The 144179-nt window shown below is 43.5% G+C and overlaps 3 protein-coding genes and 1 pseudogene across 4 annotated transcripts in view; 2 read left to right on the forward strand and 2 right to left on the reverse strand.

The window, feature by feature from the left end:
- LHPP (phospholysine phosphohistidine inorganic pyrophosphate phosphatase) overlaps window positions 1–8755 on the reverse strand; it is a 150363-nt gene extending 141608 nt beyond the window's left edge. For both annotated transcript variants that reach the window (XM_066620667.1, XM_066620668.1), the window contains exon 1: window positions 8566–8755. In XM_066620667.1, the coding sequence (XP_066476764.1) occupies window positions 8566–8747 (182 nt within the window). In that variant the 5' untranslated portion in view covers window positions 8748–8755. The remainder of the gene's footprint in view (window positions 1–8565) is intronic.
- Window positions 8756–18731: 9976 nt separating this feature from the next.
- On the forward strand, window positions 18732–23541 carry NKX1-2 (NK1 homeobox 2). Its single transcript, XM_066621442.1, has 3 exons — window positions 18732–19242; window positions 22716–22774; window positions 23035–23541. Exons 1-3 carry the CDS (start codon window positions 18732–18734, stop codon window positions 23539–23541), a joined length of 1077 nt encoding a protein of 358 aa, XP_066477539.1.
- An 8474-nt stretch (window positions 23542–32015) lies between these two features.
- OAT (ornithine aminotransferase) lies at window positions 32016–56091 on the forward strand. The gene is made up of 10 exons (XM_066619769.1): window positions 32016–32098; window positions 40736–40954; window positions 44520–44744; window positions 46126–46221; window positions 47215–47342; window positions 48825–48947; window positions 51085–51213; window positions 52462–52575; window positions 54150–54294; window positions 55585–56091. Exons 2-10 carry the CDS (start codon window positions 40756–40758, stop codon window positions 55743–55745), a joined length of 1320 nt encoding a protein of 439 aa, XP_066475866.1. The 5' UTR covers window positions 32016–32098; window positions 40736–40755; the 3' UTR covers window positions 55746–56091.
- A 21645-nt stretch (window positions 56092–77736) lies between these two features.
- On the reverse strand, window positions 77737–77853 carry LOC136646196 (5S ribosomal RNA; annotated as a pseudogene).
- Window positions 77854–144179: the final 66326 nt, after the last annotated feature.

Consider the following 144179-nt stretch of genomic DNA (forward strand, 5'->3'; position numbering starts at 1 on the left):
AAACAACAGGATGTTGTAAATGTCCAACTGTTGCAGCCTTTTCATATGTATATGCTAATAGGTATGCTATCAGCATACAGCTGTAAATGCAAATAACGGTCTCAGGCAAGGCATGTTTTATTGCTCTTTAACCACCTTCTGTATTGTCACTGGCCAGCTCCTTACTGGTTGCAACATGAAAAGCAAATAGCTTACCTCATGTTGATGCGATGTAAACCAATCAGGGCAATAATGGCACAGAACAGAGGGGATGCTATGGTTGATTTGATGAAGGCTTTTAAGATTCTTACTTGGGACAATAACCTGGTCTATACGCACAACTGCTAGAGAGGGTATACTATGGTCACACTTCATACTAACATAGAAAAAGCAGATAAAAGACTTGCATCCTCAACAGGTGTTTTTATAAAGTAATGGAACAGACCGGCTATTTTGGAATGCAATAGGCCCATATAATGACCCATAATACCATTAACCAAATAAGCTGGTAGCCAGCTATAAAAATTATAACATATTAGCAACAGTGTGTTAACCTTTGCATGCCACACATAAATCAAACCTTAATATGAAATGTGACCCACCAATTGTATTTGGTTATTCAGCCCTACAGGAAAGTTCATTCAGACAACAAAAGCATATATACCCTGGCACCAATTACACCTTAAGAACCAATTGCAAGTTTATGGGTAAAAAGTTTTTCTACAGCCAAGATAAATGAACCAAATTATCCTGTAGTCAAATGCAAAGAGAAATGTCTTCTTGACTTTTGCTTTTCAGGTTCCAATTTGATTTTAAGGTACTTTCTAGTTTAACTTTCAGCTACAGAAAAAGATTTCCTAGAGCATCCTTCATCATTTGATGATGCAAAACACAAAAGCTAAGAAGGGACTGCCTCTAGAGTTGTGTACTGGAGGTTCAGAAGCACATTGTACTTACATTCAAACCTCTTCAAAAGCTGCATAGCAGATATGCCTTGAACTGCATATCTGATCACTTGCTCATTATAGAGACAGGCAACTTCACCCATTTTATGTCTACTATGCTAACTTGTAAGAACAAGCTCATAATGATCTTTAGGTGTGGTGACAAGAGTACGACTGGACTAAGTATGAGGGAGCAAAGGGAACATATATCATCTATGCCCCACAGCTATCTTTCAGATGCAGGAGATGCAACAGTTATTTTAAGCTCAGGGGTCTTTGAGCAAATTTCACTCCCCTCCTCTACCACTGCAGACCTAGCCCAAATGTATTTGACTGTTCTGACTACACATCCCGGGGACCATCATTAGTTAGCATGTCAAGGCACACTTTGAAGATTCAACATGTTCTCCCTTGGGTCAAATAAGCATCGAAGCCAAATTAACTGTTGAAACATACCAATCCCTAATGAACAACTAGGGCTCAGAGGTTTCCAGCATTTCAAACAAAACTCAACATCTTGCATTTTGCCCAGAGGCTCGAGCTTTGCTGCCATTTCAACCAACATATTTCTGACATTACTCTAAGTTAAATTACAACTTAAGTTGTCAACATAGATTATGATGCAGAAACTGTAATAAACACAGTGACAAATAGCATAGTAGAATATTTTATAGCAAGCCTGGAAGAAGAAGAAGAAGCTCCAGAAGCCTAACACAGGAAAAATAAGACTCCAAAGAGCCTTTTAAATGACAGTACAAAGAATGTTTGTAGCTCCACAACTGCTTTGATGCACAAGGTTCCCAGTTCAACTCCTGACATGGATCTGCAGGGAGGACTGGCAAAGACTCTTCCCCAAAACTCTGCAGTATCACTTCCAGAGAACACAAAAAGTACTGAACCAGATGAACCAAAGATCTGATTTTGGTTTAGAGCAGCCATTTTCAACCAGTGTGCTGAAATGGTCTGCAGGCATGCCATGGGAGTTTGGGGCAGCATCATCCCAATGGTAGAGCCACTGGGAATGGTGTGAGCTCTCCACTAACAGCATGGTGTGCCTTGCCAATTGTCAAAAAACCAATGGTGTGCCTTGACAATCTTAGTACCTCGTCAGTGTGCCATGAGACAAAAAAAACTGAAAATCACTGGTTTAGAAAATCAGTAATATTTTTCCAGTTTTATCAAAGAGTGCAAAGAATTAATCTATAGTTTCCTATTTTAATTATACAAAACAAAAAACAATGTTTGATTGTCTTTGATTAGCAAAAAAAAAAAAAAATTAAAAGGTATCACAGTCGTACACAGTAAGGAGCAAATAACCCCAAATATTCTCCCTAAATATCGCTGTGTGTTTGATATCACTGTATAATTTATATCTCTGTAAGTGCGTAAGTTTTATAGTAGATAAAACTGTCGGCACGATCTTATGCATGTCTACTTAGAAGCAAGTTCTGGGCTACTCAATGGGGATTACTCCCAGGAAAATGTGTTTAGGACTGCAGTCTGTATGGTTTATCTACTATAGCAAACTGCAGTCTTCTGAGTGTTTACAATTTTTTTCTTAATTTACCTCCTCATCATTTATTCTGTCACATGTCTCATGCAGTGCAGAGGGTACTAAAGCTGTTTACCTGCCCAGTGAATAAATCCAGCAAATCCAGGTCCTGCTCCTATCTTCATGTGGTTGCTTAAATTTATATATATAGGTATTCTAAGCTATTAATCCATCATGTGGCATGCTTGGTTCGCATGTTCCTTCTGCAGCCCACACTCAAGGATGATCTGTTACTGAGATTAAAGACAATTCTGCATACTAGAACCAATGGCTACAAGGTAGGCATTGTAGCCTACCTAACCAAGAAGTCAGATAGAGGTTAAAAGAGATGTTTCAGACCTCATTGATAAATTAAAGATCAATAAGTCACCGGGCCCTGATGGCATCCACCCAAGAGTTATTAAGGAATTGAACAATGAAGTTGCAGATCTCTTGACTAAGGTATGCAACTTGTCCCTCAAAACGGCCACGGTGCCAGAAGATTGGAAGATAGCAAATGTCACGCCTATCTTTCAAAATGGAAAGAGGGGGGACCCGGGAAACTATAGGCCAGTCAGCCTAACATCCATACCGGGTAAGATGGTGGAATGCCTCATCAAAGATAGGATCTCAAAACACATAGACGAACAGGCCTTGCTGAGGGAGAATCAGCACGGCTTCTGTAAGGGTGTCTTGCCTCACGAACCTTATAGAATTCTTTGAAAAGGTCAACAGGCATGTGGATGTGGGAGAACCCGTGGACATTATATACCTGGACTTTCAGAAGGCGTTTGACACGGTCCCTCACCAAAGGCTACTGAAAAAACTCTACAGTCAGGGAATTAGAGGACAGGTCCTCTCATGGATTGAGAACTGGTTGGAGGCCAGGAAGCAGAGAGTGGGTGTCAATGGGCAATTTTCACAATGGAGAGAGGTGAGAGCCCCAAGGATCTGTCCTGGGACTGGTGCTTTTCAACCTCTTCATAAATGACCTGGAGACAGGGTTGAGCAGTGAGGTTGCAAAGTTTGCGGACGACACTAAACTTTTCCGAGTGGTAAAGACTAGAAGTGATGGTGAGGAGCTCCAGAAGGATCTCTCCAGACTGGCAGAATGGGCAGCAAAATGGCAGATGTGCCATTTTTTGCCCACTGGGGCAAAAAATCAAAACTTCACATATAGGCTGATGGGTTCTGAGCTGTCTGTGATAGACCAGGAGAGAGATCTTGGGGTGGTGGTGGACAGGTCGATGAAAGTGTCGACCCAATGTGCGGCGGCAGTGAAGAAGGCCAATTCTATGCTTGGGATCATTAGGAAGGGTATTGAGAACAAAACAGCAAATATTATAATGCCGTTGTACAAATCTATGGTAAGGCCACACCTGGAGTATTGTGTCCAGTTCTGGTCGCCGCATCTCAAAAAAGACACAGTGGAAATGGAAAAGGTGCAAAAGAGAGCAACTAAGATGATTACGGGGCTGGGGCACCTTCCTTATGAGGAAAGGCTACGGCGTTTGGGCCTCTTCAGCCTAGAAAAGAGACGCCTGAGGGGGGACATGATTGAGACATACAAAATTATGCAGGGGATGGACAGAGTGGATAGGGAGATGCTCTTTACACTCTCACATAATAACAGAACCAGGGGACATCCACTAAAATTGAGTGTTGGGCGGGTTAGGACAGACAAAAGAAAATATTTCTTTACTCAGCGTGTGGTCGGTCTGTGGAACTCCTTGCCACAGGATGTGGTGCTGGCGTCTAGCCTAGATGCCTTTAAAAGGGGATTGGACAAGTTTCTGGAGGAAAAATCCATTATGGGGTACAAGCCATGATGTGAATGCGCAACCTCCTGATTTTAGAAATAGGTTATGTCAGAATGCCAGATGCAAGGGAAGGCACCAGGATAAGGTACCTTGTTATGAGCCCCTCTGATCCAGTGGGGCTGTTCTTATGTTCTTATGTAGGTTGGAAATCAGAAAAGCACTCTTAGGGCCAAATCCTATCCAACCTTCCAGCCCTGGTGGAGCTGTGCCAAAGAGGTGCAATGTGCGTTGCATTCTGTGATGGCAGGGTAGTTATGGAGGCCTCCACAAGGTAAGGAAACATTTGTTCCCTTGCCTTGGGGCTGCATTGGAGCTGCACCGGCACTGGAAAGTTGGATAGGATTGGGCCCTTAGCTATTAGATGAGTGAAATTCTAGAACAGCTGTGGAGACACAAAAAAAGTCCCACCAGGTTCAAGGCAGTGTGAATTTGAATAGATAAAATAAAATAAATTAAGTAGATAAAATTTGCAAACTTTTGGCATAGTCCTAAGAAGTGTGCATGCTGGCAGACTACAGGCTGCACCAGTGCTAGCCATCATACTGTAAAGCGCTCTGCAGCAGCATAGCAGTCCAGGATGCTGGCAGGAAGGCCTGCACTGGTCTGCATGCACCAGTACAAGGAGCAGCATGCACTGGATGTGGTAAGCTTCCACCAGGCAGTGCAGGGATGGGGGTGGGTTGATCGGGCCCAGGAGAGGGGAGGGCTGGCAAAGCACACCACATCCTATCCCCCTTCCTGGGCCCAGTCCACTGATGTGGGGCAATGTGGACTTGCACCAGCAATTGAGCTCATGCAGGTCCGAGTTGCCCCACTGAGTAGCCTGGTGCTTACCCTGGGGGAAGTCGATAAATGTCCCCTTACCTCAGGTAAATGTCCCACCTGCATAATTCTCCCATGAGATTCAGCACACGCTGTACTGGTGCTGGAATTTGCACTGGATTAGTCTGTTAATATACAATTTCTTTCTCCTCAGTTGTGACCTATTTGGTCACCAAGGATTTTTTATACACTAGATGCCATCTTGGTTCCACTCCTTCTTCCCTAGGGATGATAGGAAATTCTAAAAAAAGATAGAGAACACAATCTTTCAGTATTAACTGGGCAAAGGGGCACTTTTCCAAGTAGTGCTCTTATATTTAGCAGGGGAAGAGTAAGAGCCCAATCCTGAGCTTTCTAGTGCCAGCAGTTTAAGCAAACCGCCAGTGCTGGGTGTTGCAAACATGCCATAAAGCACCTTTACAGCACCTGGAGAGTAGGGAGCACAAGTGCTAGGCCAGTACTAGTCAGGGGTGTGCCTCAGCACTATGTGGACAACACACAGCCACCGGGGGTAACATTGCTGGGCAGCGGTGCGACTTTTCGGGGCAAGGGGAAGCAATCCGAACCAGGGGGAGAGGGGTGGGACTGGCCAGGGGCAGGAATAGTGGAGGCATCCTCCACCAGATCCTATCCCTGGCGTCGGGCTGCTAAGCCCAACATGGGGCTTCTCTTGTCTGCACCGCAGAAATAACTGGCGCAGATGTAAGTAGTGCCATTGCAGGCCTGGGGCTTTTCTCACTGGAAGAGAATGAAAGTCCCTTTCCCCCAAGGAGACTTCTGGCAGCCTCCCTGGCCCTTCCAGATGCAAAGGAGGGCCAGGAGGGGCCTCCCCCAGATGCAGCAGTAGCCATTTTGGTGCAGCTGCACCTGGCAGAGCCAGGGCGGATAGGTTTGAGCTACCTACCCCTGTCCCTCTTCACTCCAGTGCAGTGTCTTTTCTAGTGGCTGCTGCTGGTGTTTCTTCTGCAACTTCTTATACTGTCCCTTTTAGGACAGGGAACTATTTAGTTGTTTGATTTTCTCTGTAAACCACTTGATGAACTTTTTTTATTGAAAAGCAGTATATAAACATTTTTAATAGAGAGAGAATTACCTCCAGGAGAGCCAGGATGGTACAGTGGTTTGGGAGTTGGATTTAGACTTGTAAGATCCAGGTTCAAATCAGCCACAAAGCTTCCTGGGTGACTTTGGGCCAGTCACTATCTCTCAGTCTCACCTACCTCAAAGAGTTGTTGTGAGGACCAGAGCTCCTTAGAGGAAGGGTGGCATAAAAATGTGGAAAAATAATATCCAGAAATTATCCTGCACAAGCCCTGTGGAAATGAATGGTTGCTGTTCAAGAGAATGTTGTGATGGATTGCACCCAAAATACTTGTAAGTGTGGATATGTGCCAGTTATTTATCTTGGAATGATTTGGTTTGCTTGCAGTTACCTATATGGAACCAAAAAATTTTCTGAAACCCTGGTCAGACAAGCAGTGACTCTGTTTTTGTTATTACTTTCCACTGTGTTTGGGGAAGAGTAAATCGTTGGTGAGGTTACACCTAGCAGTGCAACTAGATTTGCCAGGGACCTTCCTCCTGTTCTTTATTGTAGGCAAATGAAACAATGTAAACTCTGGTAGAGTGAGCTGCATATGCTACCTGATACATGTATTTAGCATTCGGTGAGTATCTTAAAGGTTGATATACCTTTTACAGAAAGCAGATTGCACATCACTTTTTTCTAATTGAAAAAATATAACTTTTAAATTAGGAACAGTATTGCACTTCAGCTGGTTCATCTGATCTTTGTCAATCTTTAAAGTTGCCAATCTTAATGCTCATTCTGTTAAATGGCGGTTTTGAAAAATACACAGTTTAATTCACATCATCTTTTTAAAAAAAATGCAACCCCACTTTTGAAGGACAAGCAGGATCACTTTCACATTTTCAAAAACAAATTTACTACAAAGATATTAAAGGATAGGAAATGTACTTTGAGGGGTTCTAATCACCCTGCTACTCAGCTCAAAACAAAGCACCTGTTGGTGCATCTTAAAAATTGCAACTAGGTTGGGGCATATGCTTTTGTAAGCTGTTTGCAATTGTGCCAATATATGTTTTGTATCACTAGCAATCCCAGGGGAACTTGTGAAAGATACAGGTTGGACATAACTTATCCGAAGTGCCTGGAATGAGAATTTTTTGGATTTTTCTGTAGAATACTGGGAATATTGTATGTAGAATTTCTGTAGAATATTCTGGGAATACTTGCATATACATTATGAGAGATCTTGGAGATGGGGCCCAAGTCAAGTCTAAACACAAATTCATTTATGTTTCATGTCCCCCTTATGCACATAGCTTGAAGGTAATTTTATACAATATTTTTAAAATAATTTTGTGCATGAAACATGGTCTGTGATTTTATTTCTTTAGGCAAAAACATATTTTTATAGTCATGTTAGTATTCAAAAAAGTTCTGTATTTTGGAATACTTTGTATTCAATCAATCAATCAAACCTTTATTAGGCATAAAGAATACTTTGTATTTCAGAATTCTGGATAAGGGATGCCCAACTTGTATAACAAAAAAATGCCTCTTGAATATGCCCACAGTATCACTAATGACAATAATCATAGGTAGCCAGATCAAGCACTGATTGAAGGTACACGTGGCCAGGCCCACCAAGAAGCACAGCTTCCAGGCAGTGTTTGTGGACTCCGGCACTTTCTCTCACTTTAGCAACTGTGGCAGCTGACCCTACACTCACACTAGAACAGTGTTTCTCAATGTTTGTCCTCTGCTGTACCACTTCACATGGTCCACCTATTCAAAGTACCACTGGAAGTAACTGGTGATGACATCATCGCCAATTTCTTCTGGGCTGGGAGGACAGATGAGACATGTTCAACACTAGTAAGAGACTCAGGTTGGATGGAAGGGCTTTTTGAAGTGCAGAGAAGTATGCTTTGGAGTTCTGGCTTCCGAGCTCATACTGCTGTTTGTGGTGTCGCATCCCTGCTCTCGCTGTTGGGTGGCAGGGGTCCTGCGTGTATCACCAGAGTACCACTGGTGGTACCCGTACCACTGGTTGAGAAACACTGCACTAGAAGGTGCCAGATTGTCATTTGTACCTGACCTTTTTCCGAAGTGGGGAAATGCAGGAGAAGGAGTCTAGACATGAATTGCAACAGGAAATCCAACCAAGCCAGCTCCCTGGCAGAACCCATGCTTGCTGAGAAGCGACTGTGCAACAGAGTTGCATTTCATGCCCAAGGAAAGCCTGGCACTCCAAACTGTGTGAGATCAGGACATACCCTCTGTCTGGGGGAGACAGTAAACTTCTAGCCCACTCACTCAGTGAGTGGCAGGGCACTCAGTCCCAGGGCAAAATCCTAAGCATGTCTACTCAGAAGTCAGTTCTATTGTGTTCAATGGGACTTACTCCCAGGAAAGTGTGGATAGGTTTGGGCTCCCACTTACTTTTTCACAGCCTCTATGGATCCAGGAATGGGGACTCCTCCTTCTTCTCCACTATCATAAAGCACCCCGCTAATATCTAACAACACTCCTTTGATGCCTGCAAGGTGTTTGCCCCAATCAGCCATCACGGTCATTGCCCTGCAAACACACTCTGCTAGTGCACATTTCTGCATGCACATCATATACTCCACTCCCGGATCCGAAAAGCCTTCCTTCCTGCCAGGGCATCTGGGAACTGTAGTTGCCTTTCTTTCGACACAGAGAGCAAGAGCGACGCCTCAGGCGCTGGCTGAACAAAACCAAGTAGTCTGTCTAGTGGCCACCCATTTAGTCCGATTGAGATGCATAGGAGTACCCCGGGATGCTGCTGGGGCTTCTCTCCCCAACAAAGGGGCTGTTGCAGAGAGGACCAGCCTTTGGTTCTTTATTCTCATTTTATTCTCAGGGAACTTTCATTAAAAATATGGGTGATTGGAAGTATAACCCAAAAAATGTGACAAGTTTGCTTTCCAAGAAAGATAGACACTTTAGTGCAACTATGTGAACACTAATTTGTCACTAAAAAAATAAAAAATAAAAAAATAAAAAACATTTGTCCAAGTTTTAAAACTTCAGGAAGTTGCTCAGAGCTTTGCCTATATATATGCAAAATAAATAAATAAATAAATAATAATATTTTTTTTGAAAGTTAAAGTTTCAGGAGGGGTAACCAATGTTAGTCCATCGCAGCAAATTTGTAAAACAATCTGGTTTCAGATTGGGGTTGTTGTCTCCCCAGGATTGACCTGGCTTTTTCTAGGATGCAGCAGCTAACTTCAGGTGACTACAGAAACAGGGTAACCAGACACCCTCTTTTTCCAGCACATGTCTTCTTTTTTAGCCTTTAGTTCTTAGGAAAATAACTTAAATGTCCTCTTTTTCCCTGTGAGCGGCCCCTGCAGGCAGCGCATAGACTTCTTGTAATTAATAAATTAAATGCAATAAATTATATGTAATGCAGTTAAAAATTTAATAATAAGTAATAATAGTGTCAGATGAGCCCCAGATGCTGGTGCAAAAACATGCCTGTGTACCTTGCACATTGATACAACTCCTGATGAGGCACAGGCCAAAACAGGGTGGGGACATGGGCAGAACAAGGAGAAGCTGATGCACACCATATCCCTTGTGACCCCAGATGGTGGACATGCCCCTGACCCTGGAATAAAGCTATATCGACAATTTAGCTGATATTGGAACAGGAAAACTCTTGTGTCTCTGATGGGCTGGATAATCTTGGGCTATCAGACATTAGACACTGCATTCTTCCAAATATGAATTTCAGGATTCAAAGCAATCTTTGTTAAATTAAGGTTGCCATCCTAACCACACTTTCTTGAGAGTAAGCCCCATTGAATAAAATAGGACTTACTTCTGAGTAGACCTGGTAAGGCTTGTGCCCTAAACCCCTTAATTTAGGAAAGAAGCTGTAGCTAAGTGGTAGAGCTTACTGGTATGTTCTTCATATTGTAGGTCCCAGGTTCAATCCCTTGTATCTTACATGTAGGGCAGAGAAAAATTCCTATCTGAATTCCTGCCACTGGCAGCCAGCATCAACAATAATGAACTGGATGGACCAAAAGTTTGATTCAGTATAAGGCAGATTTTCTGTGTAGTCTTTGTTCATAAGGACTGGGATTTCAAATGACACTTGATGCTAAGTAGTATTGGAGACTTTTAATGGAAGCAGCCAAACATGCTGCTTATGTATGTCATAAAGGTATGTTCATAATAATAACACTTAACGTTAATAAATTTGTTTCATCTCATCCCACCTGTTATCAAGGCCACATGCTATGAACTGCTTGATCCACAACTTACTGAAAGTATCTGAGTTTGTTCTACTTTACTTCCACTGGAGTACATCATAGAATTATAGAGTTGGAATCTGGAACAGATCAGAAGATCATTTGATCCCACCACTTACTGCAAGGCAAGGCAATCAATGCAGCAACCCCCATACTTACCCATTCAATAACATACATTTCACCCACAGTCACCACAGCTCAGAAGCAGCTTCTACTGTATATGATGAGAGCTACTACTCTGCATAGCACTGCAGCTATGGGTTGCAGGCTGGATGTCCTCAATTTCTACAGCACCTGACCATTGACTTATACAAATCCCTTAAAACCTCATTAGCTTGTGATATAAAGAAGTGGACTGATCCATACTGTTTTACAACTGTGTGAGAGATTTTATCCGGCACGTTGAAACTTAGGAGATAATGTGTTTTTCCTCCTCTTGATAAACTGCACATTTTTTTTTATTGTTAACACAATCACTGGCATGCCACAATTCAGGAATATACAAGAAACAGTATTGGAATTATGGACCACTTTATTTCAAGAAGAGCCAAGGAGTCTTGGAACCATTGATTTGCCTCAGTTCTACTAGTAATTTCTTCTTAAAGATAATATCTAAACTGTAAAATTCATTATATAGACCCAGAAATGGATCAGGTTATTTAAAACAACACCACTAATGGTACAATATCTCAGCTGTCCACACTGATAGGGAACATTGTCTTGGATAGTGTTATCTGTCCAGGACACCTGCTATGAATATTGATCCAAAGCTTGTAACAGCCATCACTTGCCATCGGGACAGGTCAGGGTTGAAACCCACCTAGCATCAAAGCAATTTAAAGACAGCACTCAGGCTGAATTTTAATGGCTGCCTGAACTGAAAAACAAACCAAATACAGGCAGACTGTTCATGGGAGAGGGTACTGGTGATCTGACAATATTTAAAGAAACTCCTTAGGACTAGAATTGATACTTTAAGGAACTCCATCTGTTTTGTCTCTTAAAACCCAGTCAGCTAGAATAAAGATTACAGTAAATTCACAACATAGTCTTCAATGGCACATGTATCAATTGGGACACCTTTTCCTTTCAAAATAAGCATCTTCATATCATGCTTGGGGCTGTTTTGAGACAAAGGAGAATCCAGACAAACTTGAATATGTTTGGTTTTTAAAAAGCAAAGCCCCGACTCATATGGGAACTTTATGAAATCAAAAGTTAAATGACTTTTGCATCCAGAGTTACCCATTGAATCACAGTGCCTGGAAATATATTAAACTCTAAAGCAATGCCATGTGTTATAGAACTTTTAAAAATATCTGTAATTTAGGGCACAATCCTAACCAGGTCTACTCAGAAGTAAGTCATATTTTGCTCAGTGGGACTTGCTCTCAGGAAAGTGTGGTTAGGATTGCAGCCTTAGTTTATCTGACCCTTTTAACACACTCCTGCAGAAACATATTTTCGAAATGTGCACCATGCAGGGTCAGATTTGGTTACTGACTTCTGGTGATTTTTCCAATTTTTATTTATTTTCTTCATATTTGGCCACAACAAAAGCACACCTATGCACAGTACTAAGCCATAATTCATTTCAATGGGACCAATTGCCGTGTAAGGTGCTTTTCAACATGAGTAATGGTGGCAGAATCTACCCCAGGGAGAAGACTAATATCTACTGCCTGATAAATAATGGTTTGTGAGATTATTCCCACAGACAATATTTATGTCACTGTCCAAAATCTTTTATCAGTGAATCACATTCTCTGCTTATGGTCTGTCCTGGCTGAGGAACAGAGATGTGTCTTCATATAATTGTGTCTTTGTTTTCACTGTACAGTACTGTTTTCCTTTGTTTCTGATTGACAGTGCTGGACATGGTAACACATCTTCTCCTATGTTTCTTTTTTATCTGTTTTTAGAAGACAATATAATTATCCATAATATAATTCTTACCATTCATGATGTTATAGCCTGGTGGTTCAGATACCCTGAACGCGCATAACGCTAACTACTGAAACATTAATTGTACCAGCACTTGTAAAACAGTGAACAGGCAAGTAGCACATTAGTGCTTTCTTGCAAGAGTGGTCCTTCCCCTTGAATATGCTGATAATGCTTTCCTCACTTCTCAAAACATGAGTTCTACCTGGGTGGAGATCTGGCTGCTCACTATATGACACAGAATTATGCATACCTGAGTCCAGTGGTTCCCACGTTTTTTAGCATTTGGACCTATCTAAAAAAAGTTTCACTTTGCCAGCCATTCAAGCCTCTGTGGCTCTAATCATGATTGAGCTGCAGTGCTTCCTTCCCTCCTTAAAATGGTAGTTTAAACAATTTCTGCCCAACGTTGCATATATGCACAGGGATCAAATGTGTACACCTGTGGGCTGGGCAGAAATTGGTTAACGCTTGGGTTGAGACCCACTGGTGGGTCCTGGACCCACAGTTTGAGAACTGCTGCCTTGGGGCCCAATCCTATCCAACTTTCTAGCTCCGGTGCAACCACAATGCAGCCCAGAGGTAAGGAAACAAATGTTTCCATACCTTTACGAGGCCTATGTGACTGTCCCTCCATCGCAGGATGCAGCGCATGCCCCATTGGTATAGCTGCACCAGCCCTGAAAAATTGGATAGGATTGGACCAATAATTTCAGTGAGCTTATATACTCAGAATTCTGCATAGAATTGAACTGAAAGGAAAAAAAAGGGTAGAGATAGCAATGACCAAGGAGAGAGGAGGCAGAGAAATAGAATATTAAAGTTGCAATCCTACACAGTTGCCTGAGAGAAAGTTCCATTTGTGAACTAACTTCTGAGTAATGCATAGAATTGCACTGGTAACACAGGCCTACAAAATTGAGGGTCAGAAAAGTTTTTCCCAAACTTTATGATGATGTGATATGAATTTGGGGTGCCGATTCCAAAAATGGCATCCGTTTTGCCCTATCCCATCTAGTTTTGGAGATATAGTGTAGCCTCATTAGTGAATGGTTCAAGCAGCTTCCTCATGAGGAAGCCATGGTGTAGGTTTCCTCATGCGGATGCTGCTTGAACCATTCACTAAAGAGGTTATGCCATGTCTCCAAAACTAGATGTGATAGGGCAAAACGGATGCCATTTTTGGAATCGGTACCCCAAATATACCCAGGAATTGGTGTAAAGTTTAAGGAAACAAAATGTGTGTTTCCCTATGTAATCAAGGAGAGTAAGTCATCACTTAGGGCCCAGTCCTACCCAACTTTCTAGTGCTGATGCCACAGTGCCATCGGGTTGTCTGTTGCATCCTGCTGTGGGAGATGCACCTTACCTCAGAGTGCATTGATGCTGGAGAGTTGGATGGGACTGGGCCCTTAAAGTTGTTTTAAATTTATTTATAAAATTTATGAGGGGAAAAAAATTGATTCCTGGCTGGGGCCACTGTCTGTGTGGAGCTTGCAAGTTCTCTCCATGTCTGAATCGCTTTTCTCCAGCCTGCAGAGCTCACATTTATTTAAATGTTTAAGTGTTTTGGGTCTTTATTTAGAAGTTTTTTGAAGTTTTCATAATCAGTAATATGCTGTAGGAATAACTCTTGTTTATGGATATCAATCAGCAAATGGTAAAATTGGTTCATTATAAGTCGCTTTACTTAAAGTTGCAGTTTCCAAGAATCTATCAACAACTTGATATGAGGACTTGCTGTAGTCTGATTCACACACTCATTAATCCTTCCTATTAGATTAACATTTGCTTAGCCCTTAATGATGTTAATGGGCCAACCCAAATACTCTGGTTTAAGTGCTTTATGTATTGCATATGTAGACATCAAGGGATAAATCATTTGAAGGTCTGAAATTAGAGTCTCAGGACCCAATCCTATTCCTCAATGATGCAGCTGTGCCAAAATGGCTATCACTGTATTCTGTGAAAGGGCAGTAGCAGAGGTTTCCTCTGGATAAGCATGGGAAGGGTCTATTTGGACATGCACCAGCAAAATCACGGATGCAAGTCCACATGGACCTGCACAGTGGGAAGGGGTAGGATTTGGTGGCCACCACTGCCATTGAACATATCCCAATACCACCCTCCCCCCACCCTGTCCCAACAACATACCCCCATCAATGGGTCCTGGGTGATCCACTGATGCATACAGGAAGGCTCTGGCCTTCCTGCCAGTGCCCCTGCAGAGCACACCTCTCCAATTTCTCTTCTCCACCCTAAAGCTTCCCTTCCTCTCCCTGCCCACAACATGTCCCCATTGCCAACTTATCAAGAGCAGGAGAGCCTTTGGAAACTGCTGACACATAAGCTGCTTCTCTGCTCATTTGTGGCAGTGGCCCAGAAGCATTCGATAGCAGCCTAGCTTTCACGCTGTTGCAAATAACCTTGTGTTGCTGGAACATGAGTTCCAGCAGTGCAAGGCCCAGATAGGATTGGGCCATAAGAACATTAATAATTCTAATCAAAGTAATGTGACTGTAATTAATCTCCTGAATTGGAAGTAGTGCTTCTCCTAGATCACTATCATGTTGGCCTATTTTGTTATATGATGCTTTATACCAGCGGTTTTCAACCGCTGTGCCATGACACACTGGTGTGCCATGAGGCTGCCTCAGGTGTGACATGGGGTCAAGGAGTCAGGCGGTGGCGGCAGCAGCTGACCACGCAGAAGTGGCTGGGAGCACTGCGGCACAGGCTTGGACGCTCCTGCTGTTGCCTGCCCTGAGTGCTGATTGGGCAGCCAGCCAGAGAAGCCTGCAAGAGCGGGCAACATGGAGGGAGTGAGGGCGAGCCTGAAGGTGGAAGCAGGAATGGAGCCAGAAGCAGCTGGCTGGAAAGGATCCTGGAGAGACCTTTTTCTTTGCCAGCAATGCTCCAAAGTGACCCTGCCTGCGTTGCCTCCCCTGGCAAGGCTTTGGCTTTAAGGGTATGGGCCACAATCCTATCCACACTTACCTAGGAGTAAGCCCCATTGACTATAATGGGGCTTACTTCTGAGTAGATGTACAAAGGCTTGGTCACACTCTTTCTTGAATAAATGAGCAGGCAAGTGATGCTTTCCTTCCCCCTCCTGCACACACATCCCCCCATCATAATTGCAGTTAACCCCTTTTACTGCCCCTCCCCACCTTCCAAAGTCCAGAGTCAATGGCTACAATCCTAACCACGCTTTCCTGAGAGTAAGCCCCACTGAACAAAATAGGACTTACTTCTGAGTAGACCTGGTTAGGCTTGTGCCTTTAGTTATATTAATTAAATTAATTGTAACATAATAATCTAATTAAAAACTAGTAGTGTGCCTTGACAACTTTAGTGCCTTGTCAGTGTGCCGTGACCTGAAAAAGGTTGAAAATGGCTGCTTTATTCACACTAAAGCAGTGGTTCCCAAACTTTTTAGCACTGGGACCCACTTTCTAAAATGATGCTCTGTTGGGACCCACTTAGCTTCACATAACTTTAAAAAAAGTTCCACCTTACCAGCTGCTCAAACCTGTTTTTATCCTTTTTGCTATGATTGGGGGGGTGGGGGGAAATCTGGAGCATTTTTTGAACTCCATGTTCATTGGATTGGGACCATTCTGGTGGCCTTGCATTCCCTTTCACCTTGTCTTCAATAGGAGCCAAGGCATATTTGCTTTCTTGTGAGCTTACTCAGTTCCACTTTCTTAGAGCTCAATATAGTTTCCCTGTCGGCTTTGGGGGGGGGGGGGAGACTTCCTTCTCAAGTGTTTTTGGAGGCCTGTGTTAATCAGATTGGGACCATTCTGGTAGCTCTGTGTTCCTCTCAGCCTGCCCTTTGAAGTGAACTGAGGCAAATTTGCCTACATATTTGCCTACTGAGTACACACACACATGTGGCTCAGTTTCACTTTCCATAGAGCTCAATACATTTTCCTTGTTTAGCTATCAGCTACCAGCTTCCTTTCCTGACCCACCAACAATCACAACCTACTGATGGGTCTCAACCCATAGTCTGGGATACACTGCACTAAAGATAATAAAGGTAAAGGTCCCAAATAACAGATGGCTTGCAGTACTGAGAGTTTCAGAGGGCAGCTTGGAAATGTGTTTTTGAATGTGAAATGCTAAAGGAATATGGTTTTAAAAGGCTAATTTACACTAGTTGGGCACAGGAGGTCTAAAATGCAATTAGATTCTTTCCCCCCTCCTTGTCCCATTCTATACCTGCTAACAATATTAATTATTAACCCATTGTTTCTTACCAAAGAAGTGGAATGAGGAATAATCATTCATTTCCTAATCCTGTTTCCATTATCGTATGCTTTGAAAACCTTCTCATTTGCTTTTTCAAAAAATGGCAAGCTGCTGTTACAACATGCATTGTAACTTGTTGGGGGGGGGGGTAAAGAGTTATGTTTCTAAACTGCAGATCACTGGAGCTCTCTGAAATTCCTTGCTCTTTCAAAGTCTGGAGGTCTCAGCCCACCTAACTTTGCAAACTACAATGCGAATTCACAATTGGTGTATTTTACTGCTGGGGTTACTGTATGGTAATTTCAAAATAGGGCCTCCCTTCTATTGCAAATTTGGTTTGTAGACAGGGGGAAGGTCTATAGCTGAGGAAACCATGGGAGACACTGCCCTCCCTGTAAACTGCTACCAGCACTGTTGGGGAAACATGATCTGGAGGAGAACAAGTTTCCAAAATTCATGGGAGATCAAAACTGCTCTCTGGGTGGCTTCAAACATGGCCCTTTCTCAGCCTTGGGTTTTTCATATGTAAAACAAGAGTGACAGTACCCTTTTTTTCAAAGTGTTGTAGTATGACTGAAAGGGAATGCAGATGGTGAAGGAAATGCAGATTTTGAAATAAAGTTAGAATAATTCAAGATTATATAATCCAGCACAAAACAGTAAGGTTTGCGAATTCATCCATCATCTATATTTTCCTTAAAAAATCCCTTTTGGATTTCTGGTATTTGTCCTTGAATTTTTAAAATGTTTAAATATTTGGGCAGATTAATCCATCTATCACATTTTTATATCACCTTTCCTCCAAGGAGCTCAGGGTGGTATACACAGTTCCCACCTTTTTTCCTCACAGCAACCCTGTGCAGTAGGTGAGACTGAGAGATAGTGACTTGGCTTCATCTTCCAGGTCCCCAGGAGCTCCTTGACTGTGCAGGGATTTGAACCCAGATCTTCCAGGTCTAAGCCCAACTCCCAAACCACTACATCAGTGGTTCTCAAACTTTTAGCACCACGACCCACTTTTTAGAATGAGAATCTGTCAGGACCCACCGGAAGTGATGTTGTGACCAGAAGTGGCATCATCAAGCAGGAAAATTTTTAACAATTCTAGGCTGCCATCTTACTCACACTTACCCAGGAGTAAGTCCCGGTTACTGTCATTGTTAAAAGCACATACATAGTTGCCTGTTAAAAGTACAGATGTGTCACCTTTTCGGAGATGCGGTCATATACCGTGGGAGCATCAAGTCTGATATATTAAAAATAAAATATTGAAATGAATGGGAACCCACCTGAAATTGGTTGACAACCCACCTAGTGGGTCCCGACCCAGTTTGAGAAACACTGCACTACATCATATTGGCTCTAATATTATTGTAATACTATTAGAAATATTTATATACCACTTTTCAATTTTAAAAAGTTCACAGAGCAGTTTGCTTAGAAATCATAAATAAGTAAATGTTACCCTGTCCCTTAAGGGCTCCTGGTAAGAATCCCTTATCCTGTGATGGCTATATGCTACCTCCAGGTTCAGCAGAAGTATACTATGCATCTGAATACCAGTTTCAGGGAAGCAATGGTGGTAGAGAGGTATACTATAATCTCTGGCTTCCCAAAGGTATCTGGTTGGGAAACAGGATGGTGGGCTGGCTTGTTCCAGCAAAACTTTTCTTATATTCTTGTTTAAGTTCATTTCCCCCTTCACCTGATCCAGACCATGTAACTAATCGGATAGATGTGCAAAACCAAGGAAAATTGCTTTCAAACATGATTCATACCACCTTGGTGCTAATGTCTTAGACCAGGGGCGCTCAGACTTTCAACTTTAGGGATGCTGGACCTTTAACATGTGTATAGAAGAGAGAATTGCAGCAGGTGCAGCTTGTCATCCCACAGATGACAAGCTACACCTGCTGAAATTCTCTTCTATACCCCCCCCTTTGCCCCTTGTGGTTCATTTGTTATAGGAAACATGTTTCACGATGACCTCTTCCTACCCTAAAGCTGGACAGGGGCGGGAGTGGAGAGGCTGCGATCCCCATCGATTCCAAGACCGTCTCCTGTGCTTGTGCTCCTCTCCACGTGCTTGGGCAGGCGGAGAGAAAAAGGACCGTGCCAATGGTAGGTCACTCGCCGGTCCCTTCCTTCCAATCGCAGCCCCTGTCGCTTGTCAAGCCTGGACCCTCCCCCTCGCCACGCAGAGAATCCCCTTCCCTGTCGAAGCGCATCCTCCAAGTCCACGATCTCGCTGCCTCGAAGGGAGACCCTCCCGCTTCCTCTTATGGACAGCTTCCCCCCCGGGATCCAGCCCCGCGTCTTCCCACGAGCAGAGCTGGCGGTCCACCTGGCCGTGCACCGGCTGCGCACCCCCTGGGCCCTCGCAGCAGATCTGCCCGGAGCTTGGAGGGGGGGATGCTGGACTGTCAGGGCAGTGGGGCCAAAGGGGCCCCCGTCCACACCAAGATCTCCTTCTCCATCCTAGACATCCTGGATCCTCAGAAATTCACCCGGAAAAGCCATCCTGCGCCTGCCACAGGGAGAAGGGACAGCCTCGCCCACGCGGGACAGCAGGAGAAAAGTTTGGGAAGAGTTGAACTAGACAGGAGGAGGAAGCCCGAGGAGTATCATGGTAGGCGATGCGTTCTGGTCCTCTCGGGCCACTGATGTCCTTTTTGTTTCCCAAGTTCGCCCCCCTTTCATTCCTTCCAGGCACGGCGCTTCCAGATGTGGCCACCAGACATCCTGCTAGCTGTTTGAATGGGCTTCGCCAGCGCAGCCGCATGGATCGCTCCCTAAGGCTGCGATCCACGAACCACTTAATCTCAGGATGGCTTATGGGACTCTGTGGCGTGGCTACTGCTGTCGCGAGGCATTATTTTAGAGCCCAGGGCATGCTCTCACGCTGCCCTGCCAACTGGGCTTTGTGAACAGTATGCTCAGCTGGAATGAGCTTCCCTTCAGTGTGTGGAATTAGAGCCCAAGCCCAGGCATGTCTACTCAGAAGTAAGTGCTATTACAATAAATGAGGCTTACTCTCAGGTAAGTGTGGATAGGTTTGCAGCCTGAGAGCCCAAGCCTATGCAGGTCCACTCAGAAGGCAGTCCCATGATAATAAATAGGGTTTACTCCCAGGTAAGTGTGGATAGGATTGCAGCCTGAGAGCCCAAGCCTATGCATGTCTACTCAGAAGTAAGTCCCCTTGTAGTCAATGGGTATTACATCCATGGATAGCATTGCAACCTACAATCCTATGCACTCATTGAACAGAATGGAACTTACTTTTGAGTAGAACTGCATAGGATTGGGCTGTTAGCCCGCAAAAGACTGTCAAACAAACCTACCTGCATTTGCTTTCCTGTACTGAATTTAAACTTTGCTGGTGAGCAAGTCTTCAAACACTCCCAATCATTTTTTTTTTTAAACAAAGGCGATGTGGGAAATCATCTGCCCGCTCTCACTGTCAGGACTGTAAACTTTTATGCTGCTCTTGTCCCCGCAGAGCTCTGACAACCCTAAGCGCTTGGCGATGGGCAGGCGGAAATTCAGCAGGCGAAGCTGAAAAAAGTCTAGCTTTTCTCACCGCCTGCTCTCTTAAAGGCACGGAAGGCTTGCGTAGGCTGCTGCTGGTGGTAGTGGTGATTAGTGGGCATCTCACTGACAGACGAATGGCGCTTTAGTTCCCCCCCCCCATATTTATGCCACCCTTCCTCCAAGGAGCTCAGGTACATGGTTCTTTCCTTCCTTTTGTCCTCACAACAACCCTGTGAGGTAGGTGAGGCTGAGAGAGAGTGACTGGCCCAAGGTCATCCAGGAAGCTTCATGGCTGAGCTGGGATTTAAACCTGGATCTTCCAGGTCTAACTCCTGAACCACTACACCATCCTGGCTCTTTGGGCGATTGGGATTGCAATCCTATGCACACTTAACTGGGAGTAAACCTCATTGACTATGATGGAACTTACTTCTGAGTAGACATGCATAGATTGGGCTGTTATGCACACATGCCTCCCTCCCGCTGTGGCTGATTCGGGAGAAAGAGCCTAAAGCCTATGCATGCCTACTGAGAAGGAAGTCCCATTATAGTCAATGGGGCTTGCTCCCAGGTAAGTGTGGCTAGGATTGCAGCCTCCCACCCAACCCTATGCATGTCTACTCAGAAGTAAGTTCCATTGGGGCTTGCAATGGGGCTTGCTCCCAGTAAGTGTGGATAGGCTTGCAGCCAAAGTCCGCTGATGGGTCCCACCATGAGTGATCAAGCCCTGTCCTGGAGTGATGGGGAGCAGAGTCCTGGAGCCCTGCGATGTTTCCCTTGAAGAAGTTGCGGGGGAGGGGGAAAGGGAAGCGCTGTTCGCAGAGCTGTGTCCCCCTGGCAGAGCCGCAGGGGGGAGAAGCGCAAGTGCACCGCAATTGTTCTCGTCTCTGTCTGGTCGGACGGGCCTGATTGGCAGGGGGAACGCGCTCGGCTAAGGACAAGCGAGATAATTGTTCCTGTGGCCTCCCCACAAGAGGATGCCTTCGCTCCCCCCTTGATCGATATCCTATTACTGACTCCTGCGTATCTCCTTCCCACAGCTTGCAGGTACCAACTTCAAACCTCTTTTCCCCTCCTGTCTGATCCTAATATTCTTCGATTAAAACTTACCTTTAATAGATGACATCTATCGATCCGCCCCTTCACAAATCTGAAACTCTATTAGGACGGCGGCAGAAAGGAGATGGGAAAAAGAACGGGGTGGCGGCGGGGGAGGCGGGCTGACTTCTTAAAAAAAAGTTTAGGAACTTTTTAAAAAACATCCTTCTCCCCCGCTCCCCAAAATTAGGTTCTCAGAGCCCAATCCTATGCACGCCTACTTAGAAGTAAGTTCCATTATTGTCAGTGGGGCTTCCTTCCAGGTAAGTGTGGTTAGGATTGCAGCCTGACAGCCCAATTCTATGCATGCCTACTCAGAAGTAACTTCCATTACAGTCAATGGGGCTTACTCCCAGGTAAGTATGGATAGGACTGCAGCCTCATAACTCAATCCTCTGCATGTCTACTCAGCAGTAAGTCTCATTATAGTCAATGAGGCTTAGTTCCAGGAAAGTGTGGGAGTGGAGTATAAAGATTGTAACCTTATACACTTTTAACTGGAGGTAAGTCCCATTGCAATGAATGGGACTTACTTCTGAGTAGATATGCCTACATAGGGTAGTGTAAACCTTACCTAATGTTGCTTCATTCCCAAAATGCTCACCCCAAGTCTTACATAGGGTGACCAGATACCAAGGGGGAAAGAGTGCCTATGCCTTTAACCACTGTATAGAAGTGGGAATTCTGGCAGGTGTAGCTCAACCCAGAAGGGTTTAAAAAGCTGCAGCTGCCAAAATCCCCTCTTCTATACAATGGTTAAAGGTATAGGCCCTTTGTCCCCCTTTGTATTTGGTCATCCTAGTCTTACATATTCCGAAAGATCAGAAGGTTGGGCACACAGGTGTCTGCTCAAAAACATGCTTAGAAGTCCTCCCCCCCCCCCAGACGTGTGGTGGCTGGCCGAGAGAAGGCACTCTGTATATACTCAGAAACACAATTTAAACCTTAAAAAAAATATTCACGACTAATCTTTGGGCATCTTGTGTATGTTTTTTATTGTAGCAGGATATTCCTGATACATGATACTGTATTAGGAAATGATTCAGGACTAAGGCTGCAATCCTATCTATATTTTACTGGGAGTAAGCGCAATTGACTATAAAGGGATTTACTTCTGAGTAGACATGCAGAGGATTGGGCTATGAGGCTGCAATCCTATCCATACTTTCCTGGCAGTAACCTCCATTGACTCAAATGGAACTTACTTCAGAGAAGACATGCATAGTTTTAGGCTGTGAGGCTGCAATCCTATCCATACTTTCCTGGGAGTAAAGTCCATTGACTAAAATGGGGCTTACTTCTAAATAGACATGCATAGGATTGGGCTGTGAGGCTGCAATCCTATCCACGCTTTCCTGGCAGTAGGCTCCATTGACTGTAATGAGTCTTCTGAGTAGACAGGCATAGACTTGGGCCCTAAACTGCCTGAGGCCAGGCTCTGGGGCTAAGGCCAGAGATTAAATTCATGGGAAGCACGTGCAGTGTCTGAACTAAAGCCAGTTTCAAACGCTAGCCAGCCTGCGTTCCCTGCGGCTGCCTGGGCAGCACATGCGATGTATGTATCTGTGCACAAAGTGATAGAGATGCATGTGGAGGGGATCCGCTTCCGGGGAGGAGAATAGCAATTAGGCGGGTCAGTCTCGATCAGGCGAGCGCACGTGTCCGGGAGAGGCAGCCGGTCTCATTCTGTCACCCCATTGTGTGTCTCGCAGATGCAAACAGAGAGAGCGAAGGAGCAGCCGCCGCCACCCCGGAGGCAGCAGAGACAGTATCGGTGGAACGAAAGGAAGAGCCTGGCTTCCCTCCCTCCTCCTCCTCGGACCTGGACGAGCCCAGCTCTCCACGATCGTCCAAGCGGCGCCGGGCCGAGGCCAGCTGCGCCAAACCCCGGAGAGCCCGGACCGCCTTTACTTATGAGCAGCTGGTGGCTCTGGAGAACAAGTTCAGGGCCACCAGATACCTGTCGGTCTGCGAGCGCCTCAACCTGGCCCTGTCGCTCAGCCTGACCGAGACGCAGGTCAAAATCTGGTTCCAGAACCGAAGGACCAAGTGGAAGAAACAAAACCCCGGGGTAGATGGTGCTGCACAGCCCGGAAACAACACGCTGCCCCCTGGAGGAGGAGGCAGCCCTGGCTCACCAGGCTCCAGTTCCTTGGCCTACCAGACTTTCCCCTCCTATGCTTCTGCCAATGTCCTTTTTCAAGCAGCTGCTCCCCTACCTCTGGCTGCAGGAGGGGGACCTTTCCCCCCCCTTTTCAGCCCCACCTATTTGGCCCCTTTTTATGCCCCTCATCTATAAAATCTTTGCAGGGCCTCTAGACATATTTGCCTGGGAGTGGAGAGGAGCGGAACCTATTGTGTTTAAAAGTGAAAGGAAAATCTATCTCTAGGAATTGTGTCTTCACCCTATTTTCTAACAGGTCTGCTTTCCTAGATCATATTTAAGAGCATGCCCTCTAATCTAACCAAACGCCTTGGATCATGACTATGTAGTGGTAGTTCTATTTTATTTTTTTAAATCTGTCCATGGGAATGGAAATGTGAAAAATAGTGACCAACTCCCCAACATTTACTTTTCTTGTGAAAGATCAGAACTGCATCAGCTCATTTAAATTTGTGAAACAGCTTGAAAGCAAAGTTACTCTGAATTCAAGAACATGGATCTGCTTCTTCTTCTTCTTCTTTTTTTACAAACAGCAATATTTGATATTTATATGACTGCTGGTAATGTAAAATATGAAAGAGGACAAAAAATGCTGTGGATTTAAGTGTAAGGGGAGCAAAACTGGTTTCTGAAATCCTTCTTTTTGAAATCCATTTTCTTTGACCTGCCTTGTGATGCACACTGAATGAGGGTACTATTGTTTCATTTCCTCACCCAACCTGGTGAGGTTGGGTGAGATAAGCTGGACCAGGTCATAAGATTGGGACCTACATTGCACCACCCTGCTCCAACAATGAAATTCACTTGTAGCCAGAAATAAGGATGAGTGTAATAGCAGAAATATATCGAATGTAGCTCGGAAATGAGACAGTATTTTAATAAATGTGCATTCTCCTATACCAGCTTGTATTTTCAAGGAACAATTTCCATAGGGTGAGTCTGGAGCCACCGGAGGGCAGCATTAACCTCATGTGGAACTGGATGAAGCAATTGTTTGAGTTCTATAGATGGTGGTCCAGCCCCATGATCTGCTGGTCCTGTTGCAGTGTCATTTATTTCTCACATTTGTATCCCATCCTTCCTTCAAGCAGCTCTGGTTCTTTTTCCCTTCCTATTTTCGCAATAATTCTGTGAGGTGGATTAGGCTGGGAGGCCTAAGGTCTCCCAGTAAGCGTCCTACTAGAGGAAGGATAGGAATCCCAGTTCTAGATCAAAGCTAATAGCTACAACATGTTGGCTCAAGAAACATGTTTCTTATATACAAGACCAAATTTGTGCTGTAGTTCTAAATACAGTATATGTTTCATAAGTACCACCCTGAATTTAATGTTTAAGTGTCAAGATACATAAATCATGCTTGTTGAAGACTTTTAAGCCACACATGGTTTGCTTCTGCCCTTGTACTTTTTTGTCCCACTGCTTAGTTGCCAGCATAAGGCATACAGGTGCCTACCAAGGGCAGGGTTTGCCTAAAAAGGACAAGTCTTCTGTATATCGTGTTCAGAAACTCAATGTATCTCTGACTTGGAAGCCATAGTTGGCATTCATCTGGACAAACAGCCTAGCCTAGCCTAGCCACACAAAATAAAGCAACCTTGAAAGATAATCTGTTACGGGATCTGTATTCAAAATGTAAACATATTGTGACATCTGCAGTTGCACTACCAACCCCTTTGTTCCTAACCAAAGACAAAATTCTGCTAATTGGCTGTTCTGGGAGCCAAGCCTTTTCCTAAGGAGACTCTTCTGCCAATTTTTTTCTTTGTTTAGGATCCACCTCTTACTGACCTGCTTACCTTCTGTACGCTATTCTGTTCCAGTGTTTGCCCAAGTGGCTTTTCAAAAATATACTCATTACCTCTTCTGTTGTTTATATTTGTGTTTAAGTAAAACAGCTTGTGTTGGGTGGACAGTTTCTTCTTAGCACCAAACTTGGTTTATCTCTTTTCTTTCTTTCTTTCTTTTTTTTTAGAACACAGATAGTCATCAGATTTTCCCACCAGTGGTTCGCAACCCAATTTTTGGAGGTTTGTGAAACTAACAGGGTAAATTAGGCTATGTACATCAAGGGTTAAACAACCTGCTACTTGGGGGTGGGGAAGCACTGCTGCCCAATCACTACTATAGTTACAGAGGCATGAGTGGCTGGTAATGTGAGCGTGCCCGCGCGCGCGCGCGCGCACACACACACACACACACAGAGTAAATAGTGGGGCCAAAAGGGCAGGAAATGTAAAGGTCTCTGACATTCTATGCAAAGTTCAAATATATGCAAAATTAGAATGGTTACCATTCACAACCATCTTATCTTGTCTACATTTGAGCTTGGTATAGAAATGTCACCAGCTATTTGCATTTCCTAGCCTTTATGGTCATGAAAGCATAGGATTGTGCTCTAACTCAGCTAATCCTCTGATCTTTTTCCATAGTAGCTAGAAATTTAATCCTTATTCCTTGAAGGCTTTTGAAAACAAGTATGAACCCTGTGCCCTCTAGTGGACAGTCCTGGAGATCTTTTATTGGATAGTTGCTGGACCAAGAAAGTATTTCAGTTTTTCAAGCTACTACGAAATACATTAAGGACAAGAGATTAGGATTCATCCAAACTGTCCAGAGAGGTTCATAGCTGACAGTCACAGTACTTCATTAGTTTTATTTATAATATAGAACAGAATTCTATAACTAGTGCCTGTTTGAGGAAGGCAGCCCACATGGGTCCAGCCATGTGCTTGGACTAAACTTTTTCATTTTTGTTTTCCTTCAGTGCCAGGCTGCCTCAGACTTCCCATTTTTTCCCCAGCAGCTTGTCAAAAAGAAGTCAAACCATTCACAGTCATTTCTGACTATCAGACTGGACTTCAGGGAAATGCAGGCACATTCCATAACATATGGTGTAAGTGACCAGTGTCAGAGGCTCAGAGCCATTCAGGTCAGCAATGGTACTTTGCCTTGCTGTCCTCAATGACTCCAATGCTGAGGGGAAGGGTACTTACAGGGACACTTCATATAATGCAATTCTGAATAATGTGACTCTGAAGCAGTACCATGTAGGATGGAAGCAGCATAGAGGAGAAGCTGTCACAAAAGTTGTTTCCACAGCTTCCGCTGAATGATTGAGGCAATGTGTAAACTGGCCCTTATTAGCTCTTTTCTATTTTCCACTTTGTCAAATGCGTTTTCACTTTTTTGTGGCAGGCACAAGTGGAAAGAGTGGAAGCCATTTCTCAGAGAATTCCAGGGATGGTAAAAGACTGATGTTACTTAAATTGAACCAGAACTCTTTTTTATAGCATCTAAGATATTGCAGATTATTTGTTAACTTTGTAACCTAGAGCAGTTCCAAGCTGTGTGTGTGTGGGGAGGGGGGGGGAATTGCTCCATCTGTTTTAACAAAAAGGCAAGATAACATACTTACCTTTATAGCAACATGTGGAAAGCCACACTTTAGATAGCATCAGAACCAACAGTTCTGATCATTGGAGCAGTCTTTCACTGATGTCACTTTGGGCCTATGGAAAGATTTCATGAGTGCTGATTTACAGGTTCCCTACATACATACATGCATCCATGCTGAAAAAGAAAATGTTCTTTATATGTGATTGAATGTTGTTGGTAGGATTGAATCAAAATATACTTGTGTCCTTTTGCAATGTGGTATTCTGCACAATATATTCCACAGTAGCCATGACATAGTGTACCTGCTACAATGTTTCCTTCTCCAAAACCATCAAAGGTACTAATAATGAATTCAAGGGCGTATCATTTTGTATGTGAAATGGGGACAGGAAACCATCTTCTTATTCCTTTGCTTTGTAAATAGCTTTGAGAATTCCCTCCTTTTGACAGAAAAGCAATATATAAATATTCATCAAATGGCTATGGGCCCAATCCTATTCAAGTTTCTAGCACTGATGTAGCCATGCCAATAGGGCATGCGCTGTACCCTGTGGTGGTGGGGCAGTCACTGAGGCCTCCTCAATGCCAGGGACCTTTTGTTCCCTTACCTTGGAGCTGTATTGCAGCTATATTGGCACTGGAAAGTTGGATAGGACTGGGCTCAAGGTGAGTATGAGGAGCACTCCAGTTGAATACTTTGTATGATCTCACCAAAGAAGAATACAGCTCCTCCTTCCTCACTTGTAGCCCACAGTATTCTCTCAACTCCTAAGGAGTTCTTAAAAATTGTTTTAAAATGTATTTTACAAGTGAAACGCCTCTCTACTCCAACATACAGAAAAATGCAAATGTAACCTATGCAACTCAATCCCTTGCAGTTTTCACAGAAGCAAGTCACTCCCAAGTGATGGTATGCAGGACTAAAGGCTTGAAGAGAAGTTGCAACACCAACAAGCCTCCTCCTTCCTCCATAGGAAGATATCCTGCCATTTTGCAAACTCATTTTGATTGCTTTGGTTCTTTTTTCAAGGGTCACTTGTTGGCTGCACGACCTCCCTCCTGAGGGCCATGTAGTCTGTTTATTGCCCCTAGAGGTAATTAAATGGCCTTAACCCTCTTAGCCACTTAACACCTCTCAGGCTTCTCCAGTTTCAGGTGCCAATTATTCTTTAACCATCAGAACTTTCAGTCCTGGTAGTCAGGCCAATTTGGTAAACCCCTTGAAGCCCTGCTCCAACCTGAGCCTCCCTGACTCAGCTTGAACCCTGGAGCAGGTTACTGGGGTCTCCAGGTTACACACCAATCACTCTGGATTAGCTCCCACAACCAAGTCCCCCTTGTTCCATCAATCCCAATAATCCAGTCAGTTGTAATAGATAGGATTTATTGAATACAGTTTTAAAAATAGTTATATGGATAGGCACTGTATCAGTCACAGATTTCAGAATTTAGTGTAGAGCAGGGGTGCCCAAACCCCGGTCCGGGGGCCACTTGTGGCCCTCGGGGGCTCCCAATCCAGCCCTCGGTCCTCTGGAGACTTGCTGGAGTTCATGCTGGCCTGATACAACTTTTCTCAGCATGACGATGACTGTTCAATCTCTCACCTGAGCTGTGGGACAAGGGCTCCCTCCACTGCTTGCTGTTTCATGCCTGTGATGCAGCAGTGGCAGTGAAGGAAAGGCTAGCCTTGCTTTGTTCAAGGCCTTTTATAGGCCTTGAGCTACTCCAAGACCTTCAGTCATTCATGTAAGGTCTATCTCAAATTCATTTATGTAAATTTAATCAAATTTTAAATGTAAATTAATTCATTTTTTCCTCAGCCCCCAACACAGTGTCAGAGAGATGATGTGGCCCTCCTGCCAAAATGTTTGGACACCCCTGGTGTAGAGCAGTGTATCAATACAATACTCAGTACTAATAAAACAATAGAAAGCCAACTCCTAACTCTCTCACCAAAGTCCTTACTCTTTCAGAGTTCCAGTCTAACCCATCCCTGCTACAGTCAAGGTGGGTCCATCTTGTCAGAATGGTCAAAGCTCAGGCCCCCTTAGCCAGAGACAAAGCTGTAACAAAGGAAAGCTCTTTCCTTTCATCTTTATAGGTCTCCTGACTCATCCACCAATTAGAACTGGGATCTAGCCGAACATTCTAGGGGTGAACGTGCCACAAGCCTCCTTGCTCATGGTGGACTCCCCAGCCTGAAAAGTTCACAGCTGTACCTTGTTGTTAATCAAGTTGGCCTTGGAGCCAGTTTAGTAGCTTGGTACCTTATCTGAGGGCCCTGTGAAACAGCCGCCTCCATAGTTCTCTCAGACCTGGTATGCACTAATTAGAAGTTGGTTACAGCTGGGCCTTGTAACTCAGGCCTAGCAACATGGCTACAAGCAGAAGCTTTCCTATTCTGCCGTTACCTGATCACTTCATGTTCACTTTTCTGTTACAGGATGTTATGAACTGTTTTCTTCCAGTGCTGTACCCTCATTTACCCTGATTAAAAAATAAAAAATGGTAATTATGAGCACAGCCCTAACTCCATAGTAAAGATACAACCCCTACCATTCTATCCATTGCTGAGAAGGGAGATGTTGCATCAGGGCCCAATCCTATTCAACTTTCTAGCACCAATGCAGTCATGCCAATGAGGCATGTGCTTCATGGGGGGGGGGGAGTCACAGAGGTCTCCTCAAGGTAAGGGAATGTTTGTTCCTTTGGGGCTGCATAGCTGCTGGAAAATTGGATAGGATTGGGCCCTCATTGTCCTCAGAAGAATACCATCAGAAATGTGTACTCTGGATAGAGAGGTTGAACACCATAAATCTGACTCAGCATAACATTTTATAGTCTTGTAATCTGTTATATTCATCATGAAGAAAGGTTACCTGGGGATTTCTAACACATCACATGGCTTTCCAGAAGCATATTTATCAGAGGGTGGGGTTGGAGTGGGAAAGATTTATCAGCAAAGTCCACAGTTGTCATTTCTGCACCATGAAACATTGCCAGATTGGCAGGAGCCAAGAAGCAAGACACCGAGAAGTTAAATAAGGTCAGAGTCTGGAAGAAAAGCCATAGAGGTAAGACAAGGATATGATGAATGAAAACACTCAGATTATTACACAGGCCTATACATATTTTGTTATCTTAAAAGTTAGACCAATTCTTGGATATATTTGGGGTGCTGAATCAAAAAATGGCATCAGTTTTGCTAGATTGGCTTGTGTTTTAGGGATATAGCATAGCAGCGTATGCTGATTCAAGCAGGAAGCTTAAAGTGTGAGGAAGCTGCTGGAATCAGTATATAAGGTGGCTATGCTGTACCCTCAAACCTGTAAAATGACTGAGAAATCATTTTCTCTCCCTAGAGCAATGGTTCCCAAACCGTGGATCAGGACCTTGTCCCATCCAAATATTCCAACTCCCTTCTAATGCCCACTTTTTGGCTAATTAACACCCTCCTTTTCCAAGAACAACAGCTGTGATGTGCAAAGAAATGAACAGAACTCCTTATCAGTTGAGCAATTAACAAGAATTTATTGCTACAAACACATACGCTCCATGCAAGTCCTATTGTCCAGAGGCTTTCCCTCCCCAAAACTCCACTTAACTCAGTGCATAAAGGTCTGAAGCCACCAGTCCAAATCCAATCCAGTCTGCAAAGCACAGCCCAGTCTTCTGCCGCAGAGTCCCTCCTCTGTGTCCTCTCCAGCAGGGTCCTGGCAGTCCTCCCTTCTGGGTCCTCCAGCAGGGTCCTGGCAGTTTGTCTTCTCCCATGTGTCTGTCCTGTAGGTCTGGGGTCAGGTAACCTCAGGGTAGCTCTGTCTCCTTCTGAAGTTGCCTTTTTAGATTGTGAGCCCTTTTGGGACAGGGAGCCATTTAGTTATTTGATTTTTCTCTGTAAACCACTTTGTGAACTTTTAGTTGAAAAGCGGTATATAAATACTGTTAATAATAATAATAATAATTTTATCCTTGGATGTCTCATAATCCAAAATCCAGCTCATCTGTGAGCTACCTTGTTGGCCCCTTGTTAAGTCCAAATTAGGCTCAGGTGAGCCATCTCTTCAGTCCATGCCCATTCAAAGTCCCATCAAGGTCAAATGAAGCTCAGGTGTCCATCAGAGTCTCAGTTGGCCTTGATTGATTACAGCTGTGGAGCCAGCCCTGCCCTTCCCAGAGCTGTCAAACAGCTGTCAAAACATGGAATAGGTGTCAACACCACATCATCCACCTGATGATCTTCTGATCTTCCATTACAGACCTACTGGTGGGTTGCAACCTGATTTTTGGTGAGTCACTAAAGGGATTGATGAAAAGATCAGGTAACTAATTGCCTCAAGCTCTCTGTTCTAAAATCAGATACTGACAGCCCAATCCTATCCACAGTTTCCTGGGAGTAAGCCCCATTGACTGTAATGGGTCTTGCTTCTGAGAAGACATGCCTAGGAGTGGGCTCTGAGGCTGCCATTCACACTTTCCTGGGAGTAAACCCCATTGACTCTAATGGGACTTACTTCTGAGTAGACATGCATAGGATTGGGCTGTAAAGCTGCTACAAAGAGCTGAGCTCCTGCAGGTTGCAAGACAGCTGCTAACTGCCCTGCAAGGAGTTGAGCTCCTGGAATTTGCAGGCATGTGTAAATATAGAGAGATAGTTTGAGGGTCTTGTGTGTGTGTGTGTGTGTGTGTGTGTGTGTGTGTGTGTGTGTGTGTGTGTGTTGTTGTTGTTGTTGTTGTTGTAACCTCAAAATAAAGAAGTATTTCTTTCCAGATCTCCTTTTTAAAAAGTCTGGTCAACCTAGGTCCTGATAGCGTGTTGCTTCAAAAGGTGAATCCTGGTGCTAAAAGCTTGGGAACCACTGTGCTAGAGACACAGTCACTAACATCATGCCTAAGCAGGGCAGACAGATAAGTCAGAGCCCAAGCCTATGCCTGCCTACTCAGAAGGAAGCCCCATTCTAGTCAATGGGGCTTACTCTCTGGTAAGTATGGATAGAATCGCAGCCTTATAACAGAAGGAACCACAGAGAGGTCTGCAGAACAAATCCTTCTCTCTGATTGGCTGGGCGGGGAGCTTGGAACGCACAAACATGATTGGCAGAGCTCGGAGAGATGCCAGCCAATAGGAAGCGGAGACGAGTAGGGGCGTGGTCGCAGCTGCGCCCTTATTGGTCGCGGCGTGCGTGTCTTCCTAGTCGGCTTGTGACGTGCTCGGCTCTTTGAGCTGTGACAGGCACGTCTCCTGCCTTTTCCAGGGAGCGCTCTGTGGGGGAGGACGGCGGCGCTCGGCTCTTGTGAGGTACTGGCGGGGGAGGACGAGGTTGCCAGCCTGGCAGAGGCCTGAGGCCAACCTTCCCTGGGCTCCTCCTGAGCGGGGCTGGCCGCCCCGCCGGGTGCTGCCGGAGGGTGGCTGGTGGCCTGGGTGGAGCGGTCCTCCCGGCCTCTCAGGTTGCAGTCCTGTCCATTCTTTCTTGGGAGTAAGCCCCATTGACTAGAATGGGGCTGACTTCTGAGTAGTCATGGGCTCTCAAGCTTGAGCGCAACCTCCTTTTGCTACTAAGACTCAGCCTCAGGAGTAAAACTGCATGTAGGGAAATTTAAGACAGACAAATATTTCTTCACCCAGTCTGTGATGAGTTTGGGGAGCTCCCTGCCCCAGGATGTGGTAATGGCATCTGGCCTGGATGCCCTTGAAAGGGGGTTGGACACGTTTCTGGAGGAAAAGTCCATCACAGTGTTGATGGGTATGTGCAACCTCCTGGTTTTAGAAGCAGGCTGCCTTAGAAAGCCAGAGGCAGGGGAGTGGCACTGGGATGCAGGTCTCTTGTTGTCTTGCGTGCTCCCTGAGGCATCTGTGAGATACAGGAAGCTGGACCAGAGGGGTCTTGAGCCTGATCTAGCAGGTCTCTTCTTATGTGGCAAAGTATCCCATGTAGAGTGTTTCTTCTGCATGCTCCTGCGTGGCTGCAACTAGGATATGCCTCCCTGTTAGGTGGCAATCTCTAAGGGAGGTTCCCTTTGAACCCCACCTTTAGAAATAAATACACAGCATCTTTTAGCTTGCTATGGTATGTGAAGCCTTATCCATCGCTTGCCTTCCTTCTCTCCCACCCCGAGCCTTGACAGCCTATTCCTTTTAGTTCTGTAGAGCAGTGTTTGTCCCACACTGTACTGCTTTGTATGTATTGCAGTGTTTCTCAACCACTGGTAATGGATACCACTGGTGGTACTTGAGGTGGTGTCTGTTGGTACTTGCTGGACCCCTGCTGCTTGTTAGTTGAAAGCTTGCTTTTCTGTGCTTGAGAAAGCCTTCCCTGAGCCTCTTCCTTTCCCTGAAAAAGCATCCTGAGCTTCTTACTGGTGTTTGTTGCGTTGCATCTGACCTCCTACCCTAGAAGTAACCAGTTACTTCTGGTGTTACTTTGAATACGTGGGCCATGTGAAGCGGTACAACAGAGAACAAACCTTGAGAAAGGCTGATCTGTTGAAAGTACCACAGGAAGTAACCAGTGATGATGTTATCACCAGTTACTTCCATATTGGGAGGCCAGACACAATGCAACAAACAAGTTAGAGGATCAGGGTGGACAGAAGGCCTTCTTCAAGTGCGTGAAAAGTGCACGCTGAAGCTCAGTCTGCTGAGCCAAGCCTCCTACTGCTGCTTGTCACATTGCATTGCTGGTCTTGTTGCCAGGTGGTGGGGGTCTGGGAGTCCCATCAGTATCACCTGACACTACCTCAAGTACTACTGCTGGTATGAGTACCACTGGTTGAGAAACACTGCTGTAGAGAATAGGTCCCAGTCTTCTCAAGAGGAAGATGTGTTTAGGTACCTGGCCTTGCCATGTTAACAAAGGAAATACGTATCCCATTTGTGGATGGAAATGTTGTGGTTGGATACTTTTTCTCCTGTCAAAGGTATGTGTTTGTGGAATGACGATGCAAAAGAAGACTGAGGCTGAAGATAAGCTGTACTTCTTAAGGAGCTCAAGAGAGGCTTCATTTCACTTTCTTTGTGCATCATGTCTGCATGCACATTTTTCCCCCAATTGTTCCCTCTGGCCTTCTGGCAAGGTTTTGGCAAGGCTTCTGGCAAGTTTTGAGATAATGCCAAACTTGGGAAAACCGGTTTGCCAGCAGCAAAAGGGGTGTGGTGTACAGTTAAATTTTTTTTTTAGGTAGTGACCATACTGCCTCCAATTCCCTGAAGAAAATATTCAGTTTCCAGCCTGACATTTCCAGTGTCAGTGGTCTTTTCCCTGTTAATATGATGAGCCCAGTTTGAAGTTTGAAGGCATTGGTAGCTTGCTGATGATCCGTTTGCATCACTGAACCTTGTTCCCGCTATTACAGTAGTCTGAGGATATTGGCCTTGAGATGTGTTTGATAATCTGATTGCAAAGTTAAATAGGGAAATGGACTTGAGAAGGTACTGCTTTGGGTGGGTTTGATCAAATTTGGCGTGCTTTGTAATGTCATTTAGGAAGCATCCTTCAAAAATGATAGGTGATTTGGCTCTGTGCAACTTGAATTATAAGTTGTCTGTAATTTGACTTGTAAAACCGTTTGCAGAGTTTTACATGGAAGAGCTATCGTTATCTCCTTTCATCAGCCTCTTATAATTGAAGGTTTTTAAGGCAATGAAGACATCTTATCCTGCTTGCCGAGCTTAGGATACAGCTTTTACAGTAGCTATAAGCCAATTCATAGTGTTATGATAATCCATTTTAATATGCCAGAAAGTCTCTTTCTACAAGCAGATTCCTTTCCTAAGCTTGTTGAGCAAACTGATTTGTTTTCTGTGAAGGGGGTATGCAAGGGGTAGGCCTATGTAGTCCTAACAAATTGAATAGTTTCACCAGATGTAAGTTCAGTGATGCAATTCTCAACCTTGAGTTTCTTCCAAGTGTTCTGAGCTGAGGTAATTGTTCTCTTTTTTGTGAAATCCTTATATCTTATTTGAACTCTCTTAACACTCTGTGTTAATATTAACAGGAGGAGCAATTAACTGTCTTGGCTTCTTGTAACAAACAGGAGTAACAGAACACTAAAAGGTCTTAGGAATGTGCTACAAAATTTACTCTTTGCTGCAGAACTGTGCATAACCAAGATACAAAGTAGGATATAAATCTGTTTCTCTCTGCAGATAGAGAAGTTTCTGAGGGATGATGCAATGAATACAAAGGTGTAGAAAATGACATTTTTCTTGCATTAGTCTTGCTTTTGCTTGGTGCTCTTCAAAAGTATTATATGTACTCTTACTGAATCCAGACCTTTTGAAACTGACTGAGGTTTTGAAGGGTGGCCTTGAAGTTGCCCTTACTATTTAACCTGTCATGAGGGAGGCTACTCTTAACTAATGTCTCAGTGCCTCTGGGATGTGGGATGAGATAGAGATAGTTTCTTCTCCCAAACTAAGGCTGTTTGTTCAGTGCAAGTAAACTCCATAGACTCAAAGGTCTTTAGTTAAGGGACCCAACTCTAGAGACTCTGAAGTTGGTTCTCTAGGTCTATTGCCTTAGGCAGTTGAAAAACAGATAGAGGAAAGCACTAAACAAGATTGCAGAGTTAATGGGCTGCATACAAATAAGTAGAAAATAGTTTAAGAGCCCACTACCGAAGGTTTCTTATCCCAAGCTGCTGAGACAAGTTGGTATCTGAAGAGCTGGATTGTGTTGCTCAGACATATGCAGTAATCTGAGTAGAAGCAGATATGAGTAAAGCTCCAGATCAATGATCAGGAATATCTGAGGAAAGGAGAGAGAAATTTGGGATGTAGAGGAAGAGTACACTTGACTTGCCAAGTATGCTTGAGCATTAAAGATTAAGGCTGCAATTTACCTAGGAGTAAGCCCCATTGACTATAGAGCCTTATTACTTTGATTTTTGCCTATTTTGATAGATCCATTCAGAGTAACCAAAACAGGGCAACTGAAAATGTTCAGTGAATTGTATGTTCACTATCTCTTTGATTGGTCTGTAGATGCTATGAACATTCTGTGTGGTGGCGCTAAAAGTAGGGGGATTCTGATTGACAGAATTTAATTCCAGCCTGTTTAGTACAAGGGATCATTTAGTTCAGTGATTCTCAGACTGGGGTGTTGGGATGTTCTAGCCTGAAGACCACAGGCTCTACCCCCTTAAGGAGAGGGGGAAGGCGGAAGGCAGCAACACTGCCCCCTGGATCGTGCTCCTGTGGGTGCAGAGGGACTTTTTAAAAACATAACTTACATGCTGCTGGAGTATGGGTGGGGTGTGGGGAGCCCTGCAGATAGCTCCTTAGAGCTTCCTGTAACTTGTAGGAAGAGAAAACAGCAATCGCGACCCAATTCCGGTGTTGCAATTACAACCTGAAAATGGTTTGTGATCGCTATTCTCACTTTTTGCAAGCTGCAGGGAGCTCTGCAGAGTGCTTTATGGAGCTCCCTGCACCTCCCTGGACCCTGGCAGCAGGTAAGTTAGATTTTAAAAAAAACAAAACCCACACCTTCAGTGGTGCAGTCTTGGGGAATTGCATCATTGCATTTTTCCTAGCCCCATGCAAACTTACCTCGGGAGTTTTATTCCTGAGAAGTTTGATAAATCCCTGATCTAGTTGATATTGGCATACCAATTGGATTTGTTCCTCCTTAGGTGTGTAAATGCATTGATTTTTCTGCATTTCATCTTATGCATTTCTCTGTCTTTAAGAGAGACCACTTGCTATTAAATATTTGTAATCTGGTTATTTAACATAGCACTTAATTCTTCCTAAGTGTATTGTGTGACTGCCCTCTAATCAGTATTTATTGTGTACACATTCTTGTAAGATCCATGAATTGCTTCTTTTGTTAGACCTCTTAAACAAAGATGTTAGGCATGCTGGAGATGACTTTAGGAACTTAACATTTGGATGTTAACCCATTTCAACACTGCAGTTTTGCTCTTCTAATTTTCTGGGTCAGAATATAGCCAAGACCAGTCTGAGACCATGGCAGAACTTTTCATTATAGCTAAATACTTTGCATGTATTCATGTATTCTTCCTGGTGAATTCTACTGAGAATATTAAGTAAAATATAGCAAAAGTGGGGTGAATAGGAAAGTTAATCATGAACAAACCCACTTTCATTTTCATGGTGTTCAGTTTAGTGGAACAGTAAATCCTGAAGTTGCTGATACTAACAGCCTAATCCTAGGGAGCTGCCATGCTGGAGGAATGCATGTCCTGCCGCTGCTGGCTGCTTAAAAAAAGTTGTGTAGTTGCTTGGGCAGCATGCAGTGTAGTGCGCTGCCAGAATGCTGGTTGGAAGGCTAGAGCCTTCCCACATGTGTTGCCAGATTGCTGGACACCTGCCAGAGCAGGTAAGCCAGTGGTGGGAATGGGAGGGGGGGTGGAATGGGTTGGGGAGGAAAGGATTGGGGGGTAGGGAGGCTATGGGAGGGGTGGATCTGGTGGTAATGGCTTATGCCAGATTCTGTCCCTTTTAGCTGCAGCTTCCCTGTCTCTTCTCTCCTTGGATTTGTACCAGCAAATCACTGGCACAGGCCTGAGGAGACCAATTGTGGGGCAGGAGGTTTATGGTGGGGAAAGGGTTTTAATCCCCTTTCCTCTTTGAAACCTCTTGTTCCCCACCATACAGTATGCACTTTTTTGGTGCGGCTGCACTAGTGAGGTGGGGAGAGAACATAGTTGTAATAGCAGGGGGTGACACAGGTAAGACCACTGGATACAAGCCAGTTGAGAAAATTCATTTGTCAAGGGGGCCATAAAATTTTTGAATTTGCGAAATTCAAGTTTGCAAATCGGCTTGCATGGTTAAGATAATAACTGGTATTTACATACCACCTTTCTTGGTCACTGGAATTGTTTCTTTGACTTTAATCCAAGATGGGTCACATAGGCAGGCTTTCTCTAAATCCCTAAGTTTTTTTTACAATAAAGATGTTCTATGTTTCAAGAACAGGTTAACTTTTATTAGAGAATGCTTCAATTTTACAAGCAGAAAAACGACTGGGTAGAGAATACAAGATCCTGAAACATGGTTACATACATTGAGAGAGTATTGTCTTTACAAGCACAGAGCATTCGAGTCTGGTATGCAAGTCCGTTCCAGGGGGTTACAGGTGGTAGGTTAGAAGTCCATAGGTCACTAGGACTAAGGCTAGAGAGTGAGACGTGCTCACTCTTGCCTTGCACGTGGCCAGCTGTGCCGGGCCAGGCTTCTTCTGCTGATGGCAGCCTCAGGTTGTGGATCCTGGGTCCAGGGGTCCTCCATGGGTGGTCTCAGCAGTTGTTGCTGGCGTGTCTGGCTTCTGGGTGAGTCTGTTCATGCATTGCAGTAGTGGGGCACAAATCGGCATAAGGTGGCATACAAAGTAGTAAGCAATTAGTTAGAGGCTAAGGGAAAGAATACAGTAGGAGGGTGGAGTATGTCAGTCCTTCTGACTGCATGTGCAGGTGTAGAGTTGCTCAGGTGGCATCTAGTCCGAGACTGGAGGTGGGCAAGGCCCACCACCTCAATGAATAGGGCAGGTGGCATGTCCCCCCCAGGCACCTCCAAGCTGGACAGTCTCTTGGTTGGTTCGGGGGCTTTCAGGGGGTCCACCTGCAGCACAGGTTGCTTCCAGTGCTCCCAGAGCTGGTGGGAGGCTGGTAGGCTGTTGCTCATCTCTTGTGGGAGAGAGCAGCTTGTGGCTCACCCCTTGCATGGAGTGGGGCGAACCTTGGGTGGCTCCCCTCCACTGGGTCAGGAGGGCAAAACTACATTCCAGATGAATCCTTTCAGTCTGGTAATCATTCTGGCCATGTCGCCTCCCACGATGACAAATAGCTGCTGCAGCTTCTTGTCTCTTACCCACGAGTCAGCTTCTCAAGGTCTCCCTGCTCATGAAAGCTTCAGGTGATCTTGAACTGGTGACCTTCAGATGTTGTCTTCAGAAATAACTGCATCTCTACCCTCTAGACCAGACCTCCTGCCCAGACTTCTTGGATAAGGGCTAAGATAGGATTTTTCAGTCAGGACTCTGCAGTCACTCAAGTCGTTCCCAGAATGCTGGCTATTCAGCATGTCACAAATTTTACATTTCATATAAATGGATCTTCATAAGAAAAAAACTTGTTGTACACTAGAATTGCTGCCCATTAATATTTTGCCAGATATTAGCATGATTTTCATTGAAAAGTACTATTGTCAAGAAGATTGATGGGGTTGGAGGAGCTATGACTATTTGTTTGTTCTAGAAAGAACTATTGCTGTTGGGGGAATATTGAATATTAAGCCCCTGCCGAAAGGACTCTAAAGAGGGAGTTGTTCTCAGTTCCAGGGGAAGGGAGTTCCACAGACGGGGAGCCACCACTGAGCAGGCCCTCTTTCATGCCGCTATCCCCCTCACTTCCACTGGTGACAGCGCAGTTAGAAGGCCCCCTCTGATGATCTGAGAGGACAGGTCGGATTGTATGGAAAGAGGCAGTCTCTCAAATACCTTGGACCCAAGCCGTATAAGGCTTTAAAAGTGAAAGCTAGCACTTTGAATTCAGCCTGGAAATGAACTGGCAGCCAGTGTAGCTGCTGAAGCAGTGGCCCGACTGAGTCGAACCGACGAGCCCCAGCAACCACATAAGCAGCCACGTTGTGCACTAATTGCAGTTTCTGGCAGCCCCATCTAGAGTGCACTGCAGTAGTCTAATCTGGTTGTCACTAGGGCGTGGGTCACCTTGGCCAGGTCTGAGCGACCCAGTTATGGTTACAGCTGGTGAATCAGCCAGAGCTGAGCAAAGGCTCCCCGGCTACAGCCGCTACCTGGGAATCTAGGAGCTGCTGCAGATCTAGGATCACCCACAAGCTGCAGACCTGCTCCTTCAGAGGGAGTGCAACTGCATTCAGAGCAGGACAATAGTTCAATACCAGAGTGTTGGACTTCTGGACTATTATTGTTGTTGTCTCCATACTGATTTTTAAGCTTTCCAGAAATATCTGACTGGTCATTGTTGGAATCGGGATGAATTAGATGGGCCTGCTGGATCTGATCCTGCAAGAGTAGTCTTATGTTTTTAAATCTTGCACACATTTAAAATTAACTTTTTTCCCCATTTAGTATATATGGTCTTTATTTTTTGATACCTATGCAAGCTGAAGTATTCTGTTCTGTAATTAGGCTACTTACCTATAGTAGTTGACACATCCTTTGTATGGGTCATGGATTTGTTGAAATCTGTGTGATCTGAGTTGGCTATAGAAAATACTCTAGCTAGAAAGTTCCTCTGAAGTGTTAGTTCTGAAGTTGCAGGAATTCTGAGGTAGAACTGTTTTATGATTCAAAAACTTGGAAAATCCTATTGAGGAGAGTGGCTGTCTTCATCTTCTGGGCTGAACGCAAATCTAGATGTAATCTGGCCACGGGCTATCAAAATCGATCACTTGAGCCTACAAATGTATCTTGATTTACAAACTTAACTTGATGTAACTTCTTCTCTGAGTGTTCAGAGTCAGTAAGGTATCTGTAAGACCAATTGGTTCCTGAATGTTAACAGGTTGGAATTTTGAGGAAAATAATGAGCTTGCACATACCATAAGTTCATGCACATCAGACCATGTGTATGTCAGTAGCAGTATGTCTTGATGTGTAGATGACTAGACTGAAACTTAAAAAGGAACATTAGGTTCTCATATTGTTCCTTGTTTTGTAGCTGACTTTTTGGATAGTTTCTGTACTTCTACTTAGAGTGTAAAGTTGGAACAATATCACTGTTTATGTAAATAATTTTTAGCAATACAATAGGTTGAATTAGCGATGTTATGTTATAAGTACTAACAGATTGTGGTAAATTGCATCTGTTTTTATAAGTTCCTCTTATAAAAGGTACTAGATTTTTCTGCATTTTCTGTTCCAAAGCTACTGCCCCCTTTGAGAACTTGGAATTCTTACATGTTATGTGTTTAACTCTTTTGTTTCAGATCAACAACATACTGTAATCATGTTTTCAAAACTGGCCCACCCACAGTCGTTTGCTCTTCTCCGTTGTGGAGTCCATACTTCAGTGAGTTCAGCTGCAACAATTGCAACTAAGAAAACGGTCCAGGGTCCACCATCATCAGACTACATATTTGAGCGTGAGGCCAAGTATGGTGCACATAATTATCATCCACTTCCTGTTGCCCTTGAAAAAGGAAAAGGTACTTGCCCTTCATCAGTTCTCTCCTAGGCACTAAAATTAAAATAGTAATTTTAAACATCATTGAGTAATGTAGTTCTTGATTCATCCATGTAGTTTGCTGCGTTCTGAAATGAGGAGCATTTGTGCCCTCAACTGGTGACGAATACACCACCAGTGCAATAGTGTCATTTCCACAAATGGCTGAAATAGAGAGACATTATGGCTGTTGCATGTGTGTACTCACCCCCCCATGCCTTCTGCTAGCCAAGGTGCATAGTCTTGCTTAGTATGAGAAGAACGCAGAGGCTGATTGAACCTACAACACTCTGCTGTGTTCCCTCAGGATGCTCTGATTGCTGCCTGTACACTTGTCTCCCATTCTAGAAGGAAGAAAAAGAGCAAATCTGCATGTGATAACTACTTTGAGGAGGGGGCAAAGGCTTTGGAGGAAGGCATGCAGGTGTCACCCTTCCCCTGCTGCTATTTGTCTGCAAGGTGGAAAAATCTAAAGGAATTTAAAAGGTCTCACTTAGCTATATGATAGGCAGCTAAAACACTTTCCAGGACAGCTAATCGCTGGATACAAGTTCAGAAAATTCCTTTGATTCTGGTCATTGGCTACTTTTTTTACAAATGGGCCCTTGTGAAAGTAGGTTGAGGATAGATAGTCCATGCTCTGCCCCAGCATTACCTGGTATTAAATCCAGATGCAACTCTTATTTTGTTGCCCTTTCCCCTACCTGAAATGAAAATTAGGTAGGATAACTGCAGTGCACCAAAGTCAGAAGTTTTGCTTATTACTGAGATGGTGTAGTCTTTTTGCATTCCTTACTGTCATCACCTTGTGAAATGCTGGCTAGGGTTCTTCACTCAGTATAAAGTTCTTCTTCTTGGCTTACATGCTTGCCTGTCTCTCAATCTGTTTTAAGAAGATTCAAGGGGAAGAGAGAAATAGAGAAGTGATTGCTGGGGTGGTGTCACTTCTCAAAGAGTCTGGATTCAACCTGTGGGCATCTAGTTGTGATTCTCTGTCCTAGGTTCATTCTTTTGTACTGATTCAGTTGACAAAACTGAATTGTAGTGATTCAGCTGAAAAAAGTAGCTCCCATGTTACTGTGATAGTTTGAACAGGACAGAGGCACATGTTCTTTAGAAGAAAGGCGGCAGCAGATAAAGCATGTGCTGTGGTTTACCAGGCTTTTCTTCCTGGAAAAGGCACGTAGAAAGCATTTTGTGAGAAGTAGTGGGGAGCAGCTTGCAGCTGTCATTGACAGAAACAGATCTGTGACCTGTTCTCTATTTCTGGCTAGCCAAATATCTCTTAGTGTATGTTAGTGGACATGACACCAGTGCTTTAAAACCTAGAATACTTGACAGAATTCTGCCGGTTTCTATACCTGTAGATGTCATTATTTCATTGGATCGTAGAGAGAAACAAATTGTACTTGGAGTGATGCCTGTGGCTTAATTTCTGTTATAATGTTACTAGCAGTGGATGTTTTTATGGTGAAGCAAGATACATTTAATTAAAAAAATATGTATATATTTTAAAAATTGAGATAAATTTCAATGTGTGAGCAAGCTTTTCAGTTCACCAGAGTGTTTTTTTTGTACCAAGCGTGTTCTAACCTGATTAAATATGCATAACAGATTCTTAATTCCATTTTAAGACCTTTACAAACTTGCACCTTTGGTAATACCTTTCTCTTCCCCTTGCTCCACTCATTTCAGTGTATTGCTGAACAACCAGGCTGAAAAGAATTCTTCTGAACTTGGAAGCTTGCTCAGGCTAATTATAATCTGGTCTAACAAAGGTGTTATATTGTTGCTTTTGGATTTTCTAATAAACCAACATGACTGCCTGAGATCTTTAATAAGTAGTTCAGTGTTTAATGTGTGCAACTATAACTCAAGGTGATAGTTATAAAGTTTAGTTAATGAGAGAGGAGAAATATTAGTAATATGTAAATATTTCCAAAGCAAGTAAAAATAGCTATCACACTTATTTCTTGTTGCCCTTTTCCTATTTTTTAAAAATAGACATTCTGCACTGCCCTCCTATCTCTTCCAGGTTTTACAAGTTCATGTATTTATGGGTTCTTGGACAGTCTAAGCATGTATTGCTGGACTGTGGGAGACTTGTAATGTCAGCTGTTTATCACAAATTATCGCAGGGTCCAAAGTGTTTGAACTCTGTACTGATCCATGTCTGAACTCTACAATTTGACATGGATCAGTACAGCCAGAGAATGCAGCTTTAGTATTGGTCTAATTAGAAGTTCAAATAGTTTCAAAGTCTAATTCTTTTCTTGCTACTATGTAACCTCATAATGCTAGATTAAAGCTTGTAGGAAAACATAAGCGCCTGGAAAGTATTTTCAGGTCAACTCTTTTACCAATCTACAGTTGCACGTTAACAACTCTGTAGAGTAATAGCTTTCTGAACATATGTTTGGCAAATAGATAAGTGTTGTAAAGTATAAAGTGATGTACAACCATAACAAATGCTTTCTTGAAGACAAGTAAATGGTTGTTTTTGTGTTGGCATCATGCAACTTGCTGAAGTATATCACCAGGGGGTGGCTGAGGGGAAGGAAGGCAGTTATATAACCTTCTTTTCTTGGAAAATTAAAAACCGGCTGCTTTTTCATTGCTTCATCCTGTTGGCTGACAAAAGGCTTCCTCACTTAACATGTGAGTTTACTCATTAATTCTGTCATAAATCCAGTGAATCTATCTTGGGTAGATTAGGGCAGAAGCTGGACAATATACCTGAAAAGTCAAGTGAGAAAATCTACTCCTTTCATGTGGGAAAGTCTCGTGTCCTACTATCCTTGAACAAATCTTAATCCCTTTTGCTTCCTGAATGCAAACTGTTGCATTTTGGTAATCTTGGAAACAGGCATTTCAGCTATTAAATTGTATCGTTATGGAACTCTGCCTGGGATGCACAACTATAGTCTTTCCTAGCTAAAGTTAGCATACTGTAGAATGCTGTCCTTGGCAGTTGTCAGCAGATTATGCAAAAAATGTAAGTTTTGACCAATGCCAGAAAGAAAATCTGTGGCAGTTTACAGCATGAAGTAAGGATTCCCATGGTAAAACTGAACAGCTGTTTAAAAGGCAACAGTGTGGGTGGATGGGTGCTACATTTAATAGTTGGTCATCCTTCTAGATATTAGTCTGTTCTGGGCATAGCGGAGCCTACCTGTTGCAACATCATAAACACTCTAAGCTATCTATGTACCTGTTCTCTGTGAATGCAAGATTGTGAAAGGATAAACCTTAGTGCTAAAGCCCATTGCGAAAAGAAAACTTGATGTTTCTGGCTTAGTTTTGCTAAAGCAGGTAGGTGTGTGTGTGTGTGTTAAGTGAGCCTATACTGAAGTGCTGCTTTGCAGAAACTTTGTGGCTAAAGTTTACTCTTGTACTTCTCTATCAGTTGAACTTAAGCACTTCTTTAGCAGTTATCCCATGCCTGCATTTTACTTCGTTGCCAAAGTAATGTTAAATTTGCATGGTACTTGATGTTCCTAATTAGTATTTACCTATCACTCAACTCCTGCTTGCCTGATTCTTTTCAGGTGTTTACGTATGGGATGTAGAAGGCAGAAGATACTTTGACTTCCTAAGTGCGTACAGTGCTGTTAATCAAGGCCACTGTCACCCAAAGATTGTAGGTGCTCTGAAATCTCAGTGTGACAAACTTACTCTTACCTCAAGAGCCTTTTACAATGATGTGCTTGGTGAATATGAAGAATATATCACAAAAATGTTCAAGTATGACAAAGTGCTTCCAATGAACACAGGTAAATGTTCCCTGTTTTACCCTCTACTACAGCACGTAAATGAACAGCCTTGTTGAATGCTATACCAGCTGTGAATCCCTGAAGTTTGGAATTACTTTGAGTGTTCTGTGATCTGTTGGGCATCTCATTCTATTCCTGCTCTGACTGTGCTACAGAAGCTTATATAAGTATGTGTGGCATTAACTTTCATACTTTGAAGTAGACCAACTTCCTGCTGGGACTAAGACCATGGATATTTTCACTCAGAAAGAGAAGTCTAGACAAGGCTGAAGTTGTTCCTGGGAATGGATACTGCTTTTGTGTTTTCTCTTTTCCGGGGCCCTAGGCACTCTTTATGTCCATGACCTTCACAAGAGATCTTCTTAGTACACCTTCTGTACATCTTGCAACGTTGGGAATTCAAATCAGTAACTCTGACCTCAGTTGCAAAAATTCATGATTTCGGGTGACTTGGCGACTCATGACTTGTGCACATGGAAGACTGATAAAGACTAGAGTCTGGGCTCCCCTGACTCATTACTTGTCTCCATGCATTCTGATTCGAGCCTGCCTGTGTCTGGGTGCGCTTGCTTACTGTTTTTTTTGCAGCGTGAAAAACCTCCTGGGGCCAGCATTCGGACAGGTTGAGCAGCTGGGAGGTTCCAACTGGGAGGCAGGAAAGGGTTAATGTTGCAATGACTGGGCTTTTTTCTCCCCATCTCTGATAGGAAGGAAGGAAGGAATGGATGATCATTGGACAAAGGGTGGGCATTCTGATATTTTCATTGGCTAACAGAGCAGGAGGAGTAGCCAAGGGGGGGTTCTTGACTTACGATTTGCTGCAGAAGCCTTCGGAAGGGGACGAGGCAGGGATGAGGGGAGGGAGTTCATAGTGATCATGCTTTCTACTATTGAATGACCTGTTGCTGTGGGATTATTTCTGAGTAGGGCTGCAAAGGATTGGGTCGTCTTGGTAAGCCTCGCCGCTGCTGCTTGTGATTCTCCTCCCTCTTGCCACTTCTCTCTCAGCTCTCTTGCATTCCCTCCTACCCCCTCCTGCCCTGTTTACAGATTGGTGGGTACATTAGGAGAGTGAGTAAAGAGAACTCTGTCACACACACTCTGGCAGCAGCCCTGTTTTTTCCATGGTGGGCTTTTTAAAGGGGGGGACTCTACCGGAGCCTTTTAAATCACTGAAGGGTGATGGTGACTTGGAAAGTGCCCCTGTTATGACTTGTCTTTGAGTCAAGTTATGGGGGGGGGGTAGTGACTCTGTGACCCAACTTGAATCAAGCCACGCTGGACAAATGCTTGACATCTTGTACACTTGTGTGTTGTCAGTTCAATGGCTTCTGATGGTAACAGGCCCTGTCACTGCTTTTTGTTTGCTCTTCTACCTTAGGTGTGGAGGCTGGAGAAACGGGATGCAAACTGGCTCGTAAGTGGGCGTATACCGTGAAAGGCATTCCAAAATACAAGGCAAAGATTATTTTTGCAGGTATGGTAGAGCTTAACATAAGAACTTGCTGCAGGTGGTTAAATCATATGTGGTGGAACATGCTGGGTCAAAAAATATTAGATCTAAAAAACAAATATGATCTATTAACACTTTTGCATTAAAGAAGATTTCCTGCATCTTTTACTTAATGATCAATGGCTCATTCTTTCTTACAGGTCTTATTTATGACATGTTTATAATGAATATGCTACAAGTAAAGGAAAGGCATCATATATGAAGAGTCACTTGAGTTAAAAGAATGTGTAGAGTGCTACTTTCTATAGACTTTAGTATCCCTAAATTATTCATTGAATCCATTTGGTGCCTAAAGATTGTATTATACATCATTCATATCTTTCTGATGGTGTTCTGGGTATAGTGTAATTTCTTACTGAGTATGTAAAATAGAAATTCTCTCATTTTTTAAATAAAAAGTCCAGATCGTGCTGGGTTTTTTGGGGGGGGGGGGGTGGTGGAGGCAGTTGGATACATGCTTGTCGTGGTTAAACAATCTGTAATTAGTTTGCATTTGTGCCTTCACTGATGTCCTTAACTTTGAATGCTATTTAAAGTCCACAGATTGCTTTTTAAGCCAGAATTCCTATGTGCCAGAAGAGAGAGAAGTCTTAAATTGATTTTTTCCAAGTACTATTTTAGATATTTTGATAAGCTAGTGAAGAAATGTACTTGCATGCCAACCTTTCCAATCAACCATGACATATCTGCATTTCAAGACATTTTATAGCTGAAATTAGAATATGCCCATTTGTAAACCAATATGTGTCAGAACAGTTTTGTTCATGCTGGGAAATTTGAGCAGTGGCTGTATAGGTTTAACTATGTCCCCTTCCCCCAGTGTGTTAGAAAAATAAATAAAAAACTGTGACTGCAGCCATAAGTGGTAGAACATCATGATTTAAGTTGGGTTTTCTTTATCGACTAAACACTAAATATGGGGGATTTCTGGTGTTCAGTTTCTCTCTCTTCTGTCAGCTGGTAACTTCTGGGGAAGAACATTGTCTGCTATCTCAAGTTCTACGGATCCTTCTAGCTATGACGGATTTGGGCCATTTATGCCGGGTTTTGAAATAATTCCATACAATGACCTGCCAGCTCTTGAGGTACTTTGCCATTTTTCATTCTGTTAAGCAACCCAGCAGCTCTGGTGGTGGTATTCATTTATGGAAAGGTATTGCTTCTCCACCTAAGTATCAGTCACAGCAGTATTGCTGTTTTTGTTCTTTGCTTCATCACTGTTTATACGGTTCCAAAGTATAGATTCCTTACTCTTACCATACTATACAGCCAAACCATTTTGCTTGGAGTATGGGATAGTCAAGTCTGTCTTCTCTTTTGCAACTAGGCTCCATGGCTATAGGTCACCTACACTGAGCACTGTAGCGTTCTGTATCAGTAAAAAAAATAATGCTGCATGTGGGAATCTTGCATGTTTGATATGGAGAGGAAATGCCAATAGGAAAACCCCTAATCACTATTTGCAAAGTATGCTGCATTTATCAGAAACCTGCTGCTGCTTTCTGAATGGTAATTTTAGGAACTATGTGATAGATTATAATAGCCAATCTCGGTGGTTCTATTTAGAACCATTTAGCACCAGGACCCAGAATGAGAATCTGTCAGGACCCACCAGAAGTGATGTCATGACTAGAAGTGACATCATCAAGCAGGAAAACTTTTAACAATCCTAGAATGCAATCCTACCCACACTTACCCAGGAGTAAGTTCCATTTACTATCATTGTCCCATTTACTATCATTGTCAAAAGAATATACATAGTAACTTGTTAAAAGTACAGGTCTGTAACATTTCTCCAGATGCAATCACATACCACGGTAGCATCAAGTCTACTATATTAAAAATATTGAAATGAATGGGGACCCATCTGAAATTGACTCGCCACCCATCTAGTCGATCCTGACCCAAAGTTTGAGAAACACTGATCTATCTTCTAGCAGTTACTGGAACTTTGCAGGGCATTGCGTTTCCACTGGATGCCTTCTTTCCAGTTGGAGCCTGAGTTTGGTCCATCTTAATTAAATTTGAAAATGGATTATGGGTCTAGATATGAGAGCTGGTAGAATGGAGTATCATTTTATTTTATCAAATTTTATCTACACTATCAAATGCTGGTAAAGATTGTATAATGAGGTAGAAGGAATAAAACAGTTGTCCTCTTTTTCTTTAAGGAGGAATAAAGTATGGGGAACAGGGTATACTGAATGTTTGTTCATTGGTACCTTAGGTGGTATTCTTGAAGATTGTATGACTAATGCTTTTTTGCAGAATCTAATTAAACGTTTGTGTTTTGCATGCTGAGAATATTAGAAAACTTCTTTTATTAAATGGCTAAGCAAATGAATATTTCAGACTGATGGTGATGCATGCTTGTGGTGTTTGAAATTAAAAATCATATTCTTAGTGATTCATATTAAAAGCTATTATGGTGTGAGGTCAATATGAGCAGGCCTGTTGGTGGTTAAGGAATGGGAAGGTGATTTATATATAGATTTTCTTAGAGACAGAAACTGCAACTCTCCATAATTGCATCTTGTAATTTCTTTGCAATGTGCTTGTCTTTTTAGCGTGCACTTCAAGATCCAAATGTAGCAGCTTTCATGGTTGAACCAATTCAGGGTGAAGCTGGTGTGGTTGTTCCTGATAAAGGTTACCTAAGAGGTGTGCGAGAGCTCTGCACAAAGCACAAAGTAAGTCTCTGCAATAAAGGAAACAGTACAAGCTTTGGAAAGTGGTAAAACCTTTGGTGCACTAAGGGCCCAATCCTATCTGGGGCTTGTGTGGATGCAGTGTCTACTGAATGCTATGAGCTGGCAAGAGACCAGGCAGTGGTGGAGAGGTAGGAAAAGAAATTTGATACTTGCCTATTATGCTGCTTCCTGGTCCTTAGTGGATCTATTCAGATCTATGCCAGCTCTTTTGCTGGGGTAAATCTGAGTGGGTTCAAGGGGACATGTTGGGGCTGGGCCAGGTGCATAGAATGTTGGCATCACCATTGCTGCCAAGATATGCCATGTCCCTGGCCCAATTCCTACCTCAGTCCTCCCCTGGAACACCTTATCTCCCAGCCTACCTACTGCAGCAGGGGATCGCCAAGTTGCCATGTATGTGGGGCCTCCAGTTGTTTGCGCTGATGGCCCTGGCCAGTGCATAGTTGCAGTGGCTGCCATGTCAGCAACCCACTGTGCTGACTGATTGTGAAATCTGTTAGTGCAAGACCCAGATAAGATTGGGCTGTAATACAACAGGCTTCTCTTGCACATAGTGTAGTTCTATAACTGAAACCAAACATGTATTGGTATTTCCTGATATTGCCAGTTACCACTTGTGTGTATTTCCCATGTCTTAGTAGTGCATAATTTAATGCATACCTTTTTGAATTTTCTAAAGGTCCAGAAGTAAACGATACTGAATTTTTGGGGAAATCAGTGTTCTTTTTCTCACCAGTGACTTCAGCTTTGTCCTGGTAGAACACTTTTCTCTAAGGTGAGCCATTGCTCAACCCTATTATCTTATCAGTCCTGTCTCTGTCTTAAGTAGATAGTAAAATTATTGAAACACTCTTTGCGTACACTTAAGCTTGGACTTTATCCCATTTATGGACAACTAGTAAATTGTGTTTACTTTTCAGTCTGTTGCTATGGCTTTTTTAAGGAGAACAATTTTGTTTTGTATTATAGTAGTGGTAAATATCACACTGTATAATTTTTATGGTGACCTGTCTGCTTCCTGATGTGTACACCACTTGGAAGACAGCACACAATAGAAGGTGTGGTAAACGTAGGTTAGAGATGGGATCTAGAGAACCATGTGTCAAGATGCACATTTTGTACTAATTAAGTAACAGTATTCATATACTGCTTTTCAACTAAAAGTTCACAAAGCAGTTTACAGAGAAAAATCAAATAACTAAATGGCTCCCTGTCCCAAAAGGGCTCACAATCTAAAAAGATGCAAAAAATACCAGCAGACAGCCACTAAAACAGACACTGCTGGGGTGAGATGGGCCAGTTACTCTCCCCCTGCTAAAAAAAGGAGCACCCACTTGAAAAAGTGCCTCTTTATCCCCAATTAGCAGGGGTTGAATTACTAGGGTGATCAAAACAGTGCTCATTACATAAGAGTCCATGTTTGAACTTGGGGGAATTTTGGAAGTAGTTTCTAATAGGCCTATTAAAAATGAAAAGTGTGATGTCTCTGTGTATAAGCATATCTCAAGGGTTTTACTGTGGATAGTAACCATTTTCTCAAGTGCCTTCCAATGGGAGAGGTTCTGTAAAACCTGGGAGGTTTTAAAAAGTGGGAGGGTAGTGAAATTCTGATAATGCTATGCAAATAATATTGGTCTTCAATAGTAGATCAGAAAGGTGGAAACAAGTGTTAAGCCCTGTGCTGTTGAAGATTCAGTCCTACTCTTCAGATTGCTTTTCCCCCTTCGTTCAGTGAACCTGTGAAGGGATGTGTGGTATCGCAGATGCACATTTGGTATGAGTTTGCAAGGGACTGAGCTGTAAGCCTAATGGAGCATGTACAATTGGCCCTTTTCAGATGTATGCCAAATGTGTGGCTGATGGAGCTGAATCTTTGTGTATGAAAAATATATTTCTTATGTAGAATCTAGATCTTTTATCTATATGCAGGTATTTAATGCAAGGATTCTAATCTGCAATCAATCTATGCAGTACAACAGCCCTTAAACAGTGGATTTTGAAATTAGCATTTTTTTAGTTGGAGGGTAGTTGCATGAAATATTAGAAGGACTTTCTATATCAAAAAGGAAATGTGATTTTCTTCAGCTTACATGTTGATTCTTTAAAAATAAAACAGGTTCTGTTTATCGCTGATGAAATCCAGACTGGGTTAGCAAGAACTGGGAAAATGCTTGCTGTTGATCATGAAAATGTTAGACCTGATGTAATCCTGCTAGGAAAGGCCCTGTCTGGAGGTGTTTATCCTGTAAGTAACAATCTTTAAACTGGTAACAACTTTGGAAGTTCTTTTTGAAGTCCCCAGCAAATGAAGTTTAAAGATGTGTTTTAGCATTCAAGTTCTTTCTACTTGGAAAAACATGGCGCCTCAAAGGAAGTAAATAAAAACAAGCTTCTTTGATGGGTGCTTGATCAAGCTTCATGTGACTCTGAGCTGCCTGTAACCGGAAACATTTTGTTTATGCAGAATAACTGCAATCTCTAATCCCCTTTCCTTATATTTGAGTAGTTCAGATAACATGGTGTGTTGATCAGTTCTGACCCTTCAACCCTGGACTTTCAAGGTTGCCATAAAGTGTGTTAACAATCCTTGGATGTAGTCGATATTGCTTTATGGCATATATTATCAGTTGCCAGCAGTTTGCTCTTTGAAAAGAAAACATGAGTTCACTTGGGAAATTTCAAAATGATTGCAGGATAATTTGGTCAATTGTGATGTTTCAAAGATGCTAGACAGCTAAATTATTAATATATTCAGTTGGGCAAGAACAATGAAAACCATATAGCACTGCTGAGCTCAGGATGTTTTGCTGAGTCTATAAAAGCCACAAGACAGTGAGGTCTGAGAAAGCTGTTTTGTTGTGCTCTAGTTCTGTTTTGCAAGCTGGGTACATTCTGAAGAATATAGATAGCATGGCCAACATTTAAGGGCTTCTTACAGTTTATTTCTGAAGAAAATGCTCAGTATTGCTTAGGATTGTGTCTTTATGTACACTTAACTGAAAGTCAGTTTTCTTTGAATTCATCAACATCTTTAAGAAAATGTTTGAGGTTCAAATGATCGAGTTATCTAGACTTTGTTTACATAAATTGGTCAAACCACCTTTGCTATGGAGAGATGCTTACTGAGTAGGCTGAGAGCTACTCATGGCTACTTACTCTTTGACTTGAGTCATGAATGCTAAAAATTGTTGCTCATTTTAGTAAACAGACCATAGCATCCTTTTGTGCTTCAGTTTTTAAAAGCAATAAGGTGGGAATATAGGCTGCAAAAAGCAATTGGACTTAAAGTAAATGTGTCTGTGATTGCTGCCTTAGCCTCTAGTGATGGACAGCAAAGGGTATTCAAGGCATTATGTGCTTGATCCACACAGCTGTATTTCATAGTCTGTGAATGATTTTGGCAATGTGCTGCTTTTGCCAAGATGAAGCAGAAAATGTCCTTTTTTTCAGTGTAAAAACACACACGCCCTGAGTACAGCATTTCTATTCGTAGGTTTCTGCAGTACTGTGTGATGATGAAGTCATGCTTGCCATTAAGCCTGGTGAACATGGATCTACATATGGAGGTAATCCATTGGCTTGTCGGGTGGCCATAGCAGCACTTGAGGTATGTAAGTAGTTGATCAAGGCCTTCAAACGTCTGAGTGACTCTAACAACCTTGCAACATTAATTTGTGGTTCTCAAATTTAGAGAACTTTGTTTCCCCATCTCTGAAAATAATGAAATGAAGCACATGTTTCTTAGCACATGCATATCTGCTTCATATGTCATATATACTGTCATGTCTTTAAACCTGAAGAGTCTATATTCTGTGTATGTACAGCAGTGGTTCTCAAACTGTGGGTTAGGACCCACTAGGTGGCTTGTGAGTCAATTTCAGGTGGGTTCCCATTTCAGTGTGTACTTTATAATATACAAAGTATACTATATATTTGTATTATATAGACTTGATGCTACCATGGTATGTGACTGCATTTGGGGAAATGAACAGATGGGCACTTTGAACAGGCTACTATATACAGGTTGCGTTTCATTATTCATGAGGGTTCCGTTCCCAGGACTGGCATGGATGGCGAAAAGGGAACTAAAGCAAATCAATTTAAAAAACAAAGTCCCTTTGCTCCAGTGATTTCAAAACGGCCTGACCTTTTGAAATGCACACAGAGGCAATCAATCTCTCTCCAGGTGCTTAGGCTTCACTAGGAGGCAGCAATCCCTCCCTTTACCAGGAGCCTCAGTGAGGGGGAAAGAATGGAGAAGGTGATAATCACTACCTTTAAGCCTTCTTTCATGTGCTCAGGGGGAAGGGAGGAGTGAAGCTGGAGAGAGAGAATGATTGATGGATTGTCAGCTGGCTGACCTCTCTTGCATTAATGAGGCTATTGTTAAAGGACTGTTTTCCTTTAATTTAAAGGGCCCTTATCACCAGTTTTGAGATAGAAAAATCTGTGGATACTTGGGTTATACCTGTAATCACTTGCATGACTGTCTCCTAGGAAGCAGGTTTTTAAACTGTGATTAAAGGGATGCATTTTCCCCCTTTTTTAGGGATCAGCACATTCCTTCTCATTTGCAGTGGCCATTCCTGTTGAGTCAAATCCATGTATAACAAGGGTGTGTGTGTGTGATGTGTTTTTAACAATGATAGCCACTGGGGCATCCTCCTGGGTCAATGTGGCTATGACTGCAGCCTTAGGGATATTTGGGGAAACTTTTTTTTTAAATTGATGAGCAACTGCTTGGGAAGGTTAAGAGGGTTCTTTATTTTAAATTTTAAACTTGCACTTAGTGTAAAGTTCTAATTTAAACTATTGGATTTTGTCATATGGAGGGTGTTTTTCCTGCTTGATGTCACTTCCAGGCTAATAACATCACTTCTGTTGGGTCCTGACAGATTGTCATTCTAAAAAGTGGGTCCTGGAGCTAAAAAGTCTGAGAACCACTGTTGCACAGTATTAAGGACTAGAACATTGATAACTATTGTGGTTTTTAATTAATTACATGGCAGTATTGTTCCTACCAAGAGTCTTGCAGTGCAATTCTATGCAGGTGTACTTGCAAGTAAGTTATATTGAATTTAGTGGGACTTACTCCCAGGTAAACTTTTACAGCTTTAGTGAATTTCATATTTACACCATTATCATTTCCCAGCACTCTCATCTCTGTTTCAAACTGTCTAGGTAATTGAAGAAGAAGAGTTGGTGAAAAATTCCGAAACCATGGGCAATATGTTGAGGAATGAGCTTATGAAGACACCAACAGATATTGTTACTTGTGTCAGAGGAAAGGGGTTATTGAATGCAATTGTCATTCGTCAGACTAAAGGTAGGCTGTTCGTATACAGTACTCAAAGCTGCACTGTGATGCAAGGCCATGTTTTAGCCTTGTTGGGCACTATCAAAACTGGGTACAGGGTGAATGCAAACACACAAGCTAGCTGCCTGCCAGCCATATACCTTTGCTCTCCCTAGGTATGTCTGCAGAGACAAGCTCTGACTGAACCTGGGGAAAACTTCTCTGTGACAGCGAATGCTCAGTGTTGCAAAACATGGAGAGGTTCATTGTTTCTGTATTTGGGGAGAGCAGAGTATCTGGCTAAGGAGCATACTAACACAAGTGCTTGGCTAGCTAGCACCCTCTCATTTGGCTACAGTATTCAGTTTTATGATAATGCCTAAATGAGGCCTTTAACTTTTTTCGAGACTTGATCCAAAGGTGATAGTATGATGTAACATTTGTGATAGTTGGTTTGCTGATATGGAGAATTGGCCATCCAGTCTTTTCCAAGTCTTCTCCCCCTCTCCTTTAAAAAGAAAAGAAAGGCAAGATAATGCATGTTTCATCACTAAAGGAGGAGCCCTCTATCTTTGTAGAGGAAATTGACACACAAGACCTGAAACTGAGGCCCAAAACAAATGTGGAATAACCCCCATGGAAATTAGCATTTCTGATTTGCCTTTGAATGCAAAACTCATGTGGGTTTCCTTTTCTTTGAGTTTTTTCCCTCAGGAAATAAGCCAAGTACCCTTGAGTTTAGAATTTTCTATGATAATTTGGAATGTCTAATTGGGAAACTCGCATAGTTCAATACCTGTGAATATTGAGTCATCAGAAGAGGTGGCATCTTACCTTGTCTCCTGAGAGGGTTTGCAGGACCAGGAAGTTTACTGTCCCAAAAGGGCAGACCCTCAGGGGAAAACTTGTGCTGCTGGGCCTGAGTTATTTTCTGGGAAAAGTGCTTGGAAAACTCATTTCCACTTTGACAGGATGTCATGAGTTTTTAGCTAGGCTAAGTCTGAAGTCCTGCTACTATGGCAAAATAGGTAGTAAACCAAAATACATGACAAATTTTGTCCTGGAAAGTTTGAAAGAACAATAATGCGTGTTTCATGTAGTAATTTATGTGCTATCTCAGTGTTGGAGGTACAGCTGCCACCATATGTCTACAGCTGAAATACTCCTGTAGACTATTTAGCAACAGCAGCTTTGGATCTTTTTTGTCTTGTAAAAGATACTGCATCTCCTGCATGTGTTTTTTTGTTACCTTCTATAATCAGTTGTAGGGGAAATGCTTGATTTTTGTGGTTTTTAAAAATTTTTCTTTTGTGTTTTAAGACTGTGATGCCTGGAAAGTGTGTCTGCGGCTCCGTGACAATGGACTGTTGGCTAAACCAACACATGGTGACATTATCAGGCTTGCTCCCCCATTGACGATCAAGGAAGAAGAGATCAGAGAGTGCATTGAAATAATCCATAAAACCATCTTATCTTTCTGAAGGCATATGTTTTGTTCAAAAAACACTTCAGAATAATGCCTTGGTGGTACTGTAAAAGCAAACTCTGGCCCGCCCCATGGTAAATATTTCTATCCTTTTTGGTATGAAAAAACCAAGTCTTCTAAAACTGAATCGCTGCTTTAAAAACAAAGGACCATTCCCAAACAGTTTTTGTTATGTTGCAAGTTTGGAGAACCTTATTGGTCTTTATTCAGTGAATTTATGCTATGGAAATGTTTAACTACTTGAATGTCGCTTTAAATCGCCAAAGTATAAATTTATGTAAATCTAAATGTATAAATGTTACCAACTTAAGGCACTATTAAAAACATCTTTTGACACTTTATCTTTTTGGTGCTTTATGGATGGAGGAGGTTTTGCTGTTTGTTCTAATGATTTTAGGCCTGGCTTGAGGGTAGTTGTACGCAAGGCACAAAATTTGCCACTGCTGCAGCTTCCTTCTCACTTATTTGATTGGGGGAGAGGGGAAACCTGGTCATACAGCATGGTACAATGTGATCCTCTTCCCACCCTCTTACCTCCAAGGGAGGGGACATCTGCTGTTGATGATAAAACCTTGTGGAAGGCAGTGATCCTATTCCCTTGCCTTGTTCTTCCTTTGCAGTCATTCCCCAGATGCAGGGGAGGTCACCAGGATGCAGGCTGTGTCTTGTTGTCTTGACTTGAAGCATTTGGTGGGCCACTGTGAGATACAGGAAGCTAGACTAGATGGGCCTATGGCCTGATCCAGTAGGGCTCTTCTTATGTTCTTAAGTGGTGAATGCACTGACAGTGCTCCCAGCTTGTCCTGTGCTTTCTCTTCAAAAGGACTGTGCAAGGAAGGGGGCTCGATTGCTGCCTTCTAATTTGCTTAGTGAGTGGAAAGCAGATCAGAGTTGTTTGTTCATGGAGGACTGGAGGGAGGTGGCAGCAGATTTGGTGAGGAAAGTATGTAGAGTTTGTTCACTGCTCCTTGTAATCTGTTGCTCAACAAAGCCACATCGTGTTATTGATGCATCAGCCCCGATATTGTATCTTGCCAGGAAATCTTAGGTTCAAGAATGGTACAATCTTTTAGCATTTTGCTGTCATTCAGGAAGGTTGATCATCTGGATGTACCTCTCGTCAGTATATGTCATTGTAGCAAGCAGATACTGTGCCATTGGAAATCAATGGTATACTGATACTGAGTGCTGATTTTAGAATTTGCAGTCTTTTTGTCTTTCAAAATGTAAAAGCTATCTAAATCTTAACATCAAGATTTTTCTAAAATTGATATTTTCTATTTTAATAGAGGATGCTCAGAACATAACATCTTTTATTAAAAAGATAATGTTTAACGTGCCCCTGAGGAAAGATTTGCTGTTTTTGGGAAGTGTAAACAAGAAATTACCAGTTGTGTTCTCCTTTTTTGATTTAAAAATGGCTCTGTATGCTATATGTGCTTAAAGGATTTTTTCACTAACTTGCTGCTTGCCTTTCCCCTCTATTCATCAAGCTAATTACAGTGGCCATTTTGAACTTTGCCATTGCAGAAATGTTGTCCAACAAGCTACTACAAGTCAGTGTATATAAATGGCTATATTTTCAGTATAGCAAAGCTCTTGCTAAGCTTTTTATATAGATACATGCTCCACTTTTTCAAATGATGTGATGTTCCAGGGCAAGACTACAAGATTTCCATTTAGTTGGATGAAAGAGCATGGTATTTTTAAATTTTGTTTATGAAAAATAGACTGGCAGAGCAGTGTAGACGCATACAGGTACTCTTATAGCAGGTGGAAAATCCCCAGAAAGCTTTTTAGTTCTACGTCCAAAAGCACTTCATCACCAGCCAATGTACAGCTCCCAAATGCCATCTCTCATTCTTTAAATTTCAAACTGGAAATATTTCTTATGCATGCATTAATTGTCTATTTAAGGTGACCATTCAGTCATTAACATCACTTTGTCAAGGTGTCCTGGATCTAAGACAATTTTAAGTTTCCATTCAGTGCTTTTTTTGTAAAAAAAAAAAAAAAAGGTGCAGGAACTCACGACTTGTTAATCTTTTATTTATTTATTTTTAAATTTATTTAAAATAAAATATTTTATTTAACATTATATATATAAATATGTATATATAAATATATAAATATTTTTTATTTAAATCTATCTATTTATTTATTCATTCTTTCATTCATTCATTCATTCATTCATTTCTCTCTCTTTAAATCCCCATTCCCCAACTACTTAAGAACTAGAAAATGAGGGGAGATCTTCAAGAGAGAGAACAAAAAGAGACGGACCACCTCTGGAGCACACACCAAGGATTATATCACGGCTTGTTGCATGTATTTGCAAATATGTAACAACCCAAAAAATAAAACTTTTAAAACATTTAATAAATATTGGTTAAAACAATTGATGAAGGCAAAATATAAAAAATGATTACATTACATCACTCTACAGATTTGTTTGAACCCAAATCAAACTGGCACACAGGGGAGAGGGGGCACAAAAGATGGGTTAATTGATTAATAAACAAGTTATGGATCAAAAATCATGTGGTCACATACCCTCTATTGGCTCAAGACATTGAAACATGATTGGTGCAAAAAAAAAAAATCTGATCAGATAACAATGAATGCGCAATATAAGCACACAAGGGGGGAGCAGAAGAATAAACACAAAAGATGAGTTGTAAAATAGATTATATTCCAGTATTATATAATTTATTTTACAACTCATCTTTTGTGTTTATTCTTCTGCTCCCCCCTTGTGTGCTTATATTGCGCATTCATTGTTATCTGATCAGATTTTTTTTTTTGCACCAATCATGTTTCAATGTCTTGAACCAATAGAGGGTGTGTGACCACATGATTTTTGATTCATAACTTCATAACTTAATCAATTCATTAACCCATCTTTTGTGGTTCCCCCCTTTCCCCTGTGTACTATGTCCCCATTCCCCATTATAATAATAGTGATTATTAAATATAGTCTAAAAAATCCAAAAATTAATAGACAACAATGATCTGACCTACTGCACAGAGGAATACATATTTCCTAAGTGTTGTTATAATGCAGCAAGGACACTTAAGCTTCCCCATTTATAGTTAAAAACCTAAATCTGTTGATGACATTACAAAGCTACTAAATTATTAGTAATTTTTGCTTAATTAATTTAGATCAGCCAAGCCTTATATTAATAACTATAAAAATGAATGTATTACTTGCTTCTGAGTAGACCTGCCTAGGCTTGGGCTGCAATCCCATCCACATTTTCCTGGGAGTAAGCTCCATTGAACACAAGGGGACTTACTTCTCAGTAGACATGCCTAGGCTGTCTCAGGTGCAGGGGCTGCACCAGCCAGCTTCCTTCCCCCCCCCTCTTGCCAAGCCAGTACCTGGGTGCTGCAACCCGTCTCCCTGGCTGGCTGTCCGTTGTCGTCGTCGTCCTCCTCCTCCTCCTCAGCACATGTCCCCACGCCCTCACCGGCTTGGTAGCTGAGCGTGGGGAAGCAGAGTGCGGGGAGAGGAAAGGCGGGCTGGGCTCAGGGGAGAGCTGAGTGCGGTGAGGCAGGGGCAGTGCTTTTTTTGTAAAAAAAAAAAAAAAAAAGGTGCAGGAACCCACTTACAAGAACAAGTTTAATCTTAAATCTTGTGTGTAATCTTTTATTTATTTACCTCCCCACCTAAAAAAATTATTCCTTATGGGGATTTGAACCCCCAACCTTTGGCTTCACAGACCAGCACTTTAGTAACTGAGCCATTGGAAGTCTTAGGCTCAAAGTGTTTGAACTAATACTTGAGGTGCTGATGGCCACCAGCTGGGCTCAGGACCTTATATATTAGTTCTGAACACTGTAACTCCAGGTTTTCCTATAGCCCAATGGAGAGAGTGCTGGGCTGTGGAGCACAAGGTTGGAGGTTCGAATCCCTCTTTAGCCAGTAGTGCTGGGTGGCGCAGGGAGGAAAAAAGGCGGGGGCCAGGAGGGGGAAAAAGGTGGGGGCCAGGAGGAGGGTTTTGTTCCATTACAAAAAAAGCCCTGTTTCCATTTATACTTTGGAGCATGATGATAAAAAAGGAGAAAGCATACATCTTTCAAGGTTCTGATGACTCATTCACAGTGATCAAGCTAACCAATACTGGAGCAGTTCTGATATGTCACAAGCACTACAACGTTTGATATGGAGCTGTTGGGACATACAACTTACAAGGAGATTTCTTAAGGAAGATGACAACCCTTGTTGTACCTTGCCCACCACTTTGAGCTTGGATTAATTTGCCTACTCTCTAGGAAAGGTATTTAATGACAAGGTAAAAACACTTCAGGTGCAGCAGTGTAGCAGAATTAAATTTACCCAAACATGCATAGAAAACAATGGGATAGAGTAGAAGGAAGAGAACTTCACCCACTGTGCATTTAAACTAATATGTTAGCATGAACAAACTGCAAAAATGTCAACTGTGTTGATTCTTAGCTATCATGAAAACACAATATTTCTTCAGTTCCTTTTCTAGAGTAAGAGGTGGTATACATGACCACCTTCTGCTGCTTCTTGTGTTGCTGACTCCTGTTCTCTGTGCATGAGCAACAGGCTGTCTGACTCACATGTTGGAACAGAACCTGCATATGTACTGATGTCCAAAAAGGTGACCTGAATGGCAAGATGCAAAATTGCAGGTTCTGTTTTTGGTGGAAAAAGTGAAGTGATGTTGTCTGAGTTGATCAGAAAATTAGTAGTAATATTGGAGAACTGGAGCAATTGCCAAATTGCTTTTCATGGTTGGGCATTGTGTCCTAATCATTCACTTCCTGTTTCCGCAACTGTTTTCTCTAGGAAGCTTTCAGGCATTCGTACACTGTACAAAAGCCTTGCTATTGATAATCCATATCCTATTTGGAATATTTTTGTATTGTATTGGCAACCTTCAGTCTCGAAAGACTATGGTATCGCGCTCTGAAAGGTGGTTCTGGCACAGCGTCTAGTGTGGTTGAAAAGGCCAATCCGGGAGTGAGAATCCCTTCCACACTGGGAGCAAGTGCAGTCTGTCCCTGGTCTGTCTCCCTGGCTATGGGCCTTCCTTCTTTGCCGGGTTTGAACTCCCGGGTAGTTCGAAAGCTGCTGAACTAAGGGAATGTTTGTTCCCCTACCTAGGAGCTGCATTGCCCTTATCTCAGTACTGGAAAGTTGGTTGGGATTGCACCCGTGTTTTACTTTCTGCAAATCTCCTTTCTCTGTTGCTGAAAGGTTCCACAAGAACAGAGTTGGGCAAACATTTTGGCAGGAGGGCCACATCATCTCTCTGATACTGTGTCGGGAGCTGGGAAAAAAATTTACATTCCAAATTTGAATAATTTTACATAAATGAATACATTAGAGAACTTATTTCACTGAATTTTACTGAGCTTATTTATACTACACATGAGAACTATAATACAGGCATGTAGAACCACATGAGAACTATGAACTGTTTGCCACCCACCTCTTGCACAGTGAAAACATACAGACCAAGCTGACCAAACCAGAAACTCATGGAGCCATAAGTTGTTCAGAGGCAATGGGGAAGGGGGTGAATTAAAATAACACCCTGTGAAAAGCAGAAAACATGGAAACTATAAAAGGTCTTGCTCTAACCTGTCCTGCAGCTCACATCTGGTGGTCACGACTGGCAGTCTCTGATGGGCCAGAGGTTTATTGGAAACTGGGGGCTCCCTGTGGGCTGGATTGGGGCCCCCTGTGGACTGCAAATGGGCTGGGGTTTGCTCCCCCCCCCCCGCACTAGAAGATGACAATTCAACATAATCTGAATAGTGCTAGAGGCTGATTGTGCTCCTGGGCATGGGGTGTGGGAGGGAATGACTGTTTCCTGCTGAGATTTTCTTTCCTGGGGATTTAGGAAAGGAGTTGCTTGGAAGAACTTATGCTATCAGATTACCTTGAGCTGTATTTGTTGCACTTGAGGCTGCTTTTGCGAAAGCTATCTATGGCATAATAAAATGAAATGGACACACAACTTAAACAAATCCCTTCTGCCTTATGATTTGCATAATTTGACTTGATGAGCTGGTGTAGCATAGTGGCTAAGAAACTGAGTTGTGAAGTGAGACTTCCTAGCTTGAATCTGCAATCCTGTCCACACTTACAGGAGAGTAAGCCCCATTGACTGTAATGGGACCTGGGTAGATAGGCATAGGATTGGGCTGTCAAAATGCATTTCAGTTTGAAACTTACTGGGAATGGCTTATCCAAAGCCACAATTGTACCTTCAGTTCTCCAGCTGCAATAGGGGGATGATACTTGCCTTACAGGGTTATAAGGTCTGTAACCAACAGACTATACTGTATTATGTGGTCCCTGTAATGTCTTCATATTCCCATAGCTGTAGACCCTGCTGTTGTATAATAAAGCATCCTTTTCCTTGAATCTGTGTTTTATTTTTGGAACTGTTGAGCAGCTGACTGTTTCAACTTTTGTCTGTCAACAATTTGAAAAGTGACACATAGAAGAAAAATAAGCTTTTTTGTTGTTGTTGCCTTGGATCAGGAGGGCGATTGGCTTGGAACATTAGATAAAAAACAGCCTTTGGCTGCTTTTTAAAATCAGGTTTCTGTCTATTTGGTGCGTTTAAACAAAGCCAGAAGGTGGTGCTATATCCTAATCATTGTTCTGGGAAAAAAATCCCCCCCCCCAAGCTAAGTAAGGGAGCTGTATGGATCCTTAAGCTAGTTCAGATGGGAAGTGGGAACTTCCCATAGCCTACCCCGTGCTACTTCCCATTCCGCTTTAGGGCCCATACACCTCCCAACTAGTAAGACATTTATTTTAAAAGCAGTATAGTAGAAGCTGATTATAAAAATAAAAAAGTTAACAAGAACTGTATTCTTTGCAAGTATCCTTCAGTCACTGAGCTAAAAATAAGGTACCTGTTGTGGTGGAGTAGCTAGAGGGAGTGCAGGGGTAGCAACTATATTGAGCTGGGGGCAATAGTCTGGCTGTCTGCCTACCCACACAATTGGACACCATCCCTCCCCTTGATCACTGCTTGCACCTCTTGTAAAAAGTGTCAGAAAAAGGTACTCTTTGCATGGGGAGAAGTGGAAATTGTAGTCTCTGACTTCTTGTTCTCCTTGTTCTGGGGACTTGGGGGACAACCAGGGGGCTTGGGGTGCAAGCAGGTATGGTGCTGGGGGTGGAGGAAGATGGTTGATTTTTTATTCAAAAACAAAAAATGGGGGGAGCATAATTTTATAGCTACACTACTGACCTGTTCTGCTACAGGGTGTCCTATAGAAATGAGAGCTTTTTAAATTTTTTTTGCTCCTGCACAATAGCTGAGATTGATCCATATCTGGGTACTGAAAAACCTGACTGTACTGAAAAAGCCAGGATGGCCTAATGCAGAAGGTGATGCATTTTGGCCTGAGGCAGGTGTGGTTCTAGGTCCTGTCTCTGCCACAGACTCATGTAGTTTGACGGTAGGCCATACCCGCCATCTATAAAATGAGGAAAATTCTGTTTCAGGATAATTAAAATGAGCAGTTTGCAAAATGTTAAATGCTAAATAAATAGCAGTAGAAGGATGAAGACAATAGCTGACTGCATCTGTGAAACAGGGTGTAGGTCTGTTTCAGGAATGAATGGAAAAGTGTCCATTTGATTTGGTTGTGGTTGTTCCATAATGAGCATGAGCATGAATGAATGGGTTTTGTTTTCACAACCCCATTTGTTGTTCAATCATTTTTGGGGGGAATCTTAAAAATGGAGCCTTTTAAAAACTTGTTTTTCCTATATGCTGTGGCAATGTGGCACATTGTTGACACATTGCAGGAGCTGCAATGTTTAGCCACTTTCTGACAGGCATCTTGAATACCCACGCTGCCCTGAATGCAGCATTGTAAAATGGTAATGTGGGTAAAAAAATTACCACCAGTGTATGGAGGGGGGGAAAGGTGACTGCCAGTATAGGAACAGTCATTTTTTTTTTTAACAGTCATTGTTTTTTTTACCTGTGCTCCCTGAGATGACGGTGTATTCTGGGGCAGTAAGTCTACTTAAGATGGTAAAACTAAGTTAGTTTTTTTCTGATTTAAAGAAAAAATTTCAATTGGTAGTTCAAAAAAATAAGTGGATGTTCCAAACTGCTCCTGAAACAAACAGTGCAGGGCCCAAAGAAGACCCAAATGTGGAAGCCTTCCCCCACCAAACAAGTAAGTTCCAAGATGAATACGTTGCAGGCATGTCTGGGCTATGAAATATTTTCCACCATGGGAAAAGAAACCAGGAGTTGGCATTTTATATCCAGTAGCTGGAAATGTAAAAACAGCAGAAGCAACAACAGAAGAGCCTAGAGGTAGGGAAAGGCATTAGACCAAAGGCACTTCTATACAACCAGAAGCCTGGCAGACTTTTGGAAGCCTTATTGTACCCTATAGCCCATGGTAGTTGCTTTAGTGTGTTCTCTCTCATTATCTTCTGCTGCAATGTGTTATGGGAGATAAGGAGCTAGAACAACCTATTCCAAAGGTCTCCAGTATGTCTCCACTAGTTGAAGTTAGCACTACTCAAAAAGACTCTTTTTCTTGGTGTGTTTTGGTTTTTAACCTTCTGCAAGAGAAGTGTGTGTGACCTGGGCTTTATCTGATGTCCTGTCAGCCAGTGTAAGTGCAGGTGTTCCAAAAGCTCTCTTGGCTTGTTCTGACTCTGATCCTCTTTGTTAAGGTGTTTAGGTAGAGACCTGCTGTTGCTGAGTGGCTGACCAAGACAATAATATTATATCATTTGATATTTCCTTCCTCTGTATGTGTTGGACAGCAAACGTGGTTCTAATTTTAGCCAGCTGTAATATTTGTTAGCAGGCAAACGTGTTCTTTTGACAACTGAAATCACTTGTATAAGAGAGCAAAGCAAAAAAAAAGTTGATTGCATCTATTTTCAAAATACCTATCCCTTAAAAGCTTGCAGGCTCTATACCCAAAAGGTTTGAATCTGAGTTGTGGTGAGGCTCCTTATGCCCCTGAGCCTAACCAGAAGTACTGTCGTGTGCTCCTTACTTCCTCAAGGGGTGAGAAGTTCTGGGTTTTGACTTCCTTTGATGAAGAGAGCACTGGAAATGTATGCTTATTTTTCTAATACGTGCTTCCACCAATGTGTGAGTGGATGTCTCAAGAAAGCTGAGACATTATTCCACAATAACTTCACAAAGAAAAATCCTGAATCTGTAAGGTTTCCAATAACTCCCAGATCACTGGTGTTCTCTTTGCATTAGCCCCCTCCTCTTTGATGAGTGTGCTTGCCTTCTCCAAGGACTGATTGCTCTCCTTTGAAGTACTCGAGAGATCTCAAACTATTTCCAAACAATTATCTCCCATCTGCAGATCATTATAGGCTATTAGCAAGCATACTGTCTACTAAGGGAACCCTTGGCCAAGGACCATAATCATTCTCTGAGACAAGTTCCTCCACTGATTTTCAGTGGCGCTTACATTCAAGGAGGTGAGGTAAGACTGCAGCCTTAAAAAGATCTGAGCCTTTCCAAAGATAAGTGTTTCTCAAACTGCGGATTTGGACCCACTAGGTGGTTTGCAAGCCAATTTCAGGTGGGTCCCCATTCATTTCAATATTTTATCTTTAATATATTAGACTTGATGCTACAATGGAATGTGACTATATCTGGGGAAATGTTACAGCTCTGTACTTTTAACAAGTTACTATGTATATGCTTCTACCAATGATAGTAAATAGGACTTACTTCTAGGTAAGTGAGGGTAGGATTGCAACCTAAGATTGCTAAAAGTTTTCCTGTTGATGATGTCACGCCTGGTCATGACATTCCGGTGGGTCCTGACAGAGTCTCATTCTAAAAAGTGGGTCCCAGTGCTAAAAGTTTGATAACCACTGCCAAAGCATATAGATGTCTTGGTTTTCCATAACTTTTATCTCCTATCCTGACTTTCCTTTTCTGTTTCTGCCACTTCAGTTCTAAGCAAAACATGAAATTTTGCCCACTGGATTAATGTTACAACCAGAATAATGCGCTATTCTGTTCAATCTGCATGACACATTCAGATAATGAAATGTGGAGCTTCTAGAAGCTGGGATTTGAGTCTGTTTCTACAGCTCCCAGGGGTATAATGTCCATTTTTAAGCATTTCCACAGACCATCATTCCTGCAGAGCTCAAACACAGAAGACAAATTGCCATGGATTCCAAAAGTAAGTTTGGAAATAGCAGAGATTTACCCAATAGGGGTCTTCTTTTTCCACACTGATGAAAGTATAGTGTTTAAGGCAAGTGAAAAGGATCAAAAAGTCTTTTGTTATTTCCCCAACCCTGGCAATGCTTGCATTTTGCCAAAGGATACGTGTCATATGCCTACCCGATCTGCTTATAAATGAGTACTGTACTTACAAATTCAGACTCTAAAGAGGAAGATAAAATTCGTTCCGCAGAAAACTGCATGTATTCTTTCATCTTCCAAGGTTTCCCTATGCAGTTTGTTTTCACTTTGTATACAATATCAGATGTAAAGAATCTTAGCGATATACCAGATGTGTGTTTGGTCACTGTCAAGTGAAGTGTACTTTTTTTTTACAACATCATTTCTGCCCTGTTTTTTATGAGATTACCAAAGCAAATTACAGCAATTAGGAATAAGTAAAAATAATAGCCTGCACCTATAATTTTCAAACTTAAGACCCATCTTTAATTAGAACATGAGGCCTGCTTTCAAGTTTAGGTTGATGATGTCTAGTTATTTGGTTACTTGGCATCAGGTGTGGGGTGTGGGATAGGCAAAGCTGTATCTCGGTGTCTAAACTGAGGCAGCAAGGTCTGAGGGATAAGCCAGAACCACTCCAATGGTGCCTGACTAGCTTGAAGAGACTAGCTGTCAAGCCCCACTGATTGAACTGGCAGGGTTCACCTGGCAGTTCCACTGTCTTGACCCTTTGGAAGTGGCAAGGAAAGGTGGGCTCAGCAACTCAGGGAGTGATGCCTGGAGTCGGGTGGACACCCAACTAAAATGGGGGACATAGACGGCTAGGACCGTTTTCTTTTCTTAGTACATCACATGTGGAAGGCATTTTAGAGTTGCCCATCAGTTAGCTCTGCTGCAGAGTTTTGTTGTAAATTAATAAGAGTGGTCCGTTAAATCGAAGCCTCAGTCTCATGTTGTTGTTTGGCAGGTGCTGGGGTAATAGTTCCAACCTCAGTGGTCCAACAAAACTGGAACACCTTTTTATCATTGTGCATGAGTGCTTATTTGTGCGCAGTAGATGCTATACATAAAACTGGCTGCACTGCAAAGTTAACCTTCAAAAGCACAGAAATGAAAAACAAGATTAATACCATCTCAGCTAAGAACTCAGCCAGTCAATTTTCAGCTATTCTGTTTGCATCACTCAGATCATTAGATTCATGCAGAAAGCAGCTATGCTGAGGACAGTAACTTCATCTATTAAAAAAAGATAACACAAAAATGAAATTCTGAAAGCATAATTTGTATGACTCCACAGATTAATTGAAATAATTTTATTAGAGATGCAGTCCTCAGAATTGGTTTTTCCTAGATGGTCACCCAATTTTGTCTGCAGACATGAGTCATAGGGAATCAGACATTCATTTGGCCCTTATAGCATACAATTTTAATTTTCTCAACAGATTTTCCTTTATACACATGAGGTATTTCATGTTCAGAAACAATTTTCCATCTTCTGCCTTCTACCTTATGATGCTTTCAAAGAGCACAGCAGCAAAAAGCATACCAACTAAATATAAAAATGATATGAAAGTAAAAATCCTTCTCTCAGTGTTACGTGCAATGCTTTGGGGGAACGGGACAGGACACTAGTCTCAAAATTTGGCATTTAGTATTAAAACTTGGACCAACCTGGTCTAGATGCAGACACAACCATGGTTTTCCTGACCACTTCTAAAAGCGAAGGAATGTCAGTGCTGAGATCTGTTGATGCACCTGACAGTGGAGGCACTTCTTGACCACCTTCGGCCATTAAACATAGCTGCAAGCTAAAGCCAAAACACTGTGTCACCCTTGTTGGGGAACAACAATCTGGGTACCCCACAGTGTGCAGCCTTTCTCTGTGCTTAGTTTTGAACTCCTGCTCCAAAATGAATGGAGATCTTCTTCTGGATTGGACAGAGGAGATTGTCCACTACAAAGTGGATTAGAGAGTTAAATAATCAGTTTGTTTGCATGAAAATAGATACAGTAACTTCAGTTACAATGACTAACTCATCAACAATAGACTTATCAACAGAATAAAATAGGTTGTCTTTGATGCCAAAGAGGTGAAACTGCAAACGTATCACAGTGACAGGACCAATGTGTGTGACTGTAAAATATTGACAACAGAGGGGCATAAAAGCACTTTTTAGAAACGGAAAAAGGCCAGACTTGGTTGGTAGAACTTGCATGAAATAACTCAATCTGGATTGAGATGACATATGTAACTTGGAGATGAAGAAAATGCCAGCAGGAAAGGAAGGTGGATGGCCACCCTGTAAGACTTTCAGGAACAGTTGGGTACCTTGATGAGGATTAAGGCAGGCATCCAAAAGGAGAACCAGCCAAAAGTACAGTATGTATTTTAAGGCAGGACCAGTCCCATATGCTCTCAGTGAGAAGATTGAAGTTGAATTGGACAGAGTGGAAGAAGATATAGGCTGCAAACGTATGCACACTTTCTGGGGTGTAAACCTATTGAATACAACAAGATTAACTTCTGAGTAGACATACATGGGATTGTGCTCACAATCTCCCATGTAGGATTTTCAGAATGGCCAATATTATTGTTAGTAAGATGAAGAATATTTATATACCGCTTATCAACAACAGCAGAGATTTCACAAAATTGCTTTCAGAACAAGATAAGACAGCTGCCTGTGTTCACTGCTGGACAAAACATCTCAGCTGTCTGGAAAATTCCCAGAGTGGACAATTGCCCAGGCAGACAGTATCCTCAGCCATACCGAGAGAGAGATTAATTTCCATCAAGCTGCAATAGGGTCGCTAACTCTTAAATGAGTTCTCATTTTGGCAGCACCAATGAGTTAACCTGCCCCCAATGATTGTACAATCCTAGCACTCAAAATCACTCATAATTAAGCGATGCTGTATTGATATCTCCATATGAACCAGAGCTTTTAACTGTGCCTTGAGATGAGTTTCATTTCCCAGTTTGTTTGAAATTGTGAAATGTCTTTTCTCTCTCTGGCTCAGCTTGCCAGTTGGTCAGGTTGACCACAAACTGAATATAGCTAACTTCTAGTATTTAAAATGGTGATTCATCTCCTTGAAATTCTAAAACAGACTAAAGCTGCAATCATATATACACATTTTCCTGGGAGTAAACATGCACAGGATCATGCTGGTAAAAAAATCTCAATGCATGGAGAATTCTTATTATTTGCTTTCTGGTTATTTAGTCAAAAGGAAATACTGTACTACGTGTCTTATGATTTGCCCCTACTATGCCCCATAATCATAAAATGTATGCAGACAGATTTGATGGCTCAAGCCTGTTTTGGAAATTGCCGTATCTCCTGACTCTTTCCCAATTCTCTACCCCTGTCCCCGAAACAAAAGTCCTGCAGTTCCCTCCTTCCCCACCTATCTGACCTTTCTCCTGTAGATGAGTTCCCTTGGAATAACATGACACCAATATTTGTCTGGCAGTAGTGAACTGCATTTGGCTACAGCAGCACAAACCAACCCCCAAATCTTCCCAAAATCCATGTAAAGTTTAGATTCAACCTGTCCTGCCAGCCTCCAAGGCAAAAACATGCACTTTACACTATATGATCCTTAACATCATTTTAAACATAATGATGCCAAGTGCCAACTCCAAAATTTTGAATAAATCCATATAAGTGGGTGCTGTACCAAAATGTCGTCATGGATCATGTTTCAAGTAGTTTGGCTGTGAATAGGTCTATGTTGTTGCACTTTTCTTGTCTTGTATGTGTTATATATGCCAATAAAGGATTCTGATTGACTGTAGTAGTGAGAAGGCTGTATTTTTTCTTTTCCTAGCTGTTCTGATATATCTTTTCTTCACTTCTCTGAGAACAAAAGCATGTAAAGATCAGGGCAAAGACCTATCTAGTCCAGCATCCCATTTCCCACAGTGGCCAACTGGGAACTTCACAAGCAGGGCATGAAGGCAATAGCCTGCCCATCACACTTGGCACCCCCCCCCCCCACTCCCAGGCAACTGGTGTTCATTGTTGTACTACTGTTTCTGTATCGGTATCATGATTAATAACTGATAGACTCATCATCTCAGTTATCCAATCTTTTTCAAAGCATGTAAACTAGAGGCTATCACCATTGTTGGAGCATAACAACAGCACATTAAATGTTTAAGAGTTCATGTAATATTTTTAAGGGCTTGTCACTTCTTTATTTCCTTCTTTTTAGAACTGTGTCCATGGCTTGGACAATTGATGAGATCAGAAGGCTGCATTCCCTGGAATGCGAAGAGTATTTCCACCACCTCCTGCTCCCTTGCCAACAAGTTGCTAAGTGACCTTGGTGTGTTTTATCACTAGGACAGAAAGAGTAGTGCTCCCTCAAAATGGCTGCGGCAAGCTCCTCATCTGGAATTTTGGTACCACAGGCAGGTGTCTTGTTTACTGCTGCTCCTAGATGAGGCTCAGAATTGGACAGAATTTAAGCAGAGAAAAAAAGTATAGACTGACTTAGGTTTTCTCTCCCTTGATGGTACAAAGCCTTTACTTTAAGGAGCTATGTGAAACATTTGAGACATTGAGGAAACATTGAGGTTCCTGCAGAATATTAAGAGACTGTGATTGCTGCTTGTTTGTAAATTAGCTACTCTAAACAGACAATTAACATTTAAAAGACATCATGACAACATGGATGTCCTTTAGTCCATATTGCTCTATCCCCCAACCACCGTCTCGCAATTATTGCTGCAGGATGGTAATTCAAACATCTGTTCACAAACGCAGATCTCAGAATATTAAAGCATTTTTCCTCGCTTGCACATAAGCTGAGGGATTTGCATGGAGATGGGGGAAAAGAAAAAGCATTTTAGCATTTTAACCATGGACTAGATGAGCATATAAATTAAAATGTAAGGTGGACTCTGGACATAGGTGGGAAAAGCAAATTTCTCTCAAGCTGATGCTTTTTGCATAAACTTCCCAAAATGTATTAAAATTAGCTTTTTGAGACCACCCACTGCAAGTAATAGTTAGGGTTCCTATAGTTTTCTTTCTTCTCAAACTGGGAAACTAACAGTAAAAAGATTTGATGGTAAAAATATTGTTCACATGTGCATTCCTGGAGGGTTGACGACCGTAGCCAGTGGTCCAATAAATGCTGAATTGGGCTGTCAGTCCGACATCTCCCAAGTTTATGAGGGCAGCCGGGCCTCTCTATCATCATTGGAGAGCTGCCCTTAGCAACCTCTCTGTAATTCTCAGGAGTCTTTTGGAGAAGTCATAGCTGCGTGCCTCTCAGAGTGCCCATACCATTACTGAGACAAACTCTCACTCTCATGTATGAGCTTCTAATGTTTAATATAATATGATGGCTTTGTACGTCCCCTGGCGTGCTATTGAGGTGCTGAAGAGCACATTCAGTGCTATTAAAAAAAAAAGAAATTAACAAGACAACCCTTGTATTGTTCTTCCAGCCCTTCCCTTGTGTTGTCCAACTGTTTAAGGAACATGTGTTTGGAATGTATGAGAAATGGTCTGTAACTAGTTCAATGCTTCTGTGTTGTACAGAGCCGGAACTACTTATTCAGTTTCATTTAAAAAATAATTAAAAATGAACAGTAGAATTGCCGCTGCAAGCCTGTCCTTTCCTGATTCAATGTGCAAGGATTAGTTATTGTGAGATATTCACAAGGTCAAGCAAATGTTACTGACTGGTTTGTTTTATCCAAACATTGAGTCCTTCCCAAGGACCTGGGATGCCTGACTTTTGTCCTGTTTTATGATGATGATGATGATGATGATGCCATCCTCAGAGCTGCATTGCCCTTATGTCAGTGCTGGAAAGCACTGACATAAGGGGTTAAGATTGCGCCCTAACCTGCTGTACTTTATTCATTTAGGAAATGTGGGAGATCTCAGTTCAAATCCTGCTTAAGACATAGTTTGGGAGTAGTGATATCTCTCTTTTTTCACATCCATTATCTCGTCATAGAACACTTTTGGAAACATGCAAAGCTATTTTCCAGAAAACAAGCAAGGCTAAGCAGGTGTTTTCTATGGAAGTATTCAAGCTGTTAAACATGAAAATGACTTGTATTTCTCAGAAGCAATCTCAGCATTTGAGGCAGAAGGATATTTTGGCGTGTGAAGTGTGAGTCATCCTGGCAGCCAGTAATTTTGCATACATTTGGGTGCATCCAGATGTGGCAAATGAAAAATGCAGGTGTGAACAGTTAACAAAAGTGCACCTACTCTTATCAGATGTAAAAGTGCCAGATTTGGGAGGAGAAACTACATGGAAAAGCAAGAGCAATTTCCCACACATGTGATCTAGCCTAGGTACAACAATTCTGTGGGTTAGGGCTACAGATCTGAAATTCCCTGGCAGTTGTCTTTTATCCTCCCATTTGTTTATATAAGATGAGATAATTATGCTTCCTTTACCTTTAACTCATTTTTTCCTAGCCCACAGGTGTACACATTTGATCCCTGTTGCATATATGCAACGTTGGGCAGAATTGACTTTATTTTGTTCTCTCTCTCTCTCTCTCAGTCCTGCCCCAGATACACAAAACACATTTATGAATGCAACTACGTATTCACCCAATCTCAGGCTGACCAGATATCATAACTGCAAAAGAGGACAAAGCACCCCAAAATGTAGGCCATTCAAGAAAAATGCAGGACATGACAAAATAAAAGCTAAAAACATTTTTATATTGATTTTGTGTGGTTAATTTAAACACTAGATTACTTACTATTATATATAAAACTACATATAAATTATTACGTCATTTGTTAGTTACAAGAATGCTATGCGCTGCCTGCAGGGCAGAAAAGGAGGATTTTTTTCCAGGGCGTGAGGCTAAAAAAGGGGACATCTAGTCATCCTACCCAATCTGAGGGATTCTCTGAACATAAGTCTGTTCTAGTCCCTCATCTGATGCTGTCAATCATCCTCTATCAGGCTTCTTGTGTCTGCACTTATCTCAGAAGCATTTGCTTGCCAAAAGGGATGGGAGTTTCCCCCTGAGGGTTTGCCCTTCTGAGGACAGAACGCATCCTAGTTCAGGCATTCTCTATGATTAACCACTCCAAATTTCACGGGGAAGTTTTTTCCCCTTGTTGTTTAGTTCTGCTTTTCAACAAAGAAAGTAGGGTTCCCTACTAGCGGAAACCTTTTTCAAATAATTTGGTTCTGTTCCCCAGTAGTGTCTAGGGGACACCTGGGGTAGGCCATTTGAAGACACATGTAGGCCTGGCCTTCACCTTGATATTCCTTAGTGGAGGCCAAGTCTACCATTTGGTTTGAGCTGCCAGTGGACCTGGCCTCCACTAGGGGATCTTGACGTGGAGCCCAGGTCTACCTGTGGCTTCAGGCAGCTGCTCAAGCAACACATAGACCTGGCTCCCACCTCAAGATCCCCGGGGGAGACCAGGTCTACAAGCCACTCAGTGGTGGATTTGACACCCCAGGTATACTTGAAGCCTGGGGCGGACTGCCCCTGCCTCACCCTTGGTATGCTTCTGAGCAGGGAAGTTCTCAATACATTGATAAGCAGTGCCTGCCAGTTGATTGCTGGTCAACCAGGATGACCTTCTCCTGTTGGAACTAGAGAAGAGAACCTGCAGGCAACACCATGTTATTAAATCACTGGGAGTGTGCCAACTGCGCAATGCATTTTGGCTGAATGGCAGCAGGCCAAGTGCGCTATTATGTTTTTCATCATACTTCATGTTCTGGGACCTGAAGGGGGAATGGGGAAACATGTGCAAAAGGGGGAAAGTGGAGAAAAATTCACATTCCAAGTGTTAAAGATTTGAAAAATGAATTTTTTCAAACATCATGTTTATGTTCAACATCAACATAAACAAAATACCTTAAAATATATCATTGGGCAATGAAATAATACCCAAATGGATAATGTGCTCCCCAGTTACTGGTGTGTCAGTAGGTGGAAAATCACTACTATAGCCCAGCTTCGGTTTGGTGAATCTGTTGAACAACAAGCGTACCAGCCACAGGCACTGTACACGATTGCCTGCTCCAACTTTACTAGGGGAGTGATTTTCCCACGTTCTGTTCTCTGAGCAAGACGGCAGGCTTCTCCCCAAGCCAATTGATTTCGGTTCACCCAGGGCAGCCTGAATGGAACTAGGGAAGGGAGCCAGTGGGCTGACAGGCAAGGTGGGCAGCATTGCTAGATTTGCACGAATCCTGCCAAAAAGATAACAGGCACGCTCTGTAGCTTAATTGGTGGCTCGGCTGAAGAGATGGGTTGTTTGGAACAGGCGAACCTTTTAAAATACAGCCACTGCCATATTACCGCTTAACAGTGGCATACCAAGGTCATTTGGTATCTGGAGCCCATACATTTTGGCATCCCTCCAATGACAAAAGTATTTTCAGTAATAGTCAAGACATGAAATTAGTAATAATAATAATAATAATAATAATAATAGCCAAGGAAGAAGCTCAGACAGTGAATATTTTCTTTTACTGAACTTTGTGTGCATGCATGTGTGTCTGTCTGTTCACACCAACTTTGAATGTTTATATATTTATATATAACTTTGTAAATTCGTATGTATCATCATGCCAATAAACATGCTTCTCTTGCAGGCAGCTGCAGCCAGCGCTAGCCAAATCATGACTGTAGCCACAGTCACCCCTGCTGCCATCTTGGGGCAGCCTCTTGGATGCCCCCTGCAACCCGGCACACAGCTCTCTCCAGCCACCTCTTCGCATGCGCTGCCACTTAATGAACATTTTAATATAAATCTGAGATGGAGCGTTCACTGTGTTCCAGTGTAAGGACAAATGCGCACAAAATGAATATTGTGTTCCAATGCAATAACAACTGTTTACAAATGCATACCAAATAGGTGCATCTTTGCTATGTTAACATCAGACAATTTCAACAATAGCTCTTAACCAATAAGCACAAAACCCAAGTGCTGGCAAACAGGTTGTCAAAAGTGGGATAATGCGGTCCTTCATTATTGTGATGTCCTAGTGCTTCTCCCCCCCCCCCCCCAGATTGTGGAGGCTCATATCTGAACAAGTAAGTCTTGTCATAGTGGCCTGCCCCTCCATGAAGGCATTGACTGCCCTCCACAGCTCTAACCAGTATTATAATGTCCTGGGACATTTGCTGTGAGAATTCCTCAAGCTTTCACTCCTGGCTGGTTGGCAACCTTCGGTCTTGAAAGACTATGGTATAAGCCTACAGCACCCAGTATTCCCAGGTGGTCTCCCATCCAAGTACTAACCAGGCCTGACCCTGCTTAGCTTCCAAGATCAGACGAGATCGGGCATGTGTAGGCTGGCTATTGTCCTTTCCATGCTCACACCCCATGCTGTAATGTCTCTGCCCTGGAGGTAATTGAGAGTCTCCTTGAACTTACTGATCTCCTGATTTGTTCTGCAACAACTCCCAGGAGAACAAAAGTGAAAAAGGTATTTATTTGGCTTACTCCATGGGAAAACACTTATAAGTAAGGAAAACATGTGGTTTTTGCATCCAATTGTAGTTATTCCATGGGAAATGCTAATTTTCACATCAGTGTCTACACATCTGCCCTGGCCTCAGATACTCGTGCAAGCACACCCTCATACACCTGAGTACATGCATTCCCAACACTCTGTCACACTCTAGTGCAGCGATTTTCAAACTTTTTCATTTGATAGCACATTGACAAGGCACTAAAATTGGCAAGGCACAACATCAGGTTTTTGATAATTGCCAAGGCACACCATGCTGCCAGTGGGGGCTTCACATCCCTATTGGCCCTACAAAAAATGACCTTCCCTCAAATTCCTGTGCCACACCTGTGTGCCATGGCACACTCGCGGCACACCAGTGTGCCATGGCACAGTGGTTGAAAATGGCTGCTCTAGTGTGAGCAAAAAACCAGAACCTAGGATAGGGCTATGCAGAGGGTCAGGTTTGATTTTCATGCTGGGGTCACCAGAGATCAGTAGGGCAAGGAACAAGATTGGCCCTTATGCTAGTGTTTGATCCATCCATCACATCAGTTTCTCCCATATAAGTGAATGATTTGCCATTAACTTCTGTGAGAAAAAGCATTGCACTTTTGATTGGGAATGTTTTTGTCACAATTCTGAGTCGGTTCAGCGTTCACTGATATGAGTTCCATCTAGGGGGCATGGAGAGGGGGAAGAAAGAGTGGATGTGTCAAATCCCTCCAAGGGGTCCTACCATACAGAAGCCTTCCCAGAATAATGATGGGTGTTTTGCTAGTGAAACACAATTTACAATATTATCAGATTCATTGACTCTGGCAGTGTTCCCATGAAGCACTTTCTTATGCACACAGCTGGATCTTTCCTTGAGGTCTCACCTCTGCCCTCCAGAAGCTCCTGCTCCCGAAGAGAGGTAATCTGCTGTTCACTGCGAAAAGCAGCTGGAAGTGGGAACTGCAGTGGTGAGGATGTCACAGATGCATATGGCCCCATGACTCATGTGTAGTGACTTTAGATCATAGATCGAATAAACAGTTGAGCTTGGAATTGTGAAATGCTATGGTTTCCTGGATATAATGAATTGCCCAGTTGTCGTCCCACAACAAATCTTCTTCCCTATGTAGTTTTACTTCTGGCTTTTCTCATAGATGTCACATTTTAAAAGGTGAAGGCACTTTAATAGCACCAATTGTTGTTCTTAAAACATGCATACATTTTTGCTTTTCTGAAACCAGCTCTGAAAAAATATCTGCATGTTCTTGGTGGGTGTTCAGGTTTATTTATTTCAAATATATGTATGTCATTACATTCTCTGTTCTCAAGATTATGCATGGAGTGGTGTCCATGATGAAAAGAAAGAAACAAACCAAAAATCACAGTAGCCAAATGTATTGAAAATTAACCAGGGAAAAGCCAATTCGCCCTTTGAAAGGGAAATGTATATGAAGATTGTGTTACCATGGCAGTGAGCACTTATTGGCTAGCAGCTGTAACATCACTAGCATGCCTCCATTCTGCTCCCAGAGCAGCTTTCAGTAGTTTAAAAAGAAGTTGTTTTTTTCTTCTATAAAGGATGAATACTCTGTGTTCCTCTTAAAAATAAGTGGGGAGGATTTCAAGGCTACCTCTTCAATCCTGCAGCATTACACATAATGTAAACTTATTCTTCTTTTAAAACAAATAATTGTTCAGGGCATAGCATTGTCTCTCTTCATCACTAGAGCAAACCTTTCCTGGAATATAAAATCTTTCTAAAGCCATTTATTATGGAAGCAAGGTTCACATCCCTGAAGCAAGACTCCTCCTGTACGTGCCTTTGTTACATTTGCTCGGCTATCAAGATTTCTAGGCTCAGCTGGGACTACAGTAACAGTATTGATCTGGAGGAATGGCTGTGACTACACATTCCAATGTTATGCCTTTCTCTGGACTCAGTTACAGTGCAGTTGTATCATACCCTTTCAACAGCAACAAAAAAGGCTGTACAAAAGATCTTTGAACTGGGGAAAAGTTCTCCAGGAAAGAGAAAGATTGCTTGACAGTGAAAAAGTCTTTAGCTGCAAAGTTACCAGAGTTTTCTGTGTCTATGTTGCTCACAGTGCAGCACTTACCTCAACCTGGTTTGTGATGTGACTGTGAAAGCTATATTGGACAGAATGTTCATTAGCATGACAAATACTTCCACTGATTTTAAATCCTTGCCTGAACAATGATCCGCCCTTACAAGAGCACAGTTAATTTCAGCTTTTTTCATCTTGCAGCACATTGGTTGATTGGCAACCTTCAGTCTTGAAAGACTATGGTATAAGCCTACAGCACCCAGTATTCCCAGGCGGTCTCCCATCCAAGTATTAACCAGGCCTGACCCTGCTTAGCTTCCAAGATCAGATGAGATCGGGCATGTGCAGGGTAACAGTTGCTGACAAGGAACTAAAATTGTCAAGGCACTCCAACAGTTTTTTGACAATTGGCAAGGCACACCATGATGTTGGCAGGGGAGCTCATATCCACCAATGGCCCTACTAATAAATGACCCTCCCCCAAACTCCTGCGGCACACCTGCAGACCATCCATGGCACAATGGTTCTAAATGGCTGATATACTTATGAAGTGTGCAGGATGGAGTGGATAGAGGGATATTCTTTTCCCTCTCACACAATACCAGTACCAGGGAACATTCACTAAAATTGAGCGTTGCTAGAGTTAGAACAAAAGGAAATATTTCTTTACGCACTGTGTACTGTGTCATTAATCTGTGGAACTCCTTGCCATGGGATGTGGTGATGGTGCCTTGCCTAGATGTCTTTAAAAGGGGATTGGACAGATTTCTGGAAGAAAAGCCCATGTTACAAGCCATGATGGGCATGTGCAACCTCCTTGTTTTAGAAGTAGGCTACCTCAGAAGACCACGAGCAAAGGACGTGTGCTAGCTCAGGGCGCAGTTAAGATTGTGCTTTAGTGAAACGCCTGCTAAAAACAGTCAAGATGGTCCATACTTAGCATTTATTCAGTGCTTTAGAGCAGTGGTTCCCAAACATTTTATTACTGGGACCCACTTTTTAAAATGACACCCTACTGCGACCCAGCTAGCCTTATGAGATTTTTTTAAAAAGTTTCTCTTTCCAAGCTGCTCAAGCCTCTGCTTTGATCCTTCTTACTATGGTGGTGAAGGCTGCCTTCAGAAGCATTTGTTGAGATACACATTCATCAGATTGGGACCATTTTGGTGGCCTTGCATTTTCCTTCTCTTGGCCTTAGACAGGAGCCAAGACAGGTTTGCCTATTCATGAGCAAACAAACACATGACTCAATTTCCATAAAGCTCCGTACATTTTCCTTATCAGCTTGGAGAGGGGGACTTCCTTCTTGAGTGTTTTTTAGGGCCTGTGTTCATCGGATAGGGACCATTCTGGTAGGATTGTGTTCTTCTTGGCCTGCTCTTCAAGGTGACTGAGGCACATTTCCCTACTCATGAGTAAATGCACACGTGCAGCTCAATTTCCAAAGGGCTCAATACATTTTCCTTGTCAGCTATCAGCTTGTCAGTTTCACGACCCATCAACAATCAGGTTGTGACCCACTGGTGGGTCCTGACCCACAGTTTGGGAAACACTGCTTTAGAGTAGTGGTCTTCAACCTTTTTTGTGCCCTGACCCAAATAAGTAAATAAGTATGAGACCAGGGACACACTGCCAGTCCCTGGGACCTGATCTGCTTCCATTGCCTCCCACCACCTGGCCCTGCCTTCCCCATTTTTCCCTACTTCTTGCATCTTCACAACATCCCTGTGAGGTAGCAACCTGAACAGGACTGCCCTTAGGAGCTGCAGGGCAAGACAGCATGAAGAGGCTGTGCAGGATTATATAAAGAACTCAGTTTTGATAAGGCAGTACCATTATTGGATTGGATCCAAGCCCTCTTTTGTACAAGTTTGAAAGTTTGCCCTGACTCCCTAAATAACCCCATTGGGGTCCTGGCCCAGAGGTTGAAGATCACTGCTTTAGAGCATTCAAAAAGTGTACACAATTGTTTTGGTATTTCTTTTACCTACCTGCAATGTAGATCCATATCTTTAATTCCAGGGTACAGATTTTGAGGTGGAGGGGTGGGCAAGTTGAAAGAGAAACCACTAGATGAGATTGTGGCCAAGGTGATATTTGAAATGGTTCTTTCTGTCTCATAGCTCACACTGTTCATACCTTGCTACATACCAGTTCAAGTATGACATAAAGGGTGCAATCCTAACCAGTTTTCCAGCACTGGCATAGCTGGGGTATGTGTTGCATCCTGCAGTTGAGGGGGCAATCAAGGAGGCCTCCTCAAGGTAAGGCAATGTTTAGTCCCTTACCTTGGAGTTGCATTGCCCTTGTGCTGAAAAATTGGTTAGGATTGTGCCCAACGGCTACAATCCTATGCACACTTTCCTGGGAGCAAGCCCCATAGAACTTACTGGGACTTACTTCTGAGTAGACCCACTAAGGATTGGCCTGAAAGTCAACAGTGAATGGAATATTCTTTGACATGAATATGACACCAGTACTCAAACCTCACATGTGAGAGCCACATTAGTAAGTGAAAGACAAAATTGTATTAAGCGTTCTTCACAGCTAATCTTTAGGGGGGTTGGGAGAAGGGAGGAGGTAGTTATTAATTGTAGTACATGTGGCGTAGACAGGTGTAGATATGAATCATGAGGTTGCACATGTTCATTCATTCATTATGCAAGAAGAACTCTGGGGATTGTGCCCCCAAATCATTGAATACAAAATCTAGGCCAGCCCTTTTCAACCACTGTACTGTGGCACACTGGTGTGCAGTGAGGAGTCCACAGGTGTGCCACAGGATTTTGGGAGAAGGTAATTTATTAGTAGGGCCAATGGGGATGTAAGCTCCTCACTGGCAGCATGGTGTGCCTTGTCAATTGTCAAAAACCTGATGGTGTGCTTTGACAATTTTAGTGCCTTGTCAGTGTGCCATGAGATGAAAAAGGTTGAAAATCTCTGATCTAGGCATTCTGCAATAGGGCAACTGCAGCCATTCTAGATGCTTTAATTATGGTAAACAAGACTGATGTGATGAGGCAACGGAGAAATGAAAATCTCAGGCTCTGCTTGTCTTATGCAAATATGTACAGATGTGAAATAAATGGAGGATAAGACCTGAAAAAGAATATGCTGTTTGCAGTTTAACCAGAAGGCATGCCATTTTTCTTCTGCTTCACCTGAGTGACCCTTCAGAATAAAATAAATGTTGAAAGCTGTGAAGCAAATAGCTGTAGGTTGCTGCCAGTCATTATTCCTTTATTAGATTGAAGATATTTTTTATTAGCTCTTCATGTGATTAAGACTCTTTCTGACACACAGCAATATAGGGCTGAGATGTTCTCCTGGTGACCTGCTGAAATGACTTCTGAAGCACGTCTCTGCACCCCATCCCTACGAATGAGTGTGCTGCATTTCTCCTCTGCTCTGGGTAGGATAATAGCCAGTCAAGTATTGGAGATGAGCCTGCAATTCACTTTAGGGAACATGAGTCTGGCCATAAACCAGGGGAGTTTGGCCAGATGATATATGGACAGTGGCAGAACAGTGAAAGCAAATTCAATTGTGTGTTTATTGTAAGCTTTTCAGGGCTATATATTCTTTTCTTTTTTTATAGGGCATTCCTTCAACTTGTAAACTGTGTTAGGATAACATCAGGGCTGTAGTACTAAATAATAACATTTGGAGTTAAGGTTTCAAACTCTTTAATTGATTGCCTTGATGTTGCTCAAAGCTTGGATGTCACTCTTCTGTTTGCTGTGATCAAACAGTAACTGGGCCAGCCACAAAGAGAACAAATTAGAATTTGCTTGTATCAAGCATTTTCTCTATAAATTTAGAAACCAAAACACCAGAGACAGTGCCAAGAAGAAAAATGGCAATGAATGCACAGACCTGACCTAACAGTCTTCAGTGCTAGAGCTTCTGTTCCACTGTGAATCTGTTCCTTTACATGTTGGACATCTCTTTCAGCTACTTCTATGTTTTGAGTCCAACCCAAAAGCATCAAAGGCTTCAGCACTTGGTTATGCTTGACTTCTGGATCCTGCTGTTTGGCAGCGGATACAGATCAAAGCATGGGGATGAATCAGTGCCCCCACAGATGACTAGAACTTCAGGTCAGGCCTTTTTAGGTCATTCTCTGCAGGAAAGATAGTCAGAAAGAAAAGAAGCAAAGTTCATGAGGGAAAAGAAACCTCTTAGAACCACCCTTGATATCGCATTAATCCCATCAGTAGTGTTGATGGGCTTCACTTTTTCCCCCCTAAAAAGAAACAATTGGTTGGGGAGGGGGGGTTGCTCTGTATTCACCATCACAAGGCAAAGGGTTCAGATCCCCCTCTCAGGGTGCTCATCTGGATTGGGCCCATGGCTAGATGTGTTTGTTTCTGGTGAGAAAAATAGGATTACAGCCCAAGTCTTACTGAACACAATGGGCTTACTTCTGAGTAAATAACAAAGTTTTCAAACACTCCTACCCATGGCTGTCATTTTTGAATGCCTAATTAAGCCCACTGATGCTAATAATTGGCTTAACATGACATCTAGTAAGGTTACAAGATGGTTTCCTATTCCACTTATCAGCTCTGCTCCTTTCCTTTCCGGTTTTCCCCATGTTTGTTTTGTGACATGTAGTTCTGCCCTGAGGCAGGCTGCTCACTAGGCTTCTCTTCATCCTGAAAAGGTAGCCCAGCAAGTTCATGCAGCTGCTGAGATGCCACTACCAGGAATAATGGTATTATGTCCTGTTCTTCGACCCTGGTAATGGGGTCCACCGCCTCTATGCTACAAAAAACCTAATACAGTTCTCCTCATATGCTGTCATCATACTCAGAAGTGGGACTTCCGAGTTTGATGACAGCACACAAAAAGCGCAGTAAGGAGGGGAATGATCTGCTTGTCACTCAAGCAAGCAGGAGACATTGTGGCTCACATTGGTGAAGGGCTGGAGGCAGGAGGTGGCAGCAGTGGCAGACTCAGGGTGAGTGGCACCCCAAAGCCTCCACATCTCGGACCACTTGAGGCATGGTGACCCTTGATCCTAGACTGTGAAGTCACTGGATAGCCCAGTATAAGTATAAGCAAAGAAAGAATCATTTTAAAAGCAAACCCACACTGCAAACGTATAGAAAAACACAGACTAGAAGAAACTGTTTGACTTCATTTAAAGGCAAAATTGTATTCTCACAGAGCTGCTTAGGCGTAAACACCTCGGAATGCAAATAGATAAGATTGCTAGGTAAGCAGCAGATAGGCCCCAGCTTGGCAGAAGTATACCCGTCTTAGCAAGGACAGTCTGCCTGTGTTCGTTTATAGTTTTAAACTGTTATTCTTCCATGCTTTCAATGGAAAAGACACGTATAGGCACATATAGGTAAAAGAGTCTTTGCCCTAAAGTGTAACCAACATATATGGGGACATAGTAGTCATTAGAAATAAGCCTTAAGCAACCTTTGCTGCTTGATTTTAGAAAAGTCTTAAGAACAGACAAAAGCTTTAACATTGCAGGAAGGCTTCACAGGTATTTCTATGTTGACATTAGCATAGGAGAAAGGCATGCAGAAAGAGATAACGGTACCAGTCGAAGTACATTGTGTCATCTCTTTAATGCGGATGGTATGGAGACCTGTCAAGGAAGCCGCTAATTGGATTGATGGATGCAAGTAAGGGTCAGTACTGGGTCAGTAAATGATATTATAGCACTCCCTGCTGGTTCTTGAAAACTCTGTAATTCAATATGTTTAATTGTTTAATTTTACCTTTTATGGGAACTGTAACCTGAAACAAGCCTATCAGGTGTCTCTAAAGTTATCCATAGCCTATTAAGAGTTGGCCCCATCTATGATGTTGAACTTCAGCCAATGGGAAGTTCAGATTTTCAAACAAAGGACCCAGAATAGTATAAAGGGTCCAGTTAACATTGGGAAATTGCTCTCATGCTTTGAGACATTAGTCCCATGAGATGCCCGTTGCTTGCAATGAAATAAAGCCTGCAAACAATCACTCTTGAGTACTGAGTTTTGCTTTCTTGAACCCTGCAACACACTGATGCAATCCTCATCAGCTGGCCTCATGGCCTGCCTGCCAGCATTTCGTAAGGCAAAAACTATGGCATGGTGTTGACATCTTGCAAGTTTTCCTGGCCTGTAAGCAATAATATCAAATCAAGTTTTGCTTTACTAGGCGAACAGTGTGGGGGAGAAAGGGAGAGAAGTAGTGCTGCTGCAGGCCTGTAGTGTGGTATTTTGGGAGGCACCTAAAAGAGGGAGCCTGCCTTTCCCGAGGATCTACCCTCTCTGTGATAAGACAGAGACTTTGTCACAGGCCTCCCTTTTATCCTACCCCCATGACCTGATTAGGCCTCTTAAACCACCCCACCCAGTTTCCTATCTCACCTTCCTGCTGGTCTGTGGTTGCCCCAGGTGCACCTATTCCTGCTCATTCCCAAGGGCTGTTTCTCTCCTCTGGTAGCAGAACTAGTAGCTCTCTGGCTTTTCATGGTGGGTGGGGGTGGAGTGGTCTTTTCTTGATGCTCATGTTGGGTGCTGCCTACTTTGGCAGGATCACCTGATTCTCTCTCTCTCTCTCTCTCTCTCTCTCTCTCTCACACACACACACACACACACACACACACACACACACAGAAGTAAGCCCCATTGACCATTTATTTCATTTTCTCTGTAAACTGCTTTGTGAACTTTTTTTTGTTGAAAAGTGGCATATAAATATTTATAATAATATAATGGGACTTACTTCTGAGTAGGCATGCGTAGAATTGGGCTCTAAGTTGTCCTGTAACTTTCATTAGTGTTAATTTTAATTCATTTGTCGCTGTTGCTTTGGTCATTTATTTTCCTGTTACATTAAACTCAGAAAAAAGTTCAGGCAGAACATGCAAAGGTAATCAAAAATGGAATGATAAATGTGACTTTGAAAGCTTAAGGGCAAAGAAACCTGCCTGTTGAGAAGGTTTGCTCCTTTGTGTAAATCTTAGTTATGCTTATGAGTCTTAGGAAGGCTTTAATTAAAACAATAGTAGGAGACAGAGTGGGTGGGCATAGGAGCGGGTGAATGAGATGCATAAATGAAAAAGAGATGAGATGAAAAGAGGGCAAGAGGAATTAAATGCAGATTTTAAAACTGCTTTCAACTGTAATTTCTACTCAGCCTGAATATTACAATAGGCCTGCATTAGATCTTGCAGATGGATTATCAGCAGGTGTAAGGTTCTATTTCTGGAGCTTATTCATTTAGAAACTCAGTTTGGAGAGGCCACTGTCTGCTGGAAGTGTTTCATTTTCTTCCACACCTACCTAAAGGACTAATGCTTTTGGTTCAAGGGCAACCTACACATGATGCTCAGGAACATGATTCATTCTCCCAATTGTGACTTACGGTTTTTATTTTAACACAATGGAGCAATGTGAAGCTGCAGAGTGGGAGTTTTTAATGGGGAGGAAGTGCTTAATCCTCTCCCCATTGTTGGCTCAACCCCCCCCCCCCAATGACTTTTCCTCCCACAGTTTCATTTTGCTTGGGGCTTTTACTTGTAGGTGGTAAACCCATATCTGGCCACTGCCACTGCAGATTAGGGACTCACCTGACCAGCCCAGGCATGAGGCAACCTGATATGGCTTGTGTTGGTGGCAGATGGTGGGGTTGAGGGGCAGATGGAAAGGGTTGAGGGAAGTTGATGTGGGGTGCCCTTCACCCTGAGTCTGCTGCCCCCTCCAACCTACCATGGACCCAAGCCATGTTGATCTGCTTGAGTGGCAAGTAGATCATTTGCTTCCTTCCCATGCTCCATTACTTGGGTTCCACCACCAAGAAGTGTGGGTCCTCTGGTTTTGTCTGGGACTTCACAAGTGAAGAAGCGACTGTGCTTGTGCAATCCCTTCATATAAAATGGGAAGCCCCACACTTCCAGGTGGGTGAAAACCAAGCAGTGGAGCATGTTAAGGGGCTTAACATGCAGTGTGCCATTGCAGAGGAAGCTGCAGTGGACCGGTGATGTCGTCCCTGGGGGCTCACATGACTGAACATTCCTCCCTACAAAATTTCCCTTCACATTGAAAATGAAATTGTAAGGAAAAGGGTTCCAGCCTAGCCTGTTTCTTCCTGATATGCTCATGAAATGTGTACGTGGAATGTTTTGTATGGAGGAACATTCAGTGAAGACATCTCTGCCTTGTAGTGTGAAGTGGTGCAGACTAGACACAGGTTTACTTATCCAGTGAGAACTGGGCCTGGATTCCAAATCATAACTCATCTAACTTTAAAGCAGTGGCACTCCACTTGAAAAGAAACCCTTGGTTTATAACTTTGCAAGTGGGCATTGCAAAACCTTAGCACCTTTCAACAGTGAGTGAAGAGATTATATTTTGGAAATAGGGTACATGTCAATGTTGTGCTGCAAAGCCTCTGAAGTCTGAGTCCGGGTTATGCTGGGCCCACGACCCACTCCATTTACTGGCATGGGCCCATGAAAGGAAACTGGATGTTGCGGATACAAACCAGAGGTCACCTCCTCAAGGCATTCTGAGGCGCATGGAGGCCAATGGTCATGAGCCCAGAAGGGGCCTCTGGAGGGTCCCAGGAATGCTTTGCAGCTTGTCATTGAGCATCGAGTTGTGACCCACTGCACTTCAAGTCATGACCCACAGTTTGGGAAACACTGGAGTAGTTTCTTAGTTTCTTCAGGTGACTTTGGAGTCAGGACATCAACCTAGATGTATGATTTCACACACAGTTCTCTTCTCCCATTTGAAGAAAACGCATGTTCTAGTCTTGATTGACTTCAACTCGTTAAGAGGTTGGACTAGTTGTTGGAAGGGTCTCGAGGATGTTATCAGGGGAACCTGTTGGCTCGTCTTTCTAGATCCTGCAACAGTTTACTCCCAACAAATGAATAGGGGTTTGTTTCTTCAGAGTACAGCAATAAAGACCTAAATGCTCTGCTCATTCTTGAAGCCTCTCAGTAAGAAGCATCTAAAGGTCCTTTATTTTAGCACACAGATATGTCCTCAATAAAGCAAATTTTAAAAGATACATTGTAGATTTCTTGATTTTTACCTTCATCACAGATCAGGGCCAGAGGTCAAGATTTTCCAGTCATAGGAAAGAACCAAATTCTTCTTCTTGGAAGTTGACAAGTATGCAAACCTTGGATGATCTTTTCCTTTGAAGCTTTGAGAGGTATCCTTAAATCCAAGGTCACTGCTGGTCTGAATAAACATCACATCTTGCCATTTTCTTCTTTCCCACAATCCCGTTTGTTGTTTTAATTCTTCTTTAGTTGCCTTGACTGCTTGTATTCACATCAGTTATCTCAGGAAAAACAAAACTACAGGAAGAAAACATAACCTTGAAACTTTCTAAATATTGACAACTGTTTTGCTTTTTGTATTGCTTTTGTGTTCTGGCAGTTTGCAGTAGAAAAGATCCATCTGTGTGTCAGATCTTTTTTTTTTCTAGAGGCAGTATTTGCTGGGGATGGGGGTGGTTGGGAAATGGGACCCAGTGCCACAAATGGCATTGAAATCTCTTTATTTTACAGATTCAATACAATACTTGGATAATGATTATATGCCCTTTGATTACCCCCCCTCCCTTCCCAAGTGTTTCTGACAATGCTAGATCTTTCTAAAACACAAATCTATTTCAGAATGGTTTTGGCAGGCAAGAGGAAAACAAAACAGCAACCTAATTCCTGGTACTTCCCAAACTGTGTGCCAGGGCTCAGTAGTGTACCATGATAGAATTGTTTGGGTGCTGTGAGAAATTCATGAAACCAAAGGATCCAAAGAAAACCACCCACCAATCCAGACGACTGCCCATTGCATCTTTGCCTCTTTCACTGCTCTGATGTGATCTCTTTTCAGTCAATCAGAATGAGTGATTCTATCATATTTCTGTCCTGGGTGTGACTGAATGCTCCAATCACTTTTGATGCAGAGATGTGACAGAATTGTGTATCCACCAAAGAGGCTGCCTATTGTCAGAGGCATCGCTAGGATTTGCATAATCAGGTGCAAAAAGCTCATTGTGTCACCCCAATGATGGGCGTCCTGCAATATCAGACCACACAGAATAAATTACAATAGCATATGCACAACCTAAATGTAGTGTCATCACAAGGGTTGGTGTCACCCCCATTAATTTTACTTATTTATTTGTTTAAATATATAACAGTATAGGTCACCCAACGAATCTGTAACCAACAAAAAACCAGTAGCCAACTTGATAACACTCACATAACTGAAAACACGCTCTAGTATTAGCTTTGATCCATAGAAATGTGAGTTGATTGCCTTATTGGTTCCCTGCTGTGTTATAATAGTACCTCATTGGCCCTCAGAACAATCAGTCTCATTGTTCAGTTTTGAGTTAAGGAAAATCCACTTTTTGTTACATAAGGCAGTTGTGTTTTCTTTTTCTGGTTATTTGGCCACAACTTTTGATAGAATACAGATATTTCAATGCAGTTTGTTTCATTGCATTCTCCATTAAGTTAAACATCGAATGATATATAACATAATGGCATTATTCAAAAATACAGAGATTTTGCAATTTTGGCCAGTAGGGGTGTCACCTCCCTGCATCTGTCACCGAATGCGGTCCACACCCCCTGTAACGCCACTGCCTGTTGTGTCTCTGCATGCCCAGACTAGTGACTTTCATAAAGATGGTGAGTTCCTCTGGTGGGGGCAATATTCATATTCTAGAAGTTATCCTACATTCTAGAAGCAATTCTAGAAGTGGTGTAAATGTGAATTGTGCCCCCAATTTCAAGTAAAAAAATTAGTCTTCACTATCATAAGTTTGGGATACACTGATCTAGATGTAAACTGCAGTTTCTGGCTATTTGTGATATAAGAAAGGCAGTAGCAAGGAAGTGTCAGCAGAAGCCAAGGTGTCTGACTGCATGTGACAGAAGAAGGGGCAGAGATAATTTTGTGTGTGTATTTGCACAGGTGCTCCATTGGGCAATTCTTCAGAAATTCACAGAACAGCAGGTCTTCTCCCCATCTCCCAGCCCTGACAGTGTCTCCTTGATCCTTTTTAATTTGTTGTGGGGGCTTGCATTTGCTATCTCAGCTTGATTTCCACTAATGAGTCCAGTGTCAAATACCTCAAACCATAACGGTCTCTTGTTTGTAACCGCAGATCCAGAGGTTGCATTTAATAACGGAAGGATTGAGACTTGCCTTGTGGCCCTCGGGTCCTTCGCAAAGCTGGGTTTCATAATGTTCTGGGGGAAATGAAGCTCTTTGCATAACCAAACTGCCTTTCCTAATTTTTTTTTAACTTCCTCCTGAATTGTGATTACAAGACGATGTTCTTGCTAAAAATAAGAATCCAGCACTTCTAGCTTTAGAGTTGAGCACTGTGGAACCAACAGTGATTATGCACATTATGCACACTTCTGTACAATATATTCTTCAGCACTCTTAACAGCATGTTTCCACTCTCATATAATTATGAAGGGTCTAACCAAACTATGTGTAGGAGGCTGACTAGATCTGGAAGTAATAAGCTTTCCATGGGTAAATGCTTTTCTGTACTGCAGTAAAGGGAGACCAAATATGTTTGCTCAGAGAAACCATTGGTTATTATCCCCACTGTAGCTGACACACTCCTTGTGCTTTCCTGTTTGGGGGTCTTACTGAAGTGACCTTTGTATATTACTGGGGAATGGCAGGATGACCTTAGTATATATGTACCCTCTCTTACCGAATCCTTGAGGAACTTAAATATTGGATGTGGGACCTAGACACATGTGTGGTAGGGACTGATTATTCATACCATTGTGGGAGTCAGGAGGTTAGTGGCTTCTTTGGGTGTATGTCTTTGAAGAAATCAAAATAAATATCTGAACAGTGAATAAAGGTCTGAACAGTGGCAGATATCCCCAGCCCTGCGCCCCCAGGGAAAAGGTCCGTGATGGCACCCCCAATGAGATGTTGCCACCCACCACGCGCATATCGGTCCCCACACTTACCTGAAGCTTACGGAGCCTTGTGCAACCCAGGCTGCGTCAGGAAGCTTCCTGAGGCTTCCCCCACGCTTTAAACTATGCTTCTGGAAAAATGGAAGCACAGTTTCTTACCCTGTCAGGAGCCTCAGAAAGGCTGCCGCAGGGTCCTAAAGGCGCGCAAGACTGCACCTGGGGCATTTGCCCCATAGAATGAATGGTAGGTCCGCCACTGTACCTGATGTAGAGAAATGTGCTCATATCACATTGGGAATTATACTATTGGGATGAATAAATGTCCCTCTTCTGCCTGTTGAACGTCTGTTCAGGCAATCAATTAGGGTTACCTTAGGATTACTTAAGGTTACCTCAGTTTATCATTGCAGCTTTATCTCTCAGCCTGACCTACTTGCAGCTCAAACAGGTCAGGGTGACAGATACCCATACCCAAACAATTAGATCAGTGGTTCTCAAACTCTCTGGGAGAGTTTGAGAGCCACTAAGTTCTTGCGTGGGCGGGAGGGGGGAAGCAGCAGAAGCGGGGGAAGGCAGCAGTGCGATCCCCAGGATTGTGCTGCTCAGGGGGGCTGCAGGGGCTTGGGTACATGTACCCAAGCCCCTGCAGCCTCCCGGCGGTGCGAGAGCCCAGCGTGACCTGCAGCAGGGCTTCCCGCAGCAGTGAAAGTAGATGTGGAGCGATCGCACCCCGCCTCCACTAGTGGAGCGCGATAGCTCCATATCTACTTTCACACTGCTGCCTCCTCCCTGCCTCCAGGCTGCCCCTGCCCCTTAAGGGGGCAGGGGCCAGGGCCCACAGGCTGAGGCATCACAATGCCCCAGTTTGAAAAGCTCTGAATTAGATTAATGTGATTTGAACCATGTTGTTGTTGTTATTAACAGTATTTATATACCGCTTTTCAACTAAAAGTTCACACCTCGTGTGAACTTTCTGTTCTACCTCATGTTCTACCTCATCTGAGCCCACGGGCAGCCTGATCCTGTGTTGCCTTGCTGCTGGCACCACCCCAGTGCCGGTGGTGGGTGTTGCAAACCTGCCATAAGACACATTTTCCCCACTTGATGAGTAAGCAGCATTGGGAGGAAGGCTGGTACCAACCTGTTGACAATGCTGCTAGAGCCCCTGCCACCAGTGGTGAGGAGGTAAGCGCCAAGGACATGGGAACTTGGAGAGGATGGAGCGAGGGCTTGGGGAGGCATTTCAGGGTAGAGAGAGGGCAGAACTGAAGGAGGGATAGTCTGGGAGGGGGTGGGATCAGCAGAGGCTCAGGCATCCTGGGCTCAGATGCTGGACAGGGCTTGTTGAGTCAGGGCCTGCTAAAGAGCAGTCTAGAGAAGCCCCATTGAACAAGCTGGAAATTTACTTGGAGGAAGGAGATGAATGTCTCCTTTCCCTGAGTAGACTTTCAGCCTTTTTGTATCCCATAAAGGATATATTGGTGGATGTCTAGCGCCCGCTGCTCCTATGCAGATGGGATTGGGCTTTAAGTCACTGCTCTCATTCATGAAGGAAACATACAATGATCAGCAGGTTTCCTAGCCATGGAAAATTTGAAATACAGGCTACACGGTTGCATTAATTCCTGGACCAATTCAAGTTCCTCACTATTATTGACTTGTCCATTAGAGTTGTCAACAATAAATACTCTGAAAGCTGATGGTAAATCAAATATTTGTCACAGAAATGGAGCATTCATATTTTCTTCCCTGCCGGCTTTTATTAAAAGAGTTAAGGGAGGAAGGTACTGATTGATCATTAGGATGATAATATGCATAAATTTCACTGATGAATAATGCATCAGTGAAAATTACTATTGCATGCATAGAAATTCACCCCCAGGTCATATCACTGAAGGTCACTTTACACTTAAGTTACTTACTTTTTAAGTGTAAAGCAATTGAAAGACTGAAGTGTTTGACTAGGTGTCTAAAGCGTCAAGTCTACATTCAATGCTTTATTGGTAGGTTGAGAAGCTATTGACCCCCACTGAATTAATGAAGCACTATTCCCACCAAGAGCTTTGCTTACACAAATCAATTTATACTTCATTGGTTTCCTTAAACTATTGGGAATAAATAAGAAAACTAACACTGCCGAAAACTCATTTCTGCAAGACTTCTAACAAGCACACCATACTGCTTGCTGAAAAACAGGTAATGTTGGTTACCGTATTTTTCGCTCCATAAGACACACTTTTTCCCCCCCAAAAAGTTGGGGGAAATGTGTGTGCGTCTTATGGAGCGACTACTGCCAAAAAAAAACAACAACAACTCTGCCCCGGCCCCAGCCCCGCCCCCTGCCTGCTCACTCTGTTCGGCTTCCCCAGGCAGTCAGAGGCTGAGCTGGCCAGGGGGGCTCCTGCCTTTCCTCAGCGCCGGCGCGGACTGTGGCAGCGCCGGACGGAGCGGGAGGGTGATGAGCAGGGCTCCAAGGTGCCGCAGCCCGTGTCTACTCAGAAGTAAGTCTCAGAGTCACTGGGGCTCACTCCCAGGAAAGCGTGGGTGGGGTGGCAGTCTCGCTGCCCAATCCTGTGCATGCCTACTCTGAAGTAAGTCCCATTAGAGTCAGGGGGGCTTACTCCCAGGAAAGCCTCTCTTCCCCCCCCCCCCAGCCTGGAGCATCACACTGCAACACAAACACTTTCCCCCCTCTCTCACACACACAGGCTGCCCCCTTCTCTTACACACACAGATGCTCTGCCCCCCCCCACACTCACACAGCAGGGGAGGGGCGCTTTCACTCACCTCATCCAGCATCTGAATGTAAGCCCCCCCCCCCATCACAAAGAAAAAACTGTCTCCTTGGTCAGAATGCCAGTGTTTGCTTATTGCACAAGCCCCAGGTAAGGCTTGGTTCTCACCATAAATCCATATGTTTGTTGTGTCTTGAGAATTCAAGTTGTGATTGGACTTTCCACTTGTTCATTTGTATTATATTGTATGGGAACTGGCGAGGAGGTAGGTGTGGTGTCAGCAGTGGCCCCTTTAAGGGTAAGGCCTGGGCATCCAGCAGAGAGTGCTGCGCAGCTGCAGCCACTGGAAGGCAATAGGGCCCTCAGGGATATAAGGAGCACCTGAGGCAGAAAGGGTTTGTGGGTTTTGAAGGAGTGCAGGTTGGAGACGAGACTTTATTGAATTTGGAATCTGACTGTGGATTGTGACTGGACTTGGTTACCCTGATGAATTTGACTTACCTACCTAGAACCTGACCTTGGACTGTAATTTGGCTTATTGGCTCTGGACTCTGATTTGGCAACTCTGATTGATGGGACTGATTTACTTGGCATCTGTGGACTGGACTCACTTTTGCTTGCTGCACTGGTGAGTTGCACAAGGGGGACTGATCAGCCTTAAGCGGGCACAAGGCCCAGTGGATTGGGATTTGGCAGAACATCATTGTAGCAGAAAGATAATGTGATCCCCTATTTGTGTGCACCTGCTTTTGTGAGCTTTATAAATTCTGAGTTCTTGGGGTTTCCAGAAAACTAGAGTACTCAAACCTTTAAGTCTCTCCATTTGTTAATGACAGTGATAATGGTTCTTAATGCCACTGTTGACTGCTGTTCACTTTACATGGTTCAAATGTTATTCTGTTATAGTTTATTAAATATTTTATTACACTATTTGGTTCAGAATATTTTTTTTCCTGTTTTCCTCCTCTAAAAACTAGGTGCGTCTTATGGTCAGGTGCGTCTTATGGAGCGAAAAATACGGTAATCTATCCAGCATTTGTAGTTGACATTGCTCCCATTCAATTCCAAATGGTGAGGGGGAAATGAGAAGGATCCTCCCCAAAACTTTTCCTTTTAAAAACTGACAGCTCAATCCTATGGTTTCCCCCACCATGGCATGCTCCTGTGCCAAAATGTATGCCTCTGTTTTGCTCCCACTGCCCGGATTGGCTCCAAAGGGAGGGGCTGCCATCACACAGTGGTGAGGCTTCCTGCAAAACTTAGTGCTTTGCACCCCCTTCTAGCTACACCTCTGTGGTGCTTTCAATGGGGACTTGATATCAATTGACTTGAAATCAATGTCTCCTCTTCAGTTCTACTCACAACCCTCCTATGCAAAAAGAAGTATCAACTTTTCACAGAATGTTTGATATTCAACACAGTTATGTGATATTTAGCAACCCCTGATATCTAGCATGATTTCAGTGTTTGATACTGAAAAAAATATATATTTGACAGTATTGGGTAGTTGGCATGCAATTCTGCTGTACAGAGTATCTACTGTTGGAACTCGGGCAGTATGCATTATCCAACAACTTATGCCATTTGATATCTTATATTTGACAGTCTGACAGTATTTGGCAGGCAATATTTGGGATTTGACTCAATTTTGTTTGACTGTTTTTGCATAATATTTTGTTCAGCTTTCTTTCACAGAACCCGGACAGCTGAGAGCTGAGATTAGTCTTTACTCTCCAACAATAGGTTGCTGCTTTGGCTATTAATGCCAAGGGGAATGAAAGTAGCAGTATAAAATGGAGCTGTTACACTACAACCATAAACCTGTTTACTTGGAAGTACGCACATGGTAGTAAATGGGACTTAATTTTAAATTCATGTATGTAACACTGCAATGCCAAACATAAAGAAAAGGGGCTAGTGTTCATCTGGAAGACTTGAACTTGGCTCTGCAGAAATCAGAAGCACTTAAACAGAAAGACATGGAGATGCACCACTGTTATCAAGGGATGCGGAGTGGGTTAGAATCTCGCTTGGAGCTTTGAATCCCACTCTGTATGGAAATTTCTCCTGACTGTAATGGCAAGAATGCCAAGCAGGATTTAGTTCAGTGGATGATAAAAGAGGATTAATCCTTTTGCTTCATGCGATGCCCAAAGTTTGGTTTGTTTGTTTATTAGAAATTTGCTTAAGGCTGTGCTGGGACTCAGTTTGTCAAAGGATTTTCCTTACTATGATATTTATTTGGTTACAACTTCTTAGCATTTTCCTGTTCTTCAGAATTGCTCTTTTTTCCCTGAACGAAATCTTTTCTCCTTGTTGTCTCATTAGAAAACATAGCAAATAAGACCCATCATTTAGAAAGACATTGACAATATTTGTATAGCATTCATCTTGTTAGGGCTGGTGGCCAGCTTCGTACCGTGGGCCTTCATCTGCTGCTGTTGCTGTCCACACGCACAGCTCCACTGCTATTATCTGCCTCAGTTGCCCACCTTCTTCACCCCTGCCATTTGGAAAGAGTGGCATCCACTCTTGAAGTTGGCACAAATTATTGGCACAAGGTGGAGATTTTCAGCGACAAAATTGTGCAAAATGAAAGGGCCCCCCTCCCTGATGCCTGGTCTAGACTGCCCCTGCTTTCTGATATAAAAGAAAGTACTTTTGGTTTACTTCCTGTTTTTTAAAGAGCCCAATCCTATACGTAACTGTGCAATGTTGGTAGGGGTCTTTTGCTGGCACTGACTGCCATAAAGCAGTCAGTGCCAGTTGTAAAAGTGCTCTGGTGGCACACTACTCAGCACACTACTAGGAGTACAAGAAAGGCCTGTACCTTCCTGCCTGTGTTATCACTTTTCCCACTGCTTGCCAGAGCAGGTAAGTCAGTGGGAGAGGCAGGAGGAGCTGGGGGAGGGCAAAACTGGGCAGGGAGTTGGGCGAGGGAGGGGTGGATTCACTCTGGAAAGGTGGTGGTTTTGGTGGTGTCAGCAGCCACCAAATCCTAACCCTCTTCTTGGACCCAATCCTGTGGCATGGATCCACCTATACCTGCACAAGTTACCATATTTTTTGCTCCATAAGACACACTTTCCCCCCAAAAAAGTGGGGGGAAAAGTGTGTGCATCTTATGGAGCAAATACTGCAAAAAAGAGTGCATGTTGGGGACCTTAATGAAGGGGGGATCTTCATGCCAGTTTATGATCCCATTCACCCTAATAAAGGGAGGGATCTTCATGCCTGTTTATGATCTCATTCACCCTAATAAAGGGAGGGATCTTCATGCCAGCTTATGATCCCATTCACTCTAAGAAGGGGGGGGTTGGTTCAAATGTTCTGTTATAGTTTATTAAACATTTTATTACACTATTTGGTTCAGAATATTTTTTTCCTGTTTTCCTCCTCTAAAAAATAGGTGCGTCTTATGGTCAGGTGCGTCTTATGGAGCGAAAAATACGGTATTTAGCTAGCACAGGTTCAGGTAGCCCTGTTGTGCCATGGAGGCTTTCCCTTGGGTAAAGGAACTATTGTTGCCTGATCCAGAGGAGACCTCCACAATGGAACTCCACCATAGGATGCAGCAGTTGCCATTTTGGCAGTGCTGCATTGGTTGTGGGGGGAGAGGAATGGATGGGATTGGGCTGCCAGTCTCTTAATGATGGGCTGAGCACAGCGCGTAGTTTAGTTCTTACAGAGAATAGTTCTGGACTACACTGACATTTTAATTAGGTTTCCTTGAAGTGTACAGCATCTATTACAGTAGAAGGAAAGTGATGGGGCAGGCGGGGGAGGGTATTGCCTCTAACTCCAAGAATTCTGATGAATGGCCACGATCCGAATTTTGAGAGCCACCAATAAGTCTGAATCAATTGTACTGCTGGTAAGAATTTGAAAGTAATGTGGTAACAAAATACTTAGCCCCTATAGCACATTTTGAGCATTCATAGTATTTTGCAAGCACCTTCCCAGCAATTCTTTCAACAACTTTCTAATTATAAGCCTTATAATAAGTTCTATTAGGGATGACACACATTTTCATAATGCTCATAACTCATTGCAAAGGTATGCAAATTATGCACAAATGGAACGGAAGGCTGAGATAACAGTGGCTTGCCTCTGGACTTTCCAGCAAACATCCACTCACAGGTAGCGGTAGCTGGAACATTGACATAATTGCTACCATTTTGCCTGATGTGACTTAACCAGTTTTTAATTTGAATGATTTAATTGAGTTGCATCCATATGCTAGAAACTGATGCTGGGAACCAAAGGGAATTAACATGCAGAAAAGGTACATCTGCTTTAAAAAAAACGGCCTAGCAGTTTGGCTCACAAAAGAAGAGCCCAAAGCAAATACAATAGGGGTCCCAGTTCCACCTATATTTTATTCACATGTCTGCCCCATTCATGTGTACAGCATGCATATGCATGTATTTAATTTTTGTATGAAATGGAGATTGCAGGTGAGGGGAGACTCTTCTTTACCCTGCTGGATGTCGTAATTTCAAGCACATTTCTCCCAAACTCAGTTCACTTATGCCCTATTGCATTTAGTTTGGCCAACAATAATTTGCAGAATGGACACTATGAATCAGGGCTCTTCAAACCCTGGCCTGTGGGCTGGGTTTGGAAAAAGCCCTCCCCCCATGAGCCGCTTATTTTCCAAGCTGATCGCTGCACAAGGACATGCTGGGCAGTCACCCTCTGCCCGGATATTCTGTTGCACAACCTGCTGGGATGCTGGGCAATATACGTGATTGCCCAGTGTGCTCCCATTGGCTTGGAAAATAAGCGACGACGCAGCGGAACAGTAAGCGCTGGTCGGGACAGGGAGAGTTTTTTCCAGGCACAGTGGTCTCCACTTTGGTTTGCTTTATATGAACATAGGCAGGCCTTCTGAAATCTCTTCACTACTGCCACTTGACATTCTGCGTTGTTACAAAACTGACTGGCTTTTTGAGATCATCTTACAACCCAGTCCTCCCTTCCCCAGTGTCTGGGGAGGCAGTTGCGCCAAAATGGCCGCTACGGCATCCTATGGGAACTGGGCTAGCACTGGGAGTCTATGCTCCCTTAGCCTGGGTGATGCCGCTGTGGCACCAATGGGTCTTCTTGGATCTGTGCGTAGATCTTTTGAGTGGGTGCAGATTCTAGGAGGCTAGTGTTGGGCTGCCGGGCCAGGACGGCATCTCTGCCCCCTTCCAGGCCTGATCCTTCCCTCCCCCAGCCCGGTTCCCCCCTCCACCACCCTCGCCCATCCAAAAAGGTGCACTGCCACACGGTAGTGCTACTTACTGCCTGGCACTCCCATGACAACTTTTCTTGGCACTGAGGCCCAGTGCTGGTGCTCCCTACACTCAGGGTGCTGTAAAGGTCTCTGGGAGACACTACTCTGACCTTACGGATTACCTTAGGATGGTCTTGATGGGCTTTTTTTTTTTTTAATTCCACGAAGGAATCCTGGAACTGGGCACTTACAAACAAGTAACAAAAAACTATCTGCCCAATTCTATCCCCTGCCACTTTAAAGCATGCAGCTGTGCCAATGGAGGCTGCACTGCATGCTAAAATGGGAGGGGGGGAGGTGCTTGGATAGTCTGCAGGACTTTAAGCAAAAAGTCACCCCTGATAGGCTGCCCAATTGTCTATGAGTCTACACAGACATATGCCAGCCATTTTGCTGGTGCATGTCCAAGGAGAGCCAGGGAACAGAGCAGGCGGAAAAATGGGGCATACGTTCTGGCACGTGGAACTTCCACTTCCTCCCCTGACACTCCCACTTCCTCCCCCAAGGTGCCCTGTTACCCACCTCCCAACCCATGGCCCAACGTACCAGCAGCTGCAGAGCCTCTTGGAGCTGATGCCATGCACACCTCACCTCTTGTCACTGGTGACAGTGGCTCAGAAGCAAGCAACCGCAGCCTAGCTCTTGTGCCGCCGTGATGCGCTAGTTCTGGCAGTTCAAGCCCGCAATAGGATTGGGGCCTAAGAAGTCTGAAAAAGAAGAACTTGTGCCCATCTGATGTTAAAGCTCTGAAAATGAGCAAAATTGTTTCATCCATACTAAGGGCAGCCCATTCCCAAAGAGTTTCAGAACTGAGTGCTTGATTTCAGTAGGAAGTGAAGTTAGTCAATGATGAATTTAATGGATTCAACAAGGATTGCAAAAGAAATCATTTAAAGACAGGCTCAGTTAAACAAAGGCAGTGTCCTTACATTTTAAATGGGTGGGGGGGGGGCTTTACTCTTCTACTTATATCTTACAAGTCATATACAGCCTGCAGTAGATCAATAAGCCATTATGTTTGAGCAAACTGAGTCCTTTGTGGTCTGTGATATGACATAGTGACATAAGGATTCTGTGAAAGAAAACCAAATAGCATTAACAGCGGCTTTCTTCTCACCAAGCAGTTGGAAACAGGCATGGTGTTTGGCTGACTCAGAGCAATAAAAAGGCAATTCTACGATTTATCTCTATCCAAGTGATAGCAGCATATATAATTTAAGAGTACATTCAATTTTGAAGGCATAACACTATGCAGGACAATATAACCACACATGCTGGAGATGGTTCTGGTGCTGTTCTGTTGGAGGCCATAAGTACTTTGCAAGAAGCGATTTCAACCTCATACATCATTCATATTCCTCGCTAGCAAGATATAATTTTCAGGGTGGGAGGTAACAACAATCAATGCTTGTTCAGCACCCCCCATTATCACCATCTTAAAAAGAAAGGGTCTATAACCAGTGTGTGTGTTTGATGTTTCATCAGCATCTCTCGCATCTTGGATCCTACTAGGAGAAACCCAGCAGAGTGTGACCAGCTTATTTCCCAACAGTCAGAATATCTTCTCTTGAGAATCTTCACTTCTATTCAGTGCTCTGCTTTCTATTGCAGGCCGTTCTTTAAGAACCATCAGCCATCATGCTTCCAGAAAGCTCTTTCATGTTACATAATAGGAATTTGACTGTGTTTGTTTTTTCAGTTTGGTCCGAGGACATAGCTGATTTGGGGGGATAAACATCAAGGTGGACAGAAATAATGGAAGATGTTTTTCAGTCCATATGCAGGCTCCCACATTCAGTTTAATAGCTAAAATAGATGTAACAAATATATCATCATAATTATTAATAAAAATATTTATATGCAAAGAAAGTAGTTCAGCAAGGATACATTTCTCTTGCATAGGCCCCAAGCATCACAACAAAAAGTGTGCAAGAGATCAGAAGAAATTCAATCTGGCATCACAACCCTATGCGTGTCTACTCAGAAGTAAGTTCCATTGTGTTCAATATGGTTTATTCCCAGTAAAGTGTGCATAGGATTGCAGCCTCTGTCTGCTTTTTCTCTAAAGCTAGGCTGAGGATGATCTGCTGTTGACAGCTAGTTGCAAAGTGACATTGCACCATGTGCATGAGGAATAACAAACTTGGTTTTCACAAGTGGAAGTTTGATACTTAAGAGTATGTGTATTAAAGATATTGTTGCACATGCACAGTGGTTCTACTCAGAATGCTGCCTGATGCCATCTTGGGTCTGCCACTTCTGTGCTACAAAAACACGCACACACAAAAACAACCCATAACCCTTTCTATGCTTCTTGCATGCTGCCACGAAACTCAGAAGTGTGGGTCTTCCTGTTTCATGAGTGTGAGCAAGGCACATGGTAAGTAGGCTCATGATCTGCTTCTTTCTCAAGTGAGTGGGAAGCAGATCAGTGTAGTGTGCAAGGGCAGCACCTTAGAGGAAGGCCATGGTGGCAGACTCGGGGAGAAAGGCATGCTGACCCTGAATCCGTTGTCCTCTTGGTCTCCATGCAATCTGCTGCTGATGCATCCCACAGCAGGTGGCGGCACTGATGGGCTGGCACTGCACCCATGCTATGTATGCTTAGAACAAAGCACATACAAACATCCCATTCTGAGATTTACAGTCTAAGTACATCCTACTTCTTCTTTCAAGAAGAACTCTAAAAACAGTTGTCTGGATTATTGCTTTTCAATGTGGAAAATGCACCTGTATATTCTGCCTATCGCCTAGTCTTGGGGCCCAATCCTATCTATCTTTCCAGTGCTGATGCAGCCCTGAAGAAAAGGAACAAACATTCCCTTAGCTTGAGGAGGGCTCCGTGACTGCCCCTCCCCACCTCAAGATGCAGTGAATGCCCCATTGGCAAGGATGCATCAGCACTGGAAAGTTGACTTGGATTGGGCCCTCAGACTGTAGTGCCAAGGACACACCTAGAACAAGCTGGTGATTTTAAGTGTTTGTGAATGCTTTGATTTGGAAAAGACATACTCAAATACACATTAATGTATTGCCTGCATTCCTTCACCAGGACTGCACATTGATTGAAAAGAAGCAAGTCGATATCACGTTTGGTTATGTGGTAAGTAAATCCATAATGCAAATGGCAATGCCACTGATGGAGAAGGTGCAGGGCTGAAGAATGCATGATATGAAACCTGCCGTTGATGGACACATTGCTGGGCTCCTGCAGCTCCTGGGCGGGCGTGGGATGAATGAGTCTTCTCAGAGCTTTGGCAGCCAGCAAAATCAATATGAAATACTTCTAAGAAAATACTGTTGCTTGGATTCAAACTGGGGTTGCTGTGGCCACAATGCAGAGTTGATTTAGGCTGTGCTGCTGGCAGTGCATGGCTTTCCAGCTGCTGCATCAGAAGCAGTGTGGCACGGACTGCTGAGACGGTGGGACCCTCAATTGAATTGGGTTGTTAATCTCCAAATAGATTTGGAGATCATTTAAGTTCCCCATTACTGTTAAATGTGATTATACATGCTTCCTTGTAACATCTGTAAGCTGTGCAATCATATCTTGACTTCCTGGAAATTAATTAGAAAGTCCTCATGATTTTGTTGTTCAGGCCACAACTTCTGGAGCTGGTACTACTGAAGGGTGCTTGGTATGAACAGCCCCTGGAAGTGTTGGAAGGGCACTTCCGGTTTTTCTGAAATGCTCCCTCCTTTTCTAACTTCACAACCAAGGTTCTGGTGTGGTGCTGGAGGAGAAGGCAAGCTCTCCATCTTCTCACTGACTTTTGAGGGAAAGCGAGTGGGAAGTTGATGGTGCAGTCACCGGATGGTGTGACCAGGCAGTTGATGGGCTAGGGGAGGTGGCAAGTGGTGTAGGGCATGTTCACCTGCTTGCCACCTCTCCCAGCCTGCTGACCAAGGTGAGTGCTTTGCTCAGCCCTATGGCTGGGTAGGGCCACCCTACCCACATAGAGGTGCACACCCTAAACAATGGATCATATTTGTCTGTGCTTGCTGCATCAAAAGCTCCCTGAGACAGGGAGTGCCATTTCTGGGAGGCTGTCACAGAGAAGGCTTTATCCCACATGCATGCCAATTAAGCCTCAGTCAATGATGACATATGGAGCAGAGTCTCCCTTAAAGACCTCAGCAGCTTGGTAAATTCATATGATGTAAAGTAGTCCTTAAGGTACCTAGAGCCTGAACCATGCAAGTTTTTAAAGGTAATGATCAGCATCTTGAATTAGATCCAGAAACAGATGGAAAGCCAGTGCTGTTAGTGCAAACGGGAGTAATCAGCTTCCATTGTATAGTTCCCCCATCAGCAATGTGGCAGCAGTAGTCTGAACCAGTTGCAGTTTGTAAAGCCTTTCCATGGGCAACCACATGTAGAGCACATTGCAATGATCCAATCAAGATGTTTCCAAAGTATGGGTGACTGTGGCCAGATCTCTTTATGATGACAGAGTCACATCACGATGCCTGAGTAAACTTAGGATCCAAACCACTGCCTCTAAAGAAACTCCCATCCTCCCATCATGAACATCTCTTGGTCTTGGCAGCCAGAATTCAAAGAGGGTGTCCCTCATTTCTCCTTGTGTCTTAAACTTCCTAAATAGAAAGTAGTAAGAAAATGATATTTTAGGAAAGATTAATGTGGCCGTAAATAGGAAGAGGCAGAGCAAATGCCTAAGATAGTTGCTGCCCTCTAATTTGGGCTTTTTCATCAATACTTTTCAATCTATTTCAATATACTTTTCAATTCAAGAGGGATAGCTCTTCAAATGTCCTTGGGACACTCCTGCGGTACATTGAAGGTGCAATCTTTGTGTTGGCAGAAAATGATTTCTGTATTAGGCTTTAGATGCGTAATTGTTACACGGTCGGACTTCTCTGCAGGGGAGGTGACATGAAAATCACCTGTGCCAGAGAGAAGGGGATGGTGATTGTCTGGGTAAAGTTGGTGCATACAAGTGATCGCATGGCAATTATGCTTTCAAAAAGCAATCTCTTGCCTTTGATAGTTGCCTGAGCTATTATACTACATGTTCATAGAGTTGTGCTTCCCTGTTGCCTCTTGTGTGCAAATCTTCTAAAGACATCATCAGGAAGAAAGACACCATAGTATGAATTTGTATTTTTGATTTTTAGACTGGAATGACCCATACAAATAGTAACAAGATACACAATATGTTTTATTTTATTACTGTTCCTAAGTCTTTTTTGAAAAAATTCTAGCAGCTAGCTATCTTGTTCAGTGCAATGCTGGAGATTAGCTATCAAATACACTGCTCTCTCCCCTCTGGGAACAGCAGCAATGCTGTCACTACCACCACCTACATGGTGTTTTCTCACACACTGGCTGAGCTAAAGGGAAACTGGTCTTTCCTTCTTGGGCCAGAACTACTAACTCTGTTCTTGCGCACACACACAGTATACATATGTTGCTTTTATGGAATTGAATTGCTTCATAATAACCTTGCCCACATATTCCTACTATATAGGTTAGAGTCTACGACTGGTAAGCTGATGCTATGACGAATTTGATGGAAACACATTGCACCATTTAATAATTGGTCAACAGAAATGCCACGTGGGCAGGCCTGAAGCTTCATTTTGGAGGTAATCTGCTTGCTCAGACCTGCATATACACATGTATGTGAGCATGAGCAGGCAAATTAATTCCTGTGAAATTGAAGTCTGCAATGCTGGGAGCCAGCCTCCCTCTCTTTTTGATTTTGTTAGGTTGGTTGATTAAATAAATAGCATTGAAGTCCTAGTGTAATGTGAGCTACATACTGTCTCTCAGATAGCACTTGGGATATTGTCTCTCAGATAGCACTTTGGTGATGTAGACATTAACATATGCCCCTATGCAGATTTCTGAAGTTGCCTCAGGCTGAGCCTGATGTTTCTTTTTGACTATGGCCTTTTGAGAAAAGTTTCAGAAGCAGCAAATGATCAGTTACCCTCAACTACTTCCCTGGAATTGCTTCTTCTTACTACTTGGTTTGCAAGGGGTGCTTTTAGCCATTTTTTTTTAAAGATGACTTGAGCTTAGAAATTTTTTCAGCAACATTAAGGGCCTCTTTGCCCAACTAATTGTGATTTGGCAGTGGTGTAACTAAGCCGCTGCCTCGGGGGGGGGGGGCAAGGCATGGGGTGTTCTGCCATCTCCACTGGTGGGAGGGGTGTCAGCTCTTACCTGAGGCATGTGTCAGATGCCACAAAATTGACCTTTCTGCCTGCCCTCAACTTTGTACGGCTCCAATGGAGCCATTTCTGGGGCCAGGGCTGTGCATGTACAGGAGAGGGGGGAAAGCTCAGGGGAGGGGTGATACGATGACATGGGGGTGTCACTGCATCACCCGGCTCTGGTCACCAGCCAGCCCAGCGATGCAATTGGAATCAGGAAGTAAGATACGTACTTGCATTGCTATTTTGATGCTTTATTTTGTTCATCTTTTTTTTTTTTCCTGTAAACACCTGTCAACTCTGATAGATATGGTTTTAATTTTTTACTGCTATGAGTCTGTGCCTGGGTATGAATTCCTGTGCCATGGGTAGGGGGGAGAAGACCTGTTCCCTATTCAGACAATAGACATGTTCCAAACAGTTGAGTTTCACCAAGACAATGGGAAACACTTATGCTTTGCCCTGGGTTGGCACTGAGAATATGTCCCAATCCTTGTTGTTCATTTGAAAAAATACACAGGTTGCCAGTGTATTACTAAATGCCTTTGGAAAGCTGTAGTAATAAATGAGAATGTCTTCAAAAGCAGCTGAAAGGTGAGATACGTAATACTGTCATCCCAAGGAAAATTAATTCAAAGAGTTTGAACACATCAGAGGCATGGGGTTAGCACTGCAGTCACAAACATAAGGGACTGCCAGGCAGCCAGATGTTAGGGCACTAGAAAACATTCTTCACTGTTTGGCTGTGGGTTCCTATAATTGTCCCTGGCATATGGAAAAAATTTCACAGTGTGGTTATAAGTAGTACCACAAGATAGAAAGGCCAATTATTTCCAAACACAGTGTTTTAAAAAGAAATGTGATTGTTCCTTTGTTAGGCAGAGTAGAGGGAAAGAAGAAATGCCAGGACAGGTTTTGTTATGTAGAAAAATGCTTTGCTCCTGTTATAATTACCTATTGTGGATGTCTGTGTGTTGTAATTTGTGAGCCTAGACCCAGCCCAAACTCCCCACATCTCAGTTGCTGACATTTTCAATGGGGGACTGGCCTACTATCATTTGTGAGGTGGGAGAATATCAGCCACTGTGAGGATGCCCTGTGGAATAGCCTGGTGCCTTCAGGATAAAAGTGAAGCCAAGTTGCCCCACATTTACTCACTGGCAGTCTGAGGAAGACAAAAGCCTTGCCTAGTGCATAAATTGTGCTTCTCATGTTTAGCATTTTAATTGTGTTTGAACTGGAATGTTTCTGGCTGTAGTCTATAAAATTATAAAAGTCATCTTTCTTGTCCCTCAAATCAATGAATGATTTATATTCTATTGTTTATTTCGATTTAAAATATTTATAGGTGGCTTTTCACAAAACATTTTTTTTTAAGTGGTTCACATACAGAAATAAATGAAAAGATGGTTCCCTGTCCCAAAGGTGTCACTGGGAGTATTTTTAGGACACGTGTAATGTGCACATGGGGGAAATCTACTGTGAGCACAGTCTACATGTCAGGCCTTTGGCACCTCTCAGGCCTGGAATTGTTGTAAGCCAGGATGTGGCAGGAGGGGCCTTGATGTCCAGGCCTGGTGTGAAATGCAAACAATGGAACTGCAGCACTGTGTATGTATGTGATTAGTGATCAGATGCACCTGTGTTAGGTGGGAGCCATGTGACCTGGGGTGATGTGAGCCAAGTTATGTAGGCAATGGAGAAGTGGTGTGATGCACCACTGGACAGCCAATCAGAGAAGGTGACCTGACTGTCCTGGATGATGAGGTCGCCCCATTCTGATTGGCTGGCCCCAGTATATATGGGTGCGAGAACAAACACCAAATGTGGGTTTGCTGTGGTGGAGTTGTGCTGTGCTTTGCTGTGGTGTGTTGTGCTGCTGGTTTGTGTCCTGACTTGGACTGCCTTATCGTGACTGTGCCTTGCTGTATCCCTGACTTCTGGACCGTTTGACTGACTACTCTTCTGCCTGCTCCTTTTACCAATACATGCTTCTGCAACAAACAAGCCTGTGTCTGCTTCTTTGGCTCTGTTTGGGACCATCCGCTTCCTGTGCTATCTCTCTCCGCTCCCGCGCCACTCTGCTACCGGGAAGGCAAGTGTCATCCTCTCCTGCCATCCGGACACTACAAGTGCAGGGGCTAAAGGCACAACTCAGTGGGATGGAAAGACAAGTGGAGAGAGGTGAGGCTAAAGATGCAACGATAGCTTCTGTTGTGGAGATAATAATACAGTAATGGGGAAGGGGAATAAATAAAATAAAATGCAATGCCAAGTCTAAAATATTAAAAAGAAAACACACACTGAAATGGAGACCCACTTGAAATGGGCTCAGGACCCAACCCACAATTTGAGAAACACTGCAATGCAATATAGCAGCATTTTCTCTGAAAAAACCTAAGTTTGGCCTCTTCCTTAATGTTAATGGGACCTGAGGTCTCTTGTTATCAGCCCAGTTTGAAATGCTGCAAAACTGGCTGGAGTCATGCTCACCTGGCCTGCATTCAGCACCACGTACATGTGCAACTAAAAATGTCAGACAACAAAGAAATGCAAGGAAGACTCCAGCGACAGCCACTGGAAGAGATGCTATGCTGGGTTGGAAAGAAGAAGTGGTGTCTTCTTACTAAATGTTAGGGATGAACTACATATCACAAAGAATGTGCGAGTTGGTCCCTTCCCCCCTTCAAATAGCATGTGGGGGGCACATGAAATGCTGCAAAAACATGGTGAGGGATAAAGGGGCTTTAGCTTCTTGCTCCTGGTGTGGTTTCTCTCCCACTTGTGTCTTTTCACATACTAGAATTAGAAATGCTTCCATTTAAAGCTAATTGAAGCTTTTAAAAACTGTAAATAGCATATGGTGTGTGCATATGTGTGAGTGAGTGACTGGGATAAAAACCTCGAAACCCCCACTGTAGTTTTGTGGAATGTCATGTACTTCCCCATATAGTACTTAAAAGAAAAAATACAAGATGCAGATTCATGTGTTCATAATGTGCTGTCTGGCCCTAAGACAACCACCACTTTAAAAGGCACAGCTCTGCCCAGTTTGCAGGGGTTGTATAGCACTCAAGCCTGGCATGAACCATTTAAGTGGCTAATCTGCAACTCATGACCCAATCAGCATCTTGTAGCTTTTGCTCAGTGCTTTCAGAAGGCACAGATTATAGTATCAGAATAACAATGAGGCATTTGTCCCTGTTATCTGTTTTCTTAACCTGAACTTTGGCCATCTGAGTTTTCAAAAACAAAATCCTATTCCATATGCCAAGTGCCTCCTATTTTTAACTTCTCATCAGAACGTGAAACCACACTCTTCATGTGGCTTTTCTCTGAAAAATCAAACAAGAAATTGTTGTTTCTGTAGCAGTACTTTGAAGGGCTCAGCACATCTGTCTGTATTATATAGGCTCAGTGAGCAATGAAAATAAATCTGCTCTCCCTCAAGTGCCAGTACAAAGTCATCCACCACACTTGACCCTGTTTAATGGGTTGTCCCTCAGGTGGTGATGGTGAGTCTCATGACTTCGGTAATATTTGTGCTTCATATCTGAAATGGATATTTTAGCACTATGGATTAGTGCCTATGTGGTTAATATCTAACACAGTGACTGATTTTTGTTGTTAAAAAGTGGGATCTAAATGAATAGATTTATTCATTGTATGTCTGCTCAAAAGTTTGTCCAGCTGAATTCAGTGGGAATTACCTTAGTCTCAGGTAAGTGTGTATAGGATTGCAGCCTAAGACTGTAAAAATCCAGAAACCATACAAAAACTGGAATGCAGTAGCTAGCAGTAGTAACGCATAGGAATTCTCAAACAGGCAGCCTGGGACAATGCTGTTAACAAAAAATTTGAGTAAGTTCATGACAGAACTGGCTAAGTATAGGACCCTATCAGAGATGCTGTAATTATCTATTATTATTAGGGCCTTCTCAGTAGTGGCACCAACGCTGTGGAATTCCCTTCCCCTTGACTTAAGAACGGCTCCCTCTCTTGTAAGTTTCCGTCAAGGTCTGAAGACCCTTCTGTTTAGACAAGCCTTCTGAGTTCCTGGCCTTTTAAACATCTTTTTAACATCTCTTAACATTCTTTAACATCTGCTCACAGGCCGGATCCTTTTCTAATTTGCTGCCCTATGCTCTTACCTGATTAGTTTTTATCTGACTACTGTTTTTTATGATACGTTATGTTTTATCTGCTTTTAAATTATGTTTTAAACTTGTTTTAACCTTGTTTTGTAAGCCGCCTTGAGTCCGTTCTGGGAGAAAGGCAGGGTAAAAATAAAGTAGTGTAATAATAATAATAATAATAATAATAATAAAAATAATAATAATAATAAATCTATTCTGGGGCCTTGCCTGTGACTTGTTAAGGTCAAAAAGTTGTTTTTTATTCCCCAAAGTATTTGCTGATTTGTGGGAGAGACTGCAATAAGGATAAGACCAGTAGTTCCCAAACTCTCCCATAGAGTTTGGACTGCTGAAAGGCTTTGCAGGGGGTGGGTGGGTCAGTGATGGTCAATGGAGTTGCTAGGGGAGTGCGGGGGGTGTGGGCCATATCGGGTGACAAGCATGAGGGGGTGACACCACTACTCACAAAAATTTTAAAAATCTTTGTATTTTTGAATAATACCATCAAGTTATATATCAATGGATGCATAATTTCATGCAGAATGCAATAGAACAAACTGCGTTGAAATATCTCTACGCTATCAAAAGTTATAACAAAAAAAACACACAGGGAGCAGGGTGATGATACATCACCATGCCACCGCTTGGGTGTTGCCCCACCCAGTGCATGGGAGGAGGTACATCATAGACATGATGCGCTGGCCTCCTGCACGGGTGACACAAATCCTAGTGACACCACTGGTGATGGCACTCCCACAGTCGTATCTCCACCATGAAAAAAGACTTTTTTGGTACTTACCATAAGGTGCAGGGGCCACGCGGTCCCCTCTGTGTGCCTCCCTGCACCTCAGAACCACTCCCAAATGCAATTACGAACCTTTTCCGGATGTCAACGAAAACTGGAAGTGAGTTACGATCACATTTGGGAGCAGTTCTGAGGTGTGGGGAGGCCCACAGAGGGGGAATACCCTCTGCCCCAGTAAGTAAAAAAAAACAAACAAACCCTTTTTTGCAGCTATGGCACAATTGTAGGAATACCATCATTGTTGCCCTGCCCTTTAAGGTTTTCCTGGCTGGGTCATTGCTGAACCCCAGTTTGGAAACCTCTAGACAAGACCCTGCCCTTTGGAGCCCACTGTCTAGTTCTGGGGTCGGCAACCTGCCATTCTGGAGCCGCAAGCTCTTTGAGCCGCAAGCCGCAAGCTCTTTGAGCCTTCGGTTGCGGCTCTGTGTGGGGCCAACCCGTCCCAGGGGAGGGGCTCGCCCCTCCCGCGACGCAGCCGCCACTCACCAGCCCGAGCATACGGGCTGCGGCTGCGCCCCATAGGAGAGGGCGCGAACGGCTGGCGGAGCAGTTCCTCCGCCGAGAGCGAGCCCCTGCTGCCGCACGTTCCCGAGCCACAGCTCGAGCACACGGGCTGCAGCTGGGCCCCATTGGAGAGGGCGCAAACGGCTGGTGGAGCAGCTCCTCCACCGAGTGCGAGCCCCCACCCCCGCTGCTGCATGTTCCCTCCTGCCGGAGCCGCAGCCTGAGCCTGTGTGTGTCTCCTCAGAAGTAAGTCCCATTGAACACCCTGATGATCCCCCCTTCCCACAAGCAGCCCTGACCCCAGGGAGCCAAGGCAAAAGCAAGCAATTGAGTGCAGCTGCTCTGTCCTCCTCCCAAGCTCAGAGCACAATCCTGTGCGTGTCTCCTCAGAAGTAAGTCCCATTGTGCTTGCTCCCAGGAAAGTGTGCACAGGATTACAACCTTCAAACTCCCCACTCAGCACCTCCCCCGTCACTCAATCACACTCTCACTGCTCCATTTCCTTCACTTGGAAACTTGAAAGGGATTTGGAGACCCCTGCACCAGATGGTATTCTGTATATGTTTGTATACTGTATGTGTAGCACCAAAGCATATTTCATGGTTGTGAAGTAATCACTGTTAGTATGCCTTTTATTTTATGCAGTTTTGAACTCTTAGCTTGTTTGTTCAGGAGCACTTTTGTGAACTTAAGGAGTACTTAAGTAGTACTAAGTGGTCTTGTTCAGAGGTAGTATTGTGTGGAAAGGCATTTACAGAAGTACAGAAGTAAATGACAGTAAAGAATGACAGTATCCTTCACAAGCAGTTCACCTGTGCACAATCTAAAACTGTTGCTCTCCAACTGTGGGTCTGGACCTGATTTTTAGTGGGACCTCTAAGAGGAGAGTGTATTATATAACTGGGACCTATAAGAGGGGAGCGCAAACTATATATGCAGTGTTATCTTCATTTTAGATGTCAAAAGGGTTTTGTGGCTCCCAAGGTTTTCTTTTTTCCAGAAAACGGGTCCAAATGGCTCTTTGTGTGTTTAAGGTTGCCGACCCCTGGTCTAGTTAGACACAAAAGAGACACGATATGGAGGAGGAAATTTAGGGTTGTTGCCTCCTGAAATGACCCTTACAGCAGTAACTTTAACAGTTATTTGATCTGCAGCAATTAGCAGGCAATAATCTTTATTGCCATGCCATAAAAGTATCATTACTAATTGCTATATCTCAGTGTTGTTCAAGGCACATGATCAGGCCAGGGTGCTTTTTTTGTGGTCAGCTGGCAATGCTTTCTGCAAGAGGCAGGCCATGATGGGCATTTGGACACAATGAGATTTCCTTTTGAGTAGACAGGCATAGGATTGTGCTGTTGGTTGTGTAGTGAACCCTGATCCAAAGCAGAGTGCAAAAATGAAGAAAATTATGGTAAACACAATGGATGAGTAAACACAGTGGATGAAAATGAGTTTTCCACTGAAACTCAAATACTACATGCAAATGCTGAACCTAGCAGAAGTTCACCTTAGAAGTTACTATTTTGGAAAAGTGCAAACTCAAGTTCATTGATTAAAGCTTAACCACTTTGCTACTCACAATAAAATTGGCTTTCAAGAAGGTGATTTTCCAGTTTTTAACTGCTTGTTTGTAGGTTGATGATGAATTTAAATATGCTCAATAGCATATTTAAATACTATATGACAATATATGACAATGTGCTCAATAGCATTGTTTAATTGACCAGGTAATGATCTCTAAGATAGTGCCGAAAAGGACCAAATACCCTACTGGCAAATCTGGTGCATCTCCCCACCCTGAGATCATGTCAAAACCACTCATGAAGTCATGGTCAGCAGTATGTCTGTGAGAAATTCAAGCTTCCACCAGAAACACAAGATTAGGGTCATGTTTCCATCCTATCACCAGCTGCTGGTCTGTCTGCCAATAGCCCTCATGCTGAGTTCCTTCAGGATGAAGATGGATGGGGTTTGTCTTGATTGACCGCCTGGCTTTGGTCTTCATCCACTCTCATTCACATATCCCCATACAATCTCTCTCTCACATGCACATACACAGACACGTACACATGCGTGCATCTTCTTTGGGTACAAGCAATCAGAGATGGGAGGCCAGTTGTTCTATGGGTTAAAGCACTAGGCAGGTTGGCTTTATTCAGATCAAAACAACTTTTGCATTGAAAAAGAAACTTTTGTGGGTGGAGATGGGAAATAGATGTAGGGATGACTACCAGAACTTAATTTGGGGACTGACTGGGTTGTTTTGCTTTCAATAAATATATGTGTTTAATGTACTTGAGCATTACTGAAGAAATAAGCAAGTGACATGCTAGAGATAGGTGACAAGAAGAAGATAAATAGCACTGGAACCAATGATATTGTAAGCTCATCAGACTTGACGTTTACAATTACAGCTATTATGACCAATGTCACTGCTAAGTTCCTGTGCAGCTGTTTCCCCTCTTATTCATGAGCTAACATTGAATAAATTCAGGGGTGATGATCAAGCAAGAAACTCTGAACATGTTTGCATTTTATTTTCCAAAATAACATCATGAACAGAACAGCATGTCCTTGTTAACCAGTTGAGTCTTCTCTATGATGTCAACACTGTGTATGAACAGTGAAAAATGGTTTTATGGTCCCCTGTGACAACAAACTGTGGGTTTTAATGACTTAATTTCCCATGTTGTTGCTTTCTTTTCTCCAGCATAAATGAAAGGAAAATGATGCCCTACCCATTAGAGAGGGAAAAGATTGAGTTGTGTTTGCTGCACACTGAAGGTTTGTCACTTTTCTATTATTCACAACCAGTGCAACCCTGAAGATCATAATTAGGGAATTCAACTGAACTTGAACTCTAACACTTAAAAATATTTCAGAGAGATTTTTTCAGTTTTTTTCAGATTTGTGTGTGTGTGACTGGACACAAACCTAAAACCTTGGTTGCCTTGAACCTGGGCAGACGTGAACATAAATATGTTCACACGTATTTCACATATATGCTTTACACATATTTCTAAACACAAATATGGTAACTGATGGTTTGATATGTATGTATTTTGTTTATAAAACCCTTTTTAAGACATAACATCAAAATATGTCTTGAGAAGGTCAATAAATGAAGATATAGGGTAGTGCCATCTCTATGGCAATGCAGATTTGGCATGCCCTCCCTAGAGAATCTATCTGTTTATGAATTTTAGGAAAATGCAAATTGCAGAAATACATTCTTTAAAATCAACAATTGCAGCACACTTAAAAACCAATGTAAGTGTGCTATGATTGTTGATTTAAAAGTGTGTATTCTGCTTTTAAGTTCTTTTTATTGATGGTTGTATTTTATGCATAGATTGTTACTTTTTAATTAACAAAATAGGATTGCAAATGGCATGTCTGTTTTTTTATATTTCTGTCCTGCATTCATTTGCAATTTCTTACAGAACATTTAATTTTCCTTTCCAAGGTATCCTTAACTGCCATGGTAATCCTTAACCTTAGGTGTTAATGGGAGCTATGCAGAAATGTCTCTGGAATGTGGAAAGTCACTGGAGTTTGAAAGAGGGGAAGGGGAAGTAAGTAGAGGTTTGGGGCAAGACTGAAAGGGAAGCTGAGAGTGAGAAACACCTTATGGGGTGCAGCTTCTCCCCAGCTCTGTTGCCTGGCTTTTCACCATACAGATTCATGCAAAACCTAAGTAACCTTAGAAACAATGAGATACAGTGAAGCTGGTCAGTGACTTGGTGCGCTATTAATCTTTCAGCTTGTTTTCATTTTAGGCTGGATACTTCCATAAATAATGTACGAGACAAGATTTTGATCTCGAGAAGGGTGAGGACAAATCCATGCCTGGGCTGGTGTTTTCTGTTTTCATTTTCCAAACTGCAGCCCTACTTCGCTTGGTTGCTAATTGCTTCTGAAGACTTAGAGAAGTTTAAAATGCGGCTTCACAGAGAGCTTCTATTTTTTTTTTTAAAAAAGAATAGACATTGCAATCTGCAATGTCTGTATTCAGTACTGCGAATGTCAATAAAGGAATCTGCTGGAACTCTCATGAATGCCCTGGTTTCTCCCTTATTTTTTGCCTGGTTTTCTGTATTTTGGAACACCTTTAACTCCCCAGGAGCTCCTGTGCAGGTTCAGCAGTCTTCGAATGCTGGGAAATCCTCCTGCAACATTCCTGGTCTGAAAAACACCATTCCCAGACAACCATGTGCTGGATGTGGATTCACTATCCACTTTCCTGTCTGGGCAGTTGCTCTGCTTAACAACACAGCTACCTTGCCCACTGAGTAGCAAGTGGATTGGGCCTAGGACAGAGGCAGGATTGGTGCTGCCATACATGCCATTACCTAGCCCCTTTCCTGGGCCTGATCCACTTGCATGGGCTAATGTGGACTTGTGCCAGCTGTTATGTATGTAAGTTATGCAGGATTGAAATCCTGCATAACTGATTGGCCCAGACTTATGGCTGGCCAATCGGGTGATGGATCAAAATCCTACCATCCGATTGGCCCTGTAGTTAATGTAAGTTCTGGCCAATCAGGTGATGGATCGAAATCCTACCATCCGATTGGCCCTCTAGTTAAGGTTTCAATTGCACCAATCACAGGAAGTCTGGGCGGAGTTAAAGGCTGTTAAAAGCCTGGGGTTTGCCTTGTATTTTGCCAGGTTCTGTTCTGAAGATGGAATAAACATATTGAGCTGCTATCGCTATGCCTGCCTTGATTCGCATGGACCCACTATATAACACCAGTATCGAGCTGGCGCACAGGGCCAGCCTTATGGCAGTTTGGCCAAATTGGGCCTCATGCCTTGAGGGTGTCTGTGTACAATTGGCCTGAAATCACTCCCTCCACCTTTGGAAACAGTTGGCAGTGATGCCACTGCCGGGTGCCTCACCACTGCTGCTCATTCCAGTGAGCAGGGGTACCACACAGGGGTGGGATGGGGGCTCACAAAAATGTTTTGCATTGGGTCCTTGAGTTCCTAAGACCAGTCCTGCAGGTGCAGATCTGAATTGACCTGCTGTAGCTGCTGGGGCAAAGGGACAAATGTCCTCTTACCTCAAGGATATCTCCAGCTGCTAAAACTCCCAGTACATCACAGCACAGAGGGTTAGTTAGGATTGGGCTGTAAACGTATTTAGATCCAATTTTTTTCCTTTTGCCAGAAAAATAACATTTCATAGATAGTCCAAATCCAAGATTCTTGTTTTCATGTGTGTCTATTGCATACGAAAGCAGTATGCTTTATGGGTATATATCAAAAATTAAAGTATAGGGATACATAAATCAGCAACATTAAACTAATGAGAGATAGATGCCTGATTTCACTGTAGGGATGTGACAATTAATCATACCAGCACATGCAGACTACTTAGTGTGTCAGCTATTATGTACGGCTTCTTTGTGGCACCATTTCATGTGTTTTATTTATTCTTCCAGCACAGTGATTATATTAATATCTTTTTCTACTACATTTAAGTCAAATAGCTGGGAGTTCAAGATGTCCAAGACAGCCTTGGCAAACAGAAAAAAGAAATATAAAGCTGTCTAAAGTAAATAACTGGTGCAACAAGAATGATCTGAATAACAACTGAAGAATGTTTTGACAGGAAGCTGAATGAGAAAATACAGCAAACTACTAATCTAAGAGGAATTTGTACATAGAGGAAGGGGCAAAGGAAGATTATCTGCCTATTTTACACAGAAATTTGTCCATTTGCACAATTCACACTTTCCCTTCCAGTTCTGTTCCCACCCTGCCGTGTTCCACCCTTCCTTGTCTTCCCCCCACCCTGGTCCACCCTCTGCACTGGGTTTAGCTGCTATGGTAAGCCTCCCAACATCCACCAGTGCTGGCGGGAAGGCTCTGGCCTTTCTCTGGCTGCTTGTGCTGCTGCAAAGTGCTTTATGGTTGCAAAGCAGCAGCATTCCCTGACAGAATGTGTGTTCTCCTGGTGGTCTGGTTAGATTGAATTAGAATGAAAATTGGTCAGGGATCACCAAAATTCCGATGCAAATGTTGACACGGTATTGGGCTGTACTTTGATGCCAGACTTCTGTTTTATGGGTACCTGTCCATTTTGCTGTGGCTGCTTTCCAGTTTGCAAGGCATCCCCTATGAGACAGGGCTAAACTATATGTAACTTTAATCATGTAAGTAAGGGCCCAATCCTATCCAACTTTCCAGTGCTGAGGCAGCCATACCACTGGGATGTGTTCTTCATCCTGGGGTGGGAGGGCAGTCTGGGAGGCCTCCTCAAGATAGGGGAACACTTGTTCCCTTACCTGCATTGTGGCTGGGCTTTGTTGTGGCTGCATCAGTGTTGGAAAAGAGGAGAACGAGGAAGAAAAACAGATAAACCAAGAGTTCAGTTTTGTTAGAGATGAATTTATGGTTGTTCAAGATCACAGGGAGACAGTATTCGTCACAGATTACAGATTGGATGAATGGGGCCTTTGGAGTACATCAGCGTGAGTGTGGGGCTTGCCCGTGTACTTTCAGTCCTTAGGACAATTGCCACCCCAGAGAGATGGTTAAGTTTTAAGTGAACTTTAAGATACATGGAGGACAAAGAGAAGCATCCTTTGAGGGGGATATCCTTTCCATTAGACTGACTGAGGCAGTTTCAGATTGGCAAGGAGCATCACCTTTTCCTGTTGCAGCTCTGTTGCTTCTCCTGCTCCCTGGATTCGAAAAAAAGAGGGGAGCAGAGCTGAAGAGAATCTGTGGAACAAAGTCGAGTGGCAAGCTACAGCTAGTTCATCATTCTCCTCTCCTCTGCCCTTCCACTTTGTCCCCATCTTCCTTTTTGAAGCCAGGAAGTGGGAGGCGGGGCAGAAGAGGCAGTGGCTGAGTAAGAGGGCGTTATTTGGCACAGCAAAGTGCCATGCAAAGGGGCATCTAGTGGACTTCCTCAGACATTGAGAAGTCTTGGGTCAGTCCTGTTGGCAGAAGCAACATTTGCATGACAAAACTGGGAAAGGACTGGGCCAAAACAGTAGATATTTACTGCCCAATGAGTTTTGTGAGAAATGATGCTTATTCATCAATGAAATTGGCTGTGTTTGGAAGGAATTCAGGGCTGGTACATTTTTTCGAATGAGTTGAACAAGACAAGGTTTGCTAGGTGAGCAATTATTTTATCACAAACAAATTAAGCAGCGTTTCTGGATGGCTGAGATTGAGATGAACCACAGTTGGTCACAATTAGTCATTTACTTTGATGTTGACACAATTACAATAATTGACTGCCCATTCCAGAGAAGTGATGCGCACAATTAACAGAAAAAAGCAGCATCTATGCTTCTAAGTGTGACAGGAAATATATATTTCCTTTGCAGGAGAAATGTATGCTAATAATGGACTCACTTTACAGACATTCTGGTAAGCATTTCTAAGGCATGCAATATAATCTGGCACAAAAATTTAGGTCTAATTAAATCCTGTCTTCATATCACATATGGTGTGGTGTAAGAAGGGACTTGAGGTTCTGCAAATAATTCTAAATTTGATGCGATACATCACTTTTATGGCACCAGTCCATTTCACTGACTGCTTCACATTTTGCAGTGCATTCTCTATGATACAGGGACAAACTAGATGTGACTTTAATAATGTAATCGGTCTGTTTGCTTTCTCCCTGCTCCCCCCAATAAATAAATATGTGACAAGTTATGTGACCCAGATCAGGGCCATAGTGGGGGCTGGAGGGGTTTAACTTTACCCTCTGCTGTAAACGCAAACCATATCAGGGTCGCCATCCATCCTATTTACAGGAAACAGAGAACATACACAGGGTCAATGACAAAGGGCCCAATTCTATCCCCACCACACCATAGTATGTAGCTGTGCCAATGGAAGCTGTGCTGAATGCTATGGGAGGATCAGACAGCCTGCAGGAGGTAAGTTACCTACTCCCCCTGTAGGCTGCCTGGTCATCTATGGGTCTCCTTGGGCCTTCGCCAGCTGTATAGCTGATGCAAGTCTGAGGACAGCCTTGGGATGGGGCAGGCAGAAAACTGGGGGATATGTGCAACTGCCACTAAATTCACCCTTCCCTCCCCAAACTTGCCCTCCTGGTTAGTTCCCCAACATGCCCCATTACTGCCCCTCCCCACCCATGAACTTCCCCTGCGCCCGCTTACCTGCTACAATGTAGAAGGCTGGGATACTAGTGCTGCTTTGCAGAGGCAGCTCAGAAATAATTGCTAGCAGAGTGCACAGAGCACCACCAAACGGCTCTTTGCAACAGCAGAACTCTGTCCTGCTGCTGTTGGGCAGCCCATAGGATTGGACTGAGAGTCACGTCTTGTTTACTTCCAGACATTTAGAGAACTGATTAGGTGCTGAAATCTGAAGTATAGCTGCATGGTTTGACAATCACATGCACACACCTCTCCAAAGGCAAAATAGGGACATAACTGGGGACAGATAATATAGTATCAGGAATATTGTCTCTGGCAAACAGAAACAGTTGGAATATGTGCACTTTTAGTTCTCACATTCTTTCCACCCAGGTATTTTAACTACTTAGATAAGATGAGGGTGCATCTGTTGCTTCAAGCTGTGCAGGAACTATTTAAAGAGATCACCTTTCAAAACAAACCTCCTACAGCCATTGCTAGTTTGCACACAGTAATTCATAAAAGCATATACAAATCTAAAGTTGGCCCTTTCTCTCCGCCTTTCATTTATTTATTTTTTGGCAAGGAACATACTACACAAGACAACTGCTGAATTCAGAAAACAAGATAAAATATTACCTATCAACATGAAGCAGTAAGTGACACAGAATGAAAGAACACAGTCCCTCAATTATGCTTTACTGAACAGAGGACTTCAGCAGCACATCCAACTGTTTTAATACTGAGGGAAACAGGAAGAGATGCAATCAGCCTGGCAATAACAAAAAGTATTTAAAAATTGTCAGTGATCAATATGCACAAACAAATTACATTTGGACAACTTTACAATATGTGAATTTGTATTCTTTATATAAGCAACTGGGAGTTTTGTACTTTTTTCTCTAAGAAGAGAAAATTCTGGAGAAGTAGGATATTAACCCAGTTGAAAGCATGCAACATTTTGATTCTAAGACAGGGAAACAGAGGCAATACTAGGGTTTGTGTTACCCGCTGTGAGGGCTCATTGTGTCACCCTCCATGATGCACCTCCTCCCGTATCCCACCATACAGAATAAATTACAATATCATGCAAAGCTGAAATACAATGGCATCACTAGGGTTGGTGCAATTCCCAGTAACTTTAATTATTTTAATCTATAACTGTACAAGACACCCAACAAATCAGTAACCAACCAAAAAACCAGTGGCCAACTTGATGACACTCACGCAACTGAATAAGAGTACCAGTATTCACTCTGATACTTGGAAATGAGGGCTGACTCATACTAACGCCTTATTATCAGGCATATGAAAATCCACCATGGCTAGACCCAAGTTCCACCCCCTTTGACTTGGTTCGTGCACAAGTCTTAATGCAGGGCTGTCAAACTCGTTTCATACAGAGGGCCGGTTAGCATTCAGGGTGCCTGCTGAGGGCCGGAAGTGATGTCATTAAGCAGAATGTGACATCATTAAGCAGCTGATGACCAGAGATCAGCACCTTGCTCTCATATAGAAGTTCATTAACTGCAAATGACAGAAGAGAAAATAGACAAATCTTGATCATATTTCAAGATATGGGAAAGCCCAATTTTCATGTGGGCCACTGTTTCAGTGGTAACACCTCAGCACTGCTCAGCATCTGAGAACCTGAGGGCCAGATAAAAAGCTTCCAGGGGCTGCATTTGGTCCCCGGGCCTTATGTGTGACACCCCTGTCTTAATGGATAGCAGAACCCAACCAGAACATTTTTTGACTCAAATCAGAGTCTTTTCCATAAACAAGTCAGGCGTGGCTCCAAGGAAAAAACTGAACTGCTGGTGGGGTACATGTGTGTGTCAGAGTTCTAATTAAACACTCTCCTCATGTCCCTGCCTATCCCATTGGCAAACAAAAACTCTGCTGTTCTTTGAGTGAAGGCAGCAGTGCAGAAAGCGCCAGGGACAAAACACGTCCGCCCCACCCCCCCTTTCGCATCACACCTTCAGAAGCAGTGCCAGGTATGCCAGGGCACTGAGCAATAGGGAGGTGCCTAAGCTCAACAAGGTGGGAGGGGGGTGGGACGGACTGCGTTTGAGCGGGGGCAGAAGCAGCAAGTGAGAGGAAGGTCATGTGCAGCAGCTGGGAGGCTTACCAGTATGACCCAATCCTTTGCAGCTCTACTCAGAAGTAGTCCCTTTGTGGCTGGTCATACAGTGCACACATCATAGCCATGAGTTTCTCTTTGATTGCTAGGAACTGCCACCTCCTAGCTTCCCCTCCTCCTCCTTTTTCCCCTCCGCAGGCTTCGCCTGCCACACCTAAGGCATGAATCCCACCACCGTCCCTTGGACTCCTCCTTCTCCCTGAACTTGTCCAGGGAAAAAAATCTTGGTCCAGTGATCATCAGCTCCTTCTGAGATGAGCAAGAGAGCCTACTTCTGCCTCCCTCTCCCCCCCCCCGCCTCCTGCTCGATGCAAAACAAAAACATTAACTCTTCCCTGTCTCCTGGCTGGAACTTCCCTGCTGCTCACCTGGTCTGAATGATGGCCCACGAGGTCTTTCATGCTGCAAAAAACTTAGCATTCACACCCAGATTCGTGGACTCAAGTTTTGCAGATTCACGACTCACTTCAGAGTCAGTGCCCGTGCCATTGACACGTGTGATTTGAGTGTACATGAGTCAGCAAAAACACGTGTTTTTGCTGACTCATGCATGAGTCCTGAGATTCAAGTCTCCATTCCCTGCTTATTAGTTTCCTGCTGTGTCATAACAACATTTCATTGGCTCTCGGAACAGTCAGTCGCATCGGCCAGTTATGAGTTATGGTAATCCACTTTTTGTTACATAAAACAAAAAGCCTCCTTCCTCCTCACATTGCTCCTTCCTTGCATCAGCCCTTTAAACCAGGGGTTTCAAACATAAGGCCGGGGGCCTGATGCAGCCCGCAGACACTCTTTATCAGGCCCCCAGGCTCTCAGCTGCTGAGCAGTGCTGAGGTGTTACTGCTGAAAGGGCTCATGAACACATGAAAATTGGGCTCGCCCATATCTTGAAATGTGATCAAGATTTGCATATTTTCTTTTCTGTCATTTGCAGCTAATGAGTTCCTAAGTGAGAAAAAGTGCTCATTTTTTGTTATGACCAGTTTAATGACATCATTTGCTGCCCGATGACATCACTTCCGGCCCCCCCGCAGGCATCATGAATGCTATTCAGCGCACTGTATGAAACAAGTTTGATAACCCTGCTTTAAACAGAAGCTCCCAGCGTGTCTGCACTTCCTGTTTTATTTAAAGGGACTGTGAAAGGGAGGAACAATGTGAAGTGAGGGGTAAGGAGGTGGGTTGCCACCTTCCATATATTGGCAGTGATAAAGCACTAAAAGGTGCATTTACACAAAAAAGTCCAGATAGGAAACTTTGCATGAAGGTTGTATTCCAGAGTCAAAGCTACTTAAATAAATATATCTTTGTAGAGAAGGATAGATGCGGATCCTCTAATTGTAGTCTGCTTGGCTGCATGCCTTCTTTTTAGGTGAAGTGACAGAGAAAGCAAGAAGTGAAGGTTTGAGAATTGCACAATGAGTAACCAAAGAGCACACATTACTTGAGGACAGACATACAGAGTGGACACCTTGTTTCCCTACAACAAACTACATAGCCTTACTGTTCTGTGCTGGTACAGATAGAACCACATGGCTGTCTGCTCCAACATCACACAGAATTTTCACAGTGTATGGTGATGGTAGCAGAGGATATCTACTTCCTGACAGCCTTGCCTCGCTTCTTTCTCATGTTGTCCCTTTACAAATCAGAATGTACACTTCCTGATTTGAGTATTGGAACTGCGAGAAGAAAAACTGAGGCAATGGGTTAGAGAAGTAGATTGCAACTTCCTGATTCTCTTCCTGTTTGCTTTTAGCTGACAGGATCCAGATCAGAGTAGCTCTGTGATAGGCCAGAGGGAGGTGGAAGCAAGCTCAGCTTGAAGAACACCCCAAGTTCATTTGCCACTCCTTGCAATCCGCTGCTTGATGTGAACTGCATCATCCATTTCACAGATGTGCAGGCCATGGTCCCAGGTGCAATCTCTGCCATCTCCAGGTAGGGCAGAGAAAAATTCCTATCTGAAACCCTGAAGAGCAGCTGCCAATCAGGGTCAGCAATACTGACTCAGATAGATGTAGGGTACAATCCTTACCAACTTTCCAGCACTGACTTAGCAGCAAGGTGAGGTAACAAACATGCCCTTACCTTGAGGAGGCCCCCTTGACTGCCTCCCCACTGCAGGATGCAGTGCACGCCACATTGGCACAGCTATGTCAGTGCTGGAAGTTGGTTAGGATTGCACCCTATTTCAATATAAGGCAGTTTTTCACCTGAGATGTTCACCCAACTAGAGTAAGAGATGCAAGTGTTTTGGGGACTAGTCTTAGATTGGAGTCTCCTAATGGATCCTGAAATCTCCCCTGCTAGGAGGTAGACTCACTCTCAAGTGTTGTTCTATGGAAACCATTCCCTTTTACATACTTGAGGCTCTTCTCTACACACACTCTTCTCTCTGTATTTTGCTGGAGCGCTCTGTGTTTGCTTTATCCTCCAAGTCTTTCCTCTAGCTTTGTCTTGACCATCAAGAGTTTAATCTACACCTGTTGAAAGTATCTCCTCAGGGTAATAAACCAGAACCAAACTCCTATAAATGTCTCCAGCTTATGCTTGCCTAAATTCACCAACCTTTAATGGTTCAAATTCTCCATGCAAAAGATAATCCAGATTTTATTTGGATTTTATGAGCTTTCTTGGCCGGGGTAGTCTTCAATATAAATAGCAAGGTGTCGTATCCTTGCAGGCCAGTGAACATGTTCAAAATTATTTAACAAAAGGCCTAATGGATCCCTTGGGATAAGATAACCCACCATGTCATTACGTCTTTCAAAATTAGATGCCAGAAGTCCTGCACTTTCCCATAACTCTGCCACAGATGGAAAAAATCTCTGGTCTGGCCACACCCTTTGCAGCATCTGCCCTTTTAAATAATTGCTTAAAGGTTAAGCCAGATGTGCCACAAAATAAGTCATTTGTGTCTGCGTTTTGTCTTAATTAAATAGCAGCTGTGGGGAGTCACAGCCTTTAAGGAGGAGCATTCAACCCTTTCAACCCATACCACAATCCCAGTAAAAATGGCCATAAAACTGTTGAAAGCCCTGTGATGGAAGCTTCCATTGGTGCCAATCATTAGATGGTGATGATAAACAGCACACAAGCTTAGGATCAAACAGTCATGATACTAAATGCGTCATTTGTGCTTTAAAAAAAAAAAAATTAACATAGTCATGGGAAGTCCCATCAGGATTGAGACCATAATGTCCTCCTCACAAAATTGCAGTTAGACCCCCGAGGGAAGCTTCCATGGCTGCTGTGTTAATTTTTTTTTTAAAGCACAAATGACGCATTTAGTATCATGTCCTTTTGATCCTCAACTTGTGTGCTGTTTATCACCATCACCTAATGATTTTTAATGATAATCCTCTCAGATATAGAAAAAGAGATTTAAAAGGTTTCCTAAGCCAAATGCATTTTTCCTCATCTGGTGCAATGACAGTTCCCATGTCAGTTTTCTAATCATTTAAAATATAAAAGATTACATAAATCTTTTAAAACATAAAAGATGCCAAAAGATTTGGCATCTAGAGTCAGAATTGAGAAATGATGTATGGCTGAGACTGGAAGGCATATTAACACAACGAAGAGATCCAAACAAAGTTCAGGTTGAAATAATATACACACTTTCCTGGGACAACATAGTGGGAATGACTTTTGAGTAAACATGTGTAAGATTTCTCTGTAATGACCCAGTCCTAACAGGGACTGGACTAGCTCCCACTGTTGTAAAGTGGTTGCCGGTGGTGCGCGCAGCCTTGCTGCTGGAGTCCGTTGCCCTTGCTCAGTCAGTAAACCAGCAGTGGGGATTGCACCGAATGGAGTGAGAAGGGGAAGGAATTGGGTAGAGACTGGGAAGGAGAGGAGAGGGGATGAATCAAGGCTAGAAGAGGGGGGTATTGGTGGCAGTGGGGCCAGCCTCATCCTATCCCCCATCCCAGCCTCAATCCACCTTCCTCGGTCGGCTTGGACTTGCCCCAGTAAATTGCTGGTGCAGGTCAAGTAGACCATTTGGGCAACAGAGGCTTATCCCTCTGTTCCCTTACCCAGAGTGTACCTCTGGGACAGCCCCCCTGTAGGATGCAGCGTGCACTCTGGTTAGTTTCGATTGGGCTGTGAGTATTAAAACTGTTGTATGATAGTATCTTTGTGGAACAAAGTTTGCAGCTGCAAATACTGAGATTTTGAATTACTAACCCATCAGCATTTGTAAATAGTTACTCCTTGGTTGAAAGGATGGCATCTTTTAGTACATCACAAAACTGGCCGTTGCCTAATCCCCCATCCCTTGCAACACCCACCAGGAGAGGATATTGTGCAAAAGGAGAGGCTTTCCTAAGAAATTAAAGTGTGTGCGTGCTTGCATGCATGCATGCAGGCAGGCAGAAACACACACACACACACACACACACACACACACACACACACACACACACACACTTCAAAACCAGTCATTCTCTATAATGCGGCTTCTCAGAAGTATGAGGAAATTGACTGCAGGATGAGGTAGAAGCTGTTTGGAGCTTACGGCTTACTGAGATTGCTCATTAGAAGCAGAAAGCGTTGTAACTGAACAAAAACATGCTTACACGTTTCCGTACATGGTTCTGCTGCTTTTAGCGCATCAAGAAAACTGGGTGCAGCAGATATTGCTAATGAATGCATAGCTTGTTGGCCAGCAAGATGGTGCTGTGAGAAGACTATTTGATGTCGGGAAGGTTTTCTCATTTGAATGCAATGAACATCACCCCACAATCCCATGTAGCAAAAGAGAACAGTGAACCATGGATTGGTTTGCATGCCAGATGTTTCTGCTATTATTTTGGGCAACCTTATTAGCTAGTTAGTTTGAGCAGTGTTGAAACTGAAATCACTAAAAATAAAAACTTACCAAACATTAATCCTGAGAGAATACAGCGCTCTTGTTTTTGAGCATTTAAATTAGTATTTGGGTTAAATGGTTGGCAACCTTCAGTCTTGAAAGACTATGGTATAAGCCTACAGCACTGGGCATTCCCAGATGGTCTCCCATCCAAGTACTAACCAGGCCTGACCCTGCTTTGCTTCCAAGATCAGACGAGATTGGGCATGCTATTTTGACATTGGCAAGTTAAAAAAATGCTCTAGAACATGAACTCGAATTAGTTTTTATTTACATTTGAGAAAACTGTAAATGAATGATTTACATGTGGTTATTACTTCAGAATATTTATACATTGCTTTTAAACAACAAAGCTTACAGTGTTTTGCATAGCAAAATTACAGCACTATCTAGCTGCCTTTCCATGTATCCAGCACAGGGTTTTTCCTGGCTGCGGCTCAGCCCAGGGCAAGGGGTACTGATTAACTGGGGTAATACAGCAGCAGCCTCAATGGGGCTACTCAGATCTGCACCACCTAAAGAGGTGGCTCAGATCTGAGCAGCCTCATGCTGCACTGGGTTGCCCAGGAGTGGGGTAAGGATATGGTGGTGCAAATCCAAGGAGATCCATTAGGGCTGCAGTGGCTTACCTGGGGTAAGGGGAAGAGTTTCCCCTTACCTCTGGCTGAGCCATTTCGGGGCCCTATCTTGTGCTGGATACAGCACAGGTGTTCTGGCCTGCCTGTTCCAGCGCAACCGACTTTCCAGCACTGAGTTAAGAGCAATGCAGTTCCGAGTTAAGGGAACAAACATTGCCTTACCTTGAGGAGGCCTCTGTGACTGTCATCCAGCTGCAGGATGCAGCACATGCCCCATTGGCACAGCTGTGTCAGTGCTGGAAAGTTGGTTAGGATTTGGGCCCAACAGACAAGATGTACACTCACAGCCTTGTCAAATGCACCTTACAAAAGGTTACCAGCTGTTTCTATGCATTGTCATTAAAGGAAAAGTGCAGTGTAGTGTTCATGGACTTGTATTTACAACATCTAGACTGGCTGTGCTAGTCTGCTAATCTAGAAATCTACTAGTATACTGTTAGGGAGATGGATAGAGTCTTGTAACTCCTTACAGGCTAGCCAGTATGCTAGAAGACTGTTGGTTTTGTGTTGAAAAGAGTGCACTTCACTACAAATCCAGCTGTCCTTCCTAAGTAACACCTAAGTACACGTGTGTCCACTACGACAGTGCACAGCTGTGCACAGCAAAAGCGCTCAGCTTTTAATGGCTTTTCATCTCCCAGGTTTGTCAGCCGGACAAGAGAGTATAAAATTTTGGCCAAGCCTGTAAAATTATTTCTGGCAGATGAGCCTATCCCATATTGTCCCAATAAGGGAGAGCTCAGAGCCATTCCGTGACTTGTGCATGCAGTAAATGTGCACTAGGACAGTTACGTATGCTATATATTTTGGAGAAACAAACTTAGGGCACAATCCAAAGTGCACCCTAGGCTGGCGCAAGTCCTATGAGCAAGTCCCTTGTGCCGACCTCTGTGTGCACTTTTGTGACTACTCAGGAGCAGGCTGTGCTAGCGAAAGGATGAGTGCTGGCCTGCTCTGCCAGATCCAACCCTGGTTCTGGTAAGTAAGCACCAGCCTGGGAAGGCCAGCGTGTGAGCTTGGGAAGGGTGGGGGGGGTGTTTCAGGGGTATTCTGGGGCAGGGAGGGTGGGTAGCAAGTGGGCCCATGGGAGGACTGGGCCTGGGAAGGGAGTGGTGCCAGGATTTGGCTCGTAGGCAGGATCCTAATCCCCCTCTCAAGCGGCCTGGCCTTATACTGGGCTGCTTGGATCTACACCACCTATTTAGGTAGTGTGCATCTTAGTAGCCCCATAGGGCAGCTGCCCCATATCATGGCGTAAGGGGAATAAATTCCCCTTACTCTGAGTTGTGCTGCAACCCAGCTCAGCCCTGCTCTGGCATGTTAAAATTGGGCTGCCTGTCCCTTCCCCACCACTCATTGGCTGATCCTTAGGGTCAAACAAGACTTCCTATCCATACCCTCCATTCAAAAGATGTTTTGGAAGTTGCAGGGTGACACTGAAATGAAAGAGGGACTTTCAATGGCCTTTGGTCCAAATTGGGTTTCAAAACACATATTTTTCAGAAGTAGCCCTTGAAAACATTGACAAAGTTATTCCTCTTTCAGAAGGCTCAAGAGATTATGTATAGAACTGATTCTGATAGGTTGTACTGTTTTGGGGTGATTGCTGGATTTTTATATTGTTTTAAAGTGGCTTATAACAACAGCAGCAACAACAATCAGTATTTATATACTGTCTTTCTGGTCGTTGAATTAAACTGTGGCAAAAGAAATGTAAGAAGGTGATACGGGAGGCCAAGCGAGACTATGAGGAACGCATGGCCAGCAACATTAAGGGGAATAATAAAAGCTTCTTCAAATATGTTAGAAGCAGGAAACCCGCCAGAGAAGCGGTTGGCCCTCTGGATGGTGAGGGAGGGAAAGGGGAGATAAAAGGAGACTTAGAGATGGCAGAGAAATTAAATGAGTTCTTTGCATCTGTCTTCACAGCAGAAGACCTTGGGCAGATACCGCTGCCCGAACAGCCCCTCCTGACCGAGGAGTTAAGTCAGATAGAGGTTAAAAGAGAAGATGTTTCAGACCTCATTGATAAATTAAAGATCAATAAGTCACCGGGCCCTGATGGCATCCACCCTAGAGTTATTAAGGAATTGAAGAATGAAGTTGCAGATCTCTTGACTAAGGTATGCAACTTGTCCCTCAAAACGGCCACGGTGCCAGAAGATTGGAGGACAGCAAATGTCACGCCTATTTTTAAAAAGGGAAAGAGGGGGGACCCGGGAAACTATAGGCTGGTCAGCCTAACATCCATACCGGGTAAGATGGTGGAATGCCTCATCAAAAATAGGATCTCAAAACACATAGACAAACAGGCCTTGCTGAGGGAGAGTCAGCATGGCTTCTGTAAGGGTAAGTCTTGCCTCACGAACCTTATAGAATTCTTTGAAAAGGTCAACAGGCATGTGGATGTGGGAGAACCCGTGGACATTATATATCTGGACTTTCAGAAGGTGTTTGACATGCTCCCTCACCAAAGGCTACTGAAAAAACTCCACAGTCAGGGAATTAGAGGACAGGTTCTCTCATGGATTGAGAACTGGTTGGAGGCCAGGAAGCAGAGAGTGGGTGTCAATGGGCAATTTTCACAATGGAGAGAGGTGAAAAGCGGTGTGCCCCAAGGATCTGTCCTGGGACTGGTGCTTTTCAACCTCTTCATAAATGACCTGGAGACAGGGTTGAGCAGTGAAGTGGCTAAGTTTGCAGACGACACCAAACTTTTCCGAGTGGTGAAGACCAGAAGTGATTGTGAGGAGCTCCAGAAGGATCTCTCCAGACTGGCAGAATGGGCAGCAAAATGGCAGATGCGCTTCAATGTCAGTAAGTGTAAAGTCATGCACATTGGGGCAAAAAATCAAAACTTTAGATATAGGCTGATGGGTTCTGAGCTGTCTGTGACAGATCAGGAGAGAGATCTTGGGGTGGTGGTGGACAGGTCGATGAAAGTGTCGACCCAATGTGCGGCAGCAGTGAAGAAGGCCAATTCTATGCTTGGGATCATTAGGAAGGGTATTGAGAACAAAACGGCTAGTATTATAATGCCATTGTACAAATCTATGGTAAGGCCACACCTGGAGTATTGTGTCCAGTTCTGGTCGCCGCATCTCAAAAAAGACATAGTGGAAATGGAAAAGGTGCAAAAGAGAGCGACTAAGATGATTACGGGGCTGGGGCACCTTCCTTATGAGGAAAGGCTACGGCGTTTGGGCCTCTTCAGCCTAGAAAAGAGATGCTTGAGGGGGGACATGATTGAGACATACAAAATTATGCAGGGGATGGACAGAGTGGATAGGGAGATGCTCTTTACACTCTCACATAATACCAGAACCAGGGGACATCCACTAAAATTGAGTGTTGGGCGGGTTAGGACAGACAAAAGAAAATATTTCTTTACTCAGCGTGTGGTCGGTCTGTGGAACTCCTTGCCGCAGGATGTGGTGCTGGCGTCTAGCCTAGATGCCTTTAAAAGGGGATTGGACAAGTTTCTGGAGGAAAAATCCATTATGGGGTACAAGCCATGATGTGTATGCGCAACCTCCTGATTTTAGGAATGGGTTAAGTCAGAATGCCAGATGTAGGGGAGAGCACCAGGATGAGGTCTCTTGTTATCTGGTGTGCTCCCTGGGGCATTTGGTGGGCTGCTGTGAGATACAGGAAGCTGGACTAGATGGGCCTATGGCCTGATCCAGTGGGGCTGTTCTTATGTTCTTATGTTCTTTTGACTTTGTTCAAGGCAGTTTCAAGAACCAAACAACATTCCAGATGGATCTTTCAAACCGTCTGGTATAACTTCTGGCCCCCGGTTGCCTCCCACGCCGGCTGACAAGCAACTCGTTCATCTCTCATCTCTCGCTTGAAGGGCTGCTGAGATGCTTCTTTGCTCACACCGAAGAACAGATGGAAAAACTCAACTCAGCTTGTCAGCGGTCTCACAGCTCACAGAAGTTCCCGGTGATCTCAAATAGGCAACTTTCAGATATTATATCTTTGGGTTAATGGTGGCTCTATCCTCTAAAATGGTGGCTCTATCCTCTATCCCCTGCTGAAATCCATCATCCCACCTACTGTGGGAAGTGAAAGAATTTTGTCCCTGCAGCTCCAGTCATCAGCAGGACCTGTCACTCTCATCAGTGCTTATGCACCGACTCTGTCTTCTCCAGCAGAAGCCAAAGACAAATTTTATGATGACCTGGCCACCACTATCAAGAAGATCCCCGTAAAAGAGCCATTGTTCATCCTCGGCGATTTCAACGCTAGAGTTGGTGCTGATAACAGTTCGTGGCCCACTTGCTTAGGTCAGTTTGGCACTGGGAAGATGAACGAAAATGGCCAACGCCTGCTAGAGTTTTGCTGTCATCACGGTCTCTGTGTCAGCAACACGTTCTTCAACACGAAGCCCCAACATAGAGTCTCTTGGAGACACCCAAGATCAAAGCACTGGCACCAGCTCGACCTGATTCTCACCAGACGCTCCAGCCTTCCCAGCATCAAGATCACATGCAGCTATCAGGGTGCTGCCTGTGACACCGACCACTCGCTGGTGTGCAGCAGAGTGAAACTGCAAACAAAGTGACTGTATCACACGAAAAGGGAAGGAAGACCTCGCATTGATACGAGCAAGACCCGGGATCAGAGAAAAGTGGAGGAATTTGCACGAGCGCTTGAGGAATCTCTTCCAGGCCCAGTCGATGCAAACGCATCCAACAGATGGGAACATTTCAAGAATGCCGTTTACAACACCGCCTTGTCCATATTTGGCAAGAAGACCAACAAGACAGCAGACTGGTTTGAAGCCCACTCTGAGGAGTTGACACCAGTCATTGAGGAAAAGAGGAGAGCTCAAGCAGCATACAAGACCTGTCCCAGTGAGCGCAACCTGCAGGTCCTCCGAGGTGCTCGCAGCAAAGTCCAGCAGACTGCCAGGAGATGTGCTAACGACTACTGGCTCCAGCTCTGTTCCGAGATACAGATAGCAGCTGACACGGGCAACATCAAGGGGATGTATGATGGTATCAAGCAGGCCCTAGGTCCAACACAGAAGAAAATTGCCCCTCTGAAGTCTGCAACAGGCGAGGTCATCCAGGATCGGGCGCAGCAGATGGAACGCTGGGTGCAGCACTACTCTGAGCTATATTCCAGAGAAAATGTAGTCACCGAAGAAGCGCTGAACAACATTGAGTGCCTGCCTGTGCTGGAGGAGCTTGACAGTGAACCAACCCTAGAAGAACTTCACGTGGCCCTGGACTCCCTTGCCTTTGGCAAGGCACCTGGAAAAGACAGCATCCCTGCTGAAGTCCTAAAGTGCTGCAAAGAGATCATCATCACTGAGCTGCATGAAATCCTTTGTCTCTGCTGGAGAGAAGGTGGAGTACCTCAAGACATGAGGGATGCAAACATCATCACGCTGTACAAGAACAAAGGCGACAGGGGTGACTGCAACAACTACTGTGGCATCTCTCTCCTTAGCGTTGTAGGAAAGTTGTTTGCCCGAGTTGCACTAAAGAGGCTCCAGGTACTTGCAGAGAGCGTTTATCCAGAATCACAGTGTGGATTCCGAGCCAACAGGTCCACCACTGATATGGTATTCTCCCTTAGACAACTGCAGGAGAAATGCAGGGAACAACGACAGCCACTCTTTATAGCCTTCATAGATCTCACGAAGGCTTTCGACCTGGTCAGCAGGGATGGCCTCTTCAAGATTCTCCCCAAGATTGGATGTCCACCCAGGCTCCTCAGCATCATCAGATCCTTCCACAAGGACATGAAGGGCACTGTTGTCTTTGATGGCTCCACATCACACCCCTTTGACATCTGAAGTGGCGTGAAGCAGGGCTGTGTTCTTGCACCAACCTTGTTTGGGATCTTCTTCGCTGTCCTGCTGAAGCAGGCCTTTGGAACTACAACAGAAGGCATCTATCTCCGGACCAGATCAGATGGAAAGCTCTTCAACCTCTCCAGACTGAGAGCAAAGTCCAAAGTCCAGCTGAAATGTCTGCGTGACTTCCTCTTTGCCGACGATGCAGCTATCACTACCCACTCTACCAAAGATCTCCAGCAGCTCATGGATCGTTTTAGCAAGGCCTGCCAAGATTTTGGACTGACAATCAGCCTGAAGAAAACACAGGTCATGGTTCAGGATGTGGACTTACCTCCCTGCATTACAATCTCTGCGCATGAACTGGAGGTTGTCCATGACTTTGTGTACCTTGGCTCAACGATCTCCGACACTCTTTCTCTCGATACCGAGCTAAACAAACGCATCGGTAAAGCAGCTACCACGTTTTCCAGACTCACAAAGAGAGTCTGGTCCAACAAGAAGCTGACGGAACATACCAAGATCCAGGTCTACAGAGCTTGCGTCCTGAGTACACTTCTGTACTGCAGCGAGTCATGGACTCTTCACTCACAACAGGAGAGGAAACTGAATGCTTTCCACGTGCGCTGCCTCCGACGTATTCTCGGCATCACCTGGCAGGACAAAGTTTCAAACAACACAGTCCTGGAACGTGCTGGAATCCCTAGCATGTATGCACTACTGAAACAGAGACGCCTGCGTTGGCTCGGTCATGTCGTGAGAATGGATGATGGCCGGATCCCAAAGGATCTCCTCTATGGAGAACTCGTGCAAGGAAAGCGCCCTACAGGTAGACCACAGCTGCGATACAAGGACATCTGCAAGAGGGATCTGAAGGCCTTAGGAGTGGACCTCAACAAGTGGGAAACCCTGGCCTCTGAGCGGCCCGCTTGGAGGCAGGCTGTGCAGCATGGCCTTTCCCAGTTTGAAGAGACACTTGGCCAACAGTCTGAGGCTAAGAGGCAAAGAAGGAAGGCCCATAGCCAGGGAGACAGGCCAGGGACAGACTGCACTTGCTCCCAGTGTGGAAGGGATTGTCATTCCCGAATCGGCCTTTTCAGCCACACTAGACGCTGTTCCAGAACCACCTTTCAGAGCGCGATACCATAGTCTTTCGAGACTGAAGGTTGCCAACCGCAACAGCATATCCTCTAAACCAGACCTCCTGTCCTTATCTGTTGTGGGCGCAATGCTATCTTGCGCTGGAACAGGTAAGCCAGGAGGCTTGCGCTGTATCCAGCGCAGGATAGTGGCCATAAGCAGCTCAGCCAGAGGTAAGGGGAAACATTTCTCCATACCTCTGGGTAAGGGCTACTGGCCCCTATGGGTCTCCTCAGACTTGCACCACCTCTTGAGGCTTGAAGTCGCCCATTCTCCCTGGGAATGGGGGTTGGGATCCGGCATAACTGCCAGATCCTAGCCCCGGTTCCCGCCCGCCTGCCCCAGGTGCTGCCCACCGCCTGCCCTCCCCCCTCCCAGGGACACCTCCCTCCCCACCTCCCCCCACCTGCCTTTACTGCTTGCATCTGCCCAGCCTGACTGATGTAAGCCTCACAGAGGAAGCCGGCGCAGAGGTTTATGTCAGCCTCCGCAGGCCGGCACTTCTTAGAGCGCTGGCCTGGCTTCCTCTCGAGGCGCAAATGTGCCTTATGGCACATTTGCGGCCCTCCTGATCTAGATTGCGTCCTTAGGGTGCAATCCTATTCTGCATTGGAACAGACAAGCCAAGAGGCCTGCGCTGTATCCAGAGCAGGATAGGGGCCAAAAGTGGCTCAGCCAGAGGCAAGGGGAAAGTTTTCCCCTTACCTCTGGCTAAGGACCGCTGGCTCCTCAGACTTGCGCCACTTCTTGTGCCACATAACTGCTGGATCCCAGCCCCGCCTCCTGCTCCCTGCCTGCCCGCCCCTGGGCTGTCCGCCCTCCCCCTGCCCAGGAACGCCTCCCTCCCGCCTCCTCCTGGCCCCCCTGCCTACCTCAGAGTCTTGTGTCAGCACAGCGAGGCCGCCGCAAGGCACTTGGAGGAAGCCGGCGTGGAGGCTTACGCCAGCCTCCACAGGCTGGCGCTTCTCTGAGTGCCAGCTCAGCTTCCTCCTGGAGAGGCGCAAGTGTGCCTTACGGCATGCTCGCTACCCTCCTGGGCTGGCAGAAGGGACTTGTGGATTGCAAGGGCTGGATTGCATCCTTAGATTCTTCTTTCAAACACTGTCTTTCTATTGTTGATTTGCTTTAATGCTGGTGATTGTGAGAGCCCTTTTAGGGGACAAATGTGGGGAAAAGAAATAAAATCAAAGTGGTAGAACGTTGTAGTGTCACTCCTCTAGAATGCCTTTACTCTTCAACCCACTGGAATATCTGCAGTGAATACACCCAAGTGTCAATAATACTATGTCTAAAAATAGCCCAAATATCTGGCACTTCACAATATTGTCCAACTTGGGGCAGCAGCTAACCAAACTTCTCCAAGATGCTGCATTATTCACTTAGAAAATACCATTTTGTTCGTCTCCTTTCTTGCTCCTTTCTTGCTCATGGTGGGTAATGTTTCTGACACAGATGATTACCCTTCTTCACCATCTTCCAGCTATATTTGGCGGTGCATTGGGGAGGAGTTGAAAGACGTGGAGTTAAAACTTTAACATGTCCTCAATCCCTGCCCATCTGCATAGGGAGAGGCTAGGCAGCTCAATAGCAGGTGTGTTCCCTTCATGCAAGAAAACAGATGCTTAGTGCAATTAGAAATGGAAGCTAATATGATTATAAATACTTTACTGAGTACACACAACACCAAATCAAACCAGAGCAATGACCCTCAGACATCCACTCATTTTTCTGGCATACAGATGAAACACACACACACACACACACACACACACACACATTTCATAAGCAGTCAGTGCTGAGAAAGAAATATTCATTTTTCCTCCCATGTGTGTTTTGCTTACAATGTACCTGCTGTGTGTCTTGGTAGAGGTGGGTGAGGTTAATCTCCACAAGGACTGGAAAATAAATTGGCTTTCTGAATTAGCACGAACTAAGCAATTCATTTTCCCCCCTCTAGTCCACTTGGAAATTGTATGTTTTAGCGCCATACACAACCGTGAAAACAACTGTTCCTGTTCTAAGGATCAAGCCAGAAGGGACGGGGACAGCCATATCTGTTTGATCACATGGCTGACCAGTTCATGTTTAAAGCAGGAATGGTGGGACCAATACCTCTAGCAAAAGGATTCATGGGGAAAGGACACGTAACCTTTCTCTGTCTTACTCCCCACAGCCTTACACTTCAGGCACTTTCCTCTCAGCTCAGTTCTGACACCAGTTGGACAGGGCTCAGGAAAGTCTCTGAAGTAACGGAATCTGAGCACATAAGGAGGGAGGAGGAGTCAGTGGGCCCCTTTTGAATATTTTCATTGATTATTCCAGACATTTCAAACCCATTTTTGAACTGAGGTTTTTAATCCATTTATATATATATATATATATATATATATATATATATATATATATATATATATAAGCACAGCATTAAAACAACTGTAAAACCTGTCCAAATCTCTAAGTAAGAAATGTTAGGTAGGAAGTAACAGGTCACAATGCATTAAGTACTGCAGTACCACAATGCGCGGTGTAATTGGCCCCCTCCCACTTGCTGTTGGATCTGTTCTAGGCAGCAACGGCAACATGCAGGCACTTGCCGAACCAAACAGTACTTACCATTTTGCCCCACTCTAGCTCCACTACTGGATGGTGCAAACATTGTGCTGCCATTATATGTGACAGAGGCTCCAGGTATACACCAGAACCACCTGGACACTCTACCAGTCCAGGTTCATGGGTGGTTTGGGATGAAAATACATAGAATACAACCCTATATCTTGTACCTGTGAATATTGAATGTGTTTATTTCACTCCTTTGATATTTAGTTCTTATTGATTTGGTTCATTCTCCATATTTCCATTATTATTTTTATTATTTTAAAAAGTCTACCCTGTCTTTCTCAAGGTGAAAGGGGACTTTGGAGACTCATGGTGGCTTACAATATCAATTAAAAACACTGTTGATATAATAAAACACCAAAGAATTTAAAATAAGTTCAAATAAGGTCAGTATGCCTCAAGGGCTTCTTCAGATTCACCAGGTGAAATAGGAGGTTATCTCCCTATAGAATCTTCCCCATAGTAAATCAGTGTCCAAGATACCACATAGGGCTAACAGCTCTCCAAGATTGACCCAGGGTTGCAATCAGACTCAATCTTCAGGTGACTACTGAAAGCAGTCTTGAAGATTTTAACATAGCTACCTTGGCATCCTGTTTGGGGAAAAAGCCGCACGGAAAAGCCCCACTGGAGCTGGTAACCCTAATGCCACAGCTTTAAATGCATTACAGCCCAAATCCTAAACCCATTTATGCGGAAGCAAGTCCTGTTGGTTTCAGTGGCACTGATTTTCAGGTGAAATGTGTTTAGGACAGGGCTGCTGATTCTCAAGGATTTGTCTCTAAGGCTTTTCTGTAGTCTCTTCTGCTGGCTGTAATCATTAAAATAGCCTTAAAATTCCTTTTTAAAAAATTGCTCAAGCAGTCAAACAAAATTGCTACTATTAAGTGAAGCTACCCTGAACAGCATGGCTGCATACTCCAGGTAAAAGGGTCAGGCAGCAGGAGGTTTTAGAATGCAGATTTCTTTTGAAGCACCGTCACTTTAGACTGCTTCAAATGTATGATTAGAGATGTATAGCATTTTTAACTGGGCACATTTCCGAACAAGGACAGAGCAAAAATTTGCACCTGTGACAGAATGCCATATGGCTCATTGAGACATCCCAGCAAACCAGGTTTGCAGCAACCCTTGTTTCGAATCCAATCCATAATGGATTGAGCTTCCATATATGACAGTTGCTTATATATCTGGTTTAGAGTTGCTGGTATACTTCCATTTTCCATCCTCTCAGCACTCAGATTCAGAAATCCCATCATTCACTTCTGTCTTCACAGTATAGCATGTTCTGAAGACTGAACAATGACCTTAAGAGTGGTTTATCAGTGCAGACATTCTGCCAAACCATAATTTGCACAAATATTATTTGCACAGTGATTCCAAACCCTGGTAAGTGTGGATAGGATTGCAGCCATAGTTTGTTGTAATATCTTAATTGAGACAATGCGTACTTGGCATTTCACCCAATCTTCCTTACCCTGTTGTTTCCCCATTCTACCCTCTCTCTGCCCCATCTCACCCCTTCCTCACAACCCTCCCATCCCCTACACAGTCTTATCTGCACCCTAGGCCATTAAAAAAAATACAGAATTTTTTAAATAAGAGTTTATAATTAATTATATTCCATATCACAGTTGTGGTAGTTATCTTAAACTAAAAATATATATAAATACTCAGTTGCATTTTTACATGGCTTAAAAAACTAATTTGTATAAAACTGTGCCATTCAAAGGTCAGTACTACACACCTCTGAGGTCTGTCTGCTATGCAGCTGCATAGTTGACCTAATGATAGCATGGCCCTGTGTCTGAGGCACAAATTGCTTGGTTTCTTAAGTTTTTTATGATTATAGTCCCCCAGTGGATTGCCCAAAATGGCCCCTTCACCAGACTGTTGAAATCGTCATCATCATAGCTTGGTTTTTACTTTACATATGAATAGCTAGGAACAGAATGCCTCTATCCATATTGATAATGGTGGTAACAACAATTTTTTTTCCCAGAGATTGCGACCCATACCCCCATCATTTGATTCCCATATCTTCAAGGAATATCCCCAGTTAAGAACTCCTGATCTAGGGGTATGAGTCTCACTTAGGATGCAAAAGGTCCTAGGTTCAAATGCAAGAAAATCCCTGCTCAGAGGCAGAGAAGAGCTGTATCCTTAAATGCTTCTTTTCCTTACCCCTTTGTCTTCCATTATCTGGAGAAAGCCACTGGCCAGCTAAACTAAGCCATTCTAATAGACCATGTCCCACCTCCTCAGGCCCTGGTCATGATCCTATAGTGGCTGCTATTCTGTGTCATGGCTACAATATTATTGATTCAAATCTGAGTCATGGCGGGCAGGTGATATTTTTTTCTGTGTTTTCCTCCATGCAGGTACAGTACTTACAAATGTCAATCATCAATCCACAAGAAGAGGCAGACTTGGGCTAGCTGAGCAGAAAAGGAGAGCATTCTACTTGTGCAAAAATTGGCATCACTGAGAATCAAAATATCTGAAATCTGAATTCACCATGACCAAATTATAATCAACTGGTTTTGCTGTGTGCATTCCTCACAACATTCCATTGGGTAGAACACCACAATTAAACCACTTCACTTCTCTTGGTCTACATCAATAATTTGGTTAATGATGGCATGCACTATTACTCTTGGGACAGCTTTTGCACCACTCCAACAAAATATGTAAGGTCAACATCTGTTGTCAAGGATTATTATAAAGCTTTATCTTCCCCAAAGAATACTCCAAATCTGTTCAACATTCCTAATTCACAGCTTTGCAGATGTCTTGTTTTCTTGATGAAGAGTTTCTAACCACTCTTTGTTTCTTCTTGTTTGGTGATATGAGTCTTTTTAACAGTCCAGTAAGTTTACTAGCAGATACACATGATGTGTATGCGCAACCTCCTGATTTTAGGAATGGGTTAAGTCAGAATGCCAGATGTAGGGGAGAGCACCAGGATGAGGTCTCTTGTTATCTGGTGTGCTCCCTGGGGCATTTGGTGGGCCGCTGTGAGATACAGGAAGCTGGACTAGATGGGCCTATGGCCTGATCCAGTGGGGCTGTTCTTATGTTCTTATGTTCTTATACCTAGTGCATATAAAAACATTGACTGCATTTATGAAGCATTTTTTCATATATGTCATATAATTTTTTCCTATATTGTACTTCATACTACTTTTTCATAACTTTCAAAGGATTTGTCACAGATATTGGCTTAGCTGTGCCCCAGCCACTTCCTCATGGTGATTTTCCATTCTCATGTATCTCTTAGCATAGCATGAGTTCTCATGTATAACCATAACATCATGTGTTTCCCTGCTCCATGATGTTAGCAGGGAAACTCACAGCAAGATGATGGAGAATGTTCAAAGCACAATAATAGTATTCATTTTTTGTCCAAAGAAAGTCACAGGTTGAATCAAGTGTATTTAAATATGTCATGTCTCAGAACTGGGAAAGACTGCTGCCTCCATCTTGGAAAGACAGTCAGAGGAGAGAGTGCTTGCCTAGATGGATCAATCTGATCAAGGCCAAACTACACATGACATTACATGTGTCATTGTGAGTTAGAAGCTTGACTGTATTCACAAGTACCAGCTTTATGGGGGTCATGATTCAGATCAGGACCACAGTGCATGGTTAGAGGATATTTACCCCTTAACTTCCATTCAGTCCTCCCATAAAATAACATTCCCCAAATCATCTAAACTAGTGGTTCACAAACTATGGGTTGGGTTTTTGGTGGGTTTTTGGTGGGTTGCAAAGGGAGCCTCCAACAAACACAGGTGATGGCAAGATCAAATAACTACTTGCCTCAAGCCCTGAGGCTATTCAATAGTCAGATAGCTGCTAATTACCCTGCAAACAGCTAAGCTTCTCCAGTTTGCAAGGAGCTGAGCTCCTGTAGTTTGCAAATGTGCAAATACAGGTGAATGTTGCTTAGCGATGTTCTGACCAGTAACAGACCGCATATGTGATGGCTGCCGCTGGTGCCTCCCTCCAAGCCTCTGAAGCAGAGGGGAGCTGTGCTTTCCTTGTCTCTGGGGGCTTTTCTGAGCCCTGCAGAGGCAGCGTGCATCCATGTGCTTCCTCTGCAAGGCTCAGAATGGCTGAAACAGTGGAAAAGATGTGACTTCCACTTTCCCAATGGAAACCAGAAGTCGCATTTTCTCAGTCGTTTTGGTCGTTCTGAGCCTGCTTATGAGTAAAGAAAAGCCTTACTACACAATGTTACCCTTGATGTCATGTGTAGTTGTGACTCAGTATGCTGCGGTTTCACACCTGCTATGTCATGTGGCATTTGTTAATGGGGATACTGGTGAAAATTTGCCATGAGGAAACTGGGGGGAAATGCAATATCTAGAACAGCTCATTAAAGTTTCCCTAAAACATGTTGTGGAATCGCCACAAGCAGCATCAGTGCTGTAACAATTCAGTCCTGACTATGGGGAAGGAATAACAAAGATTAAGGGGTCAAGAATGTGTGCCATATTAGGAATATGCGTTAATGCAATTTATTTAAAGCATTTGCACCTTACCCTTCAGCCAAGAAGGCTCCCCTGGCAGCTCACATTAAGAGAGAGAGAGAGAGAGAGAGAGAGAGAGAGAGAGAGAGAGATTATTACAACAGGAAAAATTTGGGGGAGGGCAGAGATGGTCAAAAGCAATGTTAAAAGTGTGGAAGAAAAATTAAGTGGACCTTTAATGAAATCTACATACCCTGACTTTGCTCCCTTTACATTTTATTCAAATTATGACCTTCTGACCTCCTGCAGTTTTACCATTAACATTTGAGCAGGTGAGTTTAGTTTTTTAATGCTTGCAACACCTCAACTTAAAACATGACTTGCTGATATAAGGCAGGCACTTCAGCTCTTACACATTGCAGCAGACAGTCCCTTTTAGGAGATAAGACCTCAAAAGTTCATTCTGTATCATCCTAGTAGGCAAAGCAAAATGAATTGCAGGGAGTGTAGCTTCTCCAACTGGAGACCAAAAGACCTGGCTCTTGCTAGAGAAATTGGTGCACTGGCATGACTGCAGGTTATTGGTTAGGAGTGATAAAAAGGTCAACCAGCATCCCTTTTGCCCCTCAAAAAGGAAGGAAGGCTGGGTGAATCACCAATTGTTATAGAATACAATTTTGGCCCTTGGGAAGGGAAGCAGTCAAGGCTCTTGGAGAAAGAAAAGTCATATATACTTCCTCATCCTATAAATATGTTCTGACTTAACCTCTTGCTTCCCAGCACTTCATGACCTTGGCCTACCTATTCCCCAGTCATCTCATCATTGAGGCTTTGGCTAGATATGGCTCCAGGCCCACATTTTGACATGTCTGGAGCTGGCACCATTTTGATCAGCAAATCTCTTTAGAGTTCATTAAAAGCCAAGTTTCTGAGAAGCGAAATTACTGCTGTCTTCTTTGTTGAGTGGATAAGCATGAGTATAAACCATTTCTGACAACTTGACAAACATTTTTTTCTCTGAGATATGGAACAGCAGAGATATCAGTTGGGTTAAAACTTGAATGTCTTTTTAGTTTGTCAGATTTCCACTGACTTGCCAGTACTGGAGGGTGTCCCTGATCCATGGGTGCAAGGACCCAGCCAATTGCTACTTGTGGCAACAGCCATTCTGCATCAAATGGCATGTCATGTTTTGCAGTAGCTACAAAAGGACTTAAGCCATTCTGGTTGTGTAAGGCCTGAATAGGATTGGGCTGTTAATCACCTTGTTCCCAAAATGGTATAATGGGAAATGGTCAGTAGTTGTTCAGATCTACAGAATCCAAAACTGTTTACTTTCAGTGCAACTCTTATAACTGCCTGCCCTCAAAGAAGGAGGTACGGACTATTCCTTAGCAGCCCAAACTACTGTAATTCCACATGCGGTCATGCAGCTGAGCCAACATGGTGCCCCTCTGGTTTGGGCAAGGGAATATTTGTTCTCTTGTCCCAGTGTAAGCCCCTGTCAACCTAGTGGGTCTGCTTGGACAGTGATATTGCTGGCACAAGTCCCTGTGGACCTGTGAAGCCCCATCAAGCTCGAGAAGGGGGCTTAGATTGGATGGATGCTGCTGCCACGGAACCCATCACCCTCCTGGTACCAATCCACCCCGCTCTGCTGTTGCCACCTTATTCTGCCCCCCCACCTCTTTCCCACTCCCTGCATGATCTTATATGGGGTGGCTGGTGGCCTGAGTTCACTGCCACGTAAAGCTGGCCACTTGTCATTTCCCGTGGCAGCCAGCACAAGTGCTCCAGCTTGTCGCCTTTTGCAACAGCTGGAAATTGCCCAGTAGTGGTGCTCCTTCCAGTGGCACTGTTGGCTCTAGATCAAACTGGCTAGCATAGTCCAGCAGTACTCAGTGGGCGGTTGAACATTACCAAGAATTCATTGCCCATACTCACATGAAATCAGGTGGATGTTATCTAGGCAACCACGATTGTTGGAGAAATTCCATATTGTAGCTTCAATTAATGTGGCATCCAGGTCAACAAAAATATGAATTATTTTACCCACAAACAGTCTGCCTAACATGTAATTACAGGTCACCATAGGCTTAATTTGACTATTTTTATTGCCAGGTTGTAATAGCTTGTTGACCACATGGAAAGGCTCTCTAGGATAATAGGGTGCACTTGCAGTGTTGGTGCTGACTAAGTACACTTTCTTGTTTGCCCTCAGTGCCACAGAGTGCACAGACAAGAAGGCTCGGGAGCACTTTTCAGTCTCTAGGGGGTGCAGCCTCCCTCCAAATGTTACAGAGTTGCCAGCCTCCTGCTGCTACTAATTCAAAGAGCACCTTCCAATCAATACTGCAGAGAATGCATTACATTTTAAAGTGTAAACTGTCAATACCTACCTGTTTTCTTGCCAGTATTGCAAAATAGTGACGAAGTCTTTAAGAAACAATAAATTTACTTTTTCTGCTGATTTAACCATACAGCATTGTCTTTGGAATATCATTAAAATGTTTTTTGAAAAGCTGTCAAACACTGGTGCATTATTTTGTGTGTGTGCATATGTTATTTTAGAATAATATTTTTTATAACTTTTGGCATCTTCTCTGAATTGTCTTGGAATGGAAGCAGGGCATTATGATTCTCTCCTGCAAAGTCTCTCAAGGGGTAGCTTATGTCCACCCACACAAAGGCACACTTTGGCCTGGTTTTGACACTTACTTGGGTGGCAATCTACCACACACTTGAAGTAGCTGGTAATGCAATTTTTTCATGTGAAAGCTCAGAGTCATGATGGTCCAACTGGGGCAGTCTTTGCTTTTTTCTGAAGTTAAAAGCCTATGCAGATTGAGCTGTTGTTCATACAGGATCCATGTGGGGTGAACACATTACGTGTTACTTTATGTGCATGGTGGAGGACAAGGGCACATGTCCTAGTCCCTCCCACGTTCCCTCCCGCCCGAGCCCCAGCCCCAGCCGCCTGCCCATGTAGGGGAGGGTGCGTAAATGAACCTGACCCCACGGAGCCAAGGCAAAAGCAAGCAATTGAGTGCAGCTGCTCTGTCCTCCTCCCAAGCTCAGGGCACAATCCTGTGCGCGTCTCCTCAGAAGTAAGTCCCATTGAACACCCTGAGCACACGGGCTGCAGCTGCGCCCCATTGGAGAGGGCGCGAACGGCGGGCGGAGCAGCTCCTCCGCCGCTGCACGTTCCCTCCTGCCGGAGCCGCAGCCCGAGCCTGTGCGTGTCTCCTCAGAAGTAAGTCCTATTGAACACCCTGATAACCCCCCTTCCCACAAGGGGTCCTTCTCCCCTTCCCCACAAGGGGTCCTTCCCCCCTTCCCACAAGCAGCCCTGACCCCACAGAGCCAAGGCAAAAGCAAGCAGTTGGCTGCAGCTGCTCTGTTGTCCTCCCAAGCTCAGGGCACAATCCTGTGCACGTCTCCTCAGAAGTAAGTCCCATTGTGCTTGCTCCCAGGAAAGTGTGCACAGGATTACAGCCCCCAAGCTCCCCACTCAGCATTCCCCCCATCACTCAGTCACCCTCTCACTTGTCTGTACGGTAGCTGCCTAAATGAGGCTTTCAAAAATTGCCGTTGTATACCTTGATACAATGAACCATGAAGGCAATGATGTATTGAGTCCAGCACGAGGGCCTTAAGCCCAACCCTATGCACATCTTCTCAGAAGTAAATCCCATTATAGCCAAAGAGCCTTACTTACAGGCAATTATTATTATTAACAGTATTTATATACCACTTTTCAACAAAAAGTTCACAAAGCGGTTTACAGAGAAAAATCAAATAACTAATGGCTCCCTGTCCCAATACAACTCACAATCTAAGAAAAAGGTATGTGTGGATAGAAATGCAGCCCTAGAGCCAACATAGGATAATGTCTTCACTAGATGTGCTTTTGTACCTCCAAGCTACAGCATGGCACAACATTTTGGTACACAGAAGCCTTGGTGATTAGAACCAAGTTGAACTGATCATAATGGACTATTGTCAGTAAAGAGATATGAAGGTTCTTGGGAAGCAGTCCCAAGGCACAGAACATGGCACTTCAGACATCCATGGGGTAAGAACAACTTTTGTAAACTGATGCCAATTCATGAGACCAAAGTGAAAATGCTGGAAACCATTGTTTAATTTACCTTGTACTTGATCAGATAAGCAAGCCTCAGAATTACTCATTACTCATTGTGTAGATCACTCTGCTCTTTTAATTAATAACATATCTTTATCAACATAATACATTTCCCAGCTGTGAATAAACTGGGAATGGTATGCAGAAGGAATGCGGTTATATGATAAATTAGGATAAGTCCCTAGGTTGGACTGCAGATATTTTGGGCTATCACTTGTCTCTGCTGGGCATGAGTATCACAGTATCCATATTACAAGGGTAGAATGAATTCTGTAGGGAGGTAGAGCTCATGTTGCACACATCTATCTATTCCTTCCTGTGCCTGAATTGGGCTTTGAGGCCTGAGCCCCTGGCTGGCTCAGGTTCAATCTCACCCTCAGGCTCTGAGAGGCGATCAGTTCAAGGTACCAAGTCACTGGAAGCACTGCTTCCTGTAAAAATAACAGAAAAAAGAAATGCACTTGATTTTTTGCAGATGAAATCACTTGCTTACCTGTGTAAGAGTTCTGTAAAGTAGTTTGGTAAATTTATATTTCTCAATAGTAAAATGAAAGGTCAGTTCTCCCCTCCAACCTGGGAAGGAAAAAGTCCACATTGCCAAAGGGTAGTTTGTATTCTAAAGTTGAACAAATTCTACATTGTGCAACAGTGTTTCTTGCTGATGTATTAAGATCAGTAGAAGGGTCTCTGGGTTTTGGAATTTCTGCCAAGGGAGAAGGTATTTTATTCCTTAACTTTTGGGAAACACATTTGACTATCAGTTCTTGTTTGTTTTTCTTACTTTTTTTGGATATAGATATTTTTTCTTGTTTGTAAATCCCTTATTCTGGAGAAATGAAACTCCCAAACTTGATCTCCCAAACTTCCTTTTCATGGTTTAAACCATAGATGAAGGGTATTTCTAAAAACCCAAGGCATTTGACCAAAAAAGTTTGTTTCTGATATGTTCAGATTACAGGTGCAGCCTATATATCCACGGATTTTTTATCTGCGGATTTGTCTCAGTGAGAAAGGGGGTGGGGAACTGAAAGTCTCACACACACACACACCTTTGCCTCCTTTGCCCTGAGCTGACATCTCAATCCATTTCCAGGCAGCCCAAAACACTGCAAAAAGGCTCTGCCTTGCC

The sequence above is a fragment of the Tiliqua scincoides genome, chromosome 3 (genome assembly GCF_035046505.1).
Source record: "Tiliqua scincoides isolate rTilSci1 chromosome 3, rTilSci1.hap2, whole genome shotgun sequence".
NCBI lineage: Eukaryota > Metazoa > Chordata > Lepidosauria > Squamata > Scincidae > Tiliqua > Tiliqua scincoides.

Excerpts from the sequence above, each read along its gene's own strand:
- NKX1-2 (XM_066621442.1), top strand. The coding sequence starts at position 18,732 with ATGGTAGGTCACTCGCCGGTCCCTTCCTTCCAATCGCAGCCCCTGTCG. Across the intron at positions 19,243-22,715 it reads GAAGCCCGAGGAGTATCATG|CACGTGCAGTGTCTGAACTA; the intron begins GTAGGCGATGCG and ends ATTCATGGGAAG. Across the intron at positions 22,775-23,034 it reads GCCAGCCTGCGTTCCCTGCG|CCTGGCTTCCCTCCCTCCTC; the intron begins GCTGCCTGGGCA and ends CGAAAGGAAGAG.
- OAT (XM_066619769.1), top strand. The coding sequence starts at position 40,756 with ATGTTTTCAAAACTGGCCCACCCACAGTCGTTTGCTCTTCTCCGTTGT. Across the intron at positions 47,343-48,824 it reads ATGACCTGCCAGCTCTTGAG|CGTGCACTTCAAGATCCAAA; the intron begins GTACTTTGCCAT and ends TTGTCTTTTTAG. Across the intron at positions 51,214-52,461 it reads TGTCTGGAGGTGTTTATCCT|GTTTCTGCAGTACTGTGTGA; the intron begins GTAAGTAACAAT and ends TTCTATTCGTAG.